The following is a 143,431-nucleotide window of genomic DNA, read 5'->3' as shown; positions in this document are numbered from 1 at the left end:
GCACACAGGTGCTCCTAAGACAGGTACGCAGATTTGTCTCAACTTACATTTGCACCCACTGCTAACAACCAAATGAAACATCTGTTCCAACTTGCACTTTGGTGTTCTTTATTTCACTTCTCCTGTACAGTCACACATTTCACTGGCATGTAGATGAAGTTTAGCTTCACTTCAGAGTATCAAAAGCCATCTTTCTCAAAGCCACTGATATTAAACGCATGGGAAAGCCACATGAAATAAGAACACTGCAAAGAAACATGCACAATCCTGCTTTACACCAGAGGAACTCAGACCAGCGGATCTTGTGACTGACACCATTTTACCATTCCTTTGAGACCATCTTTTTCAGGAACTGGAGGGTTCTGAACTAGACGACTCCAATGGGCCTAAGACAATACTAAGGGCAAGTCAAACAGAGCTATTATCTGTTTCTATTTCTATTTAGTTAAGAAGGAAAATGCCAAATTACTGCTGAAATGGGAAGTGTGTCAAAACTAAACCAAGCCTTCCTCTTTACACAGTAAAAGGCACACAAACTTCTGCAGTCTTACCAAAATGGCATGAAAGAAGTAAGCATTTTTCACTGAACTAAGGACAATGTACAATAAATATTTCAATTTATTTCGGACTTAAAATTCTCTCATAAACACTGCCCATAATTTTTTCAGCCAAGAAAGACTTGTTTTTCTAAAGAAAAGGTTAGAACTGTCAAAGTGATGGTTACTTGGTTTAAACTGCATGAGATCCAGGACATTGCTCCCCCTCAACCTCTCGTGATTTAAACTCCTTCCCAGGAACATGCACTGATACACTTTTTGAAGCCTCACACTGTGACAAAGCACAAGCCTCTGCTCAACATTTTCTATATAGATGTAGCCCTCAGCCAGCTAGACTGATTCATGGGAGACTAAATGTTTTCAGAAGTCATGGCAGGCTTCCAGCTGCTGCATGTGCATCCTGTTTCTCACTGAATAAGCCCTGCCAGTTAATCAGTGCATCAGCAAGGTCAGTTCTGGTGAGCCAACTACTTAATACATTCCAAGCTTCCAAATTGCTAACTTACTGGGTAGCAATTTGAGATCTTAACATTTTTCATTTATTTGTGAAAAGGTGTTCCTTAATTTTTACTTCTAAGTAGTGTACTAAATAATAAAGTATTTGTTCCATCTACATAAAAAGTTAACCAACAGAGGCATTTTAATTTACCTTGACAAAAGAGAGGGGCTATTATTTAAGTGACTTGCTTCATTTCAGTTTTACATACAAAAATAAATCCTTCCTCATGGGACATTTTATCATACTAATGCTTAGAACTGTTTAAGTGACTAGAAATGTAAAAAGTGAGGAGACTTTTCTGAATACAAACATATACAACACAAACCACATTAGTGAACTGGTAAAAACCCACATGTGCACGAACACAGACTTCAGTATTTAAATGCTCTTAATTCATTTGAAGCTGTATTTAACATCTTTCATCCATTCAATGTTATTTTACCATGAGAGGAAGCAACAATAGTGCATTTAAATATGACTATGAAGATAGGAAGCAAAGTGCAGTATCAGAAACACATTCCATCCTTAGGGAGCAAGCACAGTGGCTGCTTCTTAAAAACTAGCACTACAGGTCTGATGAACACACTACTTAAGTGGATACCAGTTATATTATCACTGATGCAGGGAAATCTGCATCACAAACTGAAGTGAGGCTGAGAGAGGTGGGTAGTCTTTATGGACGCTGAAACAGCACGTATTCCTTGTTCCCACAGAGTAAACACTGAGCTTCTAAAAGCTCAATTATCCCCAAACACTTTAGGATAATGTATGTTAGAGTAATTTCCTTCCAATAAATTCTTAATTTGCTCTTAAGAGGACAGCTATTATTTAATTTTTGCCATTTCTAACCAATGCTAGTAATCAAAGTCTTTTAAAAGAAATGGATTTGCTGTTTGTTGTTTATTGAAATTGCCAACTTCTCTCCTGTAATTGTCTTAAAAGTTGCACAGCACTTGACTACCTCGGTATTTGGGAGGAAATAAAGACATGCTATCACTTACTAGCAGAGCACCAAAATGGTTGTGTTGGCTCAGACAGCCATGCATAACCACACCACATTCACTTTATCTTCATCATATGCTAAGTAGCCTTTTTACTAACTTTCTTAAACTGACAATATGGAGAAATTAGAGTTTACTAAAGTTACACATATTCCAAGATTTCTGAGAGGTGTAAACAGCTGTATGAATGTAAAAGTTATTAAATTGGAGAAAGTGCCAGCACAATGTAATTAAAAGTACTGTATATGCTACATTATCAAATTTAGCAGGAGTTTAGTAGTTGCTTTTTGAAATTTATGTATAATTCATGTTTATAGTGTATTTTTGACTGTAATTAAGTACCTGGGACAGAATTAACTTTGTCAAATTTCTAGTTTTGCCTGTTCTAGCCTTTCCAGCAAACTAGCATGGTAAGAACCTTGCATGGGCTTAAATTTTAAGACTTTTAAGGAATTAAAAATTACAAAGAATTTTCAAGAACCCACATGTACAGCAGATATTCATCTCAGTGCATTTCCTAATAACTAATTTACAGGTAACAGAGCCAGCCTGGGCAGCAGTATGGTAATATTGAAAGCTATTGCCAATCACACGCTTATCATGCACTGAATAAGATGATATAATCTTTGACATACATACAAGATTTAATAACTAATCACTTTGTGTGGCCCAGCCAATAAACATTACATTTGAACAGTAATTTCTTCTACCCTTATTAGATTTTAACCTATCAAGAGTGATCCATTGGCTCAGTTGCATTAGTGATTCCTGCATCTTGACTATCCATCTCCTCAAGCTCCTCAACAGAATTTCCCTTTTGTGCTTTAGACCTCGCAGGGAATGTTGTTCCCACAGAATTCACCATGTTACCATCAGTTGATTCAGTATTCAAGTGTTCAGTACCACCTGGTGCAGGAAATGATTCGGGTAAGCCAGCCTGAAAGCTCCCAGTTTTAGCAGTTGAACTCACTGCCTCTACTTTTCTTTGAGATACATCAACTGATGCTGACTGCTCTGTATTCTGATCCCGCAAATGTCTATCCATTGAAGCCTGAATAGAAGAGACCATTTCCTGCAACTTTTTTCTCTGTGCCTCAATCAGAGTGGGGTCAAGCTGCCTGCTGTCTCTCATTGTCACAACTCCCGGAGCAATTCGGATAAGCTCACTGTTACCAGAAGCAGCTGTGAATACAGAAGGCTCAATTTTAGCAGAAGGACTGAAGTCCGTTTCTGTGCTATGCTTTCTTAAAAGTGGTGTTTCCCTGGCCCTTTGATCATGTTGTTGACTACTAGATGCAGTTCCTAGGGAATGGCCCTTTCCTTGAAATGCAGTTACATTATGTAGTTGTTCAGATTTCTTTTTCACTACTCCACCACTACCCAGCTTCAGCATTCCGTGCGAAGGACTCGCTTCCCTGCTTCTTGAAGTAGCTTCAGCTCGCACTTGGCTTAAGGCCTCTTTAACCAGCTCTTCAACGTCAGGACCAATTGGAAAGTGCCCAGCAGCATCCACACACAGCTCTAATCTGTCTTCTGCTGCATTGTACACAAAGTTTTTACCAGGCAGATGTGGAAAAGTGCAGTGCTTGCCATCAGCCAAACCTATAAAGATAGAAAAAGTTATTCAAAGTGCTAACATATTTTAAGGCATGCTCTGAACACACAGTAATTATCGTATTTACATTTACTGAACCAAGTATGTAAAAAACCCACACTGAAAGTTATTACCTAACACAACAGAAGTTAAAGAAATAGAATATGCCTGCAGTAACACAAACCAAGCCAAACCCCATCACTACCACCATCCCACATTCCCACCCAAAACAAGACAAAATCAACCAAACAAACACCAAAACCAGAAAACTGCCAAGGAGCACATTTCAAAACACTATCTGCAGAAGTACTATTTAAGACCACTTCCATACTAGTCAGAACTGTAGTAGGATTTCAGGGTGTGTAACAATTGCTAAGCCTGAGGAATTTCAAATTTGGTATTTAGTCTTTTTCTCAGAGAGGAAGTGTTGCTAGATAAACAAAAGTGTTTCAAGATGACTATGTTTAGTAGTCCTGGAGATTATAACTATTAACCTTTACAGAACAAACATAAGGCATAATATTTTTGATCTGCTGTTTGTTTCATTGTCCCACTTACAATTTGACCAATCTGTAAAAACAGAAAGTTCACTAGATAATTTTAAGTTTTGAAGATTCTATGTGTCAAAAATGGACAACATTCATTTTTAACAGTTTATCATCATAGAACACAAAATAACTCTTTCAACTCCGTCCCATACAGGCTGCAGTAAAGGAATAAGGTATCACTTCAGTGATGACGGCTTCCTGTGAGTTAAAAGCTATCTGCAGATGAAAACTTGGCTGCAACCACTCTCTTCACTTGAGTTCCATCAGCTATGCAAGGAGAGCTACAATGAAAACAACACTGTTTAAAAGGTGCCAGGAGTAGGTAAATTATTGGGATTTTTCCTCACATTCTTAAAATTCTTGAAGAAAACCACCAGAAATTATTCAGAAGGGAAGAAACACATCAACTAAATTCTATTTCTGTGTTATCAAATACAATGCACTCAAAATGAGTATTATGGGCATCAATGAAAAAGGTCATTCAATAATTTGAAATGTTATTGAACTGTTTTCATACTGATGAACTAACTGACCAGTCTCACTCATCCACCACAGCTTCTGATTTGCACTTGCGCAGTTGCAGAGATCTACAAATAGGATTTTATTTCAAGAGCTTCAGACATGTAGCTCCTTTTTTATATATTCATGGAAGCCAATAACAAAACAGCCAAAACACAGAACAAAATTTACCCTCAAACACCTACCTGTCTAACTCAGCCTGAAGAACATATTTTAAGTACATAATTTACCAGCTCATTTGCAAAGAGGGAGCTGTAACAATTCCTGTGATAGACCAAAACTGCCTCTGAAACTGCAATTCTGAAATTTCAAAGTAAGATCTTAAACAATATCTATTAAATCAAACTTCAACTGATTAACAGTACCTACACTTGATAAAAAGCTTTGTTCCAAAGGTCCAGGACAATAGCCATATTATTACATTAGCTAAAATATTAAAAATAGGTAAGGGGCTTCTTTAAGTGGAAAGATTGGTCAGATCGTTGCACACTGGAATTGTTGTAGTAGTGTGTTAATGTTGAAATAGAAATTCTACCTACCAAGGTAGTGTAAAACACCTGCATACGTAGAAATGGTCACATACAGACTGTCATCTCCCACAACCCCATTGCTTACCTTGTCAGTTGGCAAAAATTACTTGTAAATCAGACATTTTCTGTAAGTTAATGACCAGCTGGGTTATAAATCCCATGGATTCATTTCAAGTTCTCAACTCTGGCTAGTTATCAATTGGTCAAAAATGCCCTTTCCAGCAGGCAATGTATAAGCTATAATTCACTTGCCACAAACATTACAGCAGTCTTTACAAGCACAGTAAAAGAAATAATACTAAAAGGAAACAGATCTGCTATAAGACATTTGCACACTAATTCTATTATCTGGGCTAATAATTGAGTGCGAGGTGGTGGGCATTGAATATACCATGCATTTTAATTACTGCAAAGAGAACAGAAATTACATGGTAAAATGCCTGTTTCCAGAAATAAGTAAGATAAAGTTAAGGTTGAAAAAACTGTCAAAGAACAAATTGGACAGTAAGAAATAAGTAAAGGAATCATTACAATAGATGAAACCACAAGAGCTAAACTATGAATGTAAAAATTTCAACAAGAAAATAAACATTAAAGGAGAGAAAATAATTGATGGTACTTTCTTCTCTAAAGAAACATATACTATTCTTTGTAGGTAGTATTTGTAAGCCTAAAAATCAAATATACTCTAACTACTTGCTTGGTTATTCTACATAGAGCCCAAGATGTGATATTCATCAATGGAAGAAGGGGATGGATAGCTTTGCTTTTGAACAATCACCTTAGGATACAAAAGACAAATTTAATCAACCATTTAAATTTAAAACTTGCAGCAAAATATCTAACAAGAAGCACACTAGAAAGATAAACTCCTTCTAGTAACTGTTTTAAAGTATAACAGTAACAGGTCCTATGTTTTTCTCTCTGTTTGATCTTTACAGGGGAAAAGAATTTTTTTAAAAAACCTATTAACTTATTTTGGTCATTTTGTCACAAAAAAAAATAAATTGTTTGTACAACTCAGGAAGCAAAAAATTCAGAAAATAAGAGGTTTAAGTTCAAAGAAGTAGGCTTAAGCAGATTGCCTAGTCTTAGGCTCTCTGAGGGAGCATAAGAAGTTCCACAATATTATAAGAATGAAAAGGTACCAGAGCAATAAAATAAAATAAAAATACATTTATGCTTACAAGTGACTCAATACCAATTTACAGTTTGCAGGATTTGGAAAGAGAGGAAGGAAGGGATAAACAAAAACCCCAGAAATACCTGTTGTTTTCTTCATTATGCTGTAGAATACTCCACCCTGCTGAAACAACTGGGGAAGCCCCTTTGCGTAAGACCAAACATCTTCTCCTGTAAAAATCAAACACAACCATTAGAATTAAACAGTCGTATTTTAATATTATAGACAATGGCTGAAAATGTAACTCCTTGAATCAAAAGCTGAGTCCTTACTCTCTTCTATGCAATTAAGAATTTGAATTTTTACTGCAAATTCACAGAACAGGAGCTCAAGACCTCGAGAAACTTTCAGAAAAACATACCACTGTCTGCAGTCAAATATCCTACATGTTCTAGTACCAAGGTTCCTAAATTTGATTTGATCCAAATTTGCAGCTCCAGGTTCTTTTGCCAGACCCTAAACACCAGTCTCCATTCCCTTCCTACCCATCCTTTCTATATTAAACTAGGAAATTACTAACATACTTCAAAATTCAAGCACATACCCTTGCCCATTAAAACCTTAATTCTATATCTCTACACCTTCTCAAAAATCAGAGCTCAATTTCACAGCTGCCACAGAGCAGACTTTATACTGCAGCTGAGACACAAGCACCCACATAGGAGCTGCATAGAAGCTGTGTCTGTACCTTGCTTTTCTTAAGAGTTAGAAACGGAATATCAATGACGAGGCCCCAGCAGCCCTGTGTAACTGGCATTTTTCAAATGGCATAAAAAAATGGCATTCAAATGCCATAACTTTAAATGATGCTGAGAGAAAAAAGGAAAAAAGACCAACCTAGACTAAATAAGGAGAGGAATACAAGGAACAGAAAAACTGGGTTACAGTGACAAGAGTATCAGTGACCTAATAGAACCTGCTCAATCAGTTCAGATCTGCATTTTTGCCTATACCCATTTCCTTATTTTGCTAACCACTTACCTGCTTCAGAGAAGTGATATGTGATGCAGCTGTCAAAGTAGTGCAAATGGAAAGTACTGATAAATTCCATTCTCCTGATGCAGAAGCAACTACTGTGCATATACATTTTCAGAAAAAAATTGCTTTTCCCACTTTACATCAAACATTTAGGGAACATACTGAGGTATCTTAAATAGAACTTGCCCCCTTCTTTAGGCAATGAAATCTCAATAACCACGTCTCAAATTTCTATTAAGATTGGAGAATGTAAATCTTCAACTAAAGTTAACTGGATGTACTAACTGCTTACAATAGAAATAGCTGGAATGTGTCAGGCTGCAAAATATTAGCCAGCAATATTTCTTTGCTTACTGTTATAAGCAAAATAAAAGTAAAAAGCTATTTTTAATAGCTTCCACATACTGAATATATGGCACATCTGAATTGTTCCTTTTATTTCTTTACTGCATATCCCACACAGTAACTGTGGCTATTTTCCTGTCCCACCTGCCTCAGGTGAGAAAATATTTCACCCATGTGACAGTGGCATTATATGCTACACCACGCTTTGAAACCCTTCAAGCCACTCTCCAGCTTTTGTTTCCACTCCCTGACAGGCATGGGAGGCACGTCCTGCTCGTCTGTTCCCTCACCACAATTCTGTCACTCACCTCTCCTCTTCAGGCATTATTCAGGTCCCCATTCTCTTACACAGGTACAGTGAACATTCATCATGTTCTGTCTTTAGACATTTTTAAAGAGAGGAGGCCTACACAATCTGATTAATTTTGAATGCATTCCCTCAAACCACATATGCTTGGGCTCACTGCATTCATTTGCACATCAAGCTCACAAATTTGGCCTTCACTTCCTAGCAAGAACATCCAGGTAGTAAACCAACTACTCTTCTTTCTTATTTTCCATGGTCTACTGAAGAAAGAGGTCATGTCACTGCTACCTGCATCTTTATTCTCATTTACAATTTGAAATGCATATCCCTATACACAATAGCTCCAAAGCATCACTGCTGCGGCTCTTCTGAGTCTTCCTGATGGTTTAAACACTGCCCACAGGAATCAAAATAACCACTACATTGATAAGTAACAGAATACAGCTGTCAGTCCACCCAAGCCTAAAAAGAGGCCACAGACAGCAGCCAAACAGTAGCTGACTCCATACTAAGGAAGGACTCCTTTACTGCTGCATTGAGCAACCCACTATTATTTTAAGGGCTCCCTTTCCTTCCACAAAGAAGAAGCCCAGTTTTAGACATTAGTGACATTTTCCAAGCAAAGATTCCCTATTTGCTGCGGGCATGATTTTTAAAGCTTTGCACAAGGGAAATACCACTGTTTAGTTAGCCTTTTATGCAACACTAACAAGGACTACATGCAGGAAAGCATGGAGAGCAAGGCTCACAAAACAAAAGCATCAGCCACTGAAAGAAATACAAACTAACCAGGCTGTTTTGACAGAGATCTCCCATTGGAAGACCAAAAAAAACCCACAACTGCAACTGGACTTCCCCAGATCAGAGGAACTAGTATGTGTGACTCAACTAAACTACATCTGAGGTTTGCACAGTTTTGTTGTTAGTTGGGTTTTACCATTTGTTTTGGTTTTATTTGCCATGGCAGTGAGATGTTTATAGGTCACAAGTTAATTTGGATGATCATTTAGTTAGATTAAAAACTCCCTCAAGACACTACATTTGTCACAGAGATTATGTTCTCTGCACTGTTCCTACTCCAGTACACACTTCCTCAGACCAGACTCCAACTCCAGAACATTAAGGCATGACAACAAAACAAAACTATCCTACCCACAAATATGCCTCTACCGCTGGTGTAGGTTAGTCTGCACCTGCTGCAAGCCCAAGACTGTCACTTCATTCAGCAGAGAGAACACACAGAAGTGCAAAACAAATAAAAAACTCAGCTGATCAACACAAGTTTTAAAAACAAGCTGTTTAATTCCAAGAAAATCCTGGTATCAATTAATAAATTTAATTTAAACCTGGCTATTTTGATTTTTCTGTGCTGATGAATACATCAATGAAAAACAAACCACTTAAAACAGATTCATCATACTTGGTTTACACGTATCCACAGTGCCTCTGCATGGACGTAATTAAATCTGTTTTAAAATATAACACTTTAAATATGTTAATGTAAAATTACAATTCCTTTAGTCTTTTCCCTATAGAGTTCTGTTTCTTGAGCTAAAAAAAGAGAAAGCTTTAGAAAAAATTATGCATAATATGATAAATAGTCAAGAATCACAGCATCTAATTTCCCGGGGCTTATTTTTAAATGATATACAGAAAAATTAAAGAACACAATCTAAAATTCTAATAAGTTAACTAGCTGAGACCAGAAAAGAAAAATCTTAGTAAATGAAATACAAAAGAAGTATTTCAGCCTATAGGAGACTCTGTATGAAAGAAAAGCTTTTAAGCATCCAGAATGAACAGTTATGGATATTTGAAGACACACTTTCACTAAATTGGCGAAAAGAAAAGAAAATTGTATCTGGCCCAGCAAGCTATTTCAACATCATCTCCTCCCTAAACATTCTGATATGACTGTATTACAAGAATGCTTTTAGCAGAACAAAGTTATAAAAAGTTAAAAAGTTACAAAGCTAACTCTCAGAACTTTGCAGCACAACTTTTAGCAGTACAGAAATGTCATTGGGAAACACTAAGGCTTCTTGTCCCAGAAAGGCTGAATATACCATCCTGAGGAACTGCCACCCCAAAACTTTTTAAAAAGTGCAAGGACTTAAGAAGTTTCTCAGAGTTTCTTAACCCATTGAAAAATCACAACTGTAAACAGTCAAGTAACTAGATTTTTTTCTACAAATATTTTTAAAGGAGAATGAAGACCCAAGGAGAAAAGTGATGATATAATAATAGCATCTTATTCAGTAGCTGTATAAGGTTTTATAACTGGTTTATCCCTTGCTGCCACTTTTACTTCTATTAGTAATGCAAAATGGATGCAGTCAGAGAAGGGTGAGGTAAATTCTATTCTAACCTGTGCTCTGAAAGCAGAATCTAACAGCAGTGAGAGGCAAAGACAAAAATTGTTTCTTGCATACAAGATCAGCTCACAGTCTACGGATAAGTATCTGCAAAATAATGACACACCTTAATGCTGAAGTAATCAAGATACTTTTAAAGCACGTTGAAGTTTTTTTAGGCAAAAGCAAATAACTATACTTTCAGCAGTATTTCCTTCAGACAGGAAAGCACTCTTTTAGGTTTAATCTCAAAATTAAGACAACTTTTAAACCTAACCTTTTCCTGCACTTTGGAACTGGGGTGTAAATATCAGTGTGATGAGGTGAGTAGTGATTCAGCACCTTATCTTACAAGAGACACAGGAGTACATGATCACAGTTGGAAAAGAATCAAAGTTCTGCTTGATGAACTTCTGACATATCACTCGGTGATTACGTAATTGTTTCGTTTCTGAAACAATCACATGCTTTAGCCACACCAAATCCCTCCAGCAAGAGAGAAGGCTCCCACAAAAAGAATGCAACCTGTAAACATGGTTCATAGAGCTGAATGTATGATAATTGCTGTTCTACTTCCTGCCAGGAAGCAGCAAGAACTGTGAAACCTGATGAAGAAAGTACACAAACGAAGGTCCAGGTCTCTTGAGTTCAAAAAGGAAAATAAAAACTACAGGCACCTGAGAAAAGTCCTTTCATGTTGAATTATTAGAAGATTTACATGACTGATAATTTATAAGTATACCTTTTGAACCCTATGTCCACCATTGGGATTCAGATCCACATTTAGATTTATTTCAGAATGTAAGCAGAGGAGAAACTGAAACATAGTTTCCTCGTTCTTTAAAAAGACCAAATCTTCATTTAAAATTAGCAGATTAGCTAAGGAGACAATGTCATGTTGATTTGCTTAAACCAACACAACTCCTATGGAGAGAAATGCCAGGATTTCATCCTACTACTAAGGTGAAAATTTGGTCCTCAAACTTCCAATGAGCAGACACTCAGCATCCCCTTCTCACCTCTGCTAAGAATTTATTTCCTGAAACCTGAAGGAGATGTAGGAAAAAAGAGAGCATGTAGCTCTCACACATACACTTCAGATGTGTGCCTAATGAGAGACAGGAAAAACCAGTGGAGACCCAGGACAGCAGAGGCAATGCAACCACTTCTAACGAGCAATTTTTAAAAGAGGACTTTATAGAAAAGAAAGAACTATCTCATATACCTCATATATGCATTTTTAAAAGTCACTGACAGCATGTTAAATGCACTTCTAATAAAGGAACTAATCTTCTCCATCATTACAGAATAGAAAAAAAAATGTACGTATGTAACTATAGTTTGAAAAAATGTTATCTTCTACTTAAAAACACCATTTCAAAGTACAACATGAAGTCAGCCTTACCCATGAGTGTTGCCAGAAGACAGAGCGAATACATCTCCTTATCCACTTGCTCTTGCAGATCCTTTGATGAGATTTTACTGGTCAAAGCAATGTCTTCATGCTTCACAGCATGGGCTGAGTGCGCTGAGGCAGCCTGCCTGCCTTCCTCCTTACCCTTCAGGATTTCTATGGCAATCCTGTCACCATGCTGCAAAGGAACCGGTTCATTTTCCATGCCTTCTTTGGGAGGCAGAAGCTCTTTCGGAGGAAAGCCATAGCGAATACATTGCAAATAGGGAGGAATATTAAATTCTCTCGCTATGCCTTCCTGCAGTTCCAAGAAAGTGGTGGTGCACTTCAGGGTAAGCATCGACTGCCTCCCATCATTGGTGGTTATTCGAATTTTCTTTTCTTTTGTGGATGTTGGAGAATAGGGGGTTTTTGTTGGTGTAGCAGGTGCAGATGATGGCCCCTCACGAACAGCCCCGGGAGAAGCAGTCCTGGGTTGCCCTTTATGCTCTTGTTTCAATTTTTCACTTTTCCGTTTCTGCATTACAGAAGCTTGGTCCGCAATGTTCTGCTGAATAGTTCTTTCAGCTTTGCTCATATTCAACTCCTCCTTGTGCAAAGTTTTTGTCTTCTGTCCAGTCAAAATAATTTTGGTTGGAAGTTGCGACTCTAACTCTTGTCCTTGCTGTACATCATCAGCTCTTTGGGCATGAGCACCATCGATATTTACAGGGGTATAGTCATCAGGGTTCTTTTTGGCAGTTTGATGCAATATTGTGTTGACAACTTTCTGAACAAGAATCTCACTACCAAATTCACCGGGGAAGTGCTTGGTAACAAGTTTCATGGCGACATCATACACATTACTGTTCAAAGATGTGTCACTTTCGTACTGGAACCAGTAGACCGTCTCTCTCACTACTCTTCCACCCCACTCTAGAGTAATAGGAAAAGCTTCAGGCAGATTGTCATATTCTTTACCTTCCCAGTAGTGCTTGAATCCACAGCCACATTTGCCACCTGTAGACCTAGTATTAGTTCTGTCTCCATCAATATATGAAACAGACCCATCTTCTCTGACGCGACGCATTAAGTTACCATGACACCAGTTACAAACAGTCAAATTGCTCAGGCCATAGTCTGGTACCAGCACATCCTTCGAGGGGTTGTAAGAACACACCAAACTGTTCAGGGGAAAACTGTAATTTTTGTCGGGCCTTAGCTGGCCATGGGTGCTTTTTGCCAGGTTATACAGCTTCCCCCCGGGAGCCAGCCACTCTGGGGGAACATGATGCTCCGAAAGGGCCCCGCAAATGAGGCACCTGTGAAGGCGGTTGTCCATCACTGCTTTTTTGGCAGCTGCAGTGACCTCTTCAGGCTGGACCCCTATTACACCAGTCCTTCTGTAGAAATACTGATGCACATCAGCTACAAGACTGGGGTGGATACCGTGTTTACTCATGAAAACCTCTTCCATTGCAGCAACGAGCCTCATCAAGTACTTGTCCTGCAAACTTCTGTCTCCTCCAATGATGCAACCACCGTCCTCCTCTAACATGATGTACTTTTTGATGAGGTCTTGAGGAACTCCCCAGGCTTTAGGAAGTAGCTTTCTAGGCAGCTTAGGTAAAGCAGCACCTTTTATTCCAACGAGAGGAATATAATGGTTACGTCCTGAGCTACTCCACGCAATGCAGATTGGCTTGTTCAACATGCCATCTTTTCCCATGCATTTTTCCAGGGGTATCAGACCAGGGAGGAACGTCGCTGAATAATCTCCAGAGCTTCGCATTCCACTCAAGGAGTCTAACAGGATAATAGGCCGATGAAGCACGTTGGCCAGACCAAAGATGTGAATATTCCTAAGGCCCATTGGCACACCTTCCGGAGGAACAAACAAAGGGTCACATTCATTGATAATGTCCTCCCACTCTGCCGCATCGATAAAGTCATGGAAAAGTGCCTTGTAGTGACTCAGATTCTCCTCAAAATGCTTCTTTAGATTCTCTCGCAGAGCATGCCAGAACAGTTCCCTGCCAACCAGTGCCCGTGAGACTGCGTGGACAAGGCAGTGGCCATCTCCATCCACGTGGACAGGGATGAGGCACTCTTGACTGTTGTTGGCCTTCTTGATGTCTTCCAGGGTGTCATGCAGGTAAATGAGGCTGCCGGAGCGGTCCTTCCCATAACCGATGGTTTCGACGTGCTCCGGCTCGATGAGAAAGGCGCGGTCGCCCAGGAGGGAGCAGTCAAAGATGTCTCCCTGGTTCATCTCCGTGAGGAGCTTGGCTTTGCCAGTCTGCTTGTCCATCCCGTAGCGGGCCAGGATAGGGGCCAGGAGCTTGCAGTGGTAGTTGGAGAGGCCCATGACTTTGACGAGCTCGGTGTTCCTGCGGGGCGGGCCGGCGCCGCTGACGCCCAGCAGCGCGTTCCGCAGCAGGTTGTGCAGCACCAGGTCGGGGTCCGTCACCTCCTCCACGGCCAGCAGCTGCCGCTGCTCGTGGCGCCGCCCGCAGTCCGTGCACTCGATGCTGCCGCTGCCCTGCGGCCCGTGCGCCGGGAAGAACAGCCGCGCCTGGCATTTAGGGTCGGGGCAGGTGCCGGAGAAGATGCGCCGGTCCCGCTTCTTGGAGGCGGCCGGAGGCGGCGGCTGCGGCTGCTGCTGAGGGGACGGCGGCGGCGGCGGCGGCTGCTGGGGCTGGGACATCGCTCCGTTCCGCCCGGGCTTCACCCGCACCCGCTGCTCCGCCGCCCTCACAAGCGCATCCCCTGTGCGCCGGACAACGACCGCCGCCCCTCAGCCGCCCGGTGCCACCCGAGCACGGAGCGCCCCCCGCCGCCCCCCGCCCAACGCGGAAGCGCCGCCACTCTCACCGCCCCTCGGCCGCCTCAGTGCCCGCAGCGCCGCGGCCTCGCGCACTTCCACGCCGGAGGCGCACGCGCGGCGCCGCGGGGGTGGCCGGGAGCGGTAGTGCCGTCCGCCGCGGCAGCCCGGCATGGAGAAGGGAGGGGGCCGGCGCGAGGACTACAGGGACCGCGAGGCTGTGCGGCGCAGGGGGGGCGGGAGGGGCAAGCCCTTGCAGGAATGCTGGGAAGTGTAGTCGGAGGTGGGTGGGCCGGGAGGGGCGCGCGGGGCGCTTGTTGCGCTTCCTGGGCACGCAGGGGGGCGGGCGCGGGTCTGAGGGGACATCCCACGTGTGCATCCCTCCTGTGTCTTCCCCGGGTGTTGGATCTGAGGTGACACCCCACGTGTAACATCCCTCCTGTGTCCTCTCGCCCCCCGCCCCCAGGGGCGGTTCTGGGTCTGGGGACATCCTGTCCCCATCGGGTGTTAGATCTGAGGTGACACCCCACGTGTACATCCCTCCTGTGTCCCCTCGCCCCCGGCATGAGCACGGAGATGAGGCTCCCTCCCGTGTCACCTGTGCCCCTGGACAGCTTCCGGGGGCAGAGGCGGCTCAGTCCCAACAGGTTGCCACCGGCAAGACGCTGCAACAAAGAGTCAGGGCATGAGGCCCCAGCCTACCCTTCAGCAGGGCTGCACAGAGGGCTCTGAGTGCCTGGGGATGACCCCGACGGCTTCCTGGGCACGGAGGTTTTCTAACAGCCCCACTAACAGCACCTCCTGCCAGGCAGGATCCCCTGCGGGTGTGGGCACACGAGCTCCGACCCCAGCCTGTGCCCCACAGCCGCCGCAGCCAGGCCTAGGCTGTGCTTGCCCTTTGAACTCCACGAGCTTCCTGGAGCTCACACACCCCCGTCGGGGTTTCGATTCCCGAGAACCTACGCGGGGCTGCTTCTCCGGGACGTGAGATATCTGAGCGGAGGTGTTCCCCAGCTGCCGGCTGCTGATAGCGACAAAACAAGGCACAAGGAGACGCGAGAGCACGTTGTTAACACGAGCGATCCCTCCAGCTGGTGCTACGTAAGGAGATAATGAGGGAACGGAGCTGGCTTTTACGTTATCTCCAGAGGCCGTCTGAAATTATACTTTTGCAGAAATGAAATGGGATAATGTTCACAACTTCCAACCTAATTACAGCGGGCTGGCAGCGTATTCATGCGGAGAGCTCAAGGAGGGCTGCTGTCAGCAAACAGTGGGGCTCTGAAAGCCATTCCAGATAGAGATTTATCCTTTAATAAAGGAAAACTGAAGCTGAACTTTTGGAGGACAAGGTGGGATCTCACGGGATATTGCCAAGTACCAGAGTGACCCAGCCCTACAGATACAAGGGCAAAAAAAATTACAACTTCCTCCCTCCTCCATCATCCTGGTTCCACCAAACAAATGCCTGACATTTATATCGCAAGGCTTTACCTATTCTAGAGTCACCCAAATGATCAAAAATTAGAATAAAAATCATAGAGAATGTATTGTGCTTGTATTTTCCAAGACAAAGGGCATGTTACATTTTCATTAACCTAAGCAAATAATTTATGCATATGACATTTAAATTAAAAAGATTCAGATGATTAATACATAGAGAAAAATTCTGTTTCTGTGCTTTATCACAGGCTTAAGGAAAAAAATGGCTCCAGGCCTGGCCCTGTGACAGACTGAGCACTGCCACCTTCCAGTGACAGCAGCTGAGCTGTGCATGCTCATTCCCTTTCAGTTTCAGTAATTTGTCAAGCGTAGAAAATATGCGTGTGTGTGTGTGTGTGTGTGTGTAAATGTATACATTCCACAGCATAATCTTTTATCTGATCTTTCAAAATATGTGGCAGATTTGGAGAGGACAAGGTGAAAATTATGAGACAGATGTTCATTCTTGGCTGCTACTAATTCTTTTTTATGTGTATGACAGTAAGGTAGCAGCATCACCAGCTCCATAATCCTGCCAATGTGCCTTGTACTTGGGGATAAATCAGCAGTCTGTGCCCATTCATTCTGTAGCTTTCCCTTCATAAGTAGCGGGGACGCAGTAAAAATGCAAATAGGGAAGGCTCTGTCCTCTGTGAAACTGTGGCAGCTACTGAGAATGGGCACCATTCAGGGCATCGGCCGGTGACAATCCTGTGCTGACTCGGCCTGTGTTTTGAAGAAATGTCAAAGAATTTTTCTGTAACATCATGGCCTCTGGAGCAATCCATTTCTTCGCAGGTGGGAATAAACACTTCCGTTGTTGTTTGATAGTACTTTTTAGTAAATAATACAGAGCACCCTGGTGAAATAATTCGCTTTTACTGTCAAAGCCAATGGAACTTATGATATTTTGTTTACTTCTCTAGCCAGATGTTTGTATGAAAGCACTCTGACTGTAAAGTCAAAACTCTTTCTCCTTCCTATTCCCTACATTAATTTCACTGATAAATTATGTTCAATACAAGAATCTATCTTTTATAGTGACTTGACCCTAATTAACATGGATGTTTTCGATGAATGACATTTGCAAGTTTTCCAGCTATATGCAGACTTATCATCATGATTGATTGCCCAAGCAATTTCCACAACAATAAACCTTCATTACAGAATCTTTGATAAAAATCACAATTCTCTGGCAAGGTAATAATTTATGCAAATTAAATGCATCTTTATTTACAAGCTTTATACACTGTATCTGGCAAACAGGATAAGGAACTTCTGTGTTATATCACTGAATACAGATTATGCAAGTAACTAAATCTTTAAGCAGCCTTAAAGGAAAATTCAGGAAATACAGTGTCTGCCTTATTAGTAGGTACCCTGCAGAAGTGTAGCAATGAGTTCTACCAGAGATCACGGCAAGAACCACACTATTTTCACAGGCAAACAACAACATCACAGTCAAGAAAGTAGGATTACTTTCACATCCACCACATACTTGAAGATCACACTCATTACAAAGTTAAATCTATTTATAATGGGTCAGAAGAGCGATTAATTGTCAGCAACAGGATATATCTGTACCCGTGCCACTTTGTTGATGAGAACCAAGCACTGCCAGTCAAAATACTGGGCATTCATTTCAGGCTCATGATGCAAGATGTAAAAAGTTCAGTTTGATCTTCACCCAGTGCTATTCCCTCTCTTCTTTGTCATTCACCCTCAGGAAATGGGTCATTCCCAGGTCAAAGCAATTATTTCTCAGAGGGACTTGTTTCTTTGGAAGAGCAATGAGAAGTTTGCAGCTAAACAGAAACAAGAGGCTTGTGCATCATGCCAAAGACCAGATCGCAATAAACTGGAGGATGTTCTATTTTGTCAAGAAGTGAAAGTTATTTTCAGCCTTCAGATACACCTCAGCATGCTCTACAGAAAGGATAGCTAAAATCTGGTGTTATCTTCATTGAAACACTGGCAGAGCTGATCCTGCCTAGCCTACAAGACTAGCAGTTTAGTCTGACCTGGCCCTAAAAGCTCTCTACATTTACACCAGAGAAAAAGGAGAGGGAAAACACAAGTGTGAGGTAGAGGGGAAGATGGCAATATCATCACACCCCACAATGAATGCAACCCATTTCTATTTAGATATGACACTCTAGTGTCTAAAAAGCATGTGTAGAACTGCAACTGGCTAGTACTTATGATATCAAAAGTACTATTAGTAGTACCAGCTATCTACAAGGAGTCAACAACAGCATGTTCTCCACTGCATGGCGCAGCTTTGAGTCCCGTGTAGTGGGGACTGTATTTATCGCTCCTGTTAAACCAATTCAGCACACACTTCCAAACTGCTGCTGAACTATTTTGCCCATCACTTGAGCAGGCATTTTTAAAAGCCCAAGCACTAACCATCACACTAACTGTGGCATGACAAAGGGGTATTGGTCACAGGCTTCCTCATGTCCTTGTCCTCAGAGGCAGCATGCAGCCCAGCAGTGTTCTGGCAGGACAGGAATGACCACTGAGCAACTTCAGCTTTCATAAACCTTTGGGTTAATTAATAGTTACTCGATGGTGGTTAGAAAACAGCACCTGACTTATCCATGGGACCTGGACTGGTAACTCTTGTCCTGGATACATCCAGATGAATAACTTCCACATCCCCCTTCTACTGCCTCCCAATGATGTCCAAAATGAACAACTGTTTTCCCTCAGTGCTTTCACAGAGCTTGAACTGCTGCCATTGCAACAGGTTCAGCATTTCACACCACTAATAGATGCTCTCTGTTAACACTGATGTCATTCCTACACACAAGACCAAATTTGAGCTGCTCAGAATGTGGTATGTGTGTTAGCAAAACACAAGTTCGTTAGGAAAACAACATGAAAAGGGAAATACTAGGCAGAGGTTTCAATACTAATTGCCATTATCCAAATAACCTGCTCAAAGGCTTTGCTGCTGCAAAGTCAATGCTCCTAATGTTTGCTCAGGTATAGCCTTGTCCAGTAAGAGCAGCTTGACAGCTGACTCTCATGCAGGGACAAATGGGGCATCCAAGACAACTGGTTTTTTTTGCCAATGCTTTCCTTTCATTTCTTGGCTCAAAATCTGATTCTGAGGCCCTATCTTGAAAGCATTTTAAATTGATTTCACATGCAAACTCCTCTGCAAAGTTAAGGCCCCACATTTTTTTTACTCTGAATATCCCTCTGCGAATTGATGTCAGCACAACTGGCAAACAAAATGGATTAATCAGGACTGTCGTTGTCCAGGAACTGTCAATAGAAAATCAATCTTTAGGGCAGTAGACCATTTAAAAAAAGGAGAATGTAAGTGTTATTAGCTTAGAGGTGTAACCTGATTATATGGACGCCTCAATAGCAATTACTGTGAATATTTATCTGCTTTCCATAGTGCTCTGTCAAATACAATTTGAAGGAATGGTACAATCTCATTACACAAAAAGATAAATGCCTCAAAATAAAATAGGTTGGGCAACTAACACACTTTCTGCCCTATTGATTTGTATGTTCACAGCATATAGTGTCACTGATCTCATCAGCTGTTAAAGCTTTACTTAAATCTATATGATAACCACATGTATTTAAGCGTCCCGATTAACTGTCTGGTCCCAAGTGAAATTCTCTCTGCAAACACCCCATTTAGCAGGACAGAAGAATTCCCAAGTCAAGGATATAAATGGGGGACAAAGACAACAAATACTTCTTACAGAGAGCACATAGCAGTGATGCCTGGCTTGCGATTATGCTTAAAATTTGGAAGTATTTCACAGGTTCAGAGACTGTATTTTTCAAAGTTGAAGACATAGCAGAGAACCTGATACACAAATTCGAAATGCTGAGAGTGGATCGACAGGCTGGAAAAAAAAGAAAAACCAATGTAGTCACTCTATCCTTAGATTTTCTCCTGAGGGTTTTAACCTAGATGTTATTACAGTTAAATTTAAACTAGATGAACCCTTCAAACTGGTTTGTTGCCCTGTCCTTTGGCTACTAAGCTGATCATAATGCTCCACCTTCCAAAATGCACAAAAACCATTACCACCAGTAGCCAGATGTTCCAATATTTTCTAGTTTTCCAATAGCTCAGAAGGTTCTTGGTCCTTTAATACACCTTTAAATGCCTAAACTACAGCTCTTGTGTTCATGAATTCATTGCAGTTCACTAACAACCTTCCAGTAAGTGGGATCTTCTACCACACTTCATTGTCCTGGATGTGATTTCTAAGTATCGAAATTAGAGAAAAAGCAAAGGCTTTTTGCAATTAGTTGCAAAAACAAAGAAACAGGCCCCTACTGAGAAGCTTTTTCCTGCATCTGATATAAAGAGCATTCACAGTAACAATGAAGATGTATTATCTATTAAAAAAAAAAATTACATTTTTTTTGCTTTTGAGAAGTATTTACCCATCATAAACTCATTAGCTTCTATCATGGAAAATGCATGGAGGGACTTTCAATTAACTCGTGTCCTTCACTAATTTTACAAGAAAAACAGGAAAACAAACAAACAAACAAACAAAACAAAAACAAAACAACAAACAAAAAAACCCCAAACCAACAAAAAAGCAACCTACCAACCAAACAAAACCCCCAACAAGTTGTTCCTGGAGACTTTTCCATTCCTGGTCTATATTACTCCATAAAACCAAGGATGGTGCTTTTCTCTGTACGTACAATATTGGTAGTCCGAATCCAAAGCTACACAGCACGAATCGTGGACAGAGAGTGCCAAAGCCTCTTCCTGCGTTCGTCTGCCGCACTCGGCTCTGGCAGTAGGTGTCAGCAGCAACCAAGGAAGGGAACGTTCCCACTCGCCCCGGAAACACAGATGATCAGTGCTGTAGGGCACAACTACTTTGTCACTCTATTGCCTTTTAATCTGACTAATCAAATAAAGAAAAACAGAGAGGCCAGCTGCTGAACATCCTACATGATTTTACCGCACCGAGCAAATAAGCAGGATGAGCTTTGCTTACGCCCCGAGATTTCATTTAGCATAGCAAGCTTTGTAGGGGAGTTCATAAAACAGATGCTGACATCGAGGAACATTGTGTGCTGGAGAATGATGAGAAACCGTGATTTGCACATTGGGAACATGAGTGCCAGTTCTGAGGTCCGGAATTCATCATCCAGAATTCAAATAACTGCAACAAAGTGAGGGTGAAGAGAAGGCAGAGGAAAGATGGTACGACTTTACTATAGAGCACTGGATACAGAAGATTCAGGGAATATAATTTTAAGGGGAGGTTTTCAAATAAAATCATACTAAGGTCCTTCATTACCATCAAGTTCACTACTCAGATTAAGAGATATCTGCTGGTAAATGGGTAGAGTGGGAGAAAGCTCATTAACAGGTAGAAGGTATAAGAGAGATTCTGTCAGTATAGAAAACATAAGGCATCCTATAGGGAAGGCTTTCTAGATTTGAATCTGAGTAAATCTAGCTGAGTAAACAAAAGTATCAAACAAGTTGCGCAAGAAATCACAAGAGAGCAAAAGAACAATTAACTTCAATAAAACACCTTTGAAACTCTCCACATTGCTAGATAATATTGCATGTGAAGAAAGTAAAAATCAAAAATCATTCTGAAAAAGTCAGAGATTACATGTGCCCCAACCCTCCTGATCCAAGGAATAGTAAAGTATAGAAAAATCAGCTTGGTTAAACAATGACATTGACCTCAAAACTACAGAAAAACCCAAAACAAACAAACAAACAAAAAACCGAAAAACCATCCCACAAACAAAAGAGGACATCCTGCAACCACCTGAGGAGTGGTTGACAATGCCAGCCCAATATGGTCACCTATTTTCTGTCGCTGAGGGCAGGCCACAAACGTGAGAAGTGATAGCTGCCTGATCTTGGCATTCATGAGTTTTGGTATCCTCTCGCATTACACCTTACAATCAAGCTGACAGAAAATGCACTGATCTGATGCTGCTGTGCTAGATAGAAAAGCCATGATTATAGCAAACTTACATAACCACAACATATGCAGAGCAGCTGGTCACTACCAAACTGTAAAAGCATATCAAAATGAGGTTATGCAAGCATCTGTCCTCAATCTGTTCATTAATTACATGCAAGATTATACTTATTAAACTTGTGGGAAACACTAAGCTGGAAAAAGTTGCAAGCACTTTGAGGGAGAAATTTATAGTTCAAAATTATCTTGACAATCTAGTGAAATAAATAGGATTAGAAATCAGCATATATAATATTTTGTTCTCACTTGTAATCATAAGATAAAGGAGTAAATTTATTAGAAGCATTCTTCAGAAAGGATCAGAGCAACAGTGAATCACAAACTGATTGTGAGTCAGCCATGTCATATTGTTATGAAAAAGCAAAGCCTTTTAGAGGATTCAGAGAACGAGTCTCACAGGTAGACAAAAGGATCGACATGGCAACTTGCAGCAAGCACAATGTGTGTTAGTACCTCATTTCATGAAAACCAACAGGGAAAAGTCCAAACTAAATGAACAAAAAAATTACTCATGGTCTAGAAAAAAAAAGGCTGAAAAAAAGAATGGATGTCCTCATGCAAGAGCTAGGTAACTGAGGCAGGTATCACACACAGACTAGAAGTAAGAATCAAGATCTCAGTAAAGAATGATGGTACAGAATTAGAGAATATGAGAAAAATATGTTAGAGATAACACTACTTCATGATAAATAGTCTGCTCTACTCACAAACCTTTCCTATCTTTCTATTTGTGTCCATGATTGATAAATCCACTCCTCTGATGGTTACATTTTGTTAACCTCCTGTTTATATCAGGAGCAGCCAGCCCAGTGCTCAAGGTGAACTGTGAAATCTGGGGGAATGCTCCTGATGAAAACAAATAAAAACATGCTGACTACGCTGAAAACTAGAAAAAAACCCTAAAATAAGAGTTTGAGAAAAAGAGACTGAGAGCTTACCTTCTTGTATGTGGGTTAGGAGAGCTGAGTTTCATCTAATCCCTACTTTAAATATTGTTCCTCGGTCACTCCTAGGACTACAGACACTTTCCAAACGGACTTTTTGTGAGCAGCCATCTCCTATCATGTGTGCAAAAGGATTTCTCATGAACTTCCAGCAGCTGCCACTAGCAAAGAAGTAACTTCAGAAGCAGATAGCTACTGGTGTTTTAAACACACTTTACTGACGGCAGATCCATGTACCAGCTAGTCAGCACACCTGGGACAGCAGATCCTTGTACCAGTTGGTCAACACATCTGGGACACTAACTCTGTCCTTCCTGCTGGAGGTCTGCAAGAGTTGATTATAGAATGGATGTTTTTAGAATAGAGTTACAGCACACTGAAACCCCAGGGTTTAGTAACACAGATATCTCTTCTTCACTTGCCCAATTCAGCCATCCTTTCATTGCATAGCCATTGTATTTCACTCCACTTATTTCTGTGTGTGAGTTTATGTAAAAAAAAAAAAAAAGAGTAACTTCATGTCTTTCCCTTTTGTCCTACAGCAGAATTTCATCCATTTCCCTAATCTGGTTGTATCTGTATTGCATTACAGTGTGGGAAAGTTCATAGAACAGAAGACAGTAAAGATGAGAAAGCAGAACAAAACTGAAGGAAAACAAAAATTTTATTTAACTTTTAAGTTGAACTCGCAGTATCAGCAGGGCTGAAAAGAGTGCCTGCGTTCCTGACACGTGTACATTAGGTCAAAACACTTCCAATTGACACATATACGAAAGATTTCAGATCACTTTTGCAACCCCTCCACTTCACTTAGAAATGGCTAACAGCCTTCTACTCTTGCCTATTCAAAAGGCTTATTCTCTTCTTTTAAAGATTTTATACCCTAACTCCTGTATTAGGACAAATAAGAACACCTCTGTGAATTTGTGGTAGGTTTTGAGATTTTATTTCCGTGCAAGCAGTTGCCTCATTGTTGCTACTTCCTGATAACTCATGGGAAACATCTGAGGCAGGGACTTTCTTGTTCCCCAAAATGGCAACCACAGCTGGGATGAAAATGAAAAGGGAGAAGAAACAAAAAACCCCACTTCATTAAATAAATCTGTTTTCTAAATGGAGTATTTTCTTACACTGAAACTTTGGTTAGTTAATTCAATTTCAGCTTCTTGGAAACTTTCATTGCTATATCACATGATGCATTTTTTTTCCTATACCACTAAGATTTAATCCCAATACCCTTTTACAAAAAAATGAAAAGAAACAAAAGTGGACTTTGGGTTTTGCTTAGGGTCTCTAATTTACCATCTGTTTAATTATTATATCTTGATTTGAGTAAGATGACTATTTGTGCTCTCATGTTTTCTTTGGTCTGTTCTTTGGATTTCCATTTGGAGGCATCTTGATACAACAATAGTGGAGCACCCTTATAACATGTCATCTGCCCTTTTTCTTGTATTTTTTTCTAGAGAAATAGCTTCTAATTCTTGGCTGGATGCTTGAGAATTGTTATTTAATATATTTTAAATAAATAGCTTTAAAAATCTAAAACCAACTTAAAATTTAAAAATAATTTTTTAAAGAACTTTACAACAGATTTAAAGAATATACTGTCTTCCATTATTGTAGTTGATTGTGCTTGCAGAGGTTGACTGTTAGATGCTGCAGCCAATGTGACTGGTGTTTCATATGACAAATAGCTCAAAGCAGCAGGGATCCTGAATGCAAAAATGGGATCTGCTTTGAATGCAAAATTTAACAGGCTTGTGGTGTGAACGAATGAACCTTACAGCGTATCCAGTAACAAAAGCTAAAGGGCTTTTTGGTCTAATTAACTTTGAACTTTACAGAGAAAACACTTAAAACGTTAAATAGCAGCACAATATGCCACAGCAGTTGAGTAAGAGGATACGATCAAGGAATAACAAATTTCCTTTTTGGAAGAAGGGAAGAAAATGACATGTGATTACTAGCTACCTGGACAGAGGATCCCATGATTAATTGCTTATCTCTCACCATTTCAGGAATAGAACTGCACTTACTTGAAAGCTGCTCCTAGGTAGGGGCTAAGCAACAGTGCTTACATGTCCTGAAATATCAGAAATTTGGCAATATCTTCCTCCTATTCAATTCCCCAGTATTCAACTTGACTCAAGATCAAACAGCTAATGACTATTATTTAATAACAACTAAGACTTGGAAAAGTCTCTGTTTACACTCTGGACTGGGGCACCTCACCTGAATATCTGTCCATGATGAACTCCAATTCTGCAAAAATCTGATCTAGATTTACTCATGGCACTGATAAGTACAAATTAAAGTACAAAACTCCAACAATGTAGGAAATATAACCAACTTAAAATGGTGGCTATGAGAAGGGTGACCTCTACACCTCTGTACCTGTTGTGATTTGGGTATTGATGTGAAAGCCTAATGGCAATGCTTTGGAGATGATTTTTCGGAGGCACAATGAGAGTTAGATAGGGATCCCCAGATGTGATTTTGCAACTAAGTTCCGGGAGTTCAACTAAGCATTTAAGTTTCTTCTTATTTAAGATTTCTGTTGAACTTTCACCTTAATTGCCGTAGTCCATATTACAAATGTTCAATAAAATGTGTTATACTACCTTATTGGAGTAAAGTAAAATCAATACCTGTACCTTGTAAATCTCTATGCTAATTAGAAATATCACACAATCAGAGAATATGCTGAGTTGGAAGGGACCCACAAGGATCACTGAGTCCAGCTCCTGGCCCTGCACAGGACCATCCCCAAGAGTCACACCATGTGCCTGAGAGTATCATCCAAATGCTTCTTGAACTCTGTCGGGCTGGTGCTGGGACCACTTCCCTGGAGAGCCTGTTCCAGTGCCCAACCACCCTCTGGGTGAAGAACCTTCTTCTAATATCCAACCTAAACCTCCCCTGACACAACTTCAGGCCATTCCCTTGGGTCCTGTCACTGGTCAGCACAGAGAAGAGATCAGTGCCTGTCCCCCCTCTTCCCCTCACAAGGATGTTGTAGACTGTGACAAGGTCTCCCTTCATTCTCCTCTTCACCAGGCTGCTAGTCCCCCGAAGAGGAACTTTACAATTCCTTTGGGACCTTGCTCCAAAAAAAAAATGGGAATTTGTGTGCCTGAAGATAGAAACCTCCTCATGAACATGGATTCAGTGGCAGATGAATGCCATGTCACAACAAGCCTTTCTCATGCTACGTAATCATTAATCTATTTCCTTGTTAGCATGTGGTTGTGGGGGATGTAACCAGCCTGAACGTGTCCTGTCAGGTCTGCTGAACAGACAATCCTAGGTGAAAGATCATCTTATATAACCTTGTGCTCTCTGCTTTAAAACTTTCTTAATTTTATTTGTTCCACTTGCCCTCAGTCTATTTCTTTCATCCCTACTTTGGCTCATAGCCTATAGTCCTAGAAAGCCTGCTGCAAGTCTACATCAGCTAACGGCCATTTGTCTTTGCAATTTCCCCTCTGAAGTTCAGCCCACACTATTATGGGGCTTTCTTATGTGGGAGGAGGCAGAAGTAGGATGCACGAAGGCAGAGTTGCTACGGGGAAAGAAGTGAAAAGGGAAGAAAGGCAGAGACATGCAAATAGGTGAAGCAACAAAGAGAATGGAAGAAGGTGCAGCAAAAAGGAAGAAGTCATAGTGTCCTCACAAAAGATGTTTCTGCCCTTTGTTTGGTTTCTCATTATAAGGTGGAGAATGCATCATCTCCACTACTACCGAGTTACTGCACTAAGGGTTTACTCTGACCTTAGTCTGTGCACCAGACTGCTGATACTAACAGGAATTTTGTTATGCTTTAAAAGCAGTATGTCATCATCATCTGGGGTTTTTTCCCCCATTTTCTCTTTTTGTGTTGCTGGTGCTTCTAGGTGTGCTGTTCAGACATTGGCCTGTCTAGTTAAATAAATCAACCTGTCTGTAAGGAAATGCCTAAGAACAGAAACCAAACAATGGAGCAAACATGAGGGAACAAATGAGCAGATCTATTAGCTTTGTTTGCTCAGCAGCAGGCCTGAGACTGACCTTTTAAAGATTTTCTAGACTTAGTGCTGTCTAGTATGGATGACGTAGCATCAGGGACCTTGAGTGTGTACTTATGTCCTCCCAGCAGAATACCAGAGCAAGAGGAAAACGTGCCATTCTTACAGGGAAATTACAATGGAAAAGAAGGCAGAATGTACTGGAAAGTAATTTTTCCCTTTGTTCCCTTTTTTTTTTTTTTAAGAGGCTTTACCATAGGTGAAGTTTGCTTGCATTGAAGGGAAGGCAGTTCAGATTCTCTTTCGTATTTAGGTCTTCTGCTCTGGCTGTACAGTAGGGCAGTAGCCTGAGTAGCAACAGAAGAGTCTCTGGTGCAGACAAATGAACTTGGAAAGAGCATGAATTTACAGCCACCCAGGGAGTACACCACCATGGCAATGTCATGGAGGGGCCAGGGCTGCATCTGCAATTGTGGTCTAAACTGGAAGCTTTTCTCCAGGCTGTCAGCATGACAACCCAGCACTTGCAAGAGGACCATGTCTTTCTCAAGCTGCCTAGTTTGTGCCAAAGTGCATGTGAAGCAGGAAAAAAATGGGTTATATCAGGTCAAAGAAAGATTTGTGGTGTTTTTACACACATACACACACAAAAAAAAAGGACGAGAAGAGACTTCCAGTGGTTCAGACTCCTCAACTGATAAAATGCTGTTATTTATAACTGACCTTTTGTGTTCCTTCCTAGCAGCTCTGTGTTCTTTTAAGTGGCAGGAAAACTCTAGAAAGAGTTGCGTATTACTATTAGCTAACTGAAGTGGATTTCACTTTAAATTGATGCTTTTCACAATTTTTAATTTCAGATAAGGAATAAACAATACAAGAATACCTGGATAGACCTTTGGTAGTAGAAATCCCGGTGACAGTAGGCACTTTATCCAATGTTTAAGAAGTAGAAGTATGTTGTGATAATACATCAGGTTATAGCCTACTTTGGGGTAGATCTTTCCTTTTTTAGGGAGGGGAAAGAAGCATTTTTGGTTCTGTTTTTAATTTTGCCCTCATATGGGAAAAAGACCTTCCAAGATTTTTTCATCATTCAGGTTATTTGGAAGAGAAAGGAAAGGAGGAATGGTTACATCTATTATTCAGTCTTGCTCTACTAATTTAATCCAATGCAGAAATAGGTGAAAAGATAAAAGAATAATTCCTGTTAAATATATGCAGACTTAGGAGGAACAGAAGGTTACGATGATCATAGAATCACAGAATCCTACAGTAGTTCGGGTTGAAACAGACTGTTAAAGGTCATCTAGCCCAACCCCCTGCATTGAGCAAGGACATCTTCATCTCAATTAGAGCCCCATCCAACCTGCCCCTGAATGTTTCCAGGGATGGGGAATCTGCCATTTGTGGACAGCCTGTTCCAGTGTTTCATGACTCTCATTGTAAAAACTCTCCTCCTTATATCTAGTCTAAATCTACCCCCTTTCAGTTTAGAGCCATTACCCTGTGTACTATTGCTACATGCCCTTGTAAAAAGTCCCTCTCCAGCTTTCTTGTAGCCCCTTTAGGTACTGGAAGGCTGCTTGGTGTCATCTGCAAACTTGCTGAGGGTGCCTTCAATGCCTTTGTCTGTGTCATTGATGAAGACATTAAACAGTGTCCAGTATGGACCTCTGAGGGGCACAGCTTGTCACTAATCTCCACTTGGATGTTGAGCCATTGACCACTACCCTCTGGATGTAATCATCCAACCAATTTCCCGTCCAACGGACAGTCCACCCATGAAATTCACATCTCTCCAATTTAGAGAGAAGGATGTCGTGGAGGACCATGTCAAAGGCTCTACAAAGTTCAGATAAATGACATCTGTAGCCCTTCCCTTGTCTGCTGCTGTAGTCATTCCATCATAGAAGGCCACTAGGTTGGTCAGGCAGGACTTGTTCTTGGTGAAGCTGTGCTGGCTGTCTCAAATCAGCTCCCTCTTCTCCGTGTGCCTTAGCATAGCTTCTAGGCAGATCTGTTCCATGTTCTTCCCAGGCGTAGAGGTGAGGCTGACAGGTCAGTAGTTGCCATGATGTTTAAATGTACTTCAACTTTATATTTTAAATTATCTAAATAATCTGGCAATTTTACGCGTTCGTATTTTTCACCATTAGCACAGTTTTAAAGATGCTGTCAGTCAGAAAGAAAAATGTTTGATACAATAGCAGTTGTAGCAGTTCAAGTGTACAATTCCAGTGAGTGGTGGTAGACTAAAGAAAAGACAAAGACCAGAAGTGAATTTTAGGTGTGGTCAAATGACTGGGCATAATGATGAGTTAAATCAGCATTCTCTCTAAAAATGTGCCAGCAAAATCTTTAAATTAAGAGAGTAAAAGTGGAAGCTTGCATGAAAACATACCACCTTGGCAAGAGCTGTTTATTCCTACCTTTCCTCAGAGATGTGGCTTTTAGCTGTAGTTTTTCATTTCACTCCTTTGCTTGGGAGTCCTTAAAAGCTGGGAAGTAAGGTACTATCCAAACTATATTGAACGGACACTGTAATGTAGTGATCATTCTTTTAAGATATACTATGACATCAGGTTAACTATACCAGACCATCAGATTAAGTTCTTTGTCCACTTTTACCCATACTAAAGTCTCTGTTTTATTTCCAGCATCTCAGGATGCAAGAGCTGTTGCTTTCTCAGTAGTCTCTTCCCTTCCTCTTACTGCCGCTCAGCAAATTTCACCTGCACCCTGAGTGTGCCTGGAACAACCTCCCTTGTCTCACATCCCATCTCTGAGGCCTTCCTGAAATTCTCCTTGTTTTGTGAGGCCTCTAGGCTGGTGCCATCTTCTAAGGTGTGCCACATGGGAACCTCAGCTAGCCATACCCAGAACCATGAATCTGATAGACAGAAGTGTTTTGAGGCAGAATTGCACAAATTAAGGGTGGGGTGGGTTTTAGTGTACTGCATCCTGTGGTATTATGTGGTGAAGAAAGTGTGTCAGGAAACGTGGAAGAAGCACCCAGAAAAGAGACAGCAAATGTTGCTTCAGGCAAACTGATAACTCTATTTTTACCACATCCTGTTGTGAGAAATGAATACTGAAAGCGATTATTGAACTAAAAAGGCAAACTAATGCCTAGAAGACAGAGGGGGGAGGATACTTCTGCACCCTAGATGACGTCTCCGATGTTTCTTTCCTCCATCCAGCCCTATTAATCCACTTTTGCTGCCCAGATGGATGAAATATTGGCATCGAAAATCCATCCTCGCTTTCCGTGCCGGGCAGTGACAGCTCTGCAGGGGACGGAGCGGCCCGGTCCTGTGCAGGCTCCGTGTACGTCCCGATGAAGCACAATCCCTGCCCGAGGCCTCACAGCATCGCCAGCCCTCGGACCCCGCTCTCGAGGCGCGGCCAGCGCGCCCGCTGGGCGCTGGATGTGGGGAGGACCGCGTCGCCCTGGATTATCCGTAGGTTTAGCGGGAGGATCGCGCTAATCCGCCCCTGTATCCCACGTCTCCGCGTTAGCCGGCAGCCGCAGGCTCTGCGGTCCCTCAGGGAGCTGCAGCCGCGGGGCCCCGGGCGGGAGCGGGGCCGGCTGCGAGTCCCCGCCTGACCCCGCGCCGGGCGCCGCCCGGGGGACGCTGGTCGGGGCGGGCCGGCGGCGGGGGCGGCGAAGCGGCTGCGACAGCGACGCCGACAGCGACACCGACAGTGACAGCGACACTGACACCGACAGCGGCCCCGCCTGCGCCGGCGGGGGAGCGGCTGCCGCCCGTGGCCGCCCGGGGAGGGGGCAGCCCCGCGGCGGGAGCGCGTCATCCCGCGGCCGCGGCGGGAGGAGCGCGGCTGACGCGGCGGGGAGGAGGAAACGGCAACTCGGGCGGGCAGACGGACGGACGGACAGACACCACCGGCCCGCCCCGGCCAGCGGAGGAACGGGGGGTCGGAGGGAAGCAGGTACGCAGGGTCCGGCTGTCCAGGGGTCCGTGCCCCCTCCGACGGGCATGTGAAAGAGAGGCCGTCCGGAGCCGCGGAGGTTCGGCGGCCGCGGGGATACGGGACACGAGGACGTTTTGTTTCCCTTTTGTTGCAGCCCGAAAACGCCTTCGTGCTTTGCCCGCACCTCCGGCGCTCCCATGGAGTGTGTTCGGTGTGGCACTCACGGGGGGGCTCCTGCGGAGGGGGACGGGGGAACTGAAAGTGGTCCGCAGGAAAGCGCTGCTCCCTGCGTGGGCGTGCGGCTCCAGCGGCAGAGATCCACTTACGGACACGGGGCAAAGTGCTCACAGACGAGTAAACAAATACGGAGAAACTTCTGCTTTTCTTTTCCCCCCAGCGACTATAATTTTAGATATTGTATTTGCAAAGAAGTTGCAAAGTCATTCAGCATTTCACATTCTCCTCTCCTGTTTTTTTTTTTATTCCCACCCTTCTACGGTAGTGTTACTTGGTTCCTGCTAGTACTCTTGCCCAAATGTTTTTATGGGTTACTGCATGTGTGTGTAGTTTTACTTATTATGCTTTATTTTGCATGGCTGGCTGGGTGTGGGAGGGTTTGATTTCTGGGTTGCAACCACAGGCACCACTAAACTCCACTTCAGTTCCACTACTTAATTCAATAAAGACAGTAATGCTGCAGACTTTTAAGAGGTGAAGGATGGCTTGGCATTTACATTTAGAGCAGGTGAAAGAGCCCTTGCCCAGAGAGCCTTTGCCCCGTGCCCCAGTAGGATGAAGAGATCTGTTTCGCTTTGCTTTGTGCCTCGCAGAGGAAAAGAATTGGACATAGTTCATGTCTGAGGTCCCTCTTTTTAGTGGTCTGTGTGCCAGACAGGCAAGGGCTGGAATTGCCTCTTCCCCCCTTTAAACACCTTAAGTATCAGAGACGGTTGGAGGCAGGGAGAGAATTAAAATGTTTCCTCCTCTTGTGCAGAAGGACTTGCAAAGTATTGGTACTTCCTGCACAGGTCTTTTACGGGAAGGTAAAATTCTGACGCAGACTTTGAGGATTTGCATTAAGGGGAGAACTGGTCGAGCTTGAAAGAGTATCCCATAAAATTCACCTGTGTGACTTTGTATTTGCAGGATGTCTTTGGCTCAGTGCTTTCATGAGCATTGGTCAGAACTCCTTGACTTCCCCTTGCTGACACTTACACGCTCCTGCAAAGCTCTTTTTTGATGTGAATTCTTCCAGGCTCTTTCCCTTAATTTTTGAGACTGTATGAAGAGCAGGAATATGCACTAGTTGGCGTCAAAAAACATTTAGTGATCTCTGTATTTCTGTCTAGTAAGTACTACAGCCCCTTTGTTACATGCTCTGAGCATTGAAATAGCATTGACATTTATACTGGGCACTCAAAATAGATGTTGGCAGCCCTTGCATTTAATTTCTTTCATGCTAATTTAATAAATTCAGTACCTATTATAATCTGAAAAGAGGATTAAACATTTCCTGAGGGAAAGGAGAGTTATGCGGATTGGTGTATACATGGGCTGCATCCAGAGTACTGCAAGACTTGCAATTCATTGGTTATGCTGTTCGGAGTGGATCTTCATTCTGATAATCAACAACTCATAGCCGTTGTTGCTTTTTACTATTGCTGTCTGCATTCTCATTCTCTAAGGACAGGTATCTTTTTAAAGAAGCCTGACAAAGCTGGATGTTCAAGTCTCATTGAACAGAAGTCTTCAAAGGACCTACGAGGGGACATCAGTTATGTGGTTCCTAGCCCACTCTGCTTATAAAAGAATGTATTGCAGGGAGCTCGTAGTTCAAGTTTTAAGATGTGGGCACTTTAAAATTACTACTCTCTGCATTTTTTGACTTGTTTAAAGTCAACCCACTAGTAGGTGGATAATTTGACTGTAATGGCATGTGTTTAAAATAGTGATTGCTGGTTTTTAATATGCAGAATTGCTTCAGCCTAGCTAGCTGGAATAGCTGTAAGCCTCCAAAGCTGACCTGACCCACCAATAAGATAATTCAATTGGGTATGCTGAGGGCCAAAAGTAAAGTATATGAAGTAAATTGTCCTAGGTATTAGCAAATAAAAATAGATGCAAAGCATCTCTTGTCTCTCCTAGGATCTAGGGTTTATGATGGAAATCATCTGTCAATCTGTAATGCCACACATGCTAATTGCAGGTTCATGTTAATCATCACTCTCTAAGAGGGTATGTCAAATCTTATTTTCCCTCCCATCCATATAGGATAAGCTTCTAATAAGCTGTGATCCTTCAGCCACATCCACACATCAGTTCTCTCCTGGGCTATCCTGCCTATAACCCAGATCATTTTCCAGATGGTTTCAGTTTTATAATTTGCATGCGAGTTACTGGGGCTTTTTTGTCCCACGGCTACAAGCCATTTTATACACAAATGCCCTGCATTTCTGCATGGAAATAGAGCTCAGATTACACATATTTGCTGTTGCAAATTAATTTTTTGTTTCGGCTGTCTAATTTGTCATTTAGAAAAATGTTATTTCAAAGGAGTGTGCACTTCCCAAAAGGAAAGTCTCTATTGGTTGGTTTTGTGACTTCAACTTTGGACATCCTTAAGTCAGTGAAGACTTATTCTGCTGTGAATTTTTTTTTCTGTAGACCAAGGAACTAGAAACTAGCATAAGTAATGTATGTATTTGTATAGACTGAGCTGTAGTAAAGCAATATGTTGTTTTTATTTGAATCCAGCTCTATGAGTGTTTATATTGAAGGATTCATTTTGTTCCAGTTTAAGTAGTATCCATATGCTAGAATATCCTGCAGAGCAAACACGTACACTTTCCAAAGTAGAACCGAAAGGCTTCAGCATACTGTAAGAACATTTTAAAATGTGTTAATCAGGTTCCTTCTTGCATTCCTAGTTCTCAAACAGAATTTATTCCCCCGTCTTCCAAAACACCTAACACTGTGCCTGCCTGACTCTGAAAGTGTCTTAAATGTATTGGATCTCCCTTTAACCAGAAAGTTCTTAAGCGCCTTATCTAGAGCTGCTGCAGTTGAGCATCAAAGCCCTTAGGAGATGAAGAAACTAGGGCACCTGGCAAGCACATTGTAAACACACACCCTGATGGGATTGGTCTTGAAATGCAGTTGTTTAGGCTTCCTTTTTTAAAACATTGCCAGAAGAGGAGCCAGTGCTCACCTTTCCCTGAGAGCTCCTGGTGGTAAGACTTGTCTGAAGAGTAGACCGTGTTCTGGTAGTTGAAATCTGGGCTCCTGATCCATGTGCCCAAGGGGTTCGAGCCCACATCTCCCACCTCTGTAGCTGTTGAATAGGCTGAAGGAAGCAAGTGGGAAGGCACGTTTCTTTCCTTGTGTTCAACCTGGGCCCTCGTGTGGAAAATGTAGCAGGTTGCCTGAGGCTGACATGAGGGAGCACCGGAACCTGACTCTCTCGCAGCATTTTGTGTGTTCTGCTGGGAGGAGGGCTGGGATCTAGTGGTTGGTTGCTCATGATGAGACTGTTATCAGAGGTGAACATTTTCATGACATCCTCTGTGTTTCAAGAGAGGATCAAGACTTGGCTAATTGCTCTAGGAGAAAACTGGGCCTAGGAGAAGAATGGGCTCAGAGATCTGCAGTGAGTGGTGACAGCTGTTCGTAGTCCTGGTTTAGAAGTTTAAGCCCTCAAGCTGAAGTGGGGAGACCATCCAGTGGTTCCTACCAGAAAGCCCCATGTCCAGCGCAGGAATTTCCATCCTGAGCCACCTCTCTTGCACAGTGTATCTGTATGGCAATAGGTGTCAGCCTGCTAGTTCTGTATTATGCAGATTTTTAGGTGTCATTGTAAGTAATCCGTACCACAGATTTAGGTGTTTGTGACCTGACCTGTAACTCAATTCCCTCACCCAATTCTGTGTTGAGAGTCTTCTTCCCTAACCTTTAGCAGAGGAAGAAGTAAGGTTGTATCTTCATGTGATCTTTTCACTAACGTTTCTCAGACACCCTGCAAGCATCATTGATGAGGAAAGGGAACTTCTTATTTCCTCATATTTGAAATGCTTTGCTTTGCAACTACAGTCTTTCTTTGTTTTAGGGCAGGAAAGCACCTGGTTGAAGGGGGAGTGTTTGTAAGCAAGATTGGTGTCTAAATTTATTTCAAAGCTCCTTTATTCAAAGAGATGTCACATCTTATTTCTTGGCAGTCTTGTTTGAAACTGTGAGGGCAACTGGCAAGCTGCTAGTGCTAAGTGCCTTGCCAGATACTATTGCAAAATGCTGCCAGTGAAGAAGTTGCATAACTTTACAGACCGTTATGTTTCTCTTGGAGTAAACCAAAGGGGTACCAGCTTCTGAACCTTTGCCTCTGCTGAGAAACAGGACGGACATGTTTCCATCAGCTTATGAGGCACCAACATGTTGCTTTGCTGCTGCTGTCTCTTCCAGCTCTTGCAATCAGTTTTCCTTCAATGGCACTTCTCTGTCTCTTGTTTACTGTTGTGAAATAACCAAGGAAACAGAACTATTTAAAATATCTTCACTGTATTGTTAATTGCAAAATATTTTAGAACAGACATCAGACCAAGAAAAGCTTTGCCTCTGATTCTGGACCCAATATTGCTACTGTAGCAGGTGCATCCGAATAGATTTGCAGTGCCCCACGGAGTTATAACTCATATTTCAGTGCTTATTGAACATCTGTGGAACTGAAGTCATTCCCCAAGTATTTGTATTTATCAATATAATGTAGGATGCAAAATCTGATGTCTAAATATATGCAAACCATGTGCCAATTTTTGAGAATTTGTAACTTTTCTCTTTCCTGTTAAAACAAGGCACCAGTTGGAAACACAGTTCTATTTTTCAGAAACTGTCTTGATGGCTATTTCAGAGCTTTGCATCATTAATCTGTGCTCAAATTGATATTTTAATGAGAAAATGTAAGTGCCTGGGGACTTGCAAGAATTGTTGTCCTGTGATGTTGCATATAACATTGCATTACAGTGAAATTTCTGGATTCAACTAGGAAGATAAGCTGAAGGGGTAAGTGCTGCTTAGGGTTAAACATCTTAAATCATGCTGTTATTCCAGTTAGAAGAAACCTTGGGAGGTAGCAAGTGTGACCTCCTGCTTGAAAGAGGGTTAACCCCAAGTTCAGACACGGCTGCTCAGGGCTTTGTCGAGCTGGGTTTTGAAAACCTCCCAAAGACAGAGGCTCCACAGCCCTGCTGGGCAACCTGCCTTCATGGTTAGTTGTCCTCATGGGATTTTCCCTTCTCATGCAATGAGAGTCTGTGTCTGCCTTGGTACCTTTCTTGAAGACATCGGGAGGCTGCTGTTACGTGCCCCTCAAGTCTCCTCAAGGCTAAGTCTCGTTGCCTCCGACTCACCTCCTAGACCATGTACTGCAGCCCATGACTATCTGTCTTCTGGCCTCTTCCATGCCCTGTGTAGTTCCTGCTTAAGAGCAGGAATGTTGGATGTATGTATTTAGATGGAAGTGTGCTCGGTCTGCAGGACTCTGAACGACTGTGTATTTATATTGTGATAATTTAGGTTTAGAGGTTTTTTTTGTTTGGGCATCTTAGTGTTAGGTATTTATGAACTGGGATCACTATCAAGGCCTAAAATATATTTCATACTAAGTTTAGTAAATAAGTAAGGACTAGCATTCAGAAAATGAATGCTTTTACTCAAACTCAGTGGAATTTCCACTTTATGGTATGTGTTTTGCTTTAATGCTGGAAAGAACATAGAAGATGAACAGGAGGCAATTAAAGAAAAAAATGATGGGACATAACCATACTTCGCAAAAGCAAGATGCATTAAGTCTATGAGTTTGGAATGCTGCCAAAAACTACAAACCAGAGAAAACTTAGGACAGTTCAGAAATAAAAGCTACCTGGCAAAAATACCCAGACTGTCAAAGGCCTTGAAGACAAGTGCACCAAAGAACTAGAAGACTTCTGCTTCTTTGTTGCAGTACTAGTGGTGCATCTTGAATATATTAGGGGGGTGGGGAAGGAAAAAAAAAGAAAAGGGCTATGTAATCATAAAAGGTAAGTAAAAAGAACATGTATTAAAGAGTATATAGCAGTGTTTTATGAGAGGTAAGAAGTGAAACAGAAGAGAGTTATCTGGAGTTATAGTAGATGCTGACAGCCTAGAATCCAATTTGCCTCCTGATTATTTTTCTCTGTTTTTTTCATTTAAGCATTTAATTTAAATAATTAACATAATGGTATTAATTTATTCTCCTATTATTTACAATAAATTTCTTGTAAATAACTAACTTATTATTATCAATTAATCTTTAAAAGGGGTCCTCAATTTTTCAGACTAGCATAGAAATGGTTAAGCACCATCTTAACTTTAAAGCATCTGAATTTCACATTCCCAAATCAGCGTTGGTAAGAGAATATCTGGTGTCTTTGGAACTGTTGGGACTAACAACTCATTCCTACCATCCTTTTGTTTTCAGAGCCCTGATAGAAAACATACGGAATTTCTGTCAGGGGACCAACAAAACCGTCCCTTGGTTTTGTCCCTTGAAAATAATGTCATACTTCCAGCTGTGACAGAAAACCTGAGAAATTACACTGCTATGGTGAGAGAGGGTGGCCAGTGTGCTCCAAAATTTTCAACTGTCTTGGTGCAAAGTGTTTGTGTCAAGAATGAACTGTGCTATTTCGAATGCAGATTTAAGTCTTGTATATGTGTCCACACACATTGCATGTAACTCTAAAGGCATATGCCAGATAGATTGGTTTAACTTCAATTTTCTTCAGAATTTTTTGGAGGTTGGCTGCCTCTTTGGTTCTCTTTTCATGTTAACTAATACGTTATGTAGTGGATGAATAGGATTCTTTATAGAATTATCTAAAACCAGGCACTGATTTATTTGAAAACAAAGGGTTTCTTTAGAGCTAAGTTTAAGCTGGCATTGCCATGAATCCTAGAATTATTCTACATTTAAATGAGAGAACAGTGATGCACTTGTACTTGGGCTTTGAACAGCACAGAGCTGTTGACCAGAGACTCAGAGACCGCTGAGCAAATGTGTTTAGGTTCATTTGCTGGAGTTTCCAAGCCTACTTTTCTCTCCTTACACAGATGATGAGAAGCAAAGCTAAAAGGACACTAGAAGCTGCACTGATCAATTTGTTTGGAGGTAGACAAATTGTTCATTGATGTGCAATCAAAAAATGTATAAAACCCTGCTCTGTAGTGATCTGAACACATACTTTTTCTCTGGTTTGCTTTGGGATGTGTGGGGTCTAGAGCATAGCAGCTAAACAATACTTCACTTGTTTATAAAAAACCTTGGGAAGAAGGGGTGAGAAAAAAGAAAATATTTACAGCAGTTTTCCACCCAATTAAAATCAGAAGGCATACTAAAAAGGAAAAAGTTCATCTGTGGTCCAAGCCAATTAAAAGTAAATTTTGCTGCTTGGATGTTAATTTACACATCCAAAGCAATGTAAATTTAAACTAGAAGTTTGACTTAACCTCACCAGTTCAGATGAACTTCAAATTTATGATTCATTTGTTTTTGGTCATGGCATCTGGGTGTTTAAGCACATTTTGTGTGAATTGACATTAGAAATTCATAAACTGCCTTAAAACATTAAACTTGTGGAGTACTTCACCAGAATGTGTAAATAATGCCTGTCTCACAGACATAGCTCTGCAACACGAGCTGGCTCGGATCCTCAGTTAAGATATTCTTATGTTTGATGCCCTCAGCCATTCTTCCCGTTGTTTAATTATCTGGGAATAAAAACAGAATTCTGTCGCTTCTCTCATGTATTAAAAGGTATCTCAAATTTCTGTGCAAACATTTTATTTGTATTTATTGGTATTGGTTGACGTTGTTTGTAGGTTTTTTTACACTATAATGCATGTTTATTTATAAAGAATTTAACTAGAGGTGGAAGGAGTGTTTTACACAGAAATAACACAGGGTTTTACTCAGAAATTAAACTGCAAACTTGTCAATTTGTGCAAAAATCACTTTACTGTTTTACATAGGAGCATCACTTGAAGTGACCTGAAAGAAATTTTATCATCAACCACCCAGTCAAATCCCAGATGATTATTCAGGGAACCATGTTGGATGCATGATGTGCACAGAGTAAGAAACAAAACCGCCCTTGACAAGGAATCTGAAGGGACTGAATATTTCAGAAGCTACAGAGCATAAGGAACAGAGGATGGCCTTGCAGCTCAGAATCTAAACAGGCACGCACACAGACATGTGCACAATTTGACACTTCTTTAGGAAAAGAAACTTGATGAAATGAAAATATGTTGATATTAGGAACTGCCAAGGAGAAACTGGAACATTCTTTATCTTGGTTACTGCTCTATTACTCAGCAGCTGGAAAAGATTGATGGCTTGGGTGCTTGGCCCTTTTTTTTGGTTCTGCTGTTTTAATTTATGAGTCAGAAAGTCCCCAGACATAGGTCCTCATTTAAAGAAAAGAAAGAAAAATAAGATAGATTATTAGCATTGTTATTTTAAAGCAAATGCAGATGAAATATTAAAACATTGTGATGGTTTGTTACAGTTTATTTACAGATCTGCCAAAGATGTCCATATGTCACATCAGATGTCATTTAAAATGGTCAATATGTTGTCTCGAACCAGTCAGGGCCTGGTGCCTAGACACTTCACGCTGTCACTCCAGTCATGCTTATTGCTGCATAGCATTTAGATCAGTCTAACAGTTGAGTAAAGCAGTGTTGTTCTGGTCTGCTACAGCTAATGCCTCCAGCCTTGCTCTCTGCCATATGGATGCCACTTTTGGTCCCTGGATTCCTCTGGTTTGGCTTAGGGTGAGTCTCTTATTAGTTCAGTTCAGGAGCTGCTTTTGGAGTACATCCCTCACCATTCCCTTTGCTGGGTGATCTCAGGGAACATGAGCTGGATTCCTTTCAGGTGAAGTAAGACTGGAAGATGTTCTTCAGGAGTGCTTTAAACACCCACTGACCATGAGCGGGTGTCCTACCCACAGGACAACACTGAGATAGGTTAAAGCAGAACATACAAATCCTGCCATACCAGCATGGGTCATGTGGATGCTGTGTCTTCAGCAGCAACTGTTTTCCTCTCTGTGGATATGCTTTTCTTGCACTGCATTACTTGCTAAGGTAGATGTTGGAACAAAAACTACAGCAAAGGCAGATCCAAGCACCTGGAGCCTGCCTTTTCTCTTGATTTCAGGTGCAGCCTCGTTAGTCATTGCTTTTGAAAGCGTAACACACCTCTGAAATTACTCTCTCTGCAAATGGCAGTCTCATTTTTTATCTTTCTTTTTCTCAGTTTCCTGCCTGGCACTTGACTTCCCTCAGTGCTTCTCCTCTCTATGCTTTAAAACCACTTTTCCTTCCTCTTACGTCTGGTTTGCCAGCATCGCTTTCCTCGAATATTGCTCCCAGCCATAAGGTCTCAGTCTCAAGAAGTCATGTAACTGTCTCTTCCCCAAATATGTGATCTATCTTTTATGAAGAAGTATTTGCTTCAGCTGTATTTAAAGCTCTTTGCTGATGAAGTCTCTTCGAGTGCTTCGCTACCCATCAAATATTTTTTTTAATGTTATCTCTCCTCCTTCATTGTTTAACCTGAACCTTTCCTATGCTCATTTTAAACTCAGTAGGACTTGTCATATCCATAGAGACAATTCCCTTCTCTTTGAAGCAATCTGCCAATGTAACAGCTTAAGTGGATTACCCCCTACTCCCCTCCCCTACTAACAACTAGTTTGTCCATCCCACTTCCCCCCAAGTCATACAATCTAGATTAGTTTGCATTCTCATTTCTCTTCCGTAGACCCTCTGAGGTAGGCCCACATCTTTCATATGTATTCAGACACAAACAGAGTCAAGTAGAAGGATTTTTTTTTTAATTCAGCAGATTACGGACAGGCTTTCCACTCCCAACACTTTTATATCTCGTAGTGATGTTTGTCTTTCTTAGAACAGCATGACATTTGTCTCTTGTGACCTGCTATAGTCCGAGGCCTTGTTTCCTATCCTATCTTTCTATATTAGGTGTTTCCTGCCTGTGGGCAGTATCTTGTACATAACCTGCTACATTTCACTCCGTCCTTCCAGATCACTACTCCATCCTGACAATGATATATTTAACCTTTGTTACTCATATCCAGAACTAATATTTATTCCTCCTGCATCTGTAGCCTGGCTGTTAAAATATCTCGAGGTGGTTTCAAAGCCTTTCTAAAGAGAAGATGTGACATTTGTGGTTTCTTTCCTACCTATCCGGAAGGCTGTCAGAGGAAGTTAGCAATGTGATTTAACAAATCTCTTTGGGCTACTACTTAAGATTATCTTCCAGATGCTGCTAATTGATCTGTTCTGGATTGTTTTCCCAAGGAATTTGAAGTTAAACTGACTCACTGGGTCTTTAATATTCTTACCTGTTTTTTTTGTTGCTTTAGTTTTTTTATTTGGGTTTTTTCCATTGTGCACACATGCACACATTTCCATTCACATTCTCTCTCCCTTTCCCCTTGAAATTTTACCTGTCATTGCTGTTATTTGTGCTAATCACTGTTTGCATTTGACCCTTTCGGTGAAGACTGATGTCCTAAGCATGATAGCCTTCTGGATGTCATCTCTCATCAGCTTTTCTTTGTGTTGTCTAGGGTAGCAAGATTTTCTTGCTCTTAAGCTATAAACAGTTTTTTTTCAGTAAAGTTCTAACTTAACCATGCCTATTCTCATAACTATGTACTTCTTATTGCTAGCAATTTGACCATGTTTTCACATTCTGTGTCTGTCTTGACAAATAAATCTGCTGCACTGTGTTCCACTCCTGAGAGAGAACTGAACCTTTGCATATTCACCCTTGGTGACTCCAGTGATGCTAAAGGCTTACCATTGACTTTCTTCAAATCCATGATGAGTAAAAAAGTCTGAAAGTGTGCTCCCACCCTGATGCAGGAAGCCAGTCAGTGCAGCACGTCCTCTGAATTAAAGCTGCGACATGTGCTGCCATGCTTTGAAAAGAAAGGGATCTGGTTAAAATGTAAGACAAATTCTACAATTTATGTGTTCAGTAGATACTGACAGTTTTTCTCTGAAATAACTTTTTGTTAGTATCCAATTTACTTACTGTCATAGTAAATTTGTCCCCTCCCTACCCCCATATATTCTTGGGGTTTTTGGTTGGGGTTTTTTTTTCCTTACAAAAGAAAATCTCAAAATAAATATTATTTTTTTTTAGTCATAAAGGAGTGTAAGTTCTGCATGTTTTCCTACCTACTCCTCCAGACACTACAGGAAGTCATAGTCTCTGTTCTCAACTTTCCTACACATGCAATAAAAAAAACTTCATATAATCCCTTGTAAATTAAATAACTAATCTCACTAGATCCCTGCTTTCATACTCCCACAGATCTAGCAACCGCACAGGTGTAGTTTGACTCTATGCCTGTTCATCATGGTAGGGATATTAATGCTTTCAAATTTGCATTTATGTGAAAAGTCCAAAATGTCTTTTTCTTTGGTATTATGTTGATGTTTTGTTTGTTCTCTTTTTTGTTCTCTTTTTGTCTCCCTCAACCACTGGTCCTTTTGTTAGCTGATGGAAACTCTATTGTCCCTCCTTTATCCCATGAATTGCTAAGGTGATCTGACTTGTGTGACTTGAGACATCCTTCCCATAAACCGGATTTGAAAATGTGGTACTAGTTTAACTGTGCAGAATCAGAGAAAGGTAAAACCCATGGCTTGAGATAAGAACAGTTTAAGAATTGAAATGAAGTAAAATATAATAATAGCAACAACAACAATAATAATGAAAAAGGATAAAACAGAAACACAGGAATAAAACCCAAGAGAAAAAAGTGATGGACAGTACAATTGCTGACCATCCACTGACTGATGCCCATCCCATCCCTGAGCAGCGATCAGCCCCTCCTGGCCAACACCCCCAGTTTATATGCTAAGCATGATGTTCTGTGGTATGGAATATGCCTTTGGCCAGTTTGGGTCAGCTGTCCTGGCTGTACTTCCTCCCAGCTTCTTGTGCACCTGCTCTCTGTCAGAGCATGGGAACCTGAAGAGCCCTTGACTTAGGGTAAACACTGCTTAGCAACAACTAAAACAGCACTGTGTTATCAAGATTATTCTCATAAGGAATCCAAAACACATCACTGTACCAGCTACTAGGAAGAAAATGAACTCTATCCCAGCCAAAACCAGGACAGTTCCCAATGAATGCAATAAAATGTATATGAAAAACTTTATTGAGCAATTATGCACATTGGAGTGCTGGAGATAGGAGTCAGCAGTACAAACAGTAATCTTGCTCTGACTTTAAGAGAATCCTCAGTACTTCCGCATTTCTCTTCTCAAAATTAGGCATTATTCTTATAAGAGCGAGAAATAAGCAGTACTTATATTTTCTGAGTTTGGGTGCTCTTCTGAATCAATCAGCGGAGGTAGATGGGTGAAGGATGAAAATACCCATGCTTACCCCAAGCAGAGGTATGTGGTGAGGACCGCTTGGCTGGACATCTGCCTGCCACCCCAGGATCCTTAGGGGAGGTGACTGCGGCGGCAGCGCAGGCGTCCCCAAGGCTCTGGCCTGCAAACAACTGTGCGTGGGTAGGTATAAACTGGTGACAAACACAGGGGAAAAAAGGAGCAGCGTAGGCCTGGGAAACCACAGTTATGTAAAGGTGAACAATGAAACATTATTTCTGAAGTGGGTATTTTGAAGGGCTTTTACTGCAACACTTTTTATATAAATGAAAGGTACATTTGAATCGGAAGCAATTTGATGTAGAAAACTGAAAGTGACTCATCCCAAACCAGAGGGGAAACAGAGCTAGTGTGGCATGGAGAGATTTTTGAGTGCTTGCATGGTATCTGATTCAGACTCAAGTTAAATTTTCATCAGTTAATCTAAGAGTGAGAGATATTAGTACCCTCCTCCAACACTGCTCCTTTTAGCATCTGTTAGCATGGTGCATATTTCAGTTAGGATATCCTCATCACCATTCCAGTTGCATCCAAAGAGAGGTTGGTTGTTGGTAGATTCTTGAAGGTTGCACAGATTCTGCACAGATCCCATATTTTACTACCAATGCAGTAACATATTTATCAAGAGCATTAGTTCAGGAGGTGTACAACATCTTGAGTTCTCATGGCTTTACAAAATCTTTATCTTCTTTCTAGAACAAAATTTTTTCTTTGTTTAATTCAAAGATTTATAAAAACATTTAATGAACCAGGCTGACACAAAGATTGGCATGTAATTAACAAATGTTGACATTTTGCTCGTTTGTGTTCTTGTGCAGGCTTAAAACTGTGCTGTCATCTACAAAAAATACTTCAATTTGTTAGAGAAAACTGTAGATGGAATAAGATTTACTCTTGATAGATCCAAGAGTAGCTTGGATTGTGTGCAGGAACATTTTCATAAGAAACATTTGAGTAATTTGAACAATGACTCTAAGAAAGTAATATGTCTTTTAAATAATCTGGTTCTTATTGTCCTTTTTAAAATGACTGTATGTACATCAAAGCTAAATGTCTATAGATACAATTTTGTGATAACTTCTCCTACTTAGTGTTCATGTTCCATGCTGTAATCTACAATATCTTTCCTTGTTCCATGTGGTCCTTACCACTCAACACCAGCTAATATAAAAAAATTGCTGGCCTGAAAGATTAAATACTGCCTTATTCCTTTTTTAAAACTGCATAATGGAACATTGGTCTTGAGCTAATATCAAGATTAGAGGGATTTATTTAATTGTTGCTTATGCTTCATACATAGATTTACAATATTCTATTAACTGGCTTCTGATAGATTGCCATGTTATAAAAAGAAAAGCAAGTTAAAGAAAAAATTAGTTTAGTAGAGTCCAGAAGTTGATCATCTCTGCTCTGTCCTTGCTTCTTCTTCTTGTATTGGTTTTACTTGGTATAAGAGGATTGGATGTATCTTTATGTAAATCTGTTGCTGATGTACCTGTATATAAATCTATTGCTGAAACTCACTTAATAGTTGAGGCCCACATGCACCCTTCAAGCTCCCAGGATTGAAAATTAGAGTATATGTTCTTGGAGAACAAAAAACAGACTCTAGTTGGTAGATGGAAATACATCTCCTTTGTGGGTCAAGATTAGGTTGGGCATCTGGCAAATGTGAGGAAATTACTAGATAAACAAGTAAACAAAGTAAGGACAGCAAATAATAAACTCTTAGAACATTTTTCTTAAATCTGTGTCTTTTTTGGATTATAAGATACAGCTTCTTGCTTCCGTAGTTGTTTTTTTTAATTGTTGTTACCTTTTTCTTCTACTCTGAGTTGGTGCATAACAGTACTTTAGTGAAATGCACGTCTTTTGCTGCAAACAGTTTTTAGAAGTATTAATACAATAGCAAAACCAAATCTGTTCTATTCTGTAGATCTTAGGCTGCCTTTAAAATGCTTATATTTTGGAAAAAGGCTGTGAGCCTTTTGTGAAGGGGTTTATACACCCCAAATCAAAGCCCTTGTTCAGTTTCATTGAATAGAATACCAGTAAATAGCTTGAAAATGCAAACATGGTCCTTGTGTTCATGCTCATCTCTACAATTTGAGGAAGAACTCTTGACATTCTGGGTAGACCCCACCTACATAACATTGTGTGCCAGAGAACTTGTTTACCAAAGCATGTTTGTTCACCCCAGCCTGTATTTGCAATTCTGGTAGAACGTGCTGTAGCTGGGATTCAGGAGGCTGAAATAAGAAACATCCATACAGAATTACCACTTAGAGAGCTTTTTGTCTTTTTTACTTAGCTTAGCTTTGGTATACCGTCCTGCACAAAATGCTCAGATCTGGAAACTCAGAGACTTTATGTATTTTATAGAAGTGTATTTATAAACAGAATTCCCAAAAGTCTTTATTAAGAGCAAAATGCAGGTTGTAGAGTACTATCAGTTGGGAGTTTTTTTATCAATTTATACTTTATGAGCTGCAGTGTCTAACCTCAGGTTCACAGTGTTTAACAGTCTATTAGTGTTTTATGCCAGTCTGCTGAAACTAGTCGCAGAACATGACAGCATATACCAACAAGCTGTGTATTTGACATGTCAAGCGCTTCTGTTGCTATATGCCTATAAAGCAGCTGGTTATCTTTGTCTTTTTGTTATATGGGTATCCACCCTTGGAGGACTTGGTGGTAAGTCAGGTCCAACGTACTTTTTTTCCTTGTATTCTTGGAACCCATGTAAATCTTTGTGCCTCCATGTAAACAAGTGGAGGTGTCTTGAGGCAGTATCCATACTGTAAATCTCCAAGACAACTGATAACTAAGGTAAACTAAGTTATCATGAGTTTGTATTTAAACTGTTGTTCTGTTTCTGGTAGCTGAACTAGTTTGTGGAAGTTTCACTTGGTACCTGCTCCAGCACACTTGGAGTGAGTGAGGGTAAGTGCAGGGCAAAAAGAGATCCGGGCCACATGCCCTCCATGAGTGGTGCTTCTCCTATGGACACAGCTATGGTTGGATGACGTCTCCTGTTGGAACCCTGCCAGCTCTTGCAGCGATAAGTGAACAGGATGTAAACAACAGGGTTTGGGTCAGACAGTTCATGTGCACTGAATTCACCATTCACTTTAAATGCCTTGCATGCCATGTAATTTTTAGAAACTAATCTTAAGTGGTTTGCTTTATAACAGAAATACATTGTTCAACCTGCCCTACCTGAAAAAAGCACTCCGTGTATGGCAACAATAATACATTTTAGTGTGCACGAGGGAAACAAAGAAATTGAAGAGGATGAAGTGAGGAAAACAGAGATGCTTGTATTGAAATTGCAGACATGGTATTTTACTGCCTGACACTGCTTTTTTACATTGAAATTTCATCATGCTTGTATACTAGTGTTCCTCTTTAGTATATGCTTCAATTGATTTAGACCAGTTTTCTTCTTCTGTGAAGAATTTCTTTCATGTGGTGCTGCTGTCGTTTTTTTTTGGTTCATGTTATATATACTCTTGTGATATTTGTGAAATGATGCAGTTTATTATGGTTTTTCTATAGTTTTCCATCATTTTGGTTTGTGGTGTTTGCTATGCTAAGTGAGAGTCCGTGTAGTGTTGTTGCAGATCCTGGTTTTGATCTTCATTAGCTTCTGTGCTCCAGGACATTCTTCTTGTAATATGTGGATCGCGTTCTTTGTGTTTGGAGTGCTGGAAACTGGCAATTCACTATGAATGTCACTATGAATGAAGCTTCCTTTTACGTGTCAAGTTCTTGCATTTCGTCAGGAGCATATAATACTAAATCTTTCAGTCGTACTTGTTTAAGTGGCTTGTGGTAGTTTCAGGTGGGTTGATTAGTTTGTTTGGGAGAAGGAGTTGAAGTACATGTTTGCCATGAATCAGTCTTTTAATTATTCATTTCATTCCTTCAAACTGAAAGACTGTAATCTGAAGTCATTCTGTAGTTGATATAGTGTACAAAAGGAAAGTAGGGAAAAAACATTTCCCCTGCACAGCTCATGTAAAAGTGAGCCATTACTCAGACTTCTCTAATGAGCCCAGGCACACAACTATAAAAATGAGTTAAATGAAAGCTATTAATATGCATACATGCATTAAGTGTTACAAAACCAGCTTTGGTGAAGAACAGTTACCTGGTGATACTGTTGCTTGCACATGCACTGTGAGCTTTAAATCTTGTCCATCTGGCATTTCTTCCACAGTTTTAACTCTCAGGCTTTCAGCTAGATCACCTTCCCACTGAGTGTCTTCTCGTATTTGATTTTGTCCATGTGTCTAGGGAGTCTAACAGAAGACTGTTTTCTCTAGTACACAACTTTGCAGTGCTGAATGCCTGGTCCCAAACTGGCCGATTCCCAAGCCCCTTCATCGTCCTGTTCCTGAGCAGACAGTGGGGTATGAGTATGGATTAATTAGCCTCCAAACAGGAGGCTGGAAAGTGAGAGTAATTGATAGAACAGGGCAGATGCATATCTGTCTTCGTACATTTTATGAGGTCTTTGTGGCTGCCAGAATCCCAGGGGTTAGACAATATTTGCCCAGAGTTGCTCTACCTGCATCACTGTGAGGCCCATCCATTGCAGCCCAAGGCTTTCCAAAGAGCGATATCCTCAGACTGCTCAATGCTGTGTAGGTGGATACACCCTGCTGGGAATTGGGTTCTTTGATTAAAACAATGGGCACACGCAAAGTTAACTACAGTGGCCATCAGTTGTTTCCTGAGTGCAGTCTAAGTTCGGGCTTGATAGGCTAAAGGCTAACAATAATTATTTAAAAGATCACTTTGCATGTATTACTGTCATGTTAATGCCTTTTGGAGGGTTCTAAACAGACAAGCATTTGGTTTAACTTGAGTTGCCAATTAGTGGGATACTGCCACAGAAGAGTTAACAAATTCCAAACATCATCTCATCTCAGTGTCCAAACCTGATGACTAATTAACGGACTGTTCTGGGGCAATGAGGTTGTGTTGTCCTTGAGTGTGAGGAGTAGGACAGTGATAGGCTAAGATACTCCTTTGCAGATGTAGGAACTGAAACAGAAAGCTGTGGTGTTGGTGTTTGAAGCTGATAGTGTTACTCTGTTAGCTGATTTTGTTACCCAATGACCCACTGTGTTTTAGCAATAACTACAACTATTGAACTACGCTTGTCGAGTGGCTTGGACTGTGCTTTTTGTGTGAATATTTGAATATATACTAAAATTTCCCAGTATATACATACGGAACAGTGTTCACTAGTAAAGGTACTGGCTACGTTTAAGCAAGTTACCTGCATTCCTGCTTTTCATTGTTTTACAAATTTTTTATGCTCTATTTTTGTCTGTATAGTTCTCTTGATGTTATAAAACTAGACTTTTGATCTTTGGTCAGGGACAAGGTTTTCATACTAATTTAAGGACATTTTCAGTAAAAATAGAACTGAATAGTTTAGATAGTTGTTACCCGCTCATGCTGGGCTTGGAGAAACATGTGAAAGGTACTGTGCATTTCTGTGACCTCTTGTATTTGCAGTGGATTGAGACGGGTCCTTCATTTCTCTTCCCTTTTTTTGTCTTTTCCACCCCCACCACCCAGTCTTTCCTCAGCAAAGACTTAAAATACTTGGGATGACAGTGCAGTATGTGGATTTGTAACATTCTTTAGAAGCAAAGTACTGCAAAACAGTGGAAATGAGATTCTCTGTGTGTATTACTTGCCCAGGAAATGTAAATGGGGAATGTAAGGGAGTTCCTGGGGACAAAAATGTCAGAGTGAATGCTGACCTTTTACTTCACTAAAAGGCAAGTTGAGTTCCATGCATTTCTCTTGTGCTATGCAGTTAACCACCAGGTATCCACCTTGACATTAGAATATTAGCCTTTAAAAGCTCATCAAGTAAATCTGTAAATTAGGATTTATTTAAATTTTAGGACCTTAGAAGTGTTTTGCATAGTATGACACACTAGATAGATGAACGTGCTGCAGATTTTATTCAGGCAAATTACAATGTAAGGACCACATTCCTGATCACTAGTTACTTACTCTGGAATAGTGAGAGGAACTGCATAAAATGAACCGCTTGACAGCTCAGTCTTCAGGGAGATTTTAACTGTGAGGAAGGGCAAATAGCCGCTCTTTAGTCAAAGGTTTAGGGCTTAGACCATGTGGCCAGGTAGACAAAGTTAAATTATCTCTAGGCCAGGGTCATCTTCTTAGCTTTCCTGGGTTGAGGTCTTTCCACTCACTGTAAATCAGTCCAGTAGCTCCATTCAACTGATCTACTGACAAGTGAATGATTAACCAAAAACTATCAAGCAGACAGAAGCTGAACACTGCTAAACAACTGCAACATAAAATAGCTCTTGAGTACAGATTACCTGATTAAATTATTTGCCGATGAGTTATTCTGACTGAAGTTCAGAAGCATTCTGCTCTGGGATTCACCATGAGAAGTGCTAACAAAGCTTCTTTCGAACCTCTCTATGAATGTAAGGCAAATACCTTGCCAGACCTGAACAAGCAAGAGAAAGCTGTTGCTACAATGCAGAGCCTCAGGTTTAGCAGTGCCTAACCAAAAATACAGGTAAAAATACGAAACTCCAAAATCAGGAAAGGGGAGGGTAGAATGAGAAAATTCCTCATTTCTTCCTGTGCAGACTCTACTGAAATGGAAGCTTGTGATCCAGTTGACTTCTAACTTGTGCGTACACAGTTACAACACACTAATCCAAACACTGACGTATTTTAAAAACTGCCAGACTGCTTCTCTGATTTGTTTTTGGAGAGTGCTTGGATGACTGTCGGTGCCTGACACATGAGTGTAGTATTATGCAGGAAAACTTCTGCAGCACGAGTGCTCAGAAACAGGATCTTTGGAATTGCTCCTTGCCAGATACTTGCCAATACCTGCGACTGTTAAAATGAGCATTGTCATGACCCGTCAGGCCCAAATACAAGTCTTGTGAAGACAGGCTTGTAGAACATAATCAATAGAACAATTCCTGATGAAAACCTGTGGGGTTCTGGAGGCACATCAGTTAAGACAGTGAAATGGGCTGTGGTGTTTTCATACTTGCTCACTCTTTACATGGCAGTTGAAATCCCGAGAAACATTTCAGGTATTTATAGGGAGGAAGCTAAAATGGCACAGGCTTTTAACTCATCCTGAGTGTTACCATTTGTATCAGATATTCCCTGCCTCTGAAGCCTTGTCTGAATGTTTGAAAGCATAGCAGATCCTCAGTAAACATGAGGTTTTAACTTAATGGGTGTGGTGGTCTGTTCTGTTAAACCGAATCCATGCTAACTCCTGTCTGTCCCACACTTCTAGATCTAGTTAACAGAATAAAGTGTGAGTGATACTGCCATTGAAGGATCTTTTTTTTTCCTGGAATTTTTATTTTTATAATTGTTTTATGGCCTCAATTTGCTCAGGAAAAACTTACCATGTTACACTTTATTTTAAGAGGTCTAGCTGAATTTTAACTGGGGCATTGAAACTTACCCGAAATTTCAGAGGGTGCAGAAATAGTTCCCTAAATAGTGCTAGATATTACACATACCTATCTCATTTTTCCTGTGTCATTCCTTCTGCACATACAGAAGCAGGAGAGCTGTCATTACAGCGGCTGGCTGGTTTAATGACGGCCTTGCTGGTGCGTCGTGGGCACCCCTGAACACGTTGAAGAGTTAAACTGAAACCCCTCGTGTGCGCAGCGATGTTTTTAGGTTATTTTTACAGGAGTGCTGCTGATTTTCCAGAGTTTCTGGAGGGGAGCCGCCCAGCAGAAGCAGGAGCATCCCCCGGGGGCTGGTGGGGAGGAGGAGGGACTGAAACCTAGGGACTGGGGAAAGTGGAAACTTGCCCTTAAAAAAAGAAAAAATATATCTATTTTTAAAGGTTTTGGGTTTGGGGTTTTTTTAATATATAAAGGGCTGGAGAGGGGAGAGGACCTCGCCTCCTGGCCCCGTGCTACAGCCCGGGGCAAGCCGGGGTCTGGGCTCCGCGGAGGGTTGCGCGGGCGGCCGGGCAGCCTGGCGCCGCGGGGGCGGAGGGGCGCGGGAGGGGCGGGAGCCGGAGCGAGAGGGAGGGAGGCAGGGAAGGAAGGAGGGAGTCAGGCAGGCAGGGAAGGAAGGAGGGAGGGAGGGAAAGAGGGCGGTAGGCAGGAGGGCGGCCGCAGCCTCCGCGCCCTGGCGGAGCCGCCTTTCCCTTCCCCTCGCTACCGAGCCCCCGTGCGTGTTATCCTGCAGGGTTCCGGGGACGGGAGATGGCCGCGCGGGGCAGCGCCGGCCGGCGCTGGACCGGCAGTGTGAGAAGCGTTTGAACTTCCTAGAAGTCGGGGAGCCGAGAAATTGTTGTTGGGGTGAAGGTCCACGAGGAGCAGCGGAGCCGGTGAGGAGGAGGAGGAGAAGGTGGTGGTGGTGGTGGTGGTGGTGGTGATGGTGATGATGATGATGATGATGGTGGTGGTGGTGGTGGTGAGGAGGTAGGTAACGGGTCTGTGGTACCCGGGCGGGGGAACGGCCCGGGACGGCCTCTACGCCGTCTCGTTCGTCTTTCCCCGAGTGGTTCGCAGCCAGGACGTGCTGGTTTTTCGGGAGAGCAGTACTGGGGTCTGGTCCTGGGAAACTGAAGCTTTTTAGGCAGCGGTGTCTCGTCGGGATTCAGGTACCCTTGAGGAATTTAATTTTGTGGGGGTTAATTAAAAGGCAGTTGTAAAGTATTATGGCTAAAGCTGTTTTGACAGCTTATCCTTTTTTTTTTTCTTTTTCCCCCAGCCCTTCTGTGAGTTTTCCTCCTCTTGCGGCTCATAAAGGTGTAACTGTGCTGCTTCTGGACGCACAGTAGTTTTGCAGGATGGAATGGTGCCTTTCTTACTCCCCTGTCAACTTAGGATACGTTGTCCTGCTGGTGCTGCATTTCATCTCAACACAGCAGTGTCACCTGAATGCCCTTAGCGGTTCTTCCTTGTTATTTGGCACTGAAGGTTTCTGTGAATATCCCTTGCTGCAGTATTCTTGTAGCTAAGTTTTTGGGTTTTTTTACAACTCCTTTCAGACATTTTAAGTGTTTTTATAAACACACACAGAATGAATCTGTATTTTTAAAGGTTGCTGTTACTCTATTTTGGCATCTTTTAATATTAGTGTTGTTTCAGTCTCAGTGTCTAAATATAGTTCTGATTTTTTTTGTTTTGTTTTGTTCTAGTCTTCACCTGCACATCAATCTCTTCAATGACTGTAGTAGGAGCTAATGGTAAAAACAGAAGCTGCACGTGGAGAAGTGTTCTCCTGAAGGCTTTAAGATACTTTAGATTTCAGGAAAAATTGTTACTAGCTTTTGGAAAGCATTTTGGAAAGTTCACTGTTGTTAAGATAGTCTCCGTGCATGGTATTTTTAATAGCTTAAAGTTAGAAAACTGACCTGTTTCTTAAAAGATACTTTGAGATTGTTGTTGAGATCAGAAATGCAGCATGATTGACTTGCCCATGTCAGTGAAAAGTACTGGTTTTTTTAAGAACCTCGATAGTCTTAAACCTGAAGACACAGGCACCTAGTGGTTACATGATAATGTAACATAATAATAATAACAACATAATGTGTTTAAATTGCTTTCTAGCCTGAATTCCCACCTGTGATGTAAATTACAGCCTCACCACATCTGACGTTGTTGCACCAGATTGTTATATGTGCATAAACAACTGATCTCTGAATCCTTGTGGAATTGAACCTTCTCATTCTCTGTGCAGCACAGAAATATGTGAGAGGTCAATGTATGTTCTTACCTGCAGGAATCTCTAAACTGTCCTTGAAGAATGGACATAAAATACGAGTAGTAGTTCCACTGATGTAACATGATGAATCAACTGGTGGTGAACTGGACGTGCAGTTTGTATGTTGCTAAAGACTCTTTCTCTTAATTGCCTTTTATATTCCAATATTTAAGTTGTTGCCTTTTCATTCCAACAGCTTTATGGTTCTAGGCAGCCATGAATTCTGTAAAGCACAGACTTCAAAAGTGTATTTTCTAGATTGCAAACTCTACCTTGGATTTTCATATTTCATTATGTTACTATCCAGTATATTCTGTTGTATGTATTTTACCCTTTTGCCAAGTATAGAACATAAAACCCAGTAACTCTTTCCATGTTCAATGCATTAGCAATAACATCAGTCTTAAATAGATTGGAATTCTCCTGTGTTTATGTAGTGAAACAGAGGGAGAGCAGTTGGTGACTTTTGTTGAAGGTCATGTAAAAACATGTCCAGTATATCTGGAATTGAAATGTGGTGTACTCTCATTTAATTTTCATCAAGAGGGGTAAAATGAGGCCGGGATTATTTGCTTTGTGTTTACTGAAGTCTGACTGCCCTCTTATGTAGAACTGACTGTGTTGCAGGTGGCTGCTGTCAGCTATCCGTAAGACCTCTTGAAAGTAGCTCAGAGTGCTGTTGCTACAACCTTTGAGCTGTGCTATCCTTAGGCATCTACATTTAAACTTTAATTGGACCTGGTGTGTAGGCAGGCTGAGGAAGCACACCAAGAAATGTGCAAGTAGCAAGTGTAATGCAGACTGGATTTTATTATGTGTCCTGTCATTTAAGTCGTACCGTCAGAGGCACATGGCGACCCTTCTGGATACTGTGGACACAGGCTGAAGTTGAAATTATTATGGACCTGTGTTCAGGATTAAAAGACAACTGCCTCTTATTGGCAATATTTGTTCTTAAGAGCCATTTTATTATTCAGGGTTTTCTTGCCACAGCAGAGAACCTGTGTTCTGTCATGTAATAAACATAAATGCAAATAGGTCTAATCCAAGGCACAAATCTTGTTATATGTCAGTTAGAGTAATTTACTGGAGCTTCTTTTGGAAGGTGGCGCAGAAGGGATGTTCTTGTGTGCAGTAGAATTGTGGGAAGGTAATGCTTGCTGGACTTCTCCAAAGTAAATTTGATAGAGACAAAAAGAGAGTAGTTACTTATTTCTTTCCCTTGATTGAGTTTTCACTTTACCTGCTGTCTTTTTCTCTAAGTAGAAAGATTCAGTTGAATTGGACTTTGCCCATGTTGCTGCAGAGTAGTGGTTTGCTTTCCACAGTGGTGCTACTAGAATTTTTTAAAGCTGCTAGGTAGTGGGTGGATGTGTAAACAGGGAGCAGGCTTTTTTCTTTATACCAATGGCTGAATTCTCAATTCTCCTCTGAAATAGTAATTAGAAGGGAATCTGGAGATAAGCCAAGGTTTGATTAGAGTATTTTGGTTAGTGGTCTCTTTTTTTCTTCAGGTGGAATATTTCCGGAGATGTTTAGTGTCCCTGTATGAAAAATCAATTATATGTGATATTTAAAAGGATGACCTTTTTGAATGAAACCTGTTTTCTCTAGAACCCAGTTATTCAACTGCTTCTGGCCATCCCTCTCTTTTTACAGGTTAGCAACCTGTATTTTGCTATTGGCTTTTTCTGAAGTGTCTGATCCAGTCCCTGGATCTCCTCATCCTGTATTTCTGTTTCATTTGATTCTGAATACGTTGTCTCCTGTTTCCTTTGTGTCAGCTGCCTGTCTGGTAACGAGAGTGGAACACTATTTCTTCATACGCAGGTTGAGAAAAAGTTGACTTTCTGGGTTTTCTCCAAGATTGTGTAAGGTCCAGTAATATGTTGAGCTATTTATTACGAGGATATTTGTGGAGAAGACTAAGGAAGTGATGAAAAGTGTGCCAAAGTTGATACTTTCTCTAAATTTAGAGGAAATAGGATGGTGTTTATAGTGAATAATAGGACTGTCTCCTGTATCTTGATTTCTGTTTCTTTATATGTAGGTTCCTTTTGTAACTGGAATCAGCTGGGGTTTTCAGCAGTTGGTTTTACTGGTGACTCAGTTCCAGAGTAAGTCTTTCTAGGCAAATGATTAGTGTATAGGGAAATGCCTGTTCTGATCCAATGGATGATTATGGATCCCGGTAATTCCTCCAAGTGTGCTTGTAGGGAGACAGTCTTTTGGGATTTTTTTACTATTCTTGTCTCTGCTTCCCTTGTGTTACTCACAGTCAGAGTATGATAGCTGATTTGCACTGGCCTTAGAGGTGTTTAAGGCATTTTGTCTGCAACCAGAGAGGCAGCAGGTGAATACACAGCTTCCTAATCTAGTTTTGAAAATTCTAGGCAGAGTTTGAAGCATAAGCACCCGTAACAAGGGTCTTTGGTTATGCAATGGTATCATCTTCAGGCCATTACCATTGAAAAAAAAAAAAAGAAAAGGTTTCAGTACAGAATAAAATACTCTGATTAAACTTCAAAAACCTTTTCAAATACAGTTTGAGCCAAAATTATTTAGAAAGGAGTAAAAAGAGGTTGCCACATATCGCTAAAGTACATAATATTTTCCTGTTGCATGCAGTTATTATGAGGCTGCAGAAAAAGTTTTATTGTAAGGCATTCATTTTTGGGGGTAGTAGGTTTGTATATGTTCTTTTGGTGTCAGAGTTCTGTTATGGCCATGCTCTTGCTTCACCAGAGTCAAGGGTCAGCCTGAAATTTAATGTTGTTGTGGCTTCCTGCTGGAAGCAGTGAAAATACTGCTTGCGTTTTGACAGCTTCCATTGAGAGTGGACAGAGTAGCTGTTGATGAGCTTGAAACTGTGCCAAGAGGACCTGCGGCTTCTGTTCTTCTCTAACCTTGTCCCTTCCCCTGTTCCAGGCCTAGATACTGTAGCAGCTCAAAAATTTTAGCTGTTTCTAGACAACAGTGGTCTCAGCGTTAACCTGTCTTGCATAATCTACATGCTCTTTCACTAGTGCCCAAGTATGATTTGAGGGGATTTATTTTGCTACATGCTTTTCTAAAGTTCCTTTTCCTTTCTGCATGTTGTCAAAGTTGAGGGCAGGGGCTCCTTGTTCTTAGTTACAGAAAAAGCTCTGGTTAGAGACTTCTCAGCTGACAGTGTCTGTTAAATTCACTGGTATCTGGCATCCTCCAGGACACTGCAGTTTCCACTTTTGAAGCTGTGGATAAAAACATATTTCTACTGTTTTCTCTCTGTTATTACTTGATGTAGTTACCACAGCATTTGTGGTTTTACCTGCTACTAAAACTACAACTGTATTCCTAAGTACAGCATGGTAAAGATTAAGCCAAGTCTATCCCTATTTCTGTAGCCAGACTTACAGTGCACATATAAGTAGCTCTTAAGAGCTGATATGCTCAAGGCAAATAGAAATTGAAAGCAAGCTCTGATCCACTGGAGCTTAGTGACAAACTGAAAATGCATTTCTTCCAAGTTTGTCAGTTCAGCTTAGTGTTGGTGACCCAGGCACATATCAGAGGAGATGCCTCAGGGAAAAAAATAATCACAGCCAGTGATCTTCCAGGCAGCTTAAAGGAAGAAATACGAACATTACAGTTTCAGCTCCTCGGATGATTTATTATTCTTCTCCACAGTAAGATGAATAAACCTTTCCTTGAATTAATCTGGTTGACACTTCCTCCTTTTGTTTTTCAGAGATATTTCAACTTGAGATCTGAAATAGAGCTCAGTCTTCCAAGACTACAACTTTTAATCCATACTGCTCCTGTACTGTCATTTAAAGCTCTGACACTAAGAGTGAAAAATGGAAGAGTTAAGAGGAATACAGCCTATATTGTGAGAATGAGTGCAGGCATGCCAGGAACCTTTGTAACAAATGTCCGTTTGCAAGAGGAGAAAGACAGTGAATGATGTTAATCAGGGAACACCTAATCCATTTTAAAGCTTTACTTGTTTTTCTGTGATGAGCAGGAAGACAGATAAACACAGGGACTTGTACTCACTTCCTGATGCTGGACCTGAAGTGGCTAAAGATTGACACAAGTGCTTCGTAAAGTATAAGCTGAGTGAAATACTTACTGGAAGTGGTGCCTATTGACAGTTTTAGTGGATGGAGGAGAGCTCAGTTAACTTTCATATCTCAATTTTAGTGTGTGGCAATGGGTGAAGAACACTCTTAATGTCACGCCAGTATAAAATTGTGGAAAATGGAAACTGTGCCTTGTTGTAATAAAGCTTTTAACAGTGGCTTGCCAAAGGAAAAGAGAAATCAATTTGAAACTCCACATCTGTGTAACTGGCTTGGCTGAGCTGTTTTGTAGTCAAATAAGGGTAGGGGAGAAGCTTAACCATCCTCAACCCTGTAATTAGCTACTTGGTGAAATAGAGAACAATTGAATTAGGGTAAATGCACATATAATTAAAAATAATTTTCTGAATGTGCTGCAGTATGGATGATCTATCACTTATTTGTGATTACAGTGGGTTTAAACATTCCTTTTTTGTTTAGAGTCACCAGATCAATCTTTGAAAATTACTCAATTTTAAATGGCTACAGGAGGAATAACAACATGAAGTTTGGTGACCTGGCTTTTGAGAGCAAGAAAAATAGTCATTTGACTGACTGAGGGTGGTTGGGTATCAGGAACAAATCTTTTCACTGGATTCCAGGGGCTTTGGCCTTTGTGCCAACATAAATATGGGTGTCTCTCTAATGGCAGAATTGCAGTGGATTAGTTTGTGCTTTTTGGAAATTTATGATATGAAATATAGAGTTCACTTTTATACTTCCCTGTTTTAAGAAAATAGGGAGTTAATGTTGATCTGGGCGCTCCTTTTTCCTCTGGCTATTTTGAAGAGAACTGAGATCCCCTCTTTCTAAAACAATTTTCTCATGTTTGTAAGTTATCAGACACATATTGTTCTGCATTCAGTAAAGCAGTTCAGGTGGCTGTGCTGTGCAGGCCTGGACAGAGTGTTGTAACTATGTAGCATTAATTTCAACTGCTCTTGGGCACTGCTGAAGTTCCTGTTGTTTGCACTGGGGTCCAGTGAACAATTTTCTTGTGCTCAAGGCAGGTGTGGAGAGTACTGTCCCTCAGTGAGTGAAGAGGCATCTAGTTAATACTAAGCTCTCTGCCTTTTTGATGGCTTTATTCTCAGCCTCTTGTATTGTGCCCTTCTCACATTCTGCAAGGAAACTTAAGTGTTTCAGTGAAGGGGATGGATGACCTTACACCCTGTGTTCTGCTAAACACAAAGTATGTCAAGTATGGGGAAAGAGGGGCAGAGAAGGTAAATATTAAGACAGGCACATGATGCTCCCTGTGTTCCTCTCTAAAATTCACATGAAAAATTAGTTTTTCTCATGTTGTCTTAAATATCTCTGATGTGATTTTTAAGTGCCCTCAACATGTTCTGACAAATCTGAAGTGCCCTCTGGTACACACTCATGCAGTTGAAAACCTTTTGGTTTTGAAGTGAACTGTTCTGAATATACAAGCTGGTGGCATTTCTCAGATGTCTGATACCAGGTTGTCATCTTCAATTATTTCTCCATGCCCTATCTTTGTTCCTTTGAAGTATTGTCTGTAGTGGGTCCAAATCTGTTTCCAGTATGTCTACACAACTCAGTGATTTTTTGGATGCACTTGTGTCATTGAAGAATGCGAGTGATTTCAGTGAAACAACAAAGGACTACAAGCATGAAAGTTTACAAAATAGTAATGATTGTGGGTTTATATGTGCATATTAAAGTGCATTTCCTGCCAGGGAAAGTTCTTGTCACACAGGTTTTTAGCAGTGCGAGTTAAGCATTCCTGCACTTAATTTTCCTTTTATGTTCACTTTAAGATTGCACGATGGAAGTCACGTTTTCTCAAGAAAAGCTGCGTATCTTGGATCAGTACCGTTGAAGATACCTTCTGATTGCAACACTCGAAACAGGGTCCTGTAACGAATTTGTCAAAAGAAACATACAATGGATCTCAAGGAAAGCTGCCCAAGCGTTAGCATTCCCAGCTCTGATGAGCACAGGGAGAAGAAGAAAAGATTTACTGTAAGTATGTAAGAGTGTAAACACTGTGCGCAAATCCATAGGCTATTGGTGCCTAGAAGTGCTCCTTTCTTTTTTCTCCACTGCTGAGCTTGGTATTATTTTTAACAGGTTTATGGAAATGTTTCCTTGCTCTTGTGAGTACTGGCCATAGTCCAGAGTGAGAATTTGTGAATATTTTACAGTGTTTACCTGTGTTGCTTTCTGCAAAAAAAACTCTACTTTACAAGTTTCTGGTATTTTTACCCCCAAATAGCAGCATTTTTCATATAAAATACCTAAGTGTCCAAATGGTGGTACCACTTTTGGCATTTTACATGATTTTTTATAACAATGTGTATTTTTTAAAGGAGTAAAGTAGGGATTTGGTTTTTTTCAGAAAAATAGAATTTTTCATAAATATCCTATTATACTATTGTAAATTTTTGTGTAAAATAAAAAAAAATATAAACCATCACATTTTTTCAAAACCTTTTTTTCTGTCTTCCTTCCTGTTTTCTGATTCTAATGCCTATGAGTTTTTTCCTATCCTGTTTCCATTTCCACTCCTTGTCATTTCGTTCCCTCTTCCTTTCTTTGCCTCCGAGTTTGACTTTCTGTTTGTGAAGTCTTTCCATTGTGTGGGAAATTCTTTGCATTGCATATTGAAAAATAAAGTAGTGTGGTATGGATTTTTGTTTTGCTTACATATAGCCCTAAATGACAACATCATAATACTTTCTTTAAAAAGTTCAGCTGTTTCATTCCTCTTGTGCAACTTCCTCTAAGCTTTTTTTTTTCGCCGAGTGAATTAGTCACTCTTCAGATGTGGAATGCAAACACCCTTAGACTGAGTTGCTGTCTGAAGAATACAACAAAACAGAGGTTTACTATGAGTTATGCATCTACCTTTCCTCTTCACCTCCCTTCTGCAGAGAAGAATAATGACATTTGATTCTTCAAGTGTATAAAAATGTAATTTGGGGAAGGATTGTGCTGGTAAAGGGAGCAAACAAAAGAGAACTTTACTAATACTTTAAACTGCTGCATGCATGTGAAACTCAAGGAAGCAGGGAAACCTTCATGAAAGTCTAAATTTGAGCAAAACAAGTTTGTTTCATTGCCTTAGTGCTGGCAGTTATGCTGTTAGAAAAGGCCAGTGTGGTATATTGTGATATGTAACTAGTGTTGTGATTGCCAGGTCAGTTTACCCGAAGATCTGTGAGACAACCTGAGCAATGTAAAGGCACTTTGTTTGGCTGCACGAGCAAGAGTAGGAAACTTCAGAAACTGGGGGGTGAGGGAGGAGGGGAGCAGAAATCCAACCCAGTTTACACTGTGCAGAGCTACGCTTCATCTTGCTGGCTTCTGCTTTCTGCATCAGGGAGCAATTAGCAGCTTGACAAGAACTGCTTTTCACAACCAAGCTTTTGAGTACTATCACATGTATTTTAAGATTTGATAACAGAAGTGAGGGTCATACTAAACTTCATGGTAGGAACTGTGAATTCCAGCATGTGTCAGTGCTTTTACTGTGTCTGCTCTTTTGTAGCTGTGTTGTAATGCCTGGATCCCATCAGTACTTTGTGCGGGAGAGAGAGAGAGGTGTGGGGAGAAAGAGTTCTTAATAAATTTGTGGGAGGTATAACTGGCTCTTTGATGGCCATACCAGTACCATTTCCACAAAGAGCAGTAAGAACCTTAGGGTGAAAGGAAAGGTTAAAGTGAAAAAGGCTAGGAAAGACTTCAGGTGAAGTAAGGTGAATCTTCACCTTACTCTTGCTTGCAGTGTGTATCACTACTGCTTCTGAGACTGTTCTAGAATAATATTACTGTTCCGAATAGAAACTGTGAATTCCAGCTCAAACCTTTCAGTGTCTCACTCAATGCTGGCATGGAAACAAGACAAGTATGTGCAACTTAGTTTTTGCTAGCTCTTCTTTTTCCTCTCACACTTGCTCTGATAAAGCATTTTTTTTTTTTTAAATCTTGTCTCTGCGCAGTCCTCATTGTGATGATTAAATCAAACCTTTTATTTTTGTCTTTGGAAGTGAAGTCTTCATTTCTCGTGAGTGTTTTCATGACCTTTTATTGAATGTTTGATTTGATTTTGTTAAATACTGCATACTTTTGATATTTATACCACCAATGTTTTTTTTTTCTTGACAAAGGTTTGAATTTTTCAGGTGTTCTGGCAGGGGAACTTTTTTGCTTCCACTTAATTCATGGTAACCAGCCTCTATGCATATCCACACTAGTTCACTGTCCTGCATTTTTCTGAAGATTCAACATTCACTTTCTTCATAAGAAGAGCAAAATCTTTGCTTGTTTTGGACCATATCTAGGCTATATTAATTGTTGTTCTGTTCTTGCTGCATAGTGGGTCATTCTTTTGCCTGTTTTGACAAATAGCTTTGTTTTGGATTTCTCACTTTTATCCCTATGCTATTTGATGTCTGAGGTCTAATCAAGACATCAAATTTTCTCTGTTCTTGTCTCCCTTCACTCCCCCATCATATACAGGCTTATTAAAAAATCTCTTTCAAGGTTGCTGTTTGTCTAATTAAATCTGGAAACTTCATCTCAGACCCGTAATGTATATGATTAATCCCCAGCCCTGTGGAAATTGTGGTGTTTGGTTTTTTTTTTAACTTGTTGACACTTAATAAATAGCTTCCTTACTTTCTCAATACTTGTTCTCTTGAAATGGGAAAACAGCCTACTTTTTTCATATCTTTGTTTAGTTAAAATTTAATCTTTAATCCAGGAGCATGAGCTACCACAACAGAGTTGAAGCCTTGTAATTTCAGTGACTTTTTTGTGAAGAAATCTGTCACATCCAGAAATATCTAGACCCTGTCTATCTGTATCTGGAAGATAGGTTATGGTGATGTTTTCAGGAATTCTGTTTCTTCCTTTTTCCTTTCTTAAAGCTTTGTGTTATTTATCCACATATTACAAGTTGCAAATGCATCTTATCTATGTTTTAGGAGTTTTCTAAGACTAAATTTAGATTAGAAATAATTAGATTTGAAAAGGTTATTATCTAAGTAAGGCTAGATTCCTCTCCCCACCTTTCTAGATGCAGACATTGCACATCTCTTTAATCATTACATAGGTGTAGCTGAGAGTAGTAATATAGCCCAAAGACATGCTATGTTTTTAGGTTTTACCAGTTCTTTGTGAATATTGTATGTGCTCTTATCACTCAGTGCTTCAATAACTGTTGAACTTGCAGCTTTCCCTTTGTTGGGTGTGCAAGAGCTTTTCTGGTGGTGTGAATCGGATGACCTCCTATGGAGTTTTTTTATTCTCTCTTGTGTGAAAAATGTTGATGGTGTTGTTGTTCTACAGCTACTCTGAGAACGAAACCGTTTTAATGTTGCGGTTGCCATGGAGGTGAATATCATCTCGTATCCTAAGTTGTGCTTGCCCGTGCGCTTTGCAATCTGTGCATTCTGCCCGGCTAATTTAAGAAATCCATGGCCCGCTGCTTAAGTGTGTTGGCATTGATCTGCTGTGCAGTCCTGGGGAGCGAAGATGTGTGCTTGAACATCACTTGCAGGGCTTGATTGCTGTATAAGGTACCCAGGTCAAGAGGACAGTGCTTAAGTCTTCACAGCTGAAGCTTTCAGAGTTTACCATGTAGGGAGGCTCTAGAAGTGTGTAGGTAGGTTTTACACTAACGCTTGTTTAGCAGTGTAAAGGAACGCTAGTTTTCTTAGAAGGGTCTCATCAGCATTCTGCTGGGTGCTTCCATCCAGCTTCCAGGGACTCAGGCTGAGAACAGCTTCTTTAAACAGTTAACACAGCATGAATGCAGATCTCAGGCTGAGGAGCTGATGGTGGTGGCTGCCACTACCACTGTGAGAGTTAAATGAGAGAAGTAAGAAGCTGTTGCAGGGCAAATAGAGACTGAGGCATTGGTCCAGTTTTCTACGCTGGGAATTAGCAGCCTTCTGCACTCATTTCCTTTCTGTGCCCATCCTTTCCACTGAAGGAATAACTGGGCTCTTTCTGGAAGTACAAGAAGGTAGAAAAGCAAGGACAACTAATTGCCTAAGAGATGGGAGAAGCCTGCTGGACACCCAGCAGTCAATGAATCCAGGCATTGACAATCTGTCTAGTTACTGAAGTCTTCTGCTGACACAGGATTTGAATAGCCAGAACTGTACAGCAGGTTTCAACTATACCTCCCTTCATCGCAGTGCTATATTTCAGCCACAGCACCATTTTTTTCTTCCCTAAATAATTGTCATCTGCCAGGATCCTTCTGCATTCAAGGTGTTGGAAAGAACAGTTATCTTTGTAATTACGTTCCATATGTACTTTCTCTTTAGGTTTTGATGAAGGCAGTCTTCAGTATTTAAATGTTTTACTTCTTTAATATTAGTCTTGTTATGGATTATCAAGTTGTTAACAAATTTCTTAGTAAATTTTAGTAGACTACTATCTGATGGCCAGGTGTTCTTGTTGCATATGGACTAATTTACAAAACTCCATTAAATCAACTTTGATGTTAGTTTTTGCTTACCTGATGTTTAAAAAATTTTCTGTAAAGTACCACATTCTTTTAATTGTTCTTTTAATCATTTCTGTTGATGTCTGTGTGACTTAGCTGTAAGAAATGCTCAACGAGTGCATTTACACAATACTTTTAACAACCTGCCCTTATTTCCAGCACAGGATTAAACCTTGGAGATTTTACTAAATTTTGTGGGCATTAACTTTATGTTTGCTACTACAGGTTTACAAAGTGCTGGTCTCTGTTGGCAGAAATGAGTGGTTTGTCTTAAGACGGTATGCGGAGTTTGATAAACTCTACAATACGGTAAGCAACAGGCAAGCTATGAAATCCTGCCAGAATAGCAGAGTAACACTTGTTTGCAGTGTTATGGTTTGAGTTAATCCCCTCTTGAGGAGTTTGACTCAGTAACCATAGGACCCCTGATTAAAGATAATGATGGAGTGGGCTTTTTAAGCTTTCGTTTGTTTGAATTTCAAATTCAAAATCCTCTTATTTGTCACTTTTTTCCTTGTTGCTTGGGATCATAGCATAATGAGAAACTTCCAATTTAGTGGTTGTCAAAACATCTGAAATGTGCATTTGTTCATGATGAAAACCCCACAAAACATCTAGATAGGTATGTTTCTCCTAAATAAGCATTTTATTTCGAAGTACTGAAAGCCATGAACAAGTCCTTCTTTCTTTATCTAAATTTTCTATTAAGTCAATTATGGCAATTCATACCTGCAGTTTCATATCAGGTATGATTTTTTTTAACAGAAAAATGTGGTCAGTGCTCCACATAAAATAATCCTCTTCAGCATCCAAGTATGGATTTCTTGGGTTCGTTGCTAGAAGAGGATTTTGCTCCTTTTAGATAGTGGGCAAGAAGGGCAAATGCTTGCTCAGATATGCAGTCTGTGTCATAGAATCTTAGAATCAGCTGGGTTGGAAAAGACCTCTGAGATCATCAAGTCCAACCCTTGATCCACTACCACTGCGGTTACTAGACCATGGCACTAAGTGCCACATCCAGTCTCATCTTAAAAACCTCCTGGGACAGCAAATCCACCACTTCCTTAGGCAGCCCATTCCAATGCCTGATTAACCTCTCTGTAAAGAATTTCTTCCTAATATCTAACCTAAACTTCCCCTGGCAGAGCTTAATACCATGCCCTCTTGTCTTGCTGATAGTTGCCTGGGAGAAGAGACCATCCCCCAGCTGGCTACAGCGTCCTTTCAGGTAGTTGTAGAGAGTGATGAGGTCTCCCCTGAGCCTCCTCTTTTCCAGGCTAAACAACCCCAGCTCCCTCAGCCTCTCCTCATAGGACTTGTGTTCGAGTCCCTTCACCAGACTTGTTGATCTTCTCTGGACCTGCTCCAGCACCTCAACATCCTTCCTGAACTGAGGGGCCCAGAACTGGACACAGTACTGGACACAGTGTCCATACTTTCCTCCAGTTCTTCATCCCACAATTTTTGCTTCAACAAAAGAGGAAGTAATTCCCCTGTGATCCCCATAAGAAAATATAACCAGCTACTTATCTGTGCCTCCATTTCCTTTCCATTACCTCTATGAGAAGGAGTCAGGCTTTTCTCCCTTCTGCCTCACTGTATGTGGATTTGCATGTGGCAGTGGTCTCCAAATGCAGGCTGTGACCTTGGAGCTGAGCTTGGAGGTCTGAGCTTAAGTGCCCCGGATACGCCATCCTATGTTTTACCTGCATCTTTCAAGGATGTAGGCTTGGAAGGAAACAAAGTATCCCCTTTTCAGTACCTGCAGAGGGAGTGTCGGTGATCCTGTTCCTTTGCCACATTCCCTTGCCATTCGGATTAGCATTGCTCTGCTGAAGTTTGTTCAGCACTGGTCTCTCAACATGGGCAGAGAGTGAGGTCCTGGGGAAGCATAACAGGAGGGCATTTAGATCAGTTTCTATTCAGTGTAATTCATATAATATAGTACACCAAAAAACTTGTGCTGCTAACTGGAAGAGATACTGTTGTTGCTAAGGAGAGAAGAATTGCCAGCTACTCTATTAGAAAACTACTCTCTTAAAAGAGGATGAGAATGAGATTTCTCTTCTGGAGCACTTGAAGTACATGTAATCAAGGCTTACCTTATGTCAGGGGTTTTTTTAATATATAATTCAATTTTGTTTTATGCTATCTTCTGGTCAGTTTATCAAGTGTAGAATATAATCAAATTATCAAATGCAGGATCGCAAAACAGGCTGTTCATCTGTTTGCAGTTTTGACTTAAGGGCAGACCACATGGTTTCTAAAGTTTTAAGAATGCCACTTGGACAAAAGCCTGTGTCCCCAGCCCATCCTAAACCTCATGCATACAGCCCTATGCAAGCAAGTAAGAAAAAAACAAACCCAAAAGAGATAGAGAATTGATGGAGGAAGGGAGAAGAGAGGAAAATAAAAACAACACTGAAATTCTAGTCTATGTTTTTTAACCTGGGGCAAGTGGAAAATTGTTCTAGCACTATTACTGCAGTAGTCCATAAGATGAAGATGAGATTGCCTTTGAATTTAAAAGGGTATGTCTGGTGCAAACAAGCTGAGTACAGATTGTTCTGGGTTTGTTTTTTTTCCCCCAAGTATGTGAGTAGAGCAGTTGACATAGCGGAGCAGAATTACTGATAATCAGGTGTTCAAACTGTTCATCAGAAAACAAAGTGCAATTATTTCTAGGTGCTTTGATGTCTAAGCATAAACCACTTGTATGTGTTTTGTTTTCAGCTAAAGAAGCAATTTCCCACAATGAACTTGAAGATTCCAGCTAAAAGAATATTTGGAGATAATTTTGATCCTGGTAAGTTATCATCTTGTTATTCATTTTGTCAGTTTCTTTATATGAAAATTGATCCATTCCAGCCTACAAGCAGCTATATTAGATGAGTTTTACACCAGTCCTCAAAACAGTGACTAAACCAGTTTAGTCATGCTTCAGTCGAGCAGGAACTAGCGTAGGTAGGTATTCTACCATGTGATAGTTAACAAAGTATTGCTTAGTGGCCCAGTGCCTCTCTTGCACTGAAGGCTACAGCTCCTCCCAACCCTCCGCTATTCAGGATTGTGAGAGATTATGAACTGTCAGGTATAATCTCTCTCCTGTAAATGCTAAAGCCAAACCCCTGACTCTCCTAAGCATATGCCTAGTTAGTTTTAAATTTCCTTCATGTGACTTTCCTCACAACCAGCTCTGAAAAATGAAATAATTAAAGGATTTATCTTTGAGGACTTTTGAACTCTCTGTATCTAAATGTGCTTCTTTGTATAGTTTAGATGAAAACTAATCTCTTCTGTAAAAGGAACAACAACAGGAAGCCTGTCTGATGTGAACATATTGTGATCCCGTTACCAGTGATTAAGTCCCAATTTAGTTTGCTCTGTACACAGCAAAATACTAATGAAAAAGTCACTTGTAAAGTGCATTGAATTAGTCTAGGTGGCACCACGGATGAATAAACAAAAAGGCAAATGGGAAGGCCAGGCCATTGCTCTGTGTATTTATATCCTTCATTCAGGCTGTTTTTACTTAAGGGTTTTCCTGAAGGTCATTGGAACCCTTCCACCCTCCCCTGGCTTGCTGATGTTGATCAGACTGTGTTTGTAGTTTCACCTTCTCCTGTGCTTCTCTCAATTATTTCATTTTCTCCTTTGCTGAGGAACAAATGCTGTTGAACTCTTAGGATGTATAGTTATGGGTGTTTTAAAGTTCTCACAAACAAATCTAATTTTTGGCAGTTGCAGTTAATCATCTGGATCCTGATGTCAAATTCTTTTTTAATTTTTATTAAAATAATCAAATACAAGTATCCAAGCTCTGCTGTTCTCTTCTGATTAAGATGTAAATGATTGCTAAAAGTTCTAAGTGTAATGTGTCTACACATCTGCTGAAGACCAGATAATGTCATGGAGTCTGGTTTGCTGTACAGCCAAATGTGCAGGTGGATTTTGAGTCAAATTTAAGAAACTGGAGTTTTAATGAGGAAAAAAACCTTCAACTAAAATTTTATTAAAATGATATATGTAAAACAAAGTCCTCAGACTTGTTTTAAATTTCTGTGAGCTATGCTGAAATCCTTGAAGCATGAGAAACTAAATAGTTCTCAAGATGTGTCTTGCTGGGAGGCAGGGTGGAGTTGGAGCCATGATGCTCATGTAAATTATTTTTTATCTTAACAGTGATTTATTGAAGCTTTGATGTAATGTTTCTGCTGACTTCTGAAGCAAGTCACATATTTTACAAATACTGAAAAGGTATTTTACTTCTGTAATCCATCCATGGGTATGCAGCATTGTGCTGTTTAACTGGAATGCAGCAGAGTGAAACCTTTATATCCCTTTTCCCAAAATCTACCAGAAATAGTCATAGCATACATTGTTGTTTAAGGGCTCAATTTTTATTGACATTTAGGTTATTTCAAAATTAATCTTGTTTTAACTTGAAAAAATGGGACAGAGGACAATCACTGAAACCAGTTAGAATACGGAAATTGAAAATTTACAGGTGTTTTATCTTCACCAGCACGGATGGCTCTGTACGCTTAGAGTGACTGATGACACTGTGCACCTGCCACACTGAAACTGCTGATGTTGGTGACTCACATAGCATCTGTATGCAAATTTACCTTACTGTTTGTTGTCAGTAATTTGGGATTATTAGATATCCTAGCAAGAGTTTAGGATTATATCCGTAAAACAATATGAACATTTTTCCTTAATATTTGAAATACATATTTTAATCAAAACTTAATTTTAAATTTTAATAACTGACAATAATCTGTATGTGGCAGTCACTGGAATGCTTTAAAAGTTAATACACAAGTTAAATATTCTTTTTCCCTACAAATTATTGTTGATATGAGTAATGAAAGACAAGATTCTGTTTTACATTTTATTTCATGTTAGAACTCTCTTTCTGTTCCAAATCCTTTGTGTATCTTTCCATATTGCTACAGAACAGTTATGTGTCTTAAGCTTTAGATAAAGGTGGGGATTCTGAGGATTATTTTTTTTTAACATTAGAGACAATGTCCAAAACTTAAAGGAAAGTATTTTATTTAGTTATCTTTGATGGCTGTATCTGAGTGCCTGCTGGCAGGATGAATTGTGCAACTTTCCCAGTGCCACGCATAGATTATGGAAATATGCTACTTGGTGGGACTATTCATGTAAAAACTTGACTTGTGTAACTGATGTCAGGTGTTGCCTGTGGGTCGTTGGTTTTTTTGGTTTTGTGGAATCAGGTCTGGAAAGTCTCGCCCATGCAAGGAAGGCTGCACAGGTGAGCCCACTGTGGTTACACACTGTTCTTGAATCACTTTACTGCACTTTTAATCCACTTGGCTTTCTACATTTTCAAGAAGTGTTACAGAGAAACTGAAATTTGTTCTCTCATCTCAGTTGAATGTTTTAAGCTTGCAATTTTAATATGTAGAACCAAGCCTGTTCTGAACCAGTCATGGACCAGTTTCTTTTTTAACTGCTGTTTTAAGTCCTAAAAAATCTAAATAAGAAAATAAGTCTTTTTCACAAGCTGACTGATGATTCTAATAAATCTGTTTTTTTCAGATTTTATTAAACAGAGAAGAGCAGGACTGAATGAATTCATTCAAAATTTAGTTAGACAGCCAGAGCTCTGCAACCAGTAAGTAGTTTCCTTTCTGTTTTTTAAGGACTGTTGAAAAGACATGTTAAATACAAAATTGCAAATTAAGTATTTAACCAGAAAACGTATTTTAGCTGTTCAGAGCTCTTCAGTATAAAAAAAAAAACTTTAATATGGCCATTTGTTCAGGAAAAATCTACAGACTGAACAGCGTAAAAATGTTGGGTTTTTTCTGAAAACCGATCTACAAATCAACTTGCAGGCAATTAACTAATCTTAATTCAAGGGGTGCGGATTCCACTCTAAACTCTGTTGCTGTAGGGCAGTATTTGTTTTGCTCATGGCTGTACTGTTTGAGAGCTCTGCTGTCACTTGGTACTGCCTTGCTGACAGTAAGTCACTGCCTGTATCCTTTTTGATAGAGCAGTTCCCGTGTGCACTCTGGCACTTGTGTTAAGCATGTTAACCAAGTTAGCTTAATTAGCTTGCTGAGGTGGATAACCAAGATGACCTGCCTAAAGCAAATGAATAAGCTTTGCACCTGAACTGTTCTGGCAGAAGAACCCCAGGTGTGTTCACCACCATCGGTGGGACAGTGGTGAATGTGGGATAATGGCAGTAGAAAGTTGGCTCCAGTTAAATCTGGAGGACAGTGCTTTGTGTGTGAACTGACTGGGGACAAAATCCCTTCTTTCAGTTGAAATATGTAATCAGTTTAAGCTAAATCCATGCAGTTTTCCATGTTGCTTGAACAAGTAAAATGGTAAATCTCTATGCTTGGCTTTAGTGTTAATTAAATGCTTTTTATGCATATGCTTTGTTTAATTAGCCAAACTGTACAGCCTGTGAAATTGCCCATTTCCCACAGGAAGAAAATAATTTACAGAATAATCCTGCAGTTTGCAGTGTGCAGTCGGATTTTCTTTCTTCACAACAAATGAACTATTTAATATCCTGTTAACCTGAAATATGTGCTTCCTTTCCTTTTTTTTTTTTTTTTTTAAAAAGGGCCGTTTTATGTGTACTTCCGTATGATAAGTGGAAAAAAACTAGTGGCAAAGTCTTTATGGTAGGATACTTTTTCACCAGAACAAATACTATGAGGTTTATGTTCATAGTACTGTTCTTTGGGAAGTAATAGAAAGCACTTTAACACAACAAATTATTGAAAGCTAATGTGATTTGTTACATCAGAAAAGGATACTGGTTTATTTAGTATAATCTCCTCCCCATTTGCTTGTCAGTACGTCAAAGTATCAAGTATTTTTGTCTCAAAGCAATACTATATTTGCTCTCCAGAGGTAAAATGGTGTGCTAAAAAAAAAAAGGCATCAAACCTCAAATCCACCTGCCTTCTTCAATTTTTGTGAAGGTTTTGAAATTGTTTTATGCTCAAATACATCTGTATCTGAACCTATGTTCTTTAACATGGCATTTAGCTTGTCTGATCCATTAAAACTGACTTAAACCAGTATTAAGAAATAGGTCCAGTTGTGTGGTACTGTTGAAAGTGTGTTCAATAATAAACTTATTAAGCATAGTTCCACAATAAAAACAAAATAGATACCTCAATTTGTCTTGTGCTGTTCTCCCAACCCTTAAAGAAACAGTGATGTGGGAGAAAAAGCAAGCCTCTAATTGACAATTTAGTGCAAAAGCATTTAACTTTATAGTTATTTCTGTATTGTTTCTCTCTTACTAACTATGAGGTAGTTTGTTTTTCTGAAGTTAGCTTTTGTTTTATTTTATGCAGTGCTCCATTGCAACAAATCATATAACTGTGTAATTTGTCACCTTTTTGGTGCGCTAAAGAGTGTTGATAGTGAAGAAATACCAAATCTTTGATCTTAGTGGTTTGGGGATTCTTTTGTAAAATTTGCTAGAAACTATTCAAGGAATATGTGGTGACTGTCTTCACAGATAGTCCACATCCTTGTTTTCTTAAACAGTTTTACTTTAATGTGCTAATTAAATTTGATATTGGGTAAAATAATTTAAAATAACTTTAAGTTAGTGATCTACTAGGAATACTTAGTGGGTTTGCATTCTCATGGAACTATTAGGAAGTCCACCTTCCACTGCATCTTTTAAGCATTCAAACCAGTATCAGGATGTCATATATTTTAAGTCATGTATATAAAAACTGTTTCACTGAAAGCTTAAGGATGGTTCAAGATGACATCCTTATTTCTGGATGGGAAGGCACTTGAACATCTGAATTGAAAAGCACAAATGTCAGATTCAGTATGTCCAAGATGGCAGTATTTACATTAATAATAAAAAGATACAGCACTGTGTTCTCATTTATCTTGGGTGGACTTTGTTCTTGGATCTGCCATGTTTCTTGAATATTATGTCAAAGCCAAACCTTTTTGCTCCATAAAAAACCCAAGAAAAACCTAAAGTGTGTTAGAGTGATTAGAGACCCTGTGTATGTTAGAGGTAGAGACCCTGTGACTGTTGACAAGGGTTTTCCTACAGTCACTGTCAGGTGGAATACAGGGTGAGATTATTGGCTTAGTCCATATTGGGAATTAAATTAGCTACAAGCTGCATTTCCTCAGCTAACTGAATGTGATAGACAACACTTTCATGGATAGAATGCAGATGTTCCAAGAAAAGATGGCATAAGGGATAGAGATCTGATAATGTGTCCCCCCTGCTGACTGATGTTCTTAATGGGAGCTGGGAGTTTGTTCCTTATGAGCACTTAGAGGCTCCCTAAATCACTGCACAACTATTGAAAGTGGGCTGCTCACCCCCTCGAATGTAGGTCTTCACTGAAATATTAATGCATTTAATTGTCTATCAGAACATCTCCAAATAAAACCTGTTTGAATCCAACTGTAGAATAGAAGGTGCATTAAAGATGTAATGTAGTTATTTTTAAGTAGTGCAAAGTAGCTCCTTAATGAGAATGAGAACATTTGCATAACACTTGGAAGAAATCAAGGATGACAATACCCTGCAACTGGTGGGGAAATGAGTTATCCGTTCTGTAAGTGAGAGGTCGGGGGTCTGCACTTGTTCCCTAGAAGAAAATCAAATAATGAAGTGTGTAGAGAAGAGGGAGGAGGAGCTGGGCACCATTATTTAAATAAAGTGTGCCTTAAATGTTAAGTTTCTGTCACTGGCTATTAATTTTACCATTTTGCTTCAAAATTCGTGTTACTTTTTGGGTTTGTCCATATTTCTGGGTGTGTCCAAAATTTTTGTGTGGCAGCATATTGTTTTTGCACTAATGTGTGACAAGTATTACAGAAAAAATTGTATTGAAGCAGAGCTTGACACCCCTTTGTGTATTTCAGAGATAATCCATAAAATAAACATAGTCAATCATAAAAATCTAGAAAAAAACAACTTTTGCTGGTAGTATATGTAAAATGTATATTGAGCATCCCTTTTTAAATGGTTTTCTCGATCATTTTAATTTCATAGGTGAGGTTATTTTAGGAATAGTTTCCATGTCTTTTAAAATACATTGAGTTAATACATGTGAACTAATACATCCTATCAATCTGTATAGCATTTTGCATAACGTGCTGCAGTTCTGGCTAAGAAATTGGTCCATTAAACTTTTTATTTTTAATAACTGGTTCTTTGCAGTGCTTTTAGAATTGCAAATGTGAACAATGTAACATTGCACAGTTACAACTCTGGCTGCCATGGATTGTGGAGACTGTGGAGTACCCTGCAACTGTAAAGCAGCCTTTTCCTGTGAATTGATTTTTTTTTAATTTATTTTTCCTGCTGTGATTTCAGTCATGGACAGAGTTACTATAGTAACTATTTGAGATGTATTACAACATGCTCTATTTAATCAGCCAGTTGTCCAGATTAATGGTGAAAGGTATTTAACGTCTGGTTCTGTTGTTCTGTCTAGTGAAAAGCATGAACCATACCTCTTTGTTCTTGATATTATGAAATCCAGAGATTCTGAAGCTTAAATTGTTTAATCTTGACCCAATATTACTACAATATTCAAACCACAGTGATTTTTGTCTTCCTGGACCTCAGGATACAAGACAAGACTCTGAAATAGGTCAGAATTTGGAGTTCATATAAGATGGGAAGAATTAAACTGAAATAGTGGTGGGAAATGGTGTGAACAGTCTTGATGCTGTACTTTAAACATGAAAGGCTGAAGGTAAATGAAACAGGTTTCAAATAGGGCATAGGAATACAGAATATGAGCAATGGAGACTGAGAGCCTGAGATAGCATAGGACATGAGGCAGGTTCCGTAATGCTGATATGAAATACAGGAGCTGGAGAAGTGTCAGAAACAGCTCATCTCTTACTTCTGATCCTCACTGTAGCGAAGTGTGGAGGGTGAAATGGATTGAAAATAACAAAGCAAGTATATCTGTTTCTTATGAAAACACACCCTATTTTATATATACTAGGGACAGGATAAAAGAGCAGCTCTATAGTGAGTGCTTTTTTTGTACTGAACAGCTTATGTGGAGTTTCCTGTCAGTGACTGCCCCAAGTCCTTCCCAAAGAGTTTTATCTCTGAAATTTAGCTAAGATTTCTTGCTTGATAAGAAGGTTCCCTTTTAGTGAACTGAAGGAACTTGAGAGATTCAGGTCATCTTTTCAAGTGGTATTTAGGCTATACATGATACCCATTTTTTCAGGAATTAATTTTGCCTCAGTTGTATTACATGGTTAAGAAAGACATGACATACTTTTGAACTGTTGGGTAAGCCTTGCCTCCTAGGAGTGGGTTCTCAGAATTCTCTTACTTTCCCACCTTTCTCTCAGTCCTCATCCCCCAGCCCCACTAAGACAGAGCTAGAAACTGGTGCTGAAGATAAAATACATCTCCTTAGGCACTGTGGGAGGCCTCCAGGATTCCTGAAGCATTTGTGTCCTGCAGCTGACTGGAAGGATTTGTTAAGACTATCTTGTCACTGGGTACCTTGTCTTGGCACTGTCAGTGCCCAGCCAGAATGCATTCCGGATGCAAGATCACCATCTTCTGCTTTAAACTGAATGGGGACAGGAGCATTACTGCCATGTATCTCTTGGGACATACGTCTTTTTTGGGGATACAGATGATGTATTTCATTCTGTATTGTATTGGACTTGGTATTTAATTAATTTTAGAAAACTCAACAGAATTTTAAACTCTTAAGTTTTTTGAAAGAAAGTTGGTTTCCTGGTAGTTGCTAGCCAGTTAAAACTCATGCTTTCTTCTGATAATTACCTTTTAATGCAGTTCTGCAGAGTATCTCATTATGAAGTCTTCACATACACATACTTTAACGTGTCAGGTTTTTGCAAGTGAAAAATTCTATGTACTGTATGTAGCAGTTCAACTCAGCAGTTGAATTATGTTGCTATAAAAGCCTTACTTGCACAGTCCTTAAATATAACATATAAATATAAATATATATTTATGTATAAATATAAAACCTTGTGATTAGTAATTTCTCTGTACACTACTGTTTAACCCTGTGCTCTCTGGTTATGGCTGAAAATCATGTAGATTATTGGTGTGCTAATGAAGTTAACTGTGTTTCTAGTCCAGATGTCAGAGCATTTCTTCAAATGGATAACCCGAAACACCAGTCAGATCCATCTGAAGATGAAGATGAAAGGAGCAGTCGGAAGGTAATGAAACAGAAAAGTCTTGTAAATTTTAGTTACTTAAAAGCAATCTTAGGTATATTATTTGCTGAAAATTACTGGTGGGTTTTGCGATAAATACCTTCCCTGTTTTTTTAAACGACTCAGTTCCACTGTGGGCTGTAAACTGTTTTTCCGTCAGATGTGAATTGCAGAGGGGTAAAAGTGATTGCTGGCTTTGTCTTGCTTCTTCCCCACTTGCTATATGGGTTAAAGAAACAAAACTTCAGTCATAGCTTAGCTGTCATAGTTTTTGCAATCTCTTCAAAGGCTCTTGCTAAAACAATCTGGCAAGGAGCAGGGGAGATTGAATGTTTAATTGTCTTTTTGTTTGCTTGTGTGTTGTTCTTTTTTAAAGAAGAGGAGAAATAGAATTCTCTCAGGGGAAAAAATGCAGTCTTTCTAAAAGTCACTCAGGAGCAAGGATGGATTTGATTTCAGTTCACATATAACACTGTGTGAGGTCTGAAGCTTCTTTTGTCACAAAAGCCACTATTATGGCCAGGGATGGATTCTCTGAAAATTAGTTTACAGCCTTCAGAAACAGTGCTGTTTGAAAAAAAGCAGTATTTCTAGGAAGGCAGAAGTGCCATATTTAAGCTTGTTTTCTCAATGGCTTACTACTTGGCCAACAGATGTGATCTTAGTACTTCTCTTCTTATTCAGCCCCTGTGAAAGATGTAAGAGTTGTTTTGGTTTGTGTGTGATTCGGAGCAGATTTAGTGTGTTCTAAAAGTTTTGATTTCCAGAGACACTGTTTTAAAATACCGTTTTCTTCCTCCTTTGAAAGGTACTTTAAGTAAAGGTACTTTAAGTGGAATGATCATAACCTTCTGTGGAAAATTACTAATGTGCCATGCCAGAACAAATTCCAAAATAGGAAGAGAGCTAATGCGTAGTGGCCTGGACCCCATACTTTTTGGTAGAAAATTCACCTTCTCATAGTTACTGTAAATGATGAAGCCAAACAACAAGGAACAAAAACAAGCTTTAAAAAAATCTTCTATACAGTAGCTTTTTTAAAACTGTCCAATACCATTGGCTCTTATTAGTGAGTAGAAGCATCCAGTTCTGCTGTCAGGTTATTCTCTGCTTCTGTAGGAGTTCTGATTTTGTCCTGCCTGCCAGCCTGGCCCCAGGTAACTTGTATTTGAGTGCAGTTTACCCTTCTCTGGTAAAGTCTGGAAACACAATGAGGGTACAAATACTGCTTTTTTAAATCAAAAACAAAATGGAGAAAATTATCTAAATGACAGCGGCTTCCTCTGCTCCCTGTAGCTTGCAAATTCTGCCTGGGTGTGTACTGGTAAGATTCATGGCGTTCCAGGAATTGAGTTATTTAACCTTTAATGTCAGGATAGAAAAGGTTGGTAGTGTTTTTCTTGGGGTGGGACAAATGTTCACTTTTGTGTTTTTAAAAGCACTGTGTCTTTCATTAATTATAATACAAACAGTGTGAGTTTAAAATTATTTTATTAGTATGATCTTGGAAAATTTGGAATAAAAGGCAGAAAAAATATTCATGGAGCAAATACAGAAAACATTAAGTTCTGAATGGGGAACGAGTTGTTTGTTGAAACACTCTTAAATTTTATTTCTGATTTTGTCCTTTGTGGACACAATTATTTTATGACCTGCATCCTTAAATGGGATGTATGCAGACATAATTTGTGGCAAGGTGATGATGGCCAAATATTTCAACTTAAAGTTATCCCAATCTGGATATTAGATCTCTCTAAATGTTTAATATAACAAGTGTAAAAGTATGGATTGAGCAAATTAGTAGAATATTTTGAAATTAGTATTGGTTGAAATGTAAGAGAGAATTTTTAAAAAAAAAGGGATTACAAATAAACCTCTTTGTCTCTCCCAACAGTTAAACTCTACCTCACAGAATATCAACTTGGGACCATCTGGAAATCCACAGTAGGTTTCAATTAAATTGAATTAAAACATAATTCAATTTACTGTAAATGTTTTATTTTTACTAAATTGGATTAAAATTAATTTTAAAACCTGAAAAGTTAGACTGACCTTGGGAACAGTCCCACATCTTAAGAATGTGAACAGCTTCTGAAAACAAGTTTGTTTTAATAATTGCAAAGGACCAGCTTGCCTTGTTGATGCTACAAACCCCCTTACTGCAATGGTAACTCGCTTCTCTGTTTGGTGTCTTCTGTAGAGTTTCTGTTCTCAGTTCTGTGTGAATCTGCTTTCCTCATCTAGGAGATGACTGTTATTATGGTTTTGCTTTCCTCACAGATATGTTCTGGGCTAGCAGGAGGAAGTGCTTAATAGATTGCAGTAAGAAATGAATTTTAAGAGTACTTCCCTTCAGGGACAATAAATGGAGAGGTGTATGGTGATGTAACTGTTGTTTTGGAATTTGAAAACATGGATAATTGTTTTGCTGACAGAATTGTATTCAGGAAAGAGTAAGGGAATCCTGGGAAAAACTGAAAGGAGTAGTGATCTGGGAAGTGGAAAAACTGAGACTGAATTCATACATAGACACATAGAAGAGGCAGGTGTTAGGACTTACCTCCTCTTACTGAAATTTAAAATGAGGGAGGAATGGGTGGAGGGAAGAATGGAATAAATAAGAGGGAATAGATATCAAACTTAGTCCTTCCTTCCCTCGTGTAAGCTTAAGAATCCATTTGGACCTCTAGAAATAAGAAATAAGCTTCAGGAAGAGTCATGGGGAAATGGAGACTTAAGAATTACAAGAAACTAGACTGTGGAGAATAAAAGAAGTCTTTTATATCTTAAGGCTAAACTTACTAAATAAAATGAACTCAAAGGATGCAATTTGAACACTTTCCCTGGAGGAAAATGGAATTGCAAAATGAAGAGGAGGTGGTGTCTCCGAGGGCAGGTCTGCAGAAACCTGTGTTGGGTGGAATGAGGAAAAGGAGGGTACTAGCAGGCTGTTGTCCTCACATTGCAACTCGAATGCTATAGCAGACTGCTGTACAGCTTGTAATTTCTACCCAGGTGACCTGTCTCCTTCCTAAATATCTTTCAGTGCTAAACCAACAGACTTTGATTTCCTGAAAGTTATTGGGAAAGGCAGCTTTGGCAAGGTGAGCTTTTATTTCTGTGTCTTTATCCTGGTGCAAGGATGCTGGCTGGTTTCTCATGTATAGTGACTGTCAGCTGGAGACCTATCCAGAGGTTTTAGAAGTGGTGTCAGTCTAGGGTGGCATGTAAACTGTTGTAGTGGATCCCTGTTGCTGCTGCTTTATGGCCCTGCCATTTTTTTTCCCTGGTGCGGCTGTTGGCTGCCTCAGTCACTTGTTGGGAGTAACAAAAGGGAGTGTTTCCTTTTCTCATCAAGAGCAATAGGAATCCTCTGTTTCCCCCAGAGAGGAAGGGAGGTACCACTGTGCTTGTGCAGCAGCTGGAGTACGAATCATGTTTTTCCTCGTGTTGTCTGGACTATTTTGTGAAACCCCTGATGCTGTGGAGCAATATGAGCAAGAGTCCATTGAAGCGTGTCTTAAATATTGATATTTTTACAAGGTGCCACAGAGAATCCCTCTTGAACTCTCTGCCTGTGGACTATTTTTCAAGTTGTTGTTTTTCATTAAATTATCTTTAAAATTTGTTCCAAAAAAAAGCTGAAATTGGTTTTGATAGAGATTTAGCAGGTCATGGAAAATAAATGTTATAATTCAGTCTTTCATGATACCACTATCATGACAGATTTTTACTGAACTGTAAGACTCCATTTGCAGTTATATTGTTGATTGACTATATTAGAAGCAAAGAAATTGTATTGTGAAAAAATAGCATGAACACTTTCCAGTTATGCTGAAATTATGAAATGATTACTAATAGAATGTGAACTGCAACAATCACATTTCTGCATCTTTTTTTTTAATTTCACAGGTTCTTCTTGCAAAACGAAAACTGGATGGGAAATACTATGCTGTCAAAGTGTTGCAGAAAAAAATTGTTCTCAATAGGAAAGAGGTTAAGAAAAATACTCTCCACCTGCCTCCCTTCTTTTTTCCCTTAATTACAAAATTATTCCTGTTTACTTATTGATCCTTTACTTCTTACAGCAAAAACATATTATGGCTGAACGTAATGTGCTCTTGAAAAATGTGAAACATCCATTTTTGGTTGGATTACATTACTCATTCCAAACAACAGAAAAGCTTTACTTTGTCCTGGATTTTGTTAATGGAGGAGAGGTATGTGGTGGTTTTGTTTGTATTTGAATCTGTCTATTCTGCTAATTCTAGGTGGGAGGAGCAAAATGATCCTTTACAATGGGCTGTGATCAGCATTCTCCCGATTTTGAAAATCCTATTATTATGTGCTGTTGCTGCAGACTTCTATAGCTGTACAGACACTGTTCCTCTTATTGACAACTTTAATCCAAATTTATTCATGGTTGTCAAATACAAACAATGTATTCCACAGTTACATAAATTTACCTTTATTACAAATTAATCTTATATTGACATTTTTCACTGTGTAACATGGTCTTTTCCTTGCATCTGCATTAGCTGAGATGCTTATATTTCAGAAGGGGAAGGAAGGAAACTGACAGCTGAATTTATTACGTTGTGTCAGAATTGGGACAAGATGGGCCTTTCTCTTGTCTAATTTACTGTCATCTTATTTGGACTGCATTAGCATACTCCTTGTTTGCTCTACTCTGAATTCCTGGCCACAACTTAGTTTTGTATTGTTCTGGGCAAACTAAAATACAGTTCAAAACAGCTTTCAGATTTGAATGAAGTGCTTGGAAAGAGAGGATGGCTTTTTAGTTTTTCCCAAACTTTGTAGGCAGAAAACAGAAAACTTCAGTTTTCTTAAAATATCCAGAAGTTGAATTTGTAGTATAGTTTAATCTTTATGTTAAGTATTTAATCTTTGGCTAGATTTCTGTATCTGCTCAAATTATTTGAAGCCAGACAACTCTCTGTAGCTCAGAGAATTTGTGGAATCAGCTTGGAATATACATCTCCCACAGGGATCTACATCTAGGTTATTTCAGAATACAATTTTATAAATAATTATACAAAACTTTAATAGAAGCATTAACAGAAATGAAAGATTATTTATTTGACACCAGGTTATAGTCTGCTAGGAGGTCTTCTTGCATGATTTAGTCTTGCCATATTCTATTCACAGCTTAATGATTTGTTCTAGTTCCTTTTGACTAGTCTTGATTTGAGGAGAATGTGTTTGAGTTACTTATCCATTTCCAAGCTACAAAAGAGAAGAGAGAAAGAGAGTAAAGCAATGACTAAGTCATGCAGCAAAACCAATTTTATTTAATTTTACTTTTAAAAGAAAGCAGACAGCAAAACAAGTTATTTCTTACTGTTAAAATTACATTAGAACCTGATTTTTTTTGTCTGTGTAATATTCTTATTTACTATTTGCATATTTACAGCTGTTCTTTCACTTACAAAGAGAACGTTCCTTTCCTGAGCACAGAGCCAGATTTTATGCTGCTGAAATAGCCAGTGCACTGGGCTACTTACACTCCATAAATATAGTCTACAGGTATGTTTCTGAAATGTATCCTTGTCCTGCAGAAGTTCAAAATAGTACAAATTACCAGATAAAAAACACTTCATGAAATCATCTTATGGGAAACCTGAACTTGACAATTTCATCAAAACTTGAAGCTTTCAGCTGAAAAATAAATCTCCTTGCCTCCAAAGCTCTTGTAACTGCTGTTTTGAATTAATACTTCTTTTTTTTATTAGGGATTTAAAACCAGAAAACATTCTCCTAGATTCACTAGTAAGTATGCAAGATTATTTTTGGTTTTCTATGTTTGCTCACAAAATTGACACTTTTGTGTATCCACATGTTCTCTTTTTAAAATACCACTGTTTCTTTTACAGGGTCATGTTGTGTTGACAGACTTTGGACTTTGTAAAGAAGGGATTGCAACTTCCGATACCACTGCAACTTTCTGTGGGACCCCAGAAGTATGTTGACAACTTTTGTGGGGCTTTTTGTAGTAATTAATGGCTTTGACTATTATTAGTATTTGTGTAACTGGAGAATCAAATATTGTGGTTTGTACTGTTGCATTCTTTTAACAAGCTCTTCCATGAAACCAAACCAAAGACAAGCTTCCTGAAGACCTATTCCTTTTTCTTTTCACTAATATGCAATAGTAATTGTCTACTGTGTACTGCCTACATCACCATAACTCATCTCTTCCTTCCTCTGTTTTTCCAGCCCTTTCCAAACATCGTTTCCTCCCATGTCTCCTAAATGCTGGCTAGACAAAAGACAGTTAGCTTGTGTAACAGCTGCTTCAGATTTGTCAATATGAATCTACTTACCATATCCTGCCACTGATTTTTAATAAGTTTGTAGGGAATTAGTATCAGTGACTCCTGAGCAAGTTATTGCATATGCATGAAACTTTGAACTTGCTGACTGAGTTATTGAACTCTTGTCTTTTTACTGAGAAAACTGTACTGGAAAACTTAGACTCTCTAAGTCTTGAACACATATGAGGGATTCACTGAAATACCAGCATTAATAGCTTTGGTAATTTGATAAACATACTTTAAATTACAGAAAAATCTTTGTGGGCAGCGAAGCATGAGTGAGGTGTAGTATTTAGCAGAAACATTTGAACTAAAAAAAAAAAGGTCAAGTAGTTGATTTCAAAATACTTCAGCTGCTTTTCTTGTTTTTCCAGGGTCACCGATAGACAAGTTGAGTTACAAAGCACTCACATATACAGAAAGTTTGGGAAATACTGATCTAATTAAACTGTGATCTAATTTCAGTCTGTGCCTTTTTGGACAATGCTATCATCTATTTGTAAATTAATTTCAGAATTTGAATACTAGAATAATAGAAGTAAGCATCCTCTTGTTTTGAGAGGTTAGAAACTGTGCTGTAGATAAGGACTCACATGATGCTCAGTAATAGTAATTTTATACTATATACTCACAAGTAATGGTCTTGTATTATGAAGTGGCTGTCTTCGTGCTGTAGGGTTAGTAAGCTCTGAGAAACTGAGCAGATTTTGTGCAAGGCAGATGGAAACCAGTTATCATTGTCATTCAGTGTGTGGTGGATTTGATGTTTATGACAAATCAGTCAAGTGATACTTGTTTGACAAAAATCTGTAACTCAGCAACTCACAACTCATGTCCTCATCAAGATTTACAATGAAACTTAATATAGGTCATACAGTTTCTCATTAATTATAGATTTGAGGCAGCATTAATATCTTCTTGTTTCATTTTTATGTACTGGATGGGGGAGCATACAGGCTTAGGATGGCAGAATAGGCATGGCTAGTCACCCACCTTGCTGAGAGATGTTCCCTCTGCAACAGTGCAGCAACCTATCTGAAATGTAAAATAATTTTCATAAGAAGTGTCAAAGTAGTTTGAAAAAACAATAGTGTGTGGGAAGTATCATTTCAGTTGGGAAAACTGTTGTTCTACTTGGTAAACGACCAGATGACGATGAAGTTATTTGCCAGGTTTGTTGAAGAAGATAAATACTTCACAGACTTGCAATTGTTATGATGAAGCAGCTTTTCCTAAAGGTGTTTACTGTGATATGACTAAAACCTAGGTTTTATTTGTGCTGGCCTAATGCTCTGAAATACTTCTTTATATATTTTTTTTTTTAGTATCTTGCACCAGAAGTCATTAAAAAGCAGCCCTATGACAACACAGTAGACTGGTGGTGCCTTGGAGCAGTTCTTTATGAAATGCTTTATGGGTTGGTATGTACCTGATATGTGGGGGGTAGGAGTTGCTTTCCTCTTCTCTCCCCCTTTATTTGAAGTAACCCTTGAGTGTTGTTAAAGATGCTCACTTTTTGCATAATATTGAAATACTCCACTTAAATGGATGAACAGATTGTCTTGTACTTAACGTAGCACGTTTTTCTCTTTGGATTTTATGTTATCTCTTGGTGTCCAGCAGTTCACTAAAAAGCAAAATTGTAGACATCAGCTCCGATGAAGACAGTCATCACTTTGAGGCAGTGTGAGAGTAAACTGAATCAACAGTGATAAGATCTGATTTAAAAACTTAGCTTAAAATTTTGTCAAGTACTAGAATAAATAAAATTTAAAGAATTTTTCTTACTTGGGTCTCCTATGTTTTTTCCTAGCTTTTGATGCAGCATTGGAAGAAAAAATTTTACTGTGCTGCTTCTAGTCATATGTAATTACTCCAGTAACAATGTGTTCTTTTCTTGAGTTTTATCTCCTCTCATAGGACCTTAAATAGGGAGAGAGATTTGTTTTCGCATTCTCATGTTCTCTTCAGGCAAGTTCAATGGGAGCTTTGAAGTTGGATGGCATCTATGCCTATTTATGAGTGTGAGAACATGTTAGGAGGAGAGGAGGTGGGTGGGAAGTTATCAAGTGTAAAGTTGTGGCATTGGTGATGACTGAACTATAAGTTAGCAGTGCATAAGAAGAAGTAGATTTCCCCACTGCTAGCAGCTTGTATGTCTTATAGAATCATTTACTGATCATACAACACAATTTTGCGTGTGAGTTCAAATTCATGTAGAACTTGTATTTTTTTAGCCTCCTTTTTACTGCCGTGATGTTGCTGAGATGTACGATAATATTCTTCATAAACCCCTGGTTTTGCGCCCAGGAATCAGTCTCACAGCCTGGTCTATCCTGGAAGAGCTTTTGGAAAAAGATCGGCAAAGCAGACTTGGAGCAAGGGAAGATTTTGTAAGTGATGTCCTAATTTATCAAGCCCTGTGTCATTTAAAAGGGCCATCACCAAATTCACATGCACAGCACTGGATCAATAGCTGGAGATAGACATTGCACTGCTATGTGTGTCTCTGTTCTCCCCCTTTTTATTTCTTTCTTTTTAAGAAGTTGATGTGAGAAAGTATAGGTGTCTTCAGAACTGTGTGATGAGGAATGATCTAGAAGGATGTACTCCGTCCATTAACTGTGAAATCTTCATAGTCTTCTATTTGCAATCTTAATGTTAGATATTCTGCTGACCTTAGATTATAAGCATTTAGATTATATCATTGTACCTTTTATGGAGTGGAGCAAGATGAAATGATTTAGCATAGCTCTTTGCTGCTTCATAACTAGTAAGCACATTGCAGAGTTGTTGAAGCAGCTGCTTCTCAGACAGTGGTATGCTCTACAAAAACTAACAAAGCTTTAAGGCATGAACAGATACCAACAGAAAACATCCTTGCTCTATGGTAGACTTCAATATCATTGTTTTTATGGCTTGAAAGCAGAAAATATGATCTTAAAAGGAAACCAGTTTATAGAGGCAGGCTAAAAACTTTTAATTCCTCTTTTCACCGACTACAGTTTTTATTGCAAAGTAAACTATGAGTAAACAAACTGATAAAACACTTGCTTATGGGCATGTAGTCTGAAGTAGTAGTTACTGTGATGCACAGGATGGATTTCCGAAATATCTAAAATCTTTATTCCTTACTGCAGCTTGAAATTCAAAAGCACCCGTTTTTTGAATCTCTCAGCTGGACTGATCTTCTTCAGAAGAAGATTCCGCCACCATTTAATCCTAATGTGGTAGGTGCCTGGTGCTGGTTTGGTGCTAAATTTTTGCTTTTGAGGGCTCATCTATTTGCAGAGTGTTTGTTTCAGAATAGTGAAGAATGGGATCTCCCTGGTGAGTGCTGGCTGGCTTTTTGAGCAGTCACACTTTTGAGCCACGATACTGTCTTTTTTTACTTAAAACTTGGTTTGATGGATCCCTGTTTCTTCTGCTAGCTCCTGTCAAAGTCCTGCCAATTTTTGTGAGGTCTGAAGACCAAAGAAAAAGTACAGATAACTTAACTTATCAAAGACTTCCCAAAAGACTGATTTCCTGCTTTTTTAATAGTTTTTACATCTTAGTTGCAAATTTTCTCTATCCTTCCATCAGTTTAAACTGGGTCAACCTGTGACTGCTTGTCCAAAAACTCAGGGTGAGGTGGGACCAACAGTGAGGAGGAAATCCTTCCTACAGTCACATCAGAGGATCACTTTTGTTGAGGCTGTGTCCAGTGAAAGAAGCCTTAGCTGTCTTGTTGCTTCTCTCTGTGACTAAATATTACTATGTTGAGTTCTTAGGTGTTCACTGGGAAGCTGATCTATCTTAACAGTACCACTGCTAAAATTTAGCACTTCAAAATATTATTGATGGAAAAGGGAGAAAAAGAATTTGGTGTTGTTTGGGATTTTTTTTTCTAATGGGTTTTGGGGTTGTTCTTACGTTGGTTGGTTTGTTGGTTTGTTGTGTTTTGGGGTTTTTTTGGGGAAGTTGTTAGTGTTTGCATCTCCTTAACAATCATTTAAGAAAGAGACATTTCTTCATATTTTCTAGGTTTATCAGGTTTGGCCCAAACTCCAGCCTAAAAGAAAAAAACACCCCTTCAGGAGTTATGTTCAGGGATGCTGCAGTGTGCTTCCTTAAATTTCCTATACTTAAATAAGAAAGAACGACAGAGACTAGACAGCTTTGAGAATTAAGTTTGGAACCTAAAGGACAAGGACAAGTTTAAAACACCATATTAATATGACAACTAACAGATCTTTCTGTTTTCTAGGTTGGACCAGACGACATTGGGAATTTCGATGCAGTGTTCACAGAAGAAATGGTCCCATACTCAGTTTGTGTTTCTTCTGATTACAACATCATTAATGCCAGTGTCCTAGAGGCAGATGATGCATTTGTTGGATTTTCTTACGCACCACCTTCTGAAGATATGTTTTCCTAGGAAGTTAAAAGCGAAGAATGTTTTGGAAGTCTTGGAGTGAACTTAAATGTTAGGGTTATGGACACATTCCAAAATAGCGTAACTAGTGCCTCGTTTTGTATGTAGGTTTGAAACCTATGAACAAACTTTCTCTGCTGTATAGGAGGAATTCGGGCATTTTGGATGGCTTTCTTTGGGATTTGAACTGTTTGTTCCTGCTGCAGAAAATATTTTTTAAAACCTTTAAAAAGCATTCTCTACGTATTTTTTAAGCAAAAACACTGACTGTTCTCCTTAATCCCTTCAAGTTTACATTCATACCTATCTAATTTGCCTGGCACAAACAGCAGCGAATTTAGTAAATTTATAAATGCTTTTGTACTTATTTACAGTGACTTTGTGCTTGAATTGTAACTATGCAAATTGTCTTTTGTATATCCTGGTTTAAAAAAGGTAAATGTTTTCCCTGTTAACAGTTTGAAATGTGTTAATTTACCTGTCAGCACTTAAATGAGGGGTTAATATAAGTTAAGGACCAAGATTCTTAAAGGACTTCTCCAGAATGAAAACTTGGTTATGTAAAACTGGATTCTTGCTCTTGCTCTTGCTGAAGTACCCATTGGCTCAACTGGATTATCTGAGGTATGGGGGATTAACTCAAAGCAAGGATGGAACAAATTAACTGGATTGATTTGATAACATTACTCTCTATGTGTTCTACTTTTCTTCCTGAGCTAAATATGTCTATATTTCAACTACATTAAAAATAGTTTTGGTTAAAATTCTGCTTCTCCAAAGATATAAAAATATGCAATAATCACCATTACTTTAAATGGCTATCTTGCTTTGACGTTTTGGGTGTGGGTGGTGAGGGGATCATGCCAAATATTAGGGATTTTTCTCATGGATTTGTAGTTTAAAACACTAATGTGTTCCAAATTGATTGTATTTCAGCATTCATAGCTACTTGTCTTTCTGTTCCAGTTTGCACCATTTTTAAATCTTCACTTGATATTGGGGGGGGAAATGTAAATTACACTGATAATTTTAAAAATGTGAAAAGCTGTTGTATTTCTCATAACATACACATGTATGGACAAACAGGTAATACTGAACAATTTCTGTTTAAGGAAATTTTTTTAAACAATGCAAAAATTGACTGCAGTTACAGTGTATAAAGGCCTATCATGGTAGTTTATTATATATATTACTTGTAAATAACAACTTATTTTTGTCTGTTACTTCAGAAATGTTCTGTGGTTTTTTGTTCATAAATACATTCAGTTAAATGCCTTGATTTGAGAGAAGATACTGATGTATCATAATAATACATAAATTGAATGAATGTTACATGAATTTCAGTATCTAAATCATCCTGTTTTTGACAAAATAAGCAGTTAAGATAAATACTCTTTATATTCCATCAAGGTCGGATAAAAATTGAGAACCTAGGGGAAAAGAGTGTATTGAATCATAATTCTTCTGAAATAAATGTTGTGTCAACAGTGAAAAATTAGGTAAGTGGGAACTAAAACAGGATTCCTTGCTTATCTCAAGGAGTATCTCCTATAGCACAGTCTCCTGCATAGTGGTTAAGTGATGCTGAGCAGTTGCTATGTGAGGTTTTGGAAGGAGTGATTGTAAAGAAGTAAAAATTGACATTGGCATGGAAGGTCGGAAGGAACTGTAGCACTTGTGGGAGAGGAGTGGTGGCTCGGCACTCATTTTCCATAGTTCTCTTCTGCAAGGATTGGAAATAGCTATGTGCCTGCTCAAGACACTTAACAACTACATGAATAGTGTTCTTGGAGTTACAATCATTTGGAAGCAACAGGCTTGGTGTTGTTTTTGTTTTGGGGTTCTTTTGGGGTTTGGTTTGGGTTTTTTTAACATATATTTTTAATATCAGTCTCTGATGGACTGGAGAGCAGAAATTGATGATAGGAAAGGAAGTATCTATTCTCTTACTGAATTTTTACTCTGTATGGTGCTGAAATTATTGTGGCTACTGTAACTACCTTCCCTTTATGGCAAGGAGGTACACTACTCTAGAGAGGTGGGAAGGAGAGGGGTTCATTCAGAAATTGTTGCTGTGGGAGATAGCACTCTTTTTAATTTTCATCTCGTATTTCCAAAATGTCCATACCTAGCTGCCTGACTGGGTGAGGGCTTTTGGTTTTTTCTTTTTGGCCACAAATTTGGGGGTTCTTTCCTTCTTTTTTTTTCCCCTTTAAGAAAATAGTATGGCAGTGGTAGTTGAAGTTATTTCTGGGAGAGCAGCTTAATAATTGCTTATTAAGCTTTTTAATATTGCTTATTAAGCTTTTTCCTTCAGCAGATTTTGCCTTTTTGGTGAAGTGTGAACATGTTAAATGCATCACTTGCAATACTTAAGTTCTTTGAATCAGGACTTCTGAAGGTTAACAGACTCTGTGTACAACATCAGGCAATAAAGCCTTACAGTACTTCTGCTCTTGTTCTACATTTCTGAATCACATGAGGGTGGTTTCCAAAGTAAGACAGCTGGGTTTGGAGTGTTCGTAGCCACTTCACCCAGGGCTAAGCTGAAATGTGACATCTGAAGCACTTGGTAAAGCCTAGAGAGGAGACCAAATCTGCACAGGAAACCACCTTTGGTACTCCTTTCCTGTTTGGGCATATAAGTAATAAAGGAAGGTAAAGTTTGCCTTTTTGTGACTAATGCAGGTCTGTAGCGAAAGGGGATTGTTCTTCCCCTTCCAGAGAGAGAACCCAAGCACCCCATGAGGAGCAGGCCTTTCTGCTGTGGAGGTGCTGTGGAGGCCGAGGAATGGTGCTGCCATTGTGCCCTCCAGTCTTTTGGCCTAGAAGGGGGGAGCGAGAGAGACCACAAGAAGATGGACTGATGAAAATGCACAGTGGTTGTAAAAGTGTGAACTGATATACAACAGAAATAGAGTTCAGAAGTGCTCTCTCAGGAGGTAAGTTTGTGGGTGGCTGGCATGCTAAAGGCAAGCAGTTAAATATGCAATATGTATTAATGGAAGAAAATGGCTTTATAAGTACGTTGTCTTTTAGTACTTAATACGCTCTCAGTTACAAGGACTCCCTGAAGCAACAACTCAGCCTCGGGCATATTGATCACCATAACTGGTCCACTCTGGCCTCTAATCGGGAGGCCTGGAGACAGACCATTTATAACGCTGCTGATGCTTTTGAGAAAGCACGCAGGATCACTCTTGAGGAGAAAAGACAACGCAGAAAGAATCGAACCTTGCAGAATATACCATCTAAGGAGTCTTTCTGCTGTGTCTTTTGCAACCGGACCTGCCTTTCTCGTATTGGCCTTTTCAGCCACCAACGCGCTTGCATGAAAAATGGGTAGAGCCCTTCCCAAATCTTCGTTCGCGAAGCCTAGCCATGACGCTCTCAGTGCATGACCCTTGTCCCTGGCCCGTGGGTGGAGGCAGTAGCCATGTGTCCCCTGGGGCAGAGTCACCAGTCCCATGGTGGCAGCGAGGCTCGGGCATCTGTGGGTGTCGGATGCGCCTGGGTTTCCCTTCCCTGAGGACTTGGGAGTGGCCACAGGCGCTCCCCTTCGGGACGTGGCCCGGCGGCGCTGAGCCCTGCGGGCTGTGGCGCCGTTCCCGCCCGCGCCGCCGCTGGCTCAGGGCTCGTTCCCGCCGCATGAGGGGCTGAGGGAGCGGCGCCAGGAGCCCAGTCCTGCGGCTGTGGAGCCCTCGCTGCCGCCTCCTACACGGCCCCGTTCGCCTCCCCGCGGGCACAGCGGCGCCTCGCAGGGAGCAGTGTCAGGGCTCCAGCCCCGCGGTGGTGAGGGCGGCCCGGTCCCCTCGGTGCCCATGGCCAGTGCCCATTGCTGCCGCTCCAGCAGTGCTTAGGAGGGGGCATAGGAAGCCTGGAGAATACTTTGGTGGAGGCGTCTGTGAGGAAGGGGTGCTGATGGCAGGAGCCTGAAGCCAGATGAGATATAATGGGTATCCACGCCAAATGGATAGGCTGTGGGGACGCTGGTGAACATGGTCACCCTGGTAGTGGGAATAGTCAGACTTTATTTTTTGAAGCTTAGGTGATGACTCTTCAGTGCACAATGAGCTGAACCAAGCTTAATCCTTCCTAGTTGTTTGGTGTCCTGTTTTCCTGGGCCAGGAAACAGGGGGGCCAGGGTGCTACAGTGTGTGTTTAATCCCTTCTTGCTGAAGGTTTGTGCAGCAGTAACCCTAAAGAAACCCTATTATAAATTCTATTTCAATTTGTGCTTATAATTTGTTACTTCAGGCACTAAACACATCCCAGCACACAGCATACAATTCTCAGGCCGCAGGGTTTTACATTGCTGCCACACTGACATTGTGCTGGAAACCAGTTACTCCTCTCTTAGATGTTGATCTGTTTGTCCTCCTGAAGCCACTTCTGTGAACCCCTACAGGGGATCTTCCATGTGCTATGAGCTTTGATTCCTCATCATCTCAGTAATTCTGTGTCCTATCCTTTACCAGGTAGCTAAATCTTACTTTTGAAGATTTGAATGGCATTTCACATTGGTCATTTACAGAGAGGACAAAGGACACTTTGCAGAAGAAAATCTGTAAGACAGTAAAACAGATGCATGTATACAAAATGCCATATTTTGGCCTTAGTAATTCTTCTAAATTCTGCAAAATAGTGCTTCGTGGTATGAGACTACACTTAAAAAAAAAAACGATATGCAGGTAATACACAATGAAAACAGCACTGAAGATCATGATCAACCTCCAAAACAAAATTGTAATTGTAAAAGTTTTGTCTATGGGAATCAAAAGTGATCTTCTGGGTACATGGATGGAAATAAGTGTTTGCGAGATCAGCATCTTAAGTGGGTGCTACAGGAGGTAACAGCAGAGTAAGAAAGATTTTAAAGAAAAGATGTTTCCCAATTTCACACTTTTAACAGCTATGACAGACTTATCAAATAAGGGAGATAAAATTTTGTCTTACTTTTGATAGACTGATTATACTTATAAAATAAACAGGGGAGGTTAAATTAAATGCAAGCTTTAATTTCATGGGTTAGGGAATTAGGAGAGTGAAATAATTCGGGGGGGGCAGGGAAACACATTAGACCATTCTTCAGAAATTCACTCTAGGAATTGAGTATGCTTCAGCCATTGGAAACAACTTCCATTCATGTCATTTCAAAATCCTTAAAGAATTGCATAGTTTGAAAAAAAAGACTATTTTAATTTTGTGTAGATTTGCTAATATATACCAGCAGTAGTAGTAGTAGTAGTAGTAGTAGTAGAAGTTCTAATATAATTTTTTCACAGTTTATACCCACAGTTTGAGAAAGAGTGCAAAAATCTTGGAAGATGCATCCTGAAATACAGAAAATGAGGGAAGTTGCCCTTGTTTACCTTGACAGAAGTGGTGGTCTTCAGAAATTTGTGCATGATTGCAAAAGATATAATGGTATTACTCACTTAATACATAGTTGTTAAATTGATACATAATGTTACACAAATCTCTGTTATTTTAAGATGCTTTTTGCTCCTGCAGATTCAAAACAAAGTTATGCTGTTTATCGTTTCATTATTTCAATAAATCCTTCTGACATTGCTGAATTGGATGCAACTCTTGGAAACTATATTCTTCATAATCCCCTACAAGCTGCACAGATTTTTCAGTCAGTAAGTGTATATTTATAGATGAGTAGACAAAAGTATGGCTTCAATATTTTAACAAGACTTCCATTCTAAAATGAAGTTATTTTTCTGTCATAGGTATGCTTCATAGCTATTAAGACATTATCATTAATTGAACAATTGGAGACAGAGGCCCAGGTGAGTCTGCATTGTTTTTCTCCATTTAGATCGTACATCTTCTAAGTATAGTGAAGTATTAACAAATGTTTTTGTATTAAGTTTTCATTTTCCCTTTGGCTGTAGTATTATTTCTAATTAAAAATAGCTGGAAGTTCCACCCAGCCATATTGCAAGAATTTTGAGATAATTAATATGAAACCTAATTATTCTTCATGTGTTTCTGAAAATATTTTTAATATTTAGATATCATGTTGTGTGTTTGTCCATGGAAAGTAAAGCAGTTTTAAATAAAAATATATTTTTATTATATTAATGCAATTGTATCTCTTGCTAGATCAGTGTATTGCTGAAACCAACACATTTGCCACCTTTACCAAGTTATGTTCTGAGTCTTTCTGCATATCCCTTTAATTGCACATCTCAAAGATTTTATATGTCTGAAGGGATAGTGATTGCAATGGGAACTGTAACAAAATACACACAAGGAGCAAGATTTCTTTGTGCTGAGGAAACCTGTCCGTTCTCTGAAGGTAGTAAAAAAATAAATAAAAATCAGAACTATTTCAAAAGCTTTTTAATAAATTTGGTAATGAAATATTAAAAGCCTAACATAAAAAAGGTATTTTCCTATATAATTTTATTATGCATACATTTTTGTAATAAGCACAGTAGGATTTTTATTAATCGAAAGCAGTGGACCTTGCCCAGCATTATTAAATGTTTTTGGAGCATAGCTATGCCAGCAATCCCTTTTGCTAATGTAGAAGATAGTTTATATGGGAAAAGATATGTTGCCAAAATAGTTGAAAGTAAAAGAGCTAAACTAGTAAAATACCTTTTCCCTTGGAAACTGTGCTTCTTATTGCATAAAAATACCACAGAACAATATGCTTAAGTGTCTGGCAAAGGCTTCAAGCACAGAACAAGTTTGCTTTAATGAGTAGCTGACTTCTGTGGAACTACTTCTTGGAGTAATATTGCTGAACTACTCATACCATTGTGGAGTGAGGCCTTAAGTATTTTTAAGGCTGTTTTGTTTGGTTCCTCCTGTTAACAGAGACCATACAGTTATAAAAGAGATTATAAAACCCAAAGTTTGGAGACTGCAGAATAAATCATACAGATATCTTTATGAGGGCACGTACTTCCATATCCCATGTCATTCCCACGCCAGGCAGAAGCCGCAGTGGCTCGCTCCTCAGAAAGCCTGGCCAACCCGTTCCGCTTGGGAATGTGCAGTAGGAAATTCTGCCATCTGGTGGTCAAGCCACAACAAAGTATATGCATCATTTTAGTGGAAGCAGCGTACATGAAGGGAGGCTCATCTAAAGAAACACATGATAAATTTGGAATTTCACTGTCCAGTATTTTAATCGCTTCTGTTCTTGATGAGAATTTTAAAACTAAAGCTATGCCTCTAAATGTTTGGTAAATTATTACTTCTTTTTTAGGGTTTAGGTACATCAGAGTGCATTGTCCTGGAGCTACAGAGTCTGCCACAGTTAGGACTGATTTTGTGTGTACCTTGTGTTCTTCACCACTGCAGGAAGACATGAAATTTAGAGTACTTGGTGGTAGGATCTATGTAATCTTATTTTCAGATCTGGTACTTTCCTATTTCTGTTACACAATAAGTAAACAAAATAGTTAAGTGGAAAAAGCACCGGAATAAACCAGTCATTTAAAAAAAATGTTTTCAAGAGAACTAACTTTTTTCTCTGCTTTTGTTTTGAAAGATAAACAAATAGTTGAAATGATTGATGCTAAAATTCTGAATGCTTTGAAAGGATATTCCAATGATAAATCACATTTTAGGATTCAGGCATTTACAGTTTTCTTGAGAGGTAAGCTGAATTTTAGAGATTTGTCAACAATGTTTTAGAATCAAACTGTAATAATCCCTTGCATTTTACCTGTAGCTCCATTTCCCTGGATAGAATGGTGGAACTCAAAATTTACATTGCAGGTCTTTATGTATTCCCCCCCTTAATTTTATTGAAATTAGGTAGGTGACAAAACAGTCTGCACAGGTGATTGCAGAGTGCACAAAGCAAAACTCTCATGTTCACTTTTGTACCTCCGTTTAAAGAAAATCTCCTGGCCAGCTCAGCAGTGTTGCATTCTGTCATTTGTTTGTTCCTCCTTTCTACTTCCTTTGGTAATGCTGTTCTGTACTAACTTCATGCCATTTTAACATCCTTCCTCAATCTAGCTGTTTTCCACATTCCATCACGATTCTTGGCTTCTATTACCACTACCTACCTACTACTAAAAAACAATCTATGGGTAAGATACCGTGAGTTGCATGCATTAAATTTCCAGTGGCTTCAGTGATCAGTGAGGCTAGACAGTGTCTGACAGGCTGAGATTCATATTTGGTTAGACCTAGTTCTCATTTCCAAAAAAAAAAAAGGCATTTTTTTTTAAATATGCACAGAAATACTAAGGTTCACAAAGCTATTTGTGAGTCTTTTTGAAATCTGTGTAATCTGTATCTCCTCTTTATTGTGTTGGGGTTTTTTCTGTGACATTTTATGGAACAGTAACTGAAATGGTGTTGCCAGAAATTGTCAAGTAGAAACACATACTTGCAAACAACTGTCCATTTCCTTTTCGATGTAGAACTAAATGCATCCATTTCTTTATCAGGAAACTATTTTTCCTGACCCACTGTGCCTTCCTTACCTTTTGCACTAATTAATTAGAATTGTATACTTCATTTTATTCTAGTCCATTATGGTCAATCTGGCATCCAGCTGTTGTTTTCTGCTGATGTTAAATCATAAAATCAAACATTCAGACTGTGAAGAAGTTTTCTGACCATGTCTTTAAAATTATTTTTATGCCCTAACATATCTGCAGGTCTGCCTCCCCCACTTTTCTTTTTTATTTATTTCTAGATGAACTGGCCAATAAAATGACAATAGGAAACCACTACAGGATTATAGGAATTCCAGCTTGTGTACAAAATGGCTTACAAGCTACAGCATGTATAGAAGTAAATAGCATACAGCTCTGTAAACCAAATGGTAAGAAAGATCCATCAAAAATTGACTGAAAAAGATGCAAAACCTTCTGGAACAAAATCTTGAGAATTGGTATAGTTTTCTATTCCCTAGAGGTCCAGATTACAAAACCACTCAGGGACTTTCCTACTGCAGTCTGAAATGTGTACTTGCTGTTATTTGATAATATCTGCTTTTGCCCACTTTCCATACATTGGGAAACTACCTAATTATTTATTGCAGTTCTTCAACTTTTCTTTCCAACTTCTCCTATCCATTGGAAGGCACTTTGAAATCATGTTAAATGAACCTGATATTTGAGTTTGTTATTCCCTTCAACCTTTTTACTTTTTACCTTTACTACTTTTTAGTAGTACAATTAAGTGTCAGATGTTTACATTCTGAATTTGTGCTTAATACAGGAACATATTAATTAAGTTTTGTATCAAGACTAGAATTAATTAGTGATTTTATTCTAATATATCTGCATAGATCTCTCTTAAGTGTTTGTTAACCTCTACTTTGTTTCCATTAGGTCCTTCTTTTCTCAGTAACAATTTTAAGTATCTGCTCTCATTGACTTCAAGTTCATGCTGGAGGTTTACTGCTGTCCTGGCCAACATCTTTGCTTCTCAAGTTGTTCCACCAGGCACTTACAATACTCTTAAACTTGCAATATTGCTGAGTCTGGTACAGACATGTGAAAAAGAAAATGCAGATTATCTGGATCTGTTGATTGTGACAAGTGACACACTAGTAATTGATAGGTAAAGAGATTCCTTATTTTTCACATAAATTAGAATTTAAAATTAGTATTTTTAAAGACAATAGGATCGGTCTTACATGAAAAGCTAGAGACTATATATAAAAAAAAATGCAAGGCTCAAACTTAGTAAAAATAATAATTTTTTTTCCCCTGAGACATTTTTATTTCTTTCAAATGATAAATCTAGATCACAACTTTACTAATAATAAACCCTCTTACCACTTTCATAATGATAGCAATAAGAATTCAGCACTAGCACTGTTCAGCAGAGCTCAAACAAAACATTATTCTAAAATCAAAACTGAAGACTGTCCCAGGAGCTGGTAATGATAAAAACAAAGGACTAAACTTTTCAAATCTTGTGTCACTTGAAGCCTTTTCATCACTGGTTCCCAGCCATCAGCATTTTTAGTTAATAAGCAGTGTGTAAATCGTTACTTACATTTTTATCTCTCTTTTTCATAATAACTGTACTGATAAGGTATCACAAGTCACGCACATCTTTACATGTCGACCATAAATCCAGTTACTGCTGCCTTTAACTAAACATTTTTCTATATTTTCCCATTTTATGTATTTACCTCTTAGAACAACTATAAACTGTTAACACAATTTTATATACACTGCAGAAAAGTACAAACTGTTCAGCTTTAAAATTACATTATCTTAAACAAAACTGCTTTCTTTTTCCCAAGATCAAAATAGGGCTTCACTTTTATTTTTGAAAGATCTTTGAAAGTGGCACGAACTTAATTTTAATTTGGAACTTCTTAAAAAAAATCATTAATATTTTATGTTGTGGGAAAAAAATACTTAGACCATTTCAAAATTTAACTGTAGAAAAATTAGTTCAAATTTAAAAAATGTGGGCTGCAAGATTTTTTCCTCCAGGTTTAGAGTAAGATTTCATAGAAGCAGGAGCTCAGAGTGTTTTAAGAATCAAAACATCTGGTTAATATTAAAAGAGCTGCACACTGTAAATCTTGATCAATATTGTAATCTGTATTGTCTTGCATGTGCACAGTATTTTACTATCAGCAGCCTGTCAAAGTAGGCATTTCCTACATCATATATCTATTGGTGTGATACTCTATTTACCAATACTTACCAGTTTTACTCAATCATTTTCTCCCAGGTATTTTCTCCCATGCTCTGACATCTTAAAATCGTTAGGAACCTTTGATTGTGGAACCAGACAGACAATTTGCAACATCTCTATGCCAAGGAACATAGTACAGGGGATGAAAAAGATATTCTATACCTTCTTTCTCCAAAAGAATTGGGGAGGTGGGGGTGTAAGCCAAGAAGGCAGAGCTTAGAAGTTCCAGCCTTTTCATTTTTCCCAGATGGCCAGGATTACTAATCCTCTTACCTTTTAAATCACTGGAAAAGTATCTCTAGAATAAAAAGAGGAGTTAACAATATGACGTTATTATGAGACTTCTTTGACTTCCTAGAAATCACTTATATTGCAAACCACGGTTTGCCTCATGTTTAATCCATAAGAAATACCATCCTGTTGGCAGCTGTTGGAGAGAAAGCTTGGAGCTCTACCTTTGCATTCAAAGTTAAACATTTAGTTTTGACACTGGTTTCGTATTAAGGGGTTTTTTTCTTGTTGTTGTATCTAAATGAGTCTTAACACTTTATAATGGTATTTATATATATTAAGTAAGGTATTTTTTTAAAAGTGAACAATAATTTAAGAGCTTATGACTGACAGAATTATTTAATCCTGCAGGCTTCTGAACTACAGTTTATGCCTTCTGCCTCGTGGCATACGACACCCACCTTCCAGTGAAATTTTTCCTTCTGTGTCCAAAGATAAACATGGAACTGGAAGTGCCAGTATTCAAGCCTGCAGCACTGTGCTGGCCAAGGGTGGTGTCTGTTACATAGGAGACTTATCTTCATATAAAAAGGATAAACTTGAACTTCTACAGTCTGGTAATCTCCCACCTCCAAACAGACGAGGGGAGAGAACTAAACAAACACAGAAATTCACAGCTGGGTTTGATCCCCAGCTTACAGGCCTCAAATGCTTCAAAAATCCGTAAGCTGTTTTTAATGAGTCTGTGTAAGAAATAAGGACAAAAAAGCCAAGGTCCTGTAAACTTGTATTTGCTGCACTACCGAGATCCATTAGTCATGGCAATTTAGAGAAATGAGGGCAACAAAGGTGGTGAAGGGCCTTAAGGGGAAGCCATATGAGGAGCAGCTGAGCTGACTTGTCTGTTCAGCCTGGAGAAGACTGAGGGGAGACCTCGGCAGTCTACAACTTCCTTGTGAGGGGAAGAGGGGGGGCAGGCACTGATCTCTTCTCTGTGGTGACCAGTGACAGAACCCAAGGGAATGGCCTGAGCTGTGTCAGGGGAGGTTTAGGTTGGATATTAGAAAGAGGCTTTTCCCCCAGAGGTGGTTGGGCACTGGAACAGGCTCCCCAGGGAAGTGGTCACAGCACCAAGCCCGGCAGAATTCACAAAGCATTTGGATGATATTCTCAGGCATGTGGTGTGACTCCTGAGGATGGTCCTGTGCAGAGCCAGGAGTTGGACTGGATGATCCTTGTCAGTCTGTTCCAACTTAGCATATTGTGTGATTCTGTGAAGTCATAATCGTGACTGGTTTCAAATAATGTGTGTGGTACTACAATTTATAGTCAAGCTAAATCGATCATGTAACTGATTAGTTTTGTCTTATCCTAGTACTAGAGAGCAGAACAACAACAGTATTTATTCCTGGGAAGAAGTATGGAGAAGAAGCTGACCAACAAGTTACTATTTCAGTTCAGACCAATTTTTGGTCTTTTGTGGATGTGGATTCTTCATCAAAGAAACATATACAAAAGGATAACTTTTTAATTGGACAAATGGTAAAGCACATGCCTTATTATGACAGGAACTGTATTATAGCTGTTATTTGTGTTTATCGTTATTTCAACTGATAAAATAATGAAAACAATTCAACTTGTTAGTATTTCCAGAAAAGTCACAACTTTAGTGACTTTCAAGTATCTTCTAAAATGAGGTAGCTTTCCCAAACATAGGGATCAGTGAAACAAAATTTTACTGTTATAGGTAAATTCATTGGATAATCTTGCAGTATAATGAATATTGAATATTTCAGATGGAAAACACTGTGATGGGGCTACAAGTCAAAAGCCCAAAATAAAGTAATTGGTTTTGTTCTCTGGGTCTTCTCTTTAGGACACGAGTTTGATTCCAGCTAACCTTGTAGATGTTTTTGGGCTCTTGATATACAATGAGTTTCCTTCTTGTCGACTATCTTCTCCTCTTGTACACCATATCTTGAAAAAAGCCATTAATCCTGAAGCCATGCTGTACAAAGTCTCACAGCAGTTCAGAACACAGGATTATGAGGAGGTAACAGATTGTACACAATAATTTACACGCATTATATTTGGGAATATCATACGGGTTTTGGCATCAGAGGGTTCTCTCTGCACAGTCTGATTACTTATTTTTGATACTCACTTTCTGTCCTTTCCCCCTCCCATATTCTCACTAGCACTAATAGGATCATCAAAAGAAGCAACTCCAGTTCTTTAAAAGGGTCAGCGTAATAAATTCAGTTTGATCATATTTCTGGAAAGCATAATAGGTTAACATTCATATGAGAACAGATCTTCTATGCCTACTTTTGACCAGAAAAGTTTATAATCACTAGTTAATATTCCATTCTAAATAAACTATCAGTATCTCTAGTATAATTAAGAGATGATTCCCTCAAAGTGTTTGAGGCCACGTTGGATGGAGCTCTGAGCAACCCCACCTAGTGGAAAGTGTCCCTACCCATGGCAGAGGAGTTGAAACTAGATGATCTTTAAGGTCCCTTCCAACCCAAACCATTATATGATCCTATGTTTACTATCCTAGATCTATCCTTATTATGTTAAATACTTTCCCTTTTCAGCAGTCAAATGGTGACAACTGTCTCTGTTTTCTACCAATAGTTTTTATAATACTGTACAGCCTCTATTACTACGCCACTGGTATGTTAAAAGGTGTGAAAAAAAATCAATCCTTTTTTTTTACAGTTAAATATTTTCACTGTATACCCTCTCTCTCTAGTTTATTTTGTTTGCTAAGACTCTTCATGTTGAACTGAGTTCAGAAGCAGAAAACCTCATTCAAGGTTACTATCTTGCAAGTCGCAGGGTTAGAAGAGATTCCGTTCATGGATCAACATTATCAGCATCTGCACTAAAAGTTCTGTGAGTCCTACTTTTCACAGTAAGCGAAACACACCTGTGTTTCAAAGAGAAATTGCACTAATCTGGTCAAGAGCTTGCTTAATAAAAATCTAGATAAGACTCTTATGTTTTGAAAGGTCAAGCATAAAGGATCTTATTTATCGCTTATGAATGCCGAAAGAAATCTAAGTTCAAAGAACTTTTCCAAGCAAAAAATATAACAGGGATTTACAAAACAAGTATTATTATTGAAGCTACCTAGAAAAACAAAAATGGGATTTAAATATTCACAGCTTTATTATGGGAGTAAAACAAGTATTAATAATAGATAATATGTCAACTTCTACTGCTTTCATAGCATAATATGTATTTTGTCAGTGTTAAGTATAACTGCACAGTTGAAGTATGAAAACACTTCAGTGTTAACTTTTGATTTACACAAGTGCTTGAAACAGGGCAATACACATAGCATTCACTTCTGCAGTATTTTTTATTTCTGACATGCTTATATTGATCTCTCAGGATTTCACTGTCTAAGGCTCATACCAAGCTAAGTTTAAGACACACAGTACTTGAAGAAGATGCTTTGATTGCCATCTTGTTACTTGAGTCATCTCTTACCCTAAAACACGGTAAATAATGCAACTCAGCCTTTAGGTTATTCATGTTTGTTAGTTTGAAAAAAGTTTGTATCAATTGATTGCAGTAACAGGTCATTTCAAATCAAAATCCAGAGTTTCCACTGCTGAAGTTGGTATTGGAAGTCTGTCAGTTGGCTTCCCTGCTGAGCCTCAGTGCCAGCACCAAGTCTGTCCTTCACCCTGGTTTATTTGAGGTGTTGCTCCTCTAACACTGGTCAAGGTTAAAGGATAGATTTCCCTTCTTGGGGAAGCTGAAAACAAGGGTTGGGATTTTTTAGTTTGTTTATCAAGCATCACAGTCACATTTGTTCACACACAGCTTTAGAAACAAGGTTAAAATTATGATCTAACACTTAAAAATGGTAATACAGAAGATTGCATTACTATATAATCTGTGTCGCACTTTTTTCATCTCGAAGTACTGGCTAAAATTTATCAAGTCTTCAGCCTAAGTCTTGATTTCTTCTTTGCTTAGGCACATCTGCATTATGTGTAGCACCAAATTCTGTATTTCCATTTGACCTCAGTGATGAAAACTCCCTGCAACAGAGAGATATTTACCTCATGCAGTGTCACCATGAACTCCTGAAGTTTATTGCTGCATATGGTCCAGGAATTCACATCAACACTAATGAAGAGTAAAAACTCCTCTCTGTGGAGTAAAGCCTGAAGCTTTGGCTTTTTGAGACTATTTTATTGAGTTAGAAATACAAAAATATAAAAAACTTACTAGTTGTCTAAGACAGTTCAGTGCTGTTTTATAAGGAATAAAGCATATCCAACAGGATTTGAATTGCTAGTTTTTTGACAGTGTTCTTTGAAGGCAAGAGGGATGCCTTCATCCTGGGAGGCCATGGCCCCAGAATATAGCCACAATCACAATCTCTCTTCCTGGCAACAAATGTTCATTCACTGATAAATGAGGACTAAGCAGGGTTTTTAGTAAGATAACTAAAATTTAAACCCCAATTTCAGAATCTAATGTTGCCTTTCAACTACGTGAATTCACTGCAGTTTTTCTTGTTGCTTATTTTCAAGTGTATCACCCAGAGGGTTAAGTAGTTTTAAGTACATTAAAACTTTTCCTAGTTTAAGCCAACTTTCATTACTCATGCTGTATAAATTTTGAAATGTATAAAACCATCACCATACTGCTTCATGTTTTGTGTCTTTTTTTACATTACAGCAACATAGTATTAGACAAGGATGCCAGTGTGCTCCTGCAATAAAAAAAAACCACCCCCCCCACGTTTCCACATCATTTTATGCAGGCTGCAGGGGATAGCAGAATGCCACGGGAGAGTGAAAAGTACTATTAGACAACCTGGTAGGCAGGTAGCTCAATGAGTTCACTTCTACTTCACTGCAAAAACAAGTGTGAAGAATGGTGTGGTAAAAGATGAGGTGTCTGAGATACAGTATGCTTCCCCAACTATGGGCTTTCCTGTATTTCATCTTCCTAGAAAGGATATAGCACTAGACAATCCTCAGCAAGTTTTACATCTAAGATATATATGTTAAATAAAAAAGCAGCAATAAAATTGTACAGACCTCCTGTCAATCTGGACAAGCTAAATATTTAAGGCTTGTGTGAATCCTATACAGGATGTCATCCAGCAGTACCACAGTGCTACTGTTCCCATACCCTTAAGAAAAAACAAGAGTCACTGAAAACAGAAATCCAAGATTTTATTCATACCCACTACTAACATTGTAAACACTTTAGCCAAGATAATGAGTTTTCCTACACGTTTTAACCCTTGCTGTATTCACTTTTAATCCATTTATTTGATACACTCAAATATTCATACCAAGTTCTAAGGCCAGTTCCCTTTCCAGAGTGACACTCTCACCTGAACTTCATTCCAGGATTATTCAGACATATTCAGCAAACAGGTACTTCCCTGCAATATTATTGAATCAAGCAGTATTTCTGAGAAGCAGGAAGGGCCATGGAAGCATTTCCAAGTGCATTAGAACTCCACATTCCAGGCTGCTCTTTTCAAGCTAGGAGCAATAATAATTTTAAAAAGTTAGTTTTCTGTACCCTTAATCCATCTGTATACAAAGTTATTACTTTCACTGGCATTTCAGATTCAAAGATACACATCAAAACCCCTTCAGATGGGTAAACGGCAAAGGTTCTCATCATTATGCCAGCAAAATAATAGACTGAAATAGAATTCCTTTATAAATCACTAGATTTGAGAAGCCATATTAAGGAATTGTATTCTTCAGAAAAAAACATCCTGCAAAAAGAGCACGACATTTTATCCTTACCTCTCCACAGTCTCTCCCATGATCTCTTAAGCAAAAATGGGAAGACTAGCAGTGGACTCTACTGCTGGCTCGGAGTGCATACACAAGGCTGGGAGACAGTGGAGATGGTCACCTGATGTCACCTTTAAAAGAATACGTAACATCAGAAATGACGGGAGCAAATCAAACTGTAAAAATCCTACAATTGGCTGGCACATCAGATACACCACTGCTCATCACAACATTCAGTTGGGTAAACGGCAAAGGGTCATCATCATCGTGCCAGCAAGTTCCTGCCCCTAGTAAGACTAGTGTCACTTTTTACAGGTATCAAATACAACAGAATTGGTTATGTTTGTCTCAAGGGGTGTGCTTCCATAAACAGAAGCACACCCTTTGTTTTAACTGCTAACCACAGAACAAATTCAGTATAGCCAGGAACAAGATAAAAAAAAGCTCTCTTTGGGCACAAAAATCCAGGACCCTCCCTGTTGTTATATTCAAGCCCCAGATGCCAAATATCTTTCTAGAAGTAAAGTTCACTACCGTAGTCGCTTTTCCCTTTGAAATATATTCCAAGTCTGACATGGGTAAGTGCAAGGGATGGTGATCTGAACACACTGTTCTTCACTTCAGTCTCTCACTTCCAACTAGCGTCTGTTAATTCCTCAAATCAGAACTCGTTTCTCTCCCTAGTTAAAAACAAGCCTCTCTGATATTATTACAAAACTCTCCTTTCTGATTCCTTCAGGATTATTGGATTGCACCTGCTTTATTCTGGGGAGCAAGTCTTAGAGATTTTATAGCTGTCATAATACCTTTTGTTAGACTTTCAACCTCAACCTTACTACATGCAATCATAGGTAGTTCTGTTCCATCTGTAAGAGAATTTGCAAGCCATTAAACAGCTTCAGAACTCTAGATCTAGAAGCTTCTCTCAGCATCTTTAAGTACAGTACAAAGTATTTACTTCTGTAGCTCTAGAATTCACGTGACATCTTTCTGCTTGCAAGGCAACAGCGTGGCAGAGTCCAGATTGAAGATTCCCAGAGCCAGTAACAAACTCATGTTGAACTTCACTTGCTGCCTAAAACAATGAAAAGAAGCAGATGTTTGATTCAGAGAACTCCACTGCTGAGCCAGTAGCACAAAGCATTAACACTTCCTTGGGGACAGTAAGCCAGACAAAGAAATACCAACCACATGCTCCCTTTATAATTACCTGGGGAGAAAACTACAGAGAGCATCAGATGAGATCAAGGTTAAGCAGAGGCACAACTATTTTCCTAAAGCAAGCTGCAGTGTGAGGAATGACTGATTGCAAGACAACTACATTGCTCCTAATGAAGAGCCATGGCTGGGGAGATGAGCACCTTGGCAGGTTACAGCCTTTAACCTCAGTTTACGTGCCACACTCTGGGGAACTCACTGATGTTTAACCACCAGTTGAGTTGAGGTCAGTGCTCACACTGCAGTCCTGGCAGGAGAGCATTACCCCAGAGGCTGCCGAGACCCCTGAGGTCCTGTCCCTGCCAGAACCCACCATTCTGGATCTGTGCCTACAACCCAAAAAGGGCATGATCAGGGTCACCATACAACACTTGCCAAATTCCCTAAAGGAAAAAGAAGGTAATTTATCTTTAGAATTAGGACATGCATTTGCTGATGAGAACGATCTGTCAGCAAAACCAAGTGTCTTCAGATGTCAAATCTGTCATTCCTTTTAAGACTAGATGAGCTAGAGGTAGCTTGAAGTAACCACCATGGCTTTGCCAGGGGAGTGGCACACACTAATTAGGAGCATCTGAGTCTTACATGCTTGCCACGCTCCTGGGAAGCCTGTGTGGGTGGAATGTCAGCATGAGCTGAGCCACTCCAGCACCCAGGCACAGACGCTCACAACAGCATGACAGTCACTCCTCTTTTAAGTGATGGCTTTGATTGTTTAGAAAAGCGCCAACAAACCATCCCTGCAACTCTTGAGATTACAGCCATTGCTCTGGCCTGCCAGGACGGGATTTCTCACATTAAACAGTTGGGGGCATTTCTATTTCCTTTGAAGAGACCAAGAATCGCTCTGCTGTTCAGACGAGCATGTGCCTGGATTGCCAAGCCGAGGAACTGCTCGAAGGAGCACGGGAGAGCTCGAGTGACTCTCTTCCCATGGGCAGCGAAACAGCACCGTGCGGCTGCCGGGGGGTCGGCACGGCCCCCCCGGCGGAGCGGGATCACAGAATCACAGGATGTTAAGAGATTGGGATAGACCTTAAAGATCATCTAGTCCCAACCCCCCTGCCATGGGCAGGGACACCTCCCACAGGCAGGACACCTCCCACTAGATCAGTTTGCTCAAGGTCTTATTCAATCCGGCTTTGAACACTGGCAGGGCTGGAGCATCCACAACTACCCTGTTCCAGTGCCTCACCACTCCACACTAAAGAATCTCCCTCCAGTATCTAACCTAAATTTCCCCTCTTTTAATTTGTACCCATTTGTACCCTCTTTCCATCTGTATTCACCAGACTCGGCTTCCCAGGCTGCCGCTCCCACGCCGGAGGCCGAGGCACGGAGGAACAGCTCACAAGCCACAGAGCTGCCGCACACGGGCAACCCCCGCCCCCGGGCGCCCCTCGCTATCACGGGATCCCCGTGGACGGGCGCTCCCGAGGGGCACGGCCACCGCAAACGCGGGCCAGGTCCCGCCGCATCCATCCACCCTTCCACCCACGCTGAGTCCCGGGCGGGGCAGACGCGGTCGCTCCGGTGCCGCTCGGCTCCCCTCCCCTACCCGGATGCCGTGGGCCGCGTGGAAGAGACAACTCCTGTGGCGGGATCTCCCTAAATACTCCGCGCGGCGGGGGCGGAACAGGCGCGCGGCGCTTTCCGGCTGCGCGCGCACAGGGAAAAGGGGAAAAGCGGAAAAGCTGTGAGTGGCGGGTTATGTGTGTTGAGGGAAGAGCAATGCGTGACCGCGGGGCACGGTGCTGGAGTTACGGCCGCGAGCACTAGGAAAAACAGGTCCGTGCGCAGCCGGCTTTACACGGGCAGGGTGTTTGCGTGTGGCCATGGGAAGTTCGCCTTCCCCGTCCCTCAGAGGGAAAAGGTGTGCTGAAAATAACCGAGGTCTTTTAGGTTACTCCGTGAAAAATGCCACCTTTTGATAGCAATGTGTAAACATTGTACACTTTTATTCCTAAGGCCTTTCATATTTCCAGTGCTAAATGCCAAACTCTTGTATTTCAGCATACGAGGATATTAACTGTTCCTAGGAAGTGTGATATTAGAACCAAACATGTTTTAAACGAACAGGCTTAGAGGCTCTGTTGTGATCCTGGTGTGTAAATTGATGGTAAACAAGAGCTCTCGTACTGGTCAAAGGGAGTGGGTTGCCTTGCCTGGTGTCTTGGTTCTGGAAGGAAAGGAATAAAAATTCTGATGCAGAATAATCTGTCTCAGTGAAAAAAAAAATCCCAACTTATAAGTATGGGGAGTTCTTCTCAAGTGAAAAACTGCTGTTGTAATTCTGCGTATTCTTATTGGCTTTTAATAAGTCTATAAAATGCTGGTAAAGTCCTACGGATGTGGCCACAATTTCTGCAAATGTGGGTACAAAGTAGCTGCAATGTCTGCTGCCCCAGTCCTCTGGCTGTCTTCTGAGCATTGTAAATACTCTATTGTGAATACTGCAGGGGTGGTGGAGAGCCCCAGATTTTACTATATGTTTTTAGTGAAAGTTGCTCTGGCTAGTATTTTTGTTTTCCTTTTTTTTCCTAGATGTCATTTTAAAATTTAAACTGAAGTCTTCAGAAAGAAGACAGCATCTTTAAATTCAGAATATTATCATGTACAATGAGAAACTGATACTGGTCTTGCAACTCGGTGATAAGTGTCAGAGTAAAGATGTGTTCTCTGTGCCATCCATTCTTAACTTTCCATGTTTTTGACCTCTACTATTGTCAGTTTTCCATGCTTAATCACAGGTCAGAAAAGACTGGGTCCAACCTTTCACCGATCACCACCTTGTCAAGTGGCACTAAGTGACATGTCCAGTCTTTTCTCGAACACCTCCAGGAATGGTGACTCCACCACCTCCCTGGGCAGCAGTTCCAATGCTTAACAACCTTTCTGTGAAGAAGTTCTTCCTGATACCCAAGCTGAACCTCTACTTCATGGATAAGCAGTCAGAATCTTTCAATTACATTTAAAGGAAGAAGCCTTTAAAACCAGGGAGCTGTCTTTTTTTTTTTCCTTTCTTGAATTCTGTCCCTTCCAGGTGTATTATTTAAGAGTCTATGAAGTAACCAGCACCTCTGGGCTAGGTAAGCACATGCAGCTCATGAAAAGCATTATCCCTCTTTGTGTTCTCCCCACACCATTCTGTTATGTGCAATTCATCCACATCTTGTTTTTACTATCAGATGGTTGCTGCACAGAGCAGCTCAGGTTGGACATGGACTGCTGGCTGAGATTTCACTTGCCCTCCTTCCCCTGGCCTGATGCATTCCTTTACATCTCAGTGACATACAAAACTGGTTTGAATTCTCTGTGCTTCTGAAGCGCAGTCTGTGTTTTACACCCTCATCTTGTGCAGGATGTAATCCTCCTGGAGTCCCTCACTGTCCTGTCACGCCTTCATCTTAATTAAGTATCACCCCCTTTGCCGCTCCTTCACATCTCGCTGTTAATAACTCCAAGTACAAACAGCTGCTCCACTAACAAGAGGTAGTGCTAACCCACTTTTTACTACTATGGAAAGTATGTACAGTTCTCGAAAGTCAGACATTGCTCTATGAGCAGATTCTTTTCTACGCAAAACTGCCCTTTTGTACTTAATTTGTTCACAAAATGCTGTACCTTTTGTATTGCATGTTGCTCCGACTATGTAATAATCATCTTCTAATAAACCACTTACAATTGTAAATAATATGCCTAAAATAAATATATATATTGAATGTATTCAAAATATTAAAAGTATGTTTACTGTTTAAAAGAACGATCTTGTTAAAAGCTCAGAATGCTGCCGGGGTGCTGGAGAGCTCCAGATTTTACCATACGTTTTTTATGAAAGCTGGTCTGTCTAGTATTTTCATTTTCCTAAATGTCATTTTTAAATTTAATCTGTGAAGCCCTCAGAAAGAAGACAGCATCTATAAATGCAGAATATTACTATTAGAAACTATCGATCCTGTACAACGAGAAACTGATACAGATTTTGGAACTGAGAAAATATATAATGTTCATTGAATAATATTTAATAGAATGTTTACCTCAGCAATAACAAATCATATGAGAAATACAGTGTTTTACAGAACTGATACATCAGATGACATGTGCATATAGTTTCAACTTTTCTTGCCTAAATATAGAAGATGTTTAAGTGAACAAGTGTGCTACGAACAAGCCAACGCTTTGGGCTCATTTGCATCAATATGTGAACCCGCTGAAAGCCATGATAAATGAGCCTTGGTTTTGTGAGCAGACACATAGCTGTGCCGGGGGAACAAACACACATTAAACCCCATAACATGCAGCACAATCCTATGAATGGATACGAGCAGTGCCCAACACACAGCTGTCACACACAGCGCTCTGTGTGCAACACAGGTTTCATTACATTTTTACTTGAGGTGAACGTGCATCCACATTTCCAGCGATAGCTACATATATGTAAGATTATCTGAAGGGTAAAGCTCTGACCTGATGGCTGCGGTCAGGGGGATTTCTGCCACTGGTTTTAAGCAGTGGAGAAAGTGCATGTGGGATTACAATTGCTATTTCTAGACTTGCCCTTTGCCTGTCACCCAAGCCTGTATTGCTCTCTACTCAGTCAGTACCACTGCTCCTTCTCTCCTCTTTTCCTCAGCACTTGTCCCAAGGGAACAAGGATACCTACTCTGCTGGCAGCTCTGCCTTTGGGCTGCTGCTCATGTCGGTGGTTGCAGTTGCCGCCTCCAGATCCCCTCATTCAGATCCCAACAATGTCCTCTGATAGAAATGCATCACATTAACTTAATGAGGTATTAATTACATTTAAGAATCAATTCATTCTCCTCCACAAACAGTATTTCAGGAATTATAGTTTGTCTATAGATATTATTTTTTAACTTAAATATATAAGTTGTAATAAATAACAATTTTTTTAAAAGCAAGAAGGGAGATTAGATTTGTGAAGTTGTTGATGTTTCCCCATGGTTTGCGCTGTCTCCTTGTGCCGAGTGAGTCAGAAACTGTCCCGTGGCTCCAATGTATAACCTGGAACGCATGGGCCACTTCTGTAAGAGAGGAGACAAGCACAGAGCTGAGATACCTGGGAGCTTTGCACTCTGACTGCAGTTCTCAGCAAAGCTTTAAGTCTTGATGGAATCACAGTACGAGAAAATAGGAAACTGTTGCTATCACCAGACATTTCCCATTTTGTCATTTGTTGGAAAATGTTAGGAGCTTGGTAAGGAAGCCTCAGCCTGGATATTTGCTTTGGTAATTAATCTAAAGGCACAGCTCCCAGCCCCACTGTGATCCAGCAGACAGGAGCAGGCTGTGCTGGTCAGTCATCCTCGCACAGTTTGTGTTGTGGATGTTCTGTTAGAGGAAAAACAATACATTCCTTTTCAAGGCACCAGGGATACTACAGGGATACACCTGCACCTGCAGGGATTGCAGCTCTATGTGCACACCCATCTGTGCAAACTCCCACAACGCTGACCACAGCACAGGGGCTGCTAAAAACTGTGTGTTAAAGGGAATTGAATGTGGTTGCTCCTTGGCGACACTGGCAGCTTCTTGTTCAGCGATTTCAGATGCAACAATTAATCTTTCCACTCACTGATTTTTGGAATCATCAATTACCCTGGTGTTAAATATTTACTCTGAAATCTTGAGTTTCTTAACCCCAGCAAATTATTTACTGCAAACAGCCCTGCACCTCTAGGTAAGAGAAGCTTAATACTGCAGTTACATCTGAGCTCTTTTATTTAAAGACTAAAGCAGCAGCATATTCTGACTTGGAAAGACTACGATCTCATTTAGTAATTTTGTTTCAAGTATGATGTTATGGGTTTGTCACCAATGAGACATCTGAGTTTAGTCATTAATTATATTTTTCATTTGGTGTACACACAACTGTACTTGAATATTTTACTTTTCTCACGATTTGCATTTACTGTACTTACATTGGTATATCAATGCAGTTAAAGTCTTCATCTGTACAGGTTGTCTCATAACCTGCACTTTGGGGTTTTTGAAGCACATGCTAGGATTTATTTGTGACACTTTCATCCAGTGCCAACTAAAAAAAATTCACTTACCACCAGGAATATTAGAAATATTGGTTAGGCTGATCGAATCTCAAAACTAGATGCATTCAAATGATATATAAATAAAATTATAAAAATAATTGCTTAAGTGAATCCAGTATTGCTCTATTCCAGTAGCCTGGGAAATGTGCATCTGGATCATTTAACTGCTGTAGTAGCTATTTCAGGGTATTTTTCTGTCAGTAGTAGTTGGCAGCTGATAAAATGTACCTGTATCCTTTTGCTCTGACAGGAAACTAACAGAAGCTATTTTGAACTTATTTTGAAATACATAATAATATTTTTTTACATATATTATAGCCATCTTCTAATTGATGTAGAGGTTTTGCTTTCTTAATGAGCCTGCTAATCATTTAAATGGCCCCAGAAGCCTGTATTCACATCATGCTTTTTACAGCAACCAGCACTGCGAACAAGGAACTCCCTGTGAATTGGGCACTTTATAGAAATTAGAGATTACTTCACAATTTAACTTAATTAAATCATTCTGAATTCAGACTCTTAAAAAAAGAAAAAAAAAAGGAAAAAAAGAAAAGAAAACACCCCAGTGCTCTAAGTCATTCCCTGTGACCAGCGCCAAAGAAAATATCCCGTGGTATTTGAGCCCCATCAGTCAGTGAGCAATGCGTTGGGAAACAGTTTCCAGCCCCAGGCCCTCTCCAAGAGCAGTTCCCCTTTCTCATTCCTTCTTTATCACTGTGATTTTTTTGATGAAGGGAAGAGTATATACCAACTAGACAAAATAAATGCTTCATAAAAGCACTTTTATGGAAGGAATTAACACGTGGCTGGTAATTAATGCCACCTTCCATACTGTGGCTGCCTCGGCAGGAGAAGAAGAGCAGGCTCAGCCATGGCTGGGGTCACTGCTGCGGGACCATGCATCACCTCACCACAAACACACGCTACCAGCAGAATCCAATGGGTCTGGTGGGAGACCACCAAGGTTTCCATGTGGGGAACAAAGAGGTGCCAGTACTTCTCTGGTGCTGCCCTTTGCCTTCAATTCCAAGGGACCAAGTCCCACTAGGTTTGGACCTACATTATATTTGATATTTTGGTGCAAAGTCCCTGAAGCTGGAGGGACAAAGCTCCAAAATATTTCCATCAGGCCCCTAGCACCTAAGCACAATGGTTGGTCCAGACAGGATTTTCATGTATTACCTCTACCAACAATACATGAGTTTGAAATCTTTAGTTTCATCTAAATATCTAAGGCCAATGAGCTTCTTCACTGACAGAAGATGGTAGCTGCTGCTCAGCTCTCCTACCTTGACGGGGTGGAGGTATCCATCCCCTCGGAGGGTGCCCAAGCCCTCTCCCGGTGACTCCTCCTCATCCTGCAGGCTGCGAGTGAGGTGTGCGATATAGGTGGTGGCCAGAAGGAGCACATCCAGCTTGGAGAGCTTGGTGTCGGGCGGCACCGAGGGGAGAGTCTTCTGCAGCTCGAGGAAGGCGTGGCGCAGGGTCTGGACCCGGCTGCGCTCCCGAGCGGCGTTGGCGGCCGCAGGTCGGCCCGGGGGTGCCCCAACCCGTTGCGCACCCACCAAGGGAGGGCAGGAATTGCCACCGGCAGCAGAAGATAGCAGGGAATCGGGCTCTGCGCCCGGGCTGGAGATCTCCTCGCTGCTGCCAGCTGAGTGTCCACAGTCCATTGGTGACTTCCCGGGCAAGGAGGGTCCTGCAAGCAAGAAGAGCATCTCTAAGGGCAGCTGCTACACTGCGCCAAAACTCTCTGAAAACAAAGATGATCAGAAATGCAAGTGCTGCCTGTGCCAGGGAAAGCTGGGATGCAGCTCTGCGAGCTGCTTTTCTACTGGCTGCTTACAAATTTGATTTCACACAGGTAGAGAAACAGAAGTTGAACTCTTCAATGATTGGGATTTAATAATTTTTTTTTAAAGTATTGCACTGAGCAAATTTTTTGTTACTCATAGCCCAGAAATGGCTTTTGAGAAAATCCAATAGTCACCACTCAGCAGCACTGACACAGTGGTTTCCGCTTACAAACTACTAAAAATTAGGCTAAATGCAATTTTTAAAACATATTCTTCATATGGTTTGGGGTGTGGGACTATTTATATATTTTCTATTTAGCTGCAATCATTTTATCAACAGTCTCACAGGTGATCAGTGCTTCATGGATTACAGAAAGAAAAAATATCATTTTCAGATGCAGCATAAATGGAGCCACAGAGCGCGGACTCATCTTTTGAAAGGTAAAATTTGGTCCATAATTTTAAAGGATCAGGAACTGACTTCTCCTCTCGTCCCACCCCCAATGTTACTAAAATAATTTTTGTGCTTGTTCTGTATCATCTACATTTTCAAATTTCAAAAGAATCTTTTAACCTCTTTTATAGCCATTGGGGGGCAAGAGAACCTTTTGAAAACAATGACGAAAACTTATTTTGGGCAAAGCTGAAAATAATGTCCACAAGGTCTTTTCCCAGCTTTCAGAAAAGCTGGTCAGTCAGTTCTGCCTGTAAACAACTCACAATCTTTTAATTAATTCAGTTCCTCTATTAATATTCCCCAAACTGTAGCAATTCTTAGCTGGAATAATACCTGATCCTGTTGTCCTCAGTTAAGCAGCCCTCCTGGCAGTCCCAGATTTCAGCTTTCAGGTGTTAGGACTGTCTGTTTCTGTGACAGTCTGGCTAGACAAGGGCAAGGACAAGTTATTAAACCTTTTAATTTCATTTAAAAACTATGTAATATTAAAAGTTTAAATAAAATTTATGCACATAAATGACTGAAGGTCTAAATTTACAAGAACTGGATCTTGATTTTGCAAAGCATTTCAAGCACACTCGGAAGTCAAAGATTGCTAGCAAAAACAAGGAAAGGTTTCTAAACAATCTTTTTTGCAATACTTTGATGGTATTTATAAGATATTATTATTGTTATTATTTCAGGTGTTCTATTGCGATTAATTTGATGTTAATCTGGTTCACAGTTTTATCATGTCATGGTCTCTTCAATATCAGTACAGGTTATACTGAAATTATTTGTGAAATATTTTGTGCACATTGTAGCTGTAAACCAAAGAGAAAAAAATCTCACTATTCTTTTTTCTTGTGGTATTTATGATTGATATAAAATAAAGCTCACATTAAGACTACATGAGCTTGTCTAGAGCAAGGTCTGAAAAATGGTCCTAGCCTCTAGCTTAAAATAAAAAAAATCCTATGTGCTTTTTTCTTGGTGTTTTCTCATTGTGTCAGGCATAGTCAGATCTGGATACATTTCAGTTTAAAAAAAATTATCATTGCAGAGATGACATCAAGACAATCAATAAGACAATCATGAAAACTGCAGAAGTTTATGTTTGTCAGCAGGACTTTTCATTTGCCATACCATCTAATTCCCACTGATACAAGGAAGTCTTCCCAGATTACTGGAGAAGTCCAGAATATCCAAGGATGTGGACAGACTGGGTTAGTATAAATACCTGCTCCTCCGATGAAATACATGACTAAGGCTGGTTTACACACAGTTTTGATTTCGCCGTGCTGGTGTATAACCAGATTTAGAACTGGAATACTACATAGTAATGCATGTACCTAAAAGCCTCATCTCCTTGGGTGACCCTTGGAGTAGGAGTTTCTGTTTTAGGAGGTTCACGTCTACATCAGATGAAATCCTAGGCCTATATTAAAAAAATGTAAAAGGTTTCATCTGTGGAAATGAGAGATTTCACTCTGAATTAAATTTCTCCACTGTCAGACTTCCCATCAAGTACAAACAGCAAATGGTCTGTGAAAATCTGCTACGCAGAAACACAGGATCTGCTGTAGGTATGTAGATATGTGTAGCCAAACCACTGTGATTCCTGCACCAGGAGCTCTTCTGTTGCACGCTGGGACTGGGCAGCATCACTCTTCTCCCCGGCATGATCAGGACACACACTCTGGGTGCTGTGCTCACTACAAACCCAGGAGTCACCAAAACCTCATGATCCAAAAAATGCTGCTGAAAACTAAAGTAAATAAAACGCCTTTGGGCAATAGTCATCTTCCCTTCAGAATTTTACAAGAAAGAGGGTTGTTTTTTAAACAGTTGCGGTAATTTTTGCAAACACCCACTTGCCGCCTGATGTGCAGAGAGAACTGGGGCTGTGAAAGTAAGTTAAAGTATTTATATTGTTTCTAAAGCATTTTTAGTGCAGTATTTCTAATGCGGGCAGACGCATTTGTATTTTAACGTGACATTACAAAGACATAATTGGTTTAAAATCTTTTATCAAAACAACCAGCACAACACTTGTTTTAGTCTTACACTCCATGTGAACGAAACGGCAATGAAGGCAACCTGCCCACACGGACAAGGAAAAGATTGAAAATGCCAGAGCAGAGCACACAGGCTGAAAAGAAACCGGTGGAAACCTCAGTTAAACTTTTCCGTTGTTCCTTGGGGGAAAAAATATAGTGAATCTGAATTATTTTGCATCGGTTTTAAAAAGACCTTGCTCTCTGCATAACTCTGGTAACAGGTAAGGAAAATCCTTTCTCTGGCGCAGGGAAATAGGAACTTGCCTATCGATGTGCGAGGGTAGCACCGGAGCTCACTGAGGAGCTCTCGGTGACCCTCACCGGCTGCCCAGGGGTGCGGGACGCGGCGGCTGCTGCGTCCCCGTCCCGCACCCCGCCTGGTGAACGCGGCTCCCCGCGACCTGGCAGGACGCCGCGGTGCCCGGCCCGGGGATGAACTTACCGTTCCCGCCCAGTGCGGAGCGGGACAGCCCGGCGCAGCCCGCTCCGCTCCGCTCCGTTCCTCTCCTCTCCTGTCTCGTCTCGTCTCGTCTCGTCCCGTCCCGTCCCGTCCCGTCCTGTCCCGTCCCGTCCTGTCGCGTCCCGTCCCGTCGCGCCCCGTCCGGCCCCGCGGCGCCGCTTATAAGCCGTCGCGGCGGTGGATGCGGCGGGGCTGTGTCGCACCTGGCCGCCGGGCTCCCCCCGCCAGCCCGGGCGGCAGCGACCGCCCCTTCCCGGGCGGGTGGGTCATCAATCACGGAGCTGTCGGGGGGCGCTCCCCTCCCTCCCCCGGCCCGGCCCCGGGTCCGTGCGGGTCCCGCCGCCGCTCGCCCCGTCCGCGCTGTTTTTCTTAGGATAAAATAACGGTTTTGCTGGAGGAGAGAAATTTAATCTCTGGGCTGAGAGCTCGGGCGATGCCCTGTTAAAAGCAAGTCCTTTCTCCCCGCTCCGCCGCCGCTTCTCCGGCTCGCTGAGGTTCCCTGGGCCGAGAGGGTTCCCCCGGGTGAGATGCGAGGAGGGAGCGGGGTCGTGGCTGCCCAGGCACCGCTCGGGGCCCGACCCCCACGCGTGGGTCCAACGCGGGATGGAAACACGAACGGGATGAGGCGAGCCCGGGCGGGCAGAGAGGGGGATTTAACAGGGAACGGGGAGCGAATAAAAATCAGTAACGCTAATGAGAAGGGACAGTCAAAATAAATACCGGGATATAGAATTAGCTCAGAATAACATTTGGAACGAAGCCCGGTTGTGCGATAACAGAGACACAATAAATCAAGCCTCGGGAGCAGTGGAAAAACAAAGTCTGAGCGATTCGTTACCGGGTTTGCAGCCAAGAAAATTAAGGACTTAAGCTTCAGCCATAATTGGAAGTCCCGGTAAGGGACAAGCCCGGTGAGGACCTGGCGGGGGCAGCCGCGCAGGGGGAGCCGGACACCTGCCCTCCGCCCCGGCCCCGGCCCGGCAGTGCCCGGAGAGCGCCCGCTGCAGCCGCCGGGCCGTGCCAGCAAAACGCTCCAGTCCGACTGTTCCACCACGGCCACGCTGAGGGGTACGAGCAGGGGCTGCCCGCGGGTGGGACCCTTGCTCTGCCCGGCGCCCACCGCCCTGCCCAGGCCCCGCCGGCCTTTGTGCTCTCGGGCTGGTACCCACAGTCCCGCGGAGCCGCGTCCGCCGGGCGGAGAGGGCTGGCCGGCGAGGGATGCTGTCGGGCTTTTCTAAAGGTTCTGAATTTAAGTACTAAATTCTAAATTAAACGGAACTAAAACTGAAACTGTGTGTCAACGTTTACCTTTGTCTGACGCTGGCAGCCTCGGTGGGGGGCTCCCTTCATCCATCACGGGCCACTCTTTCAAAAGCTACTATGTCGGTACGTACAAGACCACGATGATGGACTTCACCTGCACCACAGACCGTTCTTTGGCCTCCCGGGGCCCAAAAGAGTGAAGGCCGGGGTTCTCTGGGTGACAGGGAGGCGTCTCCAAGCAGCTGTGCTGAGCCACGTTTTTGCCTCGAGGTTTCCGACGCTGCCTCCAGCCCAAGTGAGAATTGCTGAATCCTCTCTGCAGCCAGACACCTCTATGCTCAGCCAGCCTCTGGGGCTCAAGCAAGCAGTTCTTGAACACGTCCTTAAAATTATACTCAAACATCCTCACTGTGGTGTGATGTGGGAGAACTGACCCCAGACTCCCTGGGGAGCAGGGAGACTTGCCTTCCAGCCCCAGTTCCACTGGGGCTCCTCTGTCATTTTGTAAGCATCGAACATGCACTGACTGGGTCCAGCACACAAGTCTGGGGTACCCCGGGCCCATCCCCCAGGGAGGTGTCCTCAGTTTGCCTGCCCAAGTGCCTCGCAAAGAGGTGTTCTCACTAGGCTATGGGACACTTAGCCGTGTCACTGACAGAGAACTTAACAGCAGGTGTCCCAACTGCCCAGGACTTCCCACCCACCCTAAATTAGCAGATTGCTACTGCTGTGCTCTTCTTCTCTGCTCTGATGTAATTGATGACACAATATTATGTATTTTTTTGGCTTTCCCACCGTACACACACTGTATTCTGCCTCAGTGCAGGAAATCCAATGGAAGGAGCTGGAAGAAAAGTGGTGGTGGAATTCCCCTTACCATCTTTTTGACAGTGCCAAAACCAGCTTGCTGCAGAGTGCACTTAGGGAAGTGGCATGGCGAGATTTGTGGTCAGAGTTTGGATACACCACCCTGGCTGCTAACCCTGTTACCATAAAAGAGGTGCTTTAGATATATTTTAAAAAAAGCCAAGGAGATATAAAGGTAGAAATAGTTGTTCTTTGGTCCATGAAGATTTTCTCCCACCAGACGACTCCACCATTATAACCACAAAGACATCCAGTGATTTTCTTCTATCAACACACTATTTAAGTCTAAAACTGTAATAAGCTGCTGCAGCTGTTTCTTCTTCTTTTTTCCCAAATGACTGAGAATTACTTTCCTGCCTTACCTTCAAAAGTACATTTCAAATCTGAGAAATGCCAGAGCCACAGAAGAGCCAGATTTTCAGCATGATTTAGGTAAGAAAAATTTTTACCAGAGACAGAGTGATATTTTTCCAGGTACACTCTGCCCCCTTCATGTCAAATTATTCTCTGGTTTTATAGCTACAATTCAGCATGAACATTTAGGGTATTTCTTTCCAATTTGTTCATTTTGTCTCATTCCCATTTCTGTATAAGGGTTTCTCAAGTGTATTTGCCTACTGGTTATTGGTGCCTGACGGACTAGTAGAAATGTCACTTCTCCAAATAATACCATTCTCGCATGAAGCCACACATGGACTGTATCTGCTCAGGTCCCACAGATTCCACCTCTAGCCCAGGAGCAAATAAAAGGCAGGACACAGCCACAGAAGAATAAAAATATGTTGAAATTCAGAACTTCTGCTTCTTGGGGAAATCTCAATGTTTATAATGGGAATGCATTCCAAAGCCAAACAAGTATTTTGAACATTTCCAGTTATATCCTTTTTCTTTTGTTTCAAATACCATGTTGATATTTGAATTGTAGAATATGGTGTATTGTAGAACCATAGCATATTCTGCAGTTATGTTAAATACATTATATCAATAAACCTTTTGTATTTTCTCAGTAATAATTACTTTCAAAATACATCTAAAATACGTATCAGAAGGGCTCCATTCTAGTGTATAGGTGTGTACATAAGTGTTAGAGCATAGTATCAAGGGATTTTTTTAAAGATTTAGAGTTACTAAGATCCCACTATTATTCCATTTCAGACCCACACATATTTAAGGAAATACTTCTAAACAATTCCCTTGTAGATGTTCAATCTGGAAGGGTCTCTGTAAACTCAGCTGTTCTCACTCTAAGAAAAGATAAAGGAAAACCAGGGTGAAGAGAACCTCAGCAGGTCTGGCTCTCCATTTTCCCTTTGGTAGTGGCCATGTGAGAAGCACAGTATTGTAGCTGGAGTGAGTGAGCAGTGAGAGCTGAGCAGGCTTTACTGGAGCTGGAGAAATGTGAATATTTATGCATCAAATGACGGTGTGGATGATTTTACTCAAGGGGAATTGCAGACTTCAGATGCAGGGGTTGAGGGCAGGCCAAAGTATGGGCCTGATGATACATGTGTGCAGCTGGGATGCAGCCAAACTATTATGGAATATAAAAAGTGAGAGGGAGAGTAGATCCAGAGTGAAAACAAGACCCACTTTGCTGTTTCACCAGAGGAAGATTTTGGTAGGGGTTTGCTTTAGCTGGATGTGAGTTGCTTGGCTGTGGGATTCTCTGTGTGAAACCCCATGGCCTATGTTGTATCGGGAGTAATTAATTCAAGTCTTCAATGTTTTATTTAACATACAAGAAAGTAAAATCTTTAATCCAGAAATACTCAGAATCTATGGAAAATAAGCCATGCTTTTTAGATGACTTACACAGCATAACCCACATTAAGAAATACTAATGATCCATTAAACAGTTTTAAATGGGTGTGTGTAAGGGAGAGGGAAGTGTAAGATGGAAAGATCACTCCACGCTGTAGAGATCAGGGGGCAACTTCCCAGTGTGCTGCATTGAGTCAGCAATCGAGCAGCTGCCACTTTGAACATGCTCACCAAAAGTATTGACATTCTTCTCTGGGAATTGCTTAAACAAGAATGAACTTTTTTTTGATGTATGCTTTTCTGTCTTTCTTGATCTGAATATCATTGATGACAACAGCTAAAACAAGAAGTTCCGTTCTCGGTTAGTATTAATTTCAGGACTAACAATGACAGCTACACATCAGAGCTTTATTTAGTGTTTTGAATTTTCTGATTCTGAAGGCAAATGGCTCACTAGCTTTATGTGCTGGTTTTGGCTGAGGTAGAGTTCATTTTCTTCACAGGGGCTGGTATGGGTTGCATGGGGGTTGCACTGGGGGTGCATGGGAGGTTGGGACAGGTGACCCCAACCGACCAAAGGGACATTCTATACCATATGACATCATGCTCAGTATATGAAGTGGGGGTGGATGTTTAGATGTTTGGCATCTGTCTTCCCAGGTAACCATAGCATGTGATGGGACCCTGCTTTCCTGGGGATGGCTGAACACCTGACTGCCCATGGGAAGTGGTGATTGAATTCCTTGTTTTGCTTTGCTTGCATGTGTGTCTTTTGCTTTCCCTACTTAACTGTCTTTATCTCAACCCACTAATTTCCTAGCTTATACCCCTTCCAATTCTCTCCCTAATCCTACTGGTATGGGAGTGAGAGAATGGCTGTGTGGGGCTTAGTTTAACAGCTTAGTTAAACAACAGTTTAACAGAAGCATCTGGCACCTCAGAGTTACAGTACCACTCACTTACTATCTCAGCTTTGGAAATCTGGTTCTTTATAATGAAGATGAAGATCTTGTTATTCAAGGGGAAAAATGCATGCAGAAGTTAAATTTATTTGAATCAACTCTATCAAATTATATTTATCTTTATAACCAATAACAAAATACACACAACATTGCATGCAAAAAGATAGATCCTGATTTTCTTATTCAGGAAAAAATCCTTTGTAATTTCAGAGAGGGTCTTAAGTGTAAGATGCTCAGCTGACATTCATACAGAGAAAGTGCATTAGGAAAGGTTTCTTTTCCAAGGGCAATTTATAAACTGGGTTTTCCTTTCCTTACCTGTAGGTTTGGAATTTTCCTATATCAGAAGTCTTGAGCATTCATTTAATTACTCAAACTAGTGCAAAGAAGCCAAAATCAAGTCTCAGTTACTTAAAACAGAATTTTAAGTTAAATTTATGTGTAATACTCCCAATCCAAAAATTAACCAGCAGACACATCTTCTTGTGCCTTCTCTCCTAATTGTTCCACATTATTCACCAGAACTTGGAAAAATCCAAATGATGGAAATTATTTTTTAGGACTACAGATCTTCTCAAAAATCATGTGCTAATAGCTCCTTTCTGCTTGAAGGGAAAAACCAATGGTATAAGGTTCAATGAGACCAAGCACTGGGTCCCGCACTTGGGTCAGAACCACCCCAGGCAGCTACAGGCTGGGGACAGAGTGGCTGGAAAGCTGTCCAGCAGAAAAGGACCTGGGGATGCTGGTTGACAGCTGGTTGAACATGAGCCAGCAGTGTGCCCAGGTGGTCAAGAAGGCCAGTGGCATCCTGGCTTGTATCAGAAATAGTGTGGCCAGCAGGAACAGGGCAGTGATTGTCCCCCTGTACTTAGCACTGGTGAGGCTTCTCCTTGAATCCTGTGTCCAGTTCTGGGCCCCTCACTTCAAGAACTCTGAGGTGCTAGAGTGTGTCCAGAGAAGGGCAACGGAGCAAGTGAAGGGTCTGGAGCACTAGTTTTAGGAGGATTGGCTGAGGAAACTGGGGTTCTTTAGTCTGGAGCAAAGGAGGCTCAGGGGGCACCTTATCACCCTCCACAACTATCTGAAAGGAGGTTGTAGACAGGTGGGGGTTGGTCTTTTCTCTCAAATAACAAGCGATAGGACAAGAGCAAACAGCCTCAAGTTGCACCAGGGGAGGTTTGGATTTGGTGTTAGGAAAAATTTCTATACTGAAAGGGCGGTCAAGCATTGGAATAGGCTGCCCAGGGAAGCGGTGGAATTACCATCCGTGGAAGTGCCAAAAATATCTGTAGATGTGGTGCTTGGGGACATGGTTTAGTGGTGAACACAGCAGTGTTAGGTTAAAGGTTGTACTTGATCTTAGAGGTCTTTTCCAACCTTAATGATTCTACGACTCTACTATGCACATGCCTCTGTGCAATTGCTGAGTATCATATATGGAAAGAAGCAGCTACTAGGTAAGACAGTGGCTAAAACCAGCTCATTTCTTGAGGAAGTTTAAGAAATAGGCAATCAGTTTAACCTTGCACTTGCAGATGTTTTTACATGCTTTCAATACAAAGTATTACTTCTAAATAAATAAGTAGTCCCCTTATTTTTCTGAATGTTCTTAGAAGGCAGTATTAAGTTAAACATACTTAATTTTGTCTGGTTTTGAGATTAAAAAGACACAGATAACATATCCATAGAGACACCAGTATCTTTCTTTGCAAACTTTGAGGGGAAAAAATCCAGTAATGGCCAAATCTTCACATCCTTCATAACTTCTGGCTTTTAGAATTCAACTTACTTCTGCCTTCACTTTCGAGGCCTCCTCAACCTACATCAGAGAGATCAGAGAAGATAGATGAGATCTTCATATCAGAATCACACAAAAGCCCCCGTTGCTCCTGTTGTCATTGATGCTTCCTGAGACCACTCAACATTTCTACAAAATTTGTAAGTAGTGTTATGAAAAGCTGCTGCTGAAAAAAAAAGGCCTTTACCTATTGCAAGGTTATTGGCTGATGCAGTGAAAACCCTTTGTTGTTTTTTTTTTCCAGTGTCAAACCTGGGGCCAAGCTATTCTGAATTGACATTTTCTGCAGACAAAAATGGTGATAGTTAACATTTTTTTCCACATAAATTTGTATCAAATACTTACTGATAATTTTCAAGTTCCATAAGAAATAAAATCTTAGTATTAATCAAAGTAATTTCTCATATAAATGAAACCAGATAGGACTTGGTCTTTTATTCCAAAACATTTTTCTACAAACTAAGTGTAACTGATTATACCCAACTTTACTGGACATGTAATTAGCGATTATTGTGGCAGTCTAGTACATTAACTCTTCAAGAAAGGCAGAGTTTATTGCTTCAAATCTCTTTCTGAGTTAAAGTATTAGCCTATTACATGGCTCATTTCACGACTGGCTTGGATTTACCTTGTTTTGATGCAGTATTTAATTCTGCTCAGAATTAAGAGAATAGAAAGATGTTGTCAGTCATTTCTGGCTGTATTTTTCCTCTTTCTGCCCCCATCTCAGAACTTTTGAATTGTGTGGCTTTTATAGCTTTATAAAAAGCTATATACACAGGCAGTCCTGTGTACTGCTTTATGCCTGCATATATAAAGAAATAATAGCATATTAAATTAACTTACACCTTGCACTGTTTTTAATGTGATAATTAAAAAAAATAGGATTTTTTCATTGGTTATGGTTCTGAAGTTCAAAAGTGAACTTCAGTAACTCAAACACTGTGGGTATACACAGTGATTATAAAGCTTATGTATCTATCTGTATATTCTGATTATGATCAGAGCAGTACCAAGGGGAGGTGTTCAGGCGCTGATGCCCTAATTTTTTCCCTTTTGGTAATTCTAACACACCAACCGTACCATGGAAGCTCTAAAGCATCAGAATCTTTACTAGCAAGGCTTGGTCTCACACCTCCTGGGTTCTAGGAACAGTTTTTGGTAGAGAGAAATACTACCAACAGTAGATGATGATCGATTTAGGAACCACTAAGGCAAATCTGACATATCCAAGTCTTTGCAACTGGATGGGATGAATCCCAAGGTGGTGGAAGTGAACTTGAGGAGGAATTAGTGACTGTAATGCTGTCCTCCAAAATGTAGCAGCTCACTTTGCTCTCACTTCAGGGTTATTAAAGCAGCTGCTTTCAACTTTTCAGACAAGGGAGTGTGCCTACACAACATGTGAGAGAATACAGGAAGGTAAATATTGAAACAGTATTTATATCATTGCAGTAAATTAAGTTACTGGAACTGACTTCACCTGAGTTACACTGAAATTATTACAGAAGTTACTTATATATCCCTATTCAAGCAGCAGTCTTTATTTTAACCTCAAATTACTTTTTAAATCTCCCATGCAGGCATGTATTCTAAAAACCTGAAAATATAGCATTGCTTCTTTACTTTGTTTATTTTCTTCATACGTGTGTTTTACAAAAGTTATTTTTATAATTCTGTAAATTAGTTACACAATAAAAAAATGTGCAATTCTAATGCAGCAGACCAAAAACATTATGAAGTTTTGAGGATTTATGTCAACAGTAGTCTAAAAGTACTGACTTATACATATAAAGATCTAAGGATAGGAAAGAAATAAATACTTCATACTGAATGCTTCATTTATATAGTTAACTATTAGGGTGAACAAGTAACACCTGAAAAATAGATACGCAAAGATTTGAGTCTGCTTTTCATTTAACATCCTAAAATAGTATTTCATTCCTGATACAAATTTGATGGAGCCAGTTACAAGACACAACTCACTTTAAAATCACTGAGTAGTCCTCTCTCTGCATTCTGTTTAAAATGTTATGGACCTACTTTTAGACTTGGTGATCTTAAGGGGCCTTTTCTAACCTAAATTATTTTAAATATTCATGTATTTTATGTAGAAGGTTTCAAACAGAAAAAAACAGAAGGGTTTCAATGTTCTTGAAAGTGCATGAGAGCCTGCATACCCAGATGTGCCCCGGTAATTTTTTGACCTATTGGCTGACAAGTCACACGTGCCATTTGGTCTTCTAAATGTCTAGGAAATAGCCCATATTTCCTGGAAGAAGGAGCTGTCTATTGCAAGCAAATGTGTTCCCGCCAGATTGCCAGTCAAGAATGTGTGTATCTGATATATGGTCAGCCAGACATGTAAGAGTACGTGTGGTCTATCTGGCAATCTGCTCACCAGGAGATGTGTGGTCTCTCTCTGCGTTTTGAAAAGCACTTATTCCTTTCAAGGGTGCAGGGGGTCTATCAATGCATATCTTCTGTGTGTTTACATAATTTTTCCTTCTCAGTTTTGGGCACAGCCAGCAGCTTAGAGAACTGGAGTGGGGAGGCATGGGCATGGTCAAAAAGGGATGCCTTTTTTCACTGTCTTTAGGATGCTGAATGATGTGGCAGTGTTAAGTACCACAGATTTGGTATATATTAGAACTACTTTTTCTCTGTTGTTTTGTTAAATTACCACTACTGAAAGTTTACAATGCCATTTGTATATCATCTTGCATGTTTGTGGTAACAGAGTTATATTTTTCCTTCTAAATGAAGAGTATGAATGATCATGGGCAGAATGGACATGGGTCCCGCACGTGGATATGAAATATGGATACGAAAATACCATGAAGATACACATTACTGTAATGTCAGTTATGGTCCTGTGAAAGCACTTATACTCACCTTTACAAGTAGTGCATATTCTCCAGAAAAAAATGGAACCAACCAATTGGCTGAATTGCCTGCTGAGACCTTACATGAGTCACAGTAATCCGAAACTGCTAATACTTGACCTTATTCAAATGGCTCTGCTTCAGCAACACTATTTAATTTCAGAACTTCACTTTATCTCTTTATCCTTACACTTTATTAAGCATTGCAGCAACTCCTTCCATATCCTACGTCATGGCTGAATAATTCAACGGCAAGTAAATTCCTTACATTTCTCTTCCCCAGCCTTCATCACTAAATGCTGATTGATACTTTCTAGACCTCACTAAGGAGATGTATACATTTTTCCTTCAACACCATCACCAACGAAAGGCAGTGAGATGGGCTGTAGCTGCTGGAAAAGGCACTCCAAGTCCATTCAAAACATGCTCTAGGCTCTGCCAAAGCACTCCAGCTGGTATCTCCAGATATTTAATGCATCTAATTCTGAATACATTTGGAGTGCTTGTGGGATATTCAGCAGCTAAAAGGAGCTCCAGGGTGTGGAGCTAAAACTGCACTGGTTTGTATCTTAACTCTGTATTTATCCTTTTCCTGAAGCCAAGGCTGAGGATACCTTTTATTTTTGAATTTTCAGACTTGCTGCAATTGATGTTCAGTAAGAGAACAAGATTTATTTCCCCACTGCCCTCTCAAATGAGAAAACTATGTTCCGTAGTGTGAAATAAGTATACAATTGTAAATCTTTTGAGTATACATAATTAAAATCTCAGTATCAGCCCTCCCCAAAAACCTGTCATATAACAGGCCTTAATAATTCTATTTATTATAATGCTAGTTAGATTCATATAAACAAAAGCCCAGTATACAGGCAGAACATGTACATTCCTATCTGTTATCAAATATACATTATCCTGTGTGGATTACAGATCAGACAAATCACCTCAACACACGTATAAATATTTAACTAATTAATACAATGTTGATACAAGAAGAGCTAAGAAGAGGGAGAACTAACATTGCTCACTGCAAGTTCCTTTCATCTGGACTAGAACTTGAACTATGCAGGATGTGTATGGTGGCAGCAGAGTGGCTTATGATTAGTTGACACTATCCAGTGTCCTTATTACATGCTGACTATATAATTTAAAGATATTACCATACTGCTAATCACATAACATATGCTGGAGAGACAAAAGGTGACTTTCCCACCACATTCTGGAGTTCTATGAATGCTTACCACAATATTTAATTCCATGAGTAAAGAAATGTGGGCAGAAACTGCTGGTTACAGATTAAGTTTACAACATCAAAATTTCAACAACTTCTCTACTCTGGGAAAATTTATAATGGTGTATCCCATTGCAAGGTATTAGGTATCTTTAAAATAGTTAAGTGATTTGTTTTATTTTAATTACTTCCTGCCAATATCCATAATTTTCTCTAAATGTTCAAAACTAACTTAAAATCCAATACTACTATTGTTTTTATATTATCAAAAAGAAAGATTAATGACATATTTCAGTAATCTAGTAATAACTGGCTTTTTTCATTGCTCAAGCAATATGCAATCCTCAGTGGATCTAAGATGTAGGTTAAAAAGGTATTTAATGCCTGTTTTTCAGTTGCCAAGGTCAAACATCACCTAGCATGTATATGGAAAGAGGAAACATCTGTTCAAATAATTTATTTGACTAACATAGAGGATAGGATTAAAATTCACTGATTTCTTTGGTACAATACTGAATTTCAATTAAACAATACAGGTATTTGTTCAGTTTGACGAAATTTCCTTCCTTTACATATGGGCACATTTATGTATATCCCTAATTACTGAATCTGACAAGGGAATACTGTGATCTGTCATTTTTTCATACACCCATATACTTTGAGAATGAATATGTCTGTATTTTGAGGGTATTTTTTCCTCCCAAAAACATTCTAAAGAATTCACAAACCTTTAACTAACTCCCAAGACTTCTTGGTTTCCATGGAATTCCTCTGCTAATGAGATTAGAATACATCTCAGGATCAGTGATTATACATGAAATTGTAAGGTACGGAAACCTTCAGCATCTAAGACAAAATTCTCACAAGTTTTTTGAAAATACTAAATGCATGCCATCTGACTGTAGTTTCTCCTAACCTTTCTGTGAATCAGACTAAAATATTCTGGACTAACAGTTTAAAAAAAATCACTAGAATTGTTTAATTTGCAAATAGAAATTAATACAAATATAGACATTTTATTCCAATCAAGTATGAAAGATGCAATCTTTGCCTTTCTAGGGTCAAAAGGGATTTCAACAGGGCCAGGACTGTACTCCAACTTTTTAATACGGGGATAACTTTTGTCAAGCAAAGAAGCTCAACAACTGGACAGTTTTTTAACATTGTAAAGCAGAATCAGAATGATTTATCTCAAAGGGGGTAGCAGAAGGTCTTACACTGAAGAAAAGATGCTGTACAGGCATGTTCCATCCTTTTTCAGGACTAAGGGGAATGGTACATGAAAGGCAGTTTTACTCAGTCTGGCCCAAAAGACAGGATGCTAATAAAGATGACATGCAAGCTGACAGAACACTAAGCATGTGGATAAACTCATAATGGAATTAAAAAAAACCCACAAAAATGTTTGTACAGCATGAGTATTAGTCTGTGCCCCTCTAAATTTCACAAGCCTGGACTATTCACTATAGTAGTACTAATAGTAGTACTAATTTGTGATAACCAGTGCATTGTTCCTGCAGTTCTTGTTTTTAAACTGCTCCACTGCTTTCTGAAGCAAGAAAAAAATTCAAGAACGGGCACATATATATGACAAGTTCAGTTTCCTTTCAGGTCAGAATATATCCATTGCCATGTGAAGGACAAAAACGATCCTTTGAAAGAGAGCAGCTTTGTGATTTGTAATTCTTCTTCCCTTCTTATTAAGGGAAAGGCAGTTATTTTTAATCAGAACAAATAATCAGAAGGAAGAAAACTGATGGAATGGAAAGTGGTAAGTTGTCAAGAATAAAATAGCATTAAATGTTGCTCAGTTAAATTGTCCAACATACTAATAAAGTCTAACTTGAATGTAAAATAGAACACTACATTTAGTAATTTAGTTACAAAAGAATACTTGTGTCGGTTACATTTATTTATTTATTTTATCTACAGCACTGCATAAATGATGATTTTTTTTTGTTGGCCAGTTCAGCTGGTAAATAATAAAACACGTTAAAAATATCATTAGAAATCCAGAAGGAGTGATATTAGATCCCAAATACCAAATTAAACTATCACTACAGGTGAAACTGCAAACCCCTATGAGCAGATTTTATTCCCACCAACAGTTCCATTAGAGTTCACAAGGCTATGAGTAAAGAATACATATCATAAATTCTGAATTGTTTAAATTCATGCAGTGTCTAAACGTCTGTAAGGTACACACATCAGTTTTTCTTTCTTGATTATCTCCATGTTCTTGAGCTGATGCTACAGGAAAATGCTAATCAAATATATAATGCACTGGCACGTGTCTGTTAGAAGTAAGCTGTAATGATGAAAAGTGATTGTTTCTCCTTCTGCACAGGATTACCAGTCTCCAATAGTGCTGACACCTTAACTGTACTTCCAAGAATTAACTTTGATTAATATTAATTGAAATTAACTTGATATTATTTTACCTTTGTAGAAAAATAGTACAATCAAATGCATATGACAGAAATCAGTAACACTGAAGTTACTACTGTTAGCTAGTCTATGGATTTATAACCAAAAACTGAAATCTATTACCTGTCTTTCAAAGAAATAAAGACAATAAATATAACATGGTTAAAAAAATTATTTCAGATTAAATTCTACCTTCCTGTACTCATTTTCCAACTGATTCAGCAACAGCTGTACAAGCAGTAACAGAAGTAAAAGGAAGATGTCTGAGGAACACACCTGAGCTTTCATCTGACTTTTTCTTTCACGGATTCTTGGCAGAGGTTTTCTTTCAATTTTGTGCTTCTGAGATACAACTAAAAAATTTGGTTTTTCTTCCACAGAGTGACTGTGGTGAAAGGAAAGAGTAGGATGAGGTGTTTCAGAGTCAGCTGCAGAAAACAGAATAAAAAAAGGATTAATTTAATATCCCAGGTCAAACCATATTGATTTAATATTCAGTGTGACTGATCATAGGTTCAAATATATCCTGTTATAGAAAACAGCCTCAAGGTAAATTACTTTGAATTTGATAACTGAGAATGGAAAACTTTGTATGGAATTATGGAAGATGCTGCAAACACTGATGAAGGTGAATATTAAAGCAGGTATTCCCATTCACTTACAGTTACTTGAAAGGGAGTAAATTCAATTACATAGCATATCTTTATATCAGTAGTTATTCAGAAGACCATTTCAGAACCATTGCCACTCACATATGGCTTCCAAACACTGAGCAGATTACAATTATTTGGGGGCTAAGGCTGACAGGCAGAGTGTTTTCACTTCATGTCTTCAAAAATAACATATTAGTTTATCTTCCGAAAGCAACAGTATAACTGCTGCCAATTTTATTTTATAATTATGGTAATTCAAACCATTTTGAGTAATTTGAAGTCTAATGTCTGTTTCCAAATTTTGCAAGATGGCAAGATATGCTATTAAGTCATTTATGTTTTAACACGCAGTCAACTCTGTAACAGCCACTACTACACCATAATTTTAAAAAATCTCATTATATTTCAGGTTTTCCTTCAGTTTCAAAACTAACCTACTAATTGGTTTTCCCACTTCAAGAATATGTTGCTTTTAAGCCCCCAAAAGGGTTTAAGGCTTTTTTACCTCCCAGACATTTATTTTCTTTCCAAGTGTAAAACTTGTACTTCTGCTAGTCATGTATCTTGTGAAGACCTTTAAAAGGACTGGCAATTTACACAGATCAAATAAGTATCATCAAATAGATTTTAAAAGTCTGATGTATTTCATGCATATTTGCTTTAGAATGCCCAACACTTTCTTTAAATATGGAAAGCAAACTTAAGTATTTATACACTCAAAATGTACTAGGTCCTCCCTTCAATAATTCTGGGAGATTGGGATGGGAAGAAAAAAAACACCACATGGATTAGTGCTAAAATTAAATTTTATATCAGAAAAGTTCAATTTCTACTCCTGTGTTTTGGAGTCAGCACCGGTACAAGTCTCATTCTTAGTATATTTATCGTTAGCTGCTATTTTATTATTTTTATAATATTGTAAATAAGCATGAAATAATTGATTAGTTTGCTTACAAAATTGCACATAGACTGTACGTTCATCTGTCATTCTCTCATTGTTTTTTTTCCTGGCAGTTTTGGAGGCTTGCCAGTTCATTAAGAACTGTCTTTCCATTTCTTTAATTTCTTTCCCATCAAGGGATTCTGTCAAAGAGAAGAGAACATTTTCTGTGATACAAAGTTAACTAAAGGGTTCTACAAAGCTGTATGTAATGTGTACTGGTTCTGTATTTGCTCCCTTCAAATCTTTTTTTCTCTTTTTAGTATTCTGGTAGAGAAAAAATACCCAATACAGATTGATATTCATATTCAAGCTGCAAGAGTGAGTTAACACGACTTAATTACAAAAGAAACATCTATTATTTTTATAGCTTTCAAGGGAAATATATATATATTTCAGATTTGGTTAACATGCAGCACCTTATGGAAAGTTCTGAAGAAAAGCTATGCTCTTGCACAAGATATAGATAGACACAGAAACTCAGACTCAGAGGGAAACTGCATCTTAGCAATCACAGAGTCCTACTGCTCATGAAGACAGACACACAGATTTGGCTCTCTAAGGTTAACTTTACTCACTTAGGTGCCATCAAGCTTATGCTCTGTGTTTCATTGATTGCATCTGCATTTTTTGAGTCAGACCAAAGGAAGTACCTCACATGTCCGCAAATTTTGGATGCATTAGAAGTGTCCTAAGGCACTGCTATTTTGATTGTGCAGATAGGCTTTTTCTTTTTCTTAATGGATGATATTTTGTACTCTTAGAAAAACCAAGTTCTATAATTACAACTTTAAAGATAATTGCCACCTTTATCCAAAAAAGTAAAAAATTAGCAATTTTTTAACCTATTTCTACAGTATGAATATTCAGATATAGAAGAATAAGTTTCTTCCTTTTATGCTAAAATTATATCAAAATAATAATAATGTAAACGGGATATATAAGGTTAAGATTAACAAATACATTCATAACATAAGTGTAAATTGCTTTTAAGTTTAAGTACAAAAGTTATATAACAAATTCAAACACAGTAAGGTAGGATCTGTACAACTGGTACTGTACAACAAACACCTAGGCAACTACTACAGATTGATAGGGGACTAGATTAAACTTGTCTTTGAAAATCAGTTTCACAACATCTGGAACATGAACACAAAAAAAGTCTTATTGTCTTGTAACAATCTCACCAATCACCTATTATAAAAAAATTACTACCACTAATAGCAAAAGCCAAACAACAAGGTTTGTGAAGTTGATTACATAAGGGTTTTAGCTTTGTACATAAATTAAAAATTTATCACTTGAAATAAATTTCTATAGCAGTAACTGTGTTTACATACATAGTGCAATTCAAGAACTATTAATGTATCAGTTGTTTTCTAAAAGAGTGGGGGTTGTGGGTGGGCTATTGGTTTGATTTTTTACCTAAAGTTTGTGACTGTACTACAACCTTGTCCCTGTACTTTGGCTTTTGGCAGATGGGGTTTCCTGTAAGATCCATTCTGCGTAGTTTTGTCCATTTGTTTAACACAACCTTCAAATCCTGCAATTGATACAACAACAAAACATTGGATTATTTTCCCCCCTCCAGTGTAAAATTCAATAGTAATGTGATTTGTTCAGCCAGACCCAAATCCTGCACACAGAAATAATTTCAATGAGACTATTCATATGTATGAATATGCACATTAGGAATGTACATTTTCAAATAGAGTGGCGCATAACATCCCCTGAATATATCATAATCACACAGAAGAAACGGTGATACAGTTGGAAGAAGCTGCATTTTTAAGGATACAGTTATGTCGGCTATGGAAAATGACCACTTCAATCCCTCTTATAAGCACCTAATGCTGAGGAACTACCAACCAAAAAATCTGTATGATACGTAATGTCTCTTAATGCATCCCTATGGTCTCACAGAGTCCTTAGAGTATCAGTGTGTGGAAGAATAAATACCTTATACAGATAAAGAACAGACTGAAGAAAAAAGCCACAGTAACTGCCTCTCTCTTTATATGTATGTATTTTACAGGAGAAAAAGTAATCCCCCCTACATAACTGTGGGTGGTCAGTTACAGTACTGGCCTAAACAGTGAAATTTGTGAAATATACCCTTCTCCATCTGGGTTTCTGTCTGGTTACCCAAGGACAGTATGACCTAGATGAAACTACTCTGTCTTTTAAATACAATAAATTCACGTTAAAAGCATGCAAAGCTTAGCAGATTGGTCCTTTCTACTCAGACACCCTACTTTCTGAAATATTTTCTTTCCAAAATTTCATTTAACTGTCATTCTTGATAGGCTTTCCTTATATACATGTGAAAAGCTTAAGGAGGGATTCAAAACAATCTGTATAAATACAAGGAGAGAGAACTTTTGTTCTGTTGCTGTAATAATTTAGAAAAATCTACTAATCATGCTATGACAGATTCTAAACTGCAAAGTGTGTAGAATTTTGTAGCTTGATGCCAATAATGAAGTACCTAGCAATGTAGGCATCTCTTAGTTCCTCCAAATCCAGAACATTGCCTGGATAATGCAAGCAGGGAGAATTCTGCTTTTGCAGGCTCTTCTCTCTTGGTACAAAATCCTCCCAGGAAAATTCTATGGGTTATATAACATACGTTTAGAAAAATCACATGGAAGAGAAAGTGGCAGTACAGACTCACACCTCCAAACCATTTAATTTTTGGTCTATCAATGATGATGGTGATTTCATCATATTGTTATTCAGTGATAATAATGTCTTTTTAGTAAAACAGAGAAAAAGTCTGGTTCTGTGAGGATCAAGATTGATAAAACAAAGCAAGAAACTCTGAGGACTAGTCTACATGAAGAAATGTTAATAATTCTCATAATGTTGCACACCAAAGCTTAATCAGTATGCATAAGTACAGCAACATGATAACCCCTATAGTTTAAGTGCTAACACTTAATCACAAACACAGTTTAGGGAAGAAATATTTTAGGCTAGACTTATTAAAAAATAAAAATAATCGAGCAAGTGTATTTATTTATTCTTACCTGAGCCTTCATCATTATAATTGAAATCTGTAATGTGTTCTAGATTTCACTAGAAATAATTTTTTCAAGTAATAGTTTTGCAACACAAAGTTGTCTATTACTGAAGCAAAATGTATACAGTTTAACTTTGATGAATGTATACAGAGTCCTGAAGATTTTTGTTAGCTGTTACTTACTTGATAAATGACCCAGAACATGCTTACTCCAGTGTATGTTTATCTAAGAGTGCACTAATCCTGTGCTGAAATATGATTACCCTTTCGATACGCTCTAGTTGTTCATTGCCTTCCTGTCTCTAATAAAGTGCTTTCACTTCCCAGCCTTTCAATACGCTGTACTAAAGGGACCAGACACTCTTCTGGGCAGGCTCCGTTTGATAAATGATCATGTCATGCTATCACTTTGAGGTCTGCTACAAAATACTGACGAGCAAATTATATTCCAATGGGGAGGGAGGGAGAGGGGGAAGGGCAAGCGCCTGAGCAGGCAGCTGTAGTGCTGGCAATTTCTTACCAATTAATGATGGCCAGTTAAGAATTGGTATCTGACCAGTATGCTCCATTTTTTATCGGAAACGTCTAGTCCAACTGCCCCTGATACATCTAGAGACAGCAATTTGTCACCATTTTGATTACCTGTCATAATCTATTTGAGAAAATCTATAATTTTTCTCTTGTTCCCCACTCAATTCTGAAGCGAATGAATTCATCTTTTGTGATATCCTCTTGTCATAATCAATACCGAGCAGAGGTTGAATAAATTAAAGGCTTGTGAAATACAGATTTTTACAGGTATTTCTAGATGTATTTTCTCTATCTGTCCAAACACACAAATCATAATGTTCTCAAAACTAATTTAATTAATAAATAAATTATATTCTGGCTTTTTGCAAACAGGAATAGTTGTGGGTTTTTTTTTTAATAGATATAGTGCTTTTAAAAAATTCCAACCCAAATACACTGCAGTCTAGAAGACCTGGTGATCCTGCCTAAAGTGAAAAGGATAAATAAATCAAGTAGCAAGCAATAGAAAACAAAGAAATGCCAATTCTATTAAAATCAATTATATTCTTGATAACTGACCTAAAGACATGCTTTTTGCACGTGGTAGCTAGTCATAGTTATTTTGCATTAATTAAGAAAATTTACTTGATTTACTTCGGTCTACTGTTCAGACTACATTATATAAACTTCAGTCATGTGAAACAAGGTCATATGCCCTGATGTCTGTTAATTATGGTAATAAAGCCCTGAATTAGCCAGAAGCTTAAGCAATTGAATTTACTAGTCCTAACTTTCAACTACTCTGAAATCAAGGGGGCATAGTTGAAAAGCAAGAGAATATGGGTTTTCATAATAAAGTGAAAAAAGTGAGAAAAATGTTTAGATATAAAATAATTATACTAAATACACAAATGTGCGAAAAGTCTACATAAGAAGATTGCATTTTGTGCATTTCTTATGCCCTTCCCATTTTCCTCTTTTAAAAAGACTCCATGTTATTCCTGCAGCCATCTACCTCTGCTGCACAGGTCACTGCTGTTGACCAGCCCTACTTGGATGCAGATGACTCCTCTACAGCTTCTCTTCCCAATGGGTGAAGCACAGCTGGGTACAGAGCTCTCTGACACTTCCCTGTCATGCAGCACTGCCACGATCTCTGATCAATGCCAGACATTCCCAGGGATGTTCTCGATGGCAGTGATGGGACAGCAGGAATGGGAAAACAGTGGACACAGAGCTTTTGGCATGAGAAACAGGTACACATCAGGGTTTCGATAACAGAGGGCCAAGAGGGAGAATAGTGGAGGCAGCCTGTGTGGGAGTGAAAGAGCCTTTGCTGTGTGTGACAAGTTCAGCCCACAAAACCAGTGAAGTGCATAAAACTACACCCCTCAAATCCTTTCAGCTTTCACAGTTGTAGAATAATGTAAGCCATGGAATCATGAAATTCAGGGTTGCAAAAATAATGAAAGAAACTCAGAACTTCCCTCAGCTTTTTTTTTCGAACAGTCAGTGGCTGTATAAGATTGTTCTCTTGCTAGATGTCTACTATGAGCTAAAGACTCTTACATTACACAGAGCTAAAACTGACTTTTTAAAAAATACTTTGCATGGCTTAATGCTTTTTTTTCAACAGTTTGGTCTTTATTTCTTTAAGAATTTATATTAGTGATAAGTAGAGCCTACTAAAATGTGATCTCTTATAACACAGTAATTGTTTTAATTAAAGCTGGATACCCACCTGCGTTACACTGTATGGTAAATACATTTGATATGTTCATTAGTTTTACAGGTCTGCAAACATACGAAAAGAAACATCCTCTCTGTTCCACATGTTTCAAAACGTGGAGATTGTTTAGAAAACACACAGGACAGTAATTTTCAAAATATACCAGAGCTTGATAGTGTAACTGATAGCAGCAGCAGCATCAAACTCAAATGGTAGCCACATAATTTTTCAAAAGCTGTGACCATATAACATAGAAATCTACATGTCTAGTTGATTTGGGCAAATTTAACTCTGATCTTTCTGATGATTAAATAACGAAATTTAATAATGATTAAATAATACATACACAGTTACTGTATAGTGCAGTCTTCTTGTCCTCTCCTTATTCTATTTCAGAGCATACTGTTTTTCCCTCTGAGATACTGAAAACACTGTCTCCAAACTGGCATCCTCATTCTTAAAATTAATTGTTTTTTTGCCTAAAACAATCTTCTTCTAAGATCATCACAACTGAAGTATATTTATTTATACAACAGAAAGAGCCAATTAAAAATATTTGTAATATGTTTTATTTAGAAAAGGAATCCTTTTCAAAAGGGAAGCTTTGGAGAAACTCTCTATTTGAAAAAGCTTACTGTTATTTTGATACAATGTGGTTTTAATTACTCAGCAAAAACTTACACGAATTGTATTTTGATGTGAATTCAATCACAACTGGCAGTCAGAAACACAGGTTGAAATACAAAGCATTAATAGTTCTCTAGTAAAACAGATATGCACCATTCAACATTTAATATTAAAGTATAAAAAATAAAGTCAAAATAAAGTATATTGACCTAGATTATTTATAGGTTATGCACACCAAATACTGCAATCTCCTCATTAGTAAACAGAACTGCCAAATTCTGTTACATTCTGTTAAAAATATATTAAGTATTCTAAGAAGTAATACGAACAATTTTTTTAAATAATTACTAACCAATGAAAGTTAACTTTTCTAAGGAAATAGAATGTGGAAATAGTAATGCAAGAGCTTATTTTAATCAAGGCTTTGTCTTGGTAATTTGGGTTACTATCTAAGCCAATTCATTTTAGTATTAATTAATAAAAATATAAATTTTGACATCCTACATAAATGCTTCTCCATTTTTAATCTCAATAAGATTTCTGGATGAGAAGAAACAGCATCGCTTGACAAGTCAGAGGTTCAGTAACTGCAGAAGTAAACTTTATTTTTACTCTTATATTTGGTGATAAAGATGAATGTGACTAATTTCATATCACTCATACTTAATATAACAAAGATTTATTTTAATACCTTCATATGTTGAAGTTGATTGTTAACTGCCTTAAGATAAGAAAGATTTTCCAAAACTGCCAGTTCCTCTAATTCATCAATGTTGTTATTGCTGATATTCAATACAGATAAAGATTTCTGAAGAAAGAAAAGCAGAAAAAGAAATATTTTTTTAAATCTATATGTGAGTCAAGTTGTACATTCTTACAGAAAATTATCGTAAAGGATGAATAAGCATATGAAGCAGAAACATGCAAATACAACTACCACATACCTCACAGACTGTTTTATGTTGGCTACCTTGTTGTAAAACGCAATTTATTTTGGTTTTGAAGTCAAACCGAAGTAAGATTATTTCTCAATTATTTCAGGAATTCTCAGTAAATACTGAATGCTTGTTATACTTTAAACATCTTCAAATGGTTTACAGAGTTCTGCAAGTGCTACTAACTCTATTTTTGAAGTACGAAACAGACACGGAAATTGACTGCATTTTATAGAATTACAGAATGGTTTGGGTTGAAAGGGACCTGAAAGATCTAGTACAATCCCCCTGCCATAAGCAGGGCCACCTTCCACTAGATCAGGTTGCCCAGGGCCCCATCCAACTTGGCCTTGAATATTTCCAGTGATGGAGCATCCACAACTTCTCTGGGCAACCTGTTCCAGTGCCTCACCACCCTCACAGTAAAGAATTTCTTCCTAATGTGTAATCTAAACCTGCCCTCAATCAGCTTAAGACCATTATCCTGTGTCCTATCACTACATGCCCTTGTAAATAGCCCCTCTCCAGCTTTTTTATAAACCCCCTTCAGGTACTGGAAGGCTGCTACAAGGTGTCCCCAGATCCTTCTTGTCTCCAGCCTGAAGAACCCCAACTTTCTCAGCGTGTCTTCACAGTTGACCAGCCCTCTGATCCTTTCTGTGGCTCTCCTCTGGACTCGCTCCAACAGGTCCATGTCCTTCTTATGTTGGGGGCCCTAAGACTGCATATGAATTGTACAGAGCTGAAGCTTGTATCTGATACCCATATAGTCTCATTTAACACCTGGACTATGCCGTTTTTCTTTCAGGCTTGATCCTACAAACCTCTGGGCATACATATCTCTGATCCTTTTGTAACAAGCAATAGTTACAGACATCATTACATTTTAGATAAAAATAAAATGGGTTTCAGGTGTTTATCTCAGGACATATGATTATTAGGCTTCACATAAAAGAAAGAAGAAGTTTATACCTCCAGGAAATGAAAAGGGACACCTAATACAGTGAGTTTGCAATTATACAAAGTATGGGACTTACCATTAGTTGGAAAATGTCTATTTCAGCAGCGTATACAGGAAAACCACCCCCTTCAAAAATCTGACCAAGATCTACACTGCAGACAGAAATTACCAGTATCATCCTAATACACCCAGTTCATAAACCTAATCTCCTCAAATTCATGACATTGTCATCATCAAAACATTTGCTTGTGGTACAAAGAGAGCTATATGGCCTCATGCTCTTGGCTCTTTCATCTCTGACAGCATTAAGAGCCAGAAACAGACAGAAGAAGATAAAGTAAAAAGTGATGTCTTAAAAAGGGTCTAAACACTTAGCATTCAGAGGATAAAATAGAATTCTTCTGCATTTAGCCTCCACAAAGATGTTACATGGTCAAGAATGCAAAGTTTCCTAGAAAACAAAACAAAACCCACACCAAAAGGCCTTAAGTAAAAGCCATAAAGAACAAAATGCAAGTGACTCTAGGCCAGGACGTTGAAAAACATGGATGAGTTTATTATAAATTATTATCCTGGGAGGATTATTGCTATATAATCCCCCTCTTCTTTGACAATTTCTCCAATACAGAAGGAACAAAGTACAAGTGCTCTCACAGTAACAGCTCATTTCTATTAAAGAAAAACTGCAATACATGTCTTGGATTACTTAATCTCAAAAGAGAAGAAATTAGAGCTAGGCCAAATGTTTATGACATATATGTGAACAAAAGAACTCACTTTTCAGTGAGTTCTTTATCTTCACAAAAAATGCTCATCGATTACTGACTACACTTTGGGAAATAGAGCAAGAGGAATTTTTTTTTAGTTTAGAACTACATCCATTAGCAACTAAAGCCGCCTCTTTAACCTCTTTAACTGTACATTTTATGTTTTCTGAGCAACTAACATATTGAAAGACAACTTCAAAAGCTGACTTTCCTGAAATCATGACATACCACAATATAGAAAAACTGCAGAACTAAAACGGAATGCTTTTGATGTGTTGTTCTTATTATCCAGGAAAAAAAAAGCTGTTTTGCTTTTTTTTTCCATTACATTCTTGAGAGGAATACAAAAGGCAGTAAATAAAATGTGTAACAATCAAATCAGAGAAATACCAGCAAACGAATTCACTACAAACTAAATAGACTAAGAAAACTAAGAGTGATAAATTCCTACCCCTTTTTTAGTTTATTCACATTCTGTTGGTATAGGGCATCTATATACTTCCTTACTTCCTCTCTCTATTTTCATTTTCATTCTTCATAATAAAAAAATGAAGAAGTAGAATCTGCTGGACCACTAGCTTTTATGAGAATTGGTGTGGGATCTCCTTGTTAGAACTTGAAAGAATGCCACCAATTGGCAGAAAAGGAAAACACAGAGTGATCAAGTCCTAATCAGTTCTTCTAAAAATACTGATCCACTCATTAATGGCTCATGGAAATTCTCAAAATGTACTTACTGCCAGGGACCTAAGAGATATCGGATCAAACAGAAGCTTTTCACCAGGAGGGAGATGTTGATTTTCAATATGTAGCTCCCTTATTTCTCCTATTTTATCCAAACCTTCTACTACAGTGATGTAATTGCCTCCCAAATACCTGCAGAATAAAACACAAAATAGATTTAATACCCTTTGGAAGTAAGAGCAAACACAAGGCTTCAATATATTAAGAAAAATATTTTTAAAGTATTATTGAATAATACTTGGAAATTAGAAAAGGAAGAACCTAGCATACGAGTAGAACATTCAGTTAACTGATCCAGGGTTTTTTTTAGCAGTTTTATCTATTGCTATTATTATTATTATTGATAGACAAAATAAAATCATTTAAATGCAAATATATATGTAAAGATGGTATGTCATTACTTACAACACAGAACACTTAATAAAAAAATAACAAGCAATTACTTTTATTTGAAAAGCAGAATTCAAGAGCTAAAAGGACCTTAACAGCTACATAATTTTTTAAATTTCTTAGTGAAATAACTATTGTTTTTACTAGTAAAACAAATACATTATTTTCAACTTACAGTTTTTCAAGCTTTTTCAGTGATGAGAGATTTTCTATACTTGAAATACAATTGTTCTGAAGGTAAAGGTGTGTTATATTTGAAGCAAAGTCCAAGTTCTGGATTTGGCTGATTCGGTTATCATATAAATATAGAACCTTTAGATTTTTACAGAAAGAGAGGACACCCTGAAATAAACAATTACAAATTAATGCTACATAGTGTTCACTCAATGCCTGCTTTGGGAAGCTTTTGATTGTTCTTATATTTAAGTTCTGTTGCACGATTTATAAATTTTCACCTTTAACAAACACTATTTTTTCTAGAAAAACTGAGTTAGTGTCAGCAATCATCAGCCTTAAGACTGAAATTTGTCATTACTATTCTGCCATACAGAAGCTGAGGACCACAGGCATAAAGAGCAGGTACACCACACCCTGTGTGATTTCATTACCTTCCCTGCCTTCATAAGGTGGATTTCAGAAAAGCACAGTTGTTAGTGTAGTTGTCTCCATCAAACCTCACTGATGTAATGGAAATCAGTTCTTGGCAAAGGAATACTGATTTATACAAAAACCTTGTACTTCAGTGTATTTTGATATGCTTCTGAGCCCAAGTTTGCACTCAAATGTTGAGTGTCTTTGAATGTATTCCTATTAAACAACTAAAAGGTCACACCTTCTTATGAAGGTTTCTGTAAAACTTTACTGTGGTATCTGATGAGCCAGTCCTCATCAAATGGTCTGATCCAATTAGTAACTTGCTGTGGCTATGCACATTCCTAAGAGTGGGATGAACAAACCCATTTGCTTGCAGGGATCTGTTCATACAGAACAAGCGATTTCTTCTTGACTGAAATCACACTTTAAAAGCAGAAATCCACAATACACAACAATGCAGTTGTTCAGGGTTCAGCAGTTTCAAAATGTACTCAGTATCTTGAGGCGATTTGAATTAACTCGGGACTTACTGAAACCTGTATAAATTTCCTATTATTAAACTCAGAGGAAGGAGAACTGGGTTGAGTTTGTAGGTTTAGTCTTTGAAAATGAAAAGTTCATGGGTTATTTTTTAAATGAGTAATCCCTAGGGAGCAATTAAAAAAAAAAAAAAAGGCAGATTTTTAACCTGACTAATTTGAAAAAGCCACTACACCAGTCCAAATTTGTTAACCTCACTCAGGTTATATCCTGTTCCTGAATTCCCCTTTCCTTTCTCAGACTTCCTCTGAAATCCAAGGAATAAATCACAGATAGATTGAAAAGATTGTGCTATGAGTTAACAACTCTGTAAAATTCCCAAGACTAGAAAAATAATGGCGTTAACAAAAATAAGTGTTGTGCTTAATAGCATGTAATATCATTACTGTTTTCTTTAACAAAAAATCTGATCTGCAAAATTACTAGTTTCTTACATCTTTTCTATTCCACAGTTCATTTTTTAATAAAGGTAATAATCAATAAATAGGAACTGTATAAAATAATCAAAGTAGTAAATTGCTTTGTTCTTTTTTTGTTTAAGAACTGCATATTTATATAATAGTTCTGTGAAATACTGCAAAAAATACTTCACTTTAACACGTCATCTCTCTTGTGTAATTGCTTTCATGGATTTTCTATTTTAATTAATTAATGGCAAAAACAGTGTACTGATAATATATATTTCTGCAGTTTAAAGTAAGTAAAATACTTCAGCAAGACTTGCCACATAAAGAAAAAAGTGTCACGTTGATAATAAGAACCCCTGCAGACTGTTGGAGTTACAGTCACTTCGATGTTTTATATTAAAAGTTACAGCTAAAAGGTTATTTCCATATTTCAAATGTCACGCATTTAAAATCTGTTTAAACATTTTACATATAAGCAGTGGTCCAAACAGTAGGACAGTGAATGCTGAAGCATGTTCCCAAACAGATGCATTATTAAAGCCTAATTGCAAGCCAATAGAAGTGTTAAAACATACTATAGCTGTTATAAAATGGAAATTTGGCTTTGCTTTTTTGTCTCCCCAACTATAACCAACTCAGCATAACAGTAACTACAAAACATTTGAGTAGCCAGGTTAAAAGGAATGAAAAATAAATCTTACAATTGTATCTATATTTTTATCTGACAAATTCAGATGAGTTATTTTTTGCAGATACTGTCCAAAGTCGTCTTCATTGCGACTCTTGTGACCAACATTTTTAGCAATGAGGTCCAGTGTTAGTCGAACCATAGTTCTGTAATAGGTCAAGCTGCTCTATCGCTTCTTCTAAGACGTGTTCTTATAAGTTGTTTTACAAAATGCCTTAAAAACAAAAAAGGAAGATGGTTTACTACTTGTATCCCAGATCTTCAACAAAGCTTACATGTGTACTTCAAATCTGATGTTTCCTCACCCATTCCCTTTTTGCTTACAGTGACACATTTACGTACACAATTTGCTGCTGTAGAAATCTACCCCTTTTTGTGCTGACAATTTTTCAAACTTTTGATGTGTTAAAAAGCATTTAAAATACATTGTTATATTTGATTGGTTGTTTCAGTTTGCTTAAGTTTACTTAAGAAATATGAGCAACAATGGTCCACAGCAGAAATAATTCTCACATGTAAGTAGCTAATTAATGGAAGCTCATAACCTAAATATTTGTCAGAAAATACAAGACTCTCTATAGCAGATTTTAAGGCTGTGAGAGGTGATATTATGCTACAATACTTCTTACACATCCGCACAGCACTTTAATCATGCACACAACTGCATGTGCGTTTGTTCTACACAGTGAAAAACTGAGTTTTTCCACACTGTAAAGGCTCTTACAACAACACCAAGTTTGTTTTTTTTGTTTATATTCTGACTATGGTTCCAAGTGAGCTTATAAATCAGGGCATAGAGGAGAGGGAAGAAGGCAATATACTAATATTGAACTGGATGCACAAACAGCCTGGGGATAAAAATACCCTAACAAATATAAGTTAATAACTCAGAAGAAAAACGTTGCCTTTTTAGCCAGTACATAATCCAATGTATATTATATATTTTAGCCAATACACGACACCCCTACATCAGTGTATTAGAAGAACTGAGGAGACGGCAAAAAACATGCCAATCCCAAAAAGCATCCCAGTGCTAAACCTCATGCAGCCACACAAGACAAGGGACGTAGAATCCTCCTTGCCAATATTACATTTAGGAGAAACTGAGGAAAAGCCGAGGTTGAAGCTGCGAAGGCAGAAAAACTTCCTTGCTTACTAAACAAAGCTGAAGCACAGTAGGTCCCCCTTATCCACGCGGGTTTCGCTTTTTACTTTTATTTTAAAAGGGGCTGAAGGAAAGCTGAGAGGACATTGTGGGGTTGCTTGGGTTTTTTTACTGAGAAATGTGTTTCTTTCTTGCTTTTTAAATAAAAATACCTTTCAGAGCCCTTTCTTAGACCTCCTTCCAAACCCAGCAGTAACAACAGAGGGAAAGGCAGGCAGGTTTCCCTCCCTCGGTCCCCCAGCTCCTGCCTACCTACAGCCGTGCGATTTCACACCGCCCTCCCCGTCCCGTCCCCACCACCAACCGCCTCCCAGCTCGGCCGGTGGGAAGGCGGCCTTGATGGCAGGTAGGGGACGGGATCTCCTCCAGCCGTCCGTCCCAGGAGGAAACACTCCGGGCCTGGGACGGCGGCAGGCGGAGGAGCGGGAGCCGCGGGAGCCGCTGGCCCCTGGTTGCCACGACAACCGCACGCCAACGGCCGAGGGGGCGGGGCACTCCCCCCAACGGCCGCGGCGCGCGCCCTCCCCGCCCAATCAGCGCCGACAAGAGGGAACAGGGGCGGGTATTTTTGCGCCTGCGCAGTGGATGGCCTCGGGTCGGTGGTTTTCGGTGATGTTCACGTACGTAGAAGCGCGTAATGTCCCGAGTTGGAAGGGAGCCACAATGATCATCCAAGTCCAGCTCCTGGCGTTGCGCAGGACACACCAAGAATCCCACCATGTGCCTGAGAGTATTGTCCAAACGCTTCTTGAGCTCTGTCAGGCTTGGTTCCGTGATCACTTCCCTGGGGAGCCTGTTCTAGTACCCAACTACCCTCTCTGGATGAAGAACCTTTACTGACCTAAAACTCACCTGACACAACTTCATGCGATTCCCTCTGGTCCTGTGATCGCCAGAGAGAGGAGATCAGTGCCTGCCTCTCTGCTTCCCCTCGCAAGGAAGCTGTAGACTCTTATGAGGTCTCCTCTCAGTTTCCTCCAAGCTAAACAA

General features: G+C 39.6%; 5 protein-coding genes, 1 long non-coding RNA gene and 1 other non-coding gene across 16 annotated transcripts in view; 2 read left to right on the top strand and 5 right to left on the bottom strand.

Moving 5' to 3' along the window:
- The window catches only part of VCPIP1 (valosin containing protein interacting protein 1), a 16,902-nt gene extending 2,188 nt beyond the window's left edge, over positions 1-14,714 (bottom strand). Inside the window, exons 1-3 of the mRNA XM_027701470.1 lie at positions 11,821-14,714; positions 6,515-6,601; positions 1-3,659 (exon numbers count right to left, since the gene is read on the bottom strand). The exon at positions 1-3,659 is cut by the window's left edge and continues 2,188 nt beyond it. Coding sequence (XP_027557271.1) covers positions 2,788-3,659; positions 6,515-6,601; positions 11,821-14,515 — 3,654 coding nt within the window. The 5' untranslated portion in view covers positions 14,516-14,714 and the 3' untranslated portion in view covers positions 1-2,787. The remainder of the gene's footprint in view (positions 3,660-6,514; positions 6,602-11,820) is intronic.
- A 16,198-nt stretch (positions 14,715-30,912) lies between these two features.
- Positions 30,913-87,359, top strand: LOC113976107 (serine/threonine-protein kinase Sgk3). 3 transcript variants are annotated; one of them, XM_027700970.1, is made up of 17 exons: positions 30,913-31,027; positions 59,187-59,391; positions 64,115-64,198; positions 66,623-66,695; positions 69,461-69,536; positions 75,028-75,115; positions 77,007-77,056; positions 78,159-78,216; positions 79,025-79,108; positions 79,201-79,332; positions 80,547-80,659; positions 80,866-80,902; positions 81,007-81,093; positions 82,773-82,868; positions 83,685-83,840; positions 84,588-84,677; positions 85,697-87,359. In XM_027700970.1, the coding sequence occupies exons 2-17, from the start codon at positions 59,314-59,316 to the stop codon at positions 85,865-85,867; spliced, it is 1,473 nt and encodes a 490-aa protein (XP_027556771.1). In that variant the 5' UTR covers positions 30,913-31,027; positions 59,187-59,313; the 3' UTR covers positions 85,868-87,359. The 3 variants fall into 3 exon arrangements, with proteins under 3 accessions (XP_027556771.1, XP_027556946.1, XP_027556869.1); XM_027701068.1 differs by lacking the exon at positions 30,913-31,027 and adding an exon at positions 51,893-51,917; XM_027701145.1 differs by lacking the exons at positions 77,007-77,056; positions 78,159-78,216.
- Positions 87,360-89,385: 2,026 nt separating this feature from the next.
- On the top strand, positions 89,386-101,496 carry MCMDC2 (minichromosome maintenance domain containing 2). 2 transcript variants are annotated; one of them, XM_027700763.1, is made up of 15 exons: positions 89,387-90,431; positions 91,150-91,291; positions 91,379-91,509; positions 91,603-91,662; positions 91,979-92,174; positions 93,096-93,218; positions 93,381-93,488; positions 94,545-94,673; positions 95,185-95,416; positions 97,157-97,362; positions 98,121-98,287; positions 98,622-98,798; positions 99,507-99,649; positions 100,151-100,260; positions 100,745-101,496. In XM_027700763.1, exons 2-15 carry the CDS (start codon positions 91,192-91,194, stop codon positions 100,909-100,911), a joined length of 2,049 nt encoding a protein of 682 aa, XP_027556564.1. In that variant the 5' UTR covers positions 89,387-90,431; positions 91,150-91,191; the 3' UTR covers positions 100,912-101,496. The 2 variants fall into 2 exon arrangements, with proteins under 2 accessions (XP_027556649.1, XP_027556564.1); XM_027700848.1 differs by lacking the exon at positions 100,151-100,260 and having other exon boundaries at positions 89,386-90,431; positions 100,745-100,906.
- Positions 101,497-101,941: 445 nt separating this feature from the next.
- LOC113976232 lies at positions 101,942-105,316 on the bottom strand. 4 transcript variants are annotated; one of them, XR_003537056.1, is made up of 4 exons: positions 105,027-105,316; positions 103,499-103,615; positions 102,550-102,671; positions 101,942-102,276 (listed from the first exon to the last, which is right to left on the bottom strand). It is a non-coding gene; the product is annotated as an uncharacterized LOC113976232 (long non-coding RNA). The 4 variants fall into 4 exon arrangements; XR_003537049.1 differs by having other exon boundaries at positions 105,048-105,315; XR_003537060.1 differs by lacking the exon at positions 105,027-105,316 and adding an exon at positions 104,072-104,215.
- Positions 102,351-102,430, bottom strand: LOC113964740. The gene has a single exon (XR_003533278.1). It is a non-coding gene; the product is annotated as a small nucleolar RNA SNORD87 (small nucleolar RNA).
- A 3,244-nt stretch (positions 105,317-108,560) lies between the features above and the next one.
- TCF24 (transcription factor 24) lies at positions 108,561-114,630 on the bottom strand. 2 transcript variants are annotated; one of them, XM_027690343.1, is made up of 4 exons: positions 114,558-114,630; positions 112,410-112,501; positions 111,113-111,522; positions 108,561-108,800 (listed from the first exon to the last, which is right to left on the bottom strand). In XM_027690343.1, exons 3-4 carry the CDS (start codon positions 111,494-111,496, stop codon positions 108,687-108,689), a joined length of 498 nt encoding a protein of 165 aa, XP_027546144.1. In that variant the 5' UTR covers positions 111,497-111,522; positions 112,410-112,501; positions 114,558-114,630; the 3' UTR covers positions 108,561-108,686. The 2 variants fall into 2 exon arrangements, with proteins under 2 accessions (XP_027546144.1, XP_027545354.1); XM_027689553.1 differs by having other exon boundaries at positions 112,410-112,497; positions 114,558-114,628.
- Positions 114,631-121,112: 6,482 nt separating this feature from the next.
- PPP1R42 (protein phosphatase 1 regulatory subunit 42) lies at positions 121,113-142,921 on the bottom strand. Of its 3 annotated transcripts, none has more exons than XM_027700544.1 (9): positions 142,694-142,921; positions 141,290-141,490; positions 139,223-139,389; positions 138,651-138,789; positions 135,942-136,058; positions 130,788-130,905; positions 129,398-129,505; positions 128,046-128,197; positions 121,113-121,250 (listed from the first exon to the last, which is right to left on the bottom strand). In XM_027700544.1, the coding sequence occupies exons 2-9, from the start codon at positions 141,416-141,418 to the stop codon at positions 121,212-121,214; spliced, it is 969 nt and encodes a 322-aa protein (XP_027556345.1). In that variant the 5' UTR covers positions 141,419-141,490; positions 142,694-142,921; the 3' UTR covers positions 121,113-121,211. The 3 variants fall into 3 exon arrangements, with proteins under 3 accessions (XP_027556345.1, XP_027556253.1, XP_027556435.1); XM_027700452.1 differs by having other exon boundaries at positions 129,377-129,505; positions 142,694-142,920; XM_027700634.1 differs by lacking the exon at positions 129,398-129,505.
- Positions 142,922-143,431: the final 510 nt, after the last annotated feature.

The sequence above is a fragment of the Neopelma chrysocephalum genome, unplaced genomic scaffold, assembly GCF_003984885.1.
Source record: "Neopelma chrysocephalum unplaced genomic scaffold, ASM398488v2 Primary Assembly neopelma1_22, whole genome shotgun sequence".
NCBI lineage: Eukaryota > Metazoa > Chordata > Aves > Passeriformes > Pipridae > Neopelma > Neopelma chrysocephalum.
This window is presented reverse-complemented; position numbering and strand designations above follow the sequence as displayed.

Coding starts and splice junctions, on each gene's coding strand:
- LOC113976107 (XM_027700970.1), top strand. CDS start 59,314: ATGGATCTCAAGGAAAGCTGCCCAAGCGTTAGCATTCCCAGCTCTGAT. Junction 64,199..66,622: donor TTGATAAACTCTACAATACG/GTAAGCAACAGG, acceptor TTTTGTTTTCAG/CTAAAGAAGCAATTTCCCAC. Junction 77,057..78,158: donor GGACCATCTGGAAATCCACA/GTAGGTTTCAAT, acceptor AATATCTTTCAG/TGCTAAACCAACAGACTTTG.
- MCMDC2 (XM_027700763.1), top strand. CDS start 91,192: ATGCATCCTGAAATACAGAAAATGAGGGAAGTTGCCCTTGTTTACCTT. Junction 91,292..91,378: donor TGATTGCAAAAGATATAATG/GTATTACTCACT, acceptor TTGCTCCTGCAG/ATTCAAAACAAAGTTATGCT. Junction 91,663..91,978: donor AATTGGAGACAGAGGCCCAG/GTGAGTCTGCAT, acceptor ATCTCTTGCTAG/ATCAGTGTATTGCTGAAACC.
- TCF24 (XM_027690343.1), bottom strand. CDS start 111,496: ATGGACTGTGGACACTCAGCTGGCAGCAGCGAGGAGATCTCCAGCCCG. Junction 108,801..111,112: donor GATACCTCCACCCCGTCAAG/GTAGGAGAGCTG, acceptor CCTCTCTTACAG/AAGTGGCCCATGCGTTCCAG.
- PPP1R42 (XM_027700452.1), bottom strand. CDS start 141,418: ATGGTTCGACTAACACTGGACCTCATTGCTAAAAATGTTGGTCACAAG. Junction 138,790..139,222: donor CTGAAAAAGCTTGAAAAACT/GTAAGTTGAAAA, acceptor TTTATTCTGCAG/GTATTTGGGAGGCAATTACA. Junction 129,506..130,787: donor AGTACAGTCACAAACTTTAG/GTAAAAAATCAA, acceptor TCTCTTTGACAG/AATCCCTTGATGGGAAAGAA.